Genomic DNA, 111559 nt, shown 5'->3' on the forward strand with positions numbered 1-111559 from the left:
ACCAAAAAAAAAAAAAAGGGTAATAATCATCATATATACTGTTGACAACCCAGCTGCTTTGTGCTAACACCATGATTATGAGTTTGACAAGCTGTGTGTATTCTTCAACTTTGTTTAATCATCCAAAAAAAGAAAATCAGTCTCATCAAATCATTCACTCAATCCAACCCACATGAATAATTCACACTAATTTGATCTCATGGCTTCATTTGTCCCTCCATTATTGGTGCTCCATATAATATTGAAATTCATATTATACTAGTCAAATCATTAATCATATATCAATCCCCAAAATTTTGAAAAATATTTCAATAACTGAATGGTTCAAAGTAAAGTAACAATTTTTAAGCCCAAAAAAATTTGCAGTTTTCTTGATTGCAATTAATCCCTCAAAACAAAGTAATTACTGTTTGAAACTTAGAGGAAGCTACAAACAGGAAAAAAAAATGAGAGAAGAAGAAGAGAGTTGCAACAAAGAGAAGGAAAAAAAAAACATAGTAGATTAAAGGAAGGAGCATGGAACAAGAAACAGTAGCCACCAAGGTTGGAAGAAATGGAGGAAGAAGAAGAAAAAAGTTGCAGAAACAGAAAAAAAAATATAGATGGAGATGATAACAAAATTAGGATTTAGGAGGAACAATGAATAAGAAAAGATGAAGAGAAAAGAAGAATTGCTGTAGGGAGAAATTTTAAGTTTCATTTATATTTTTTTAATTACAAAATTTATTCCGTCACCACTTATAGAAAAAAAGTAATTAATTGAATTACTCTCAGACTAATTAATTATAATAAATTAATCATAACCCACAAATATGCATCAAATGATCTTTTTATCAAACATTATTCCTAAATGATCGAGTATGAAAATATAGTGATAGCATGTAAATGCCTAAAAAACGAGTTGTTAGTGGGTTTCATTTCACATAACTAGTGAGTGAAACTTTAATGTATGCATTGTCTTTATGAATCTCTAGTTGGAGAAGTTCCTCGAGCACAACTTTCCTTATTATTACTTTGTAACTTATAGTAACTCATGCACCTCAAGCGTGCATAAAGCAAGTAGAAAATAGTTACATGCTCTTAAATTATGTACGTACCTTGTGTCAATAGTCAAATTATCATAAGATTTTAAATTGTAAGTTAATATTTCTTTCTTTTTATTCTAAACTTTAGGATCAAAACTCAAAAAAAAATAATTGGGACGCATTTAGCCTAAAAAGGAATTATACTACTTGGATGCACTATGTGACTTTTAACAGTAACATACATTTAAGAATTTTAGTTTTTCGAAATTAGGGCTCAGATGAAGGAAGGAAGATCGAAAGAAGATGGGAATTCAAGGACCCAAATGAAATTTTGAGCTTTTTAATATAACGTGATTGTCACATAATATGTCACGTTATCAATTGTATCATAATTTTGAAATTATATATTCTGCATTTAGTGACTCCTAAATAATAATCATTACTAATGATGTATTTGATAAAAATTTAAAATTACAAGGTTAAAATATATATTAAAAAAAAAGTAAAAAACTTTAGAAAAAAAAAATAACTAATACAGAAAGTAGTCGACAGATATTTTTGTCGTCAATAATATATTATTATTATTCACATTAACAATTGGCTAACTATATGCAAATAATATTAAATATTAATATATATATATATAGATACACACACATACATGTGTATATATAAAGAAGGGTACATGAGCAATTTCGAGAGAATTCATCCGGTTGATTTGATTGTCCAAATTAATTATCATAATGAAAATTGAAGAATATGTATATATGGTGTTTATCCTCCCCTTTATGAGAAGTATCACATGCATTGCATACAATTATAAGTGACCTTTGCTTGTCGTAAGGGGTCCCTTCAAATTTTGTTCTATTAATTTTGCACAGAAAGGCTATATAAATCACACGTATGTGGAATCCAATCTCGGGAGATATCTATCAGAGCCCCTCCACATGTATATACATATGTGTATATATATAATGATTTCCCACAATCCTCAGATTCTGGGTCTACCAGATGGAAATTTTAACCTCTCCACCAAACACACCATTAACTTGTCAACTTTTCCGAGATGAATGAAGAAGAATATGCGCTTTGCCAACATTTGAAAAACAACCAAAATCAAAACCCTACTCGATCAACAACTCTGACTATATATAAACATATATATATATATATATCTATATCTACATCTATATAAACTAATGCGCTTTCATATCCTCCACCTGGTCTTTAAAATCCTAAAACCATTAACCCACATGTTAAAATATTTGAAATAATTGATTTTTCCTATATCCTATAACTTTTTACTTCTTACAAATAAATATGAATGTCTCCAACTATCCCAGTTAATTAGCACTACGACCTTGAAAGTCAATGGAATAGACAATATATATATGTAGTTCGCTGGAATAACACACACAACGTATATATTTTTCTTGTTTCAATCTTAGGAAGATATCAACCACATGAAAAAATATACTGACTTGATTGAAAGCTATAATGTATTGATAGATTGATCGTTAAAAAGAAGTCAAACTCTAAGATCCGTATATGTATATGCAGGTATATAGATATGCAACCGCTGTGTTTGCATTATGAAAACCATGGCAAAGCCATATTTCATAGGCACGAGTGAATGTTTTTAGTGTAGGCATATGTATAGGCCTCTTGGATCGTATGAGGATCATGACAAGTTGAAAATCACAGGAAACTTCTACCTTTTCATATGGAATCCGAGTCTTGTTTTTAGAGGTTTCAAATATGATTTTATTCGTTTCAAAGAAAAATAAAAATAAGGAAGATGCTGAAGATATTCCAAAATGACAAATCAAGATGATAGACCCACTATTAAGAACAAGTGCAAACCGGGACCAACTAACCACAACCTCCATCAAAGTCGTATACGTACATATATATATATATATATATATATGCGCGCACACACACACACACACACACACACGCAACAACCCTATTGCATGCGGCAAATAATTGTACTTGCATGCCTTCAACAAGATGATAAGTGACAGTGCAGGCACATATTCCTTGCGTGCTCTTATATACATATATGTATATATCATAATTATAAATATATGTGTATATATATATATATATTATAGATATATAGATGGGTATGATCTTATCTAGGCATCTCATTGTGATCACCAATTTTTCATGCATGGTCCACAATTTTTTAGTGGTCGCCCATTGCAATTATCATCTCTCTTGCTCTCTCAAACAATCATTGTTGTCTAAAATTATAGTTCCAATGCATCCTTCATTTCAATATTTTGTCATGGTACATTCTAAAGATAGTTAAAATAAGGTTTACTTTTTGGAAAACTTCAATTAATTGAAGATTCCTCAATTTAATTAAGTAAAGTTTTTCAAAATATGTATATATATATATATAATTTTATAATTTTATTAAATCAAAATTAATATAAATATAAAAAAAAATTAAACATAATATATATATACATTTCAACTTTATTTGATTCAAAGAACCAAATAGTTCATAAGAAAATTTATCGCATAATTACTTTGTTTCTTCATATTTTAACCAAAACTAGACGTAAAGATCTCTAAGTCTCAAATATATTAATTCTTCTCGATCTTCCTCCTTCGTGCATCTAGCCTAGTCAACTTGTATTGAGGAGTTACGGAAATTAAAACGTAATAATATATACTTTTGAGACTAAATTGTATCATATATTAAAAGTCGTTAACTAAAATAATAATTTATTTAATTATCTAATTAAAAATAATAAGTAAATTTTTTTTTTATTAAGAGATATTTTTATATGTTACGAAATATGAGTAAAATCATATCCCGAAAAATGAGATAAGAAATTAGAAGGGTTCCTAAACAATTAGGATTAGTGGGTCAGATCATGAAAATCTCAAAATTAAAATTACATATTACAAATAGATTATGAAAGAAAAATACATGTACCTTCCCGAAGAAGAGAGATGGAGAGCAACAACAATGCAAATATAAGTACATAATAAAATAATTGTTATTTGTTTTAGAAGCCAAAGATTAGTCTTGGGGAGAAAAGTTTTGTCTCCCATCTCTTCAAGCTTAGTGGAATCCTCGAGTCAAACAATATCCCAACTATGTTCCTTTCTTTTTTATAAGAAGATTGAAGAAAAATCTTTTCAATATTATATACGCAACTCTAAGATTATACCCTAAATTTCAAGAACCTTCTCTTAAAGTTTTTGAGTGAGTAGTCATTTAATATCAGGGAGATCATATGTCCTATTTAAATACTTTCAAAAAAATAACTTAAAGTTGAATTAGATGAAGAGAAGAGAACCGATAAAAAATCAAAAAGCCGAATGATTTTGGACATAATCCATAACCGATTTGCTTTTTCTTCCAGTTGGCCTTGGAGAAAAATTTCTCTCGAAACCACTTTTGATGTTTTCTCTCCTCTTAAAACTCGTAATTTATTTCATTAACTTATCTAAATTAAAGTTTTCAAATTTTAGACTTTAAATTAAACCAAATAACTAATTACTAGTCCAACCAGTATTAGTAATTCAAGTAATAATTTAACTCTATGTATTTCATTCTTTTAATCGGATTCTAGATTAGTACTCTAATCAGGCCTAATCTAGGTTATTTTAACTCATCAATCAGAATACATTTTAATTAGTATTCGAACTTAAATTAAATTGTATCGAGACATTTTAAACGACCATAATAGTTCAGTCCATGATAAAATATTCAATGTTTGATTTCGTTAAGTTGACTATCACTAATTTACGATAAAATATTAAATTTAACTAGAGAGCGGAATATCATCTTTGAATTTGTATGTTTTGGTGGAGATGACCTGCTTTACATTATCGATAAATCTAGATTCGCTATCAAAAATTTTAAGAATTATAATGTCTTTGTCTCTCTCCTTTACCTGTATGTCAAAGTCAATCACTCTCACATTCAGATCTTAGAAAATAATTTCGAAGCTGGCTTTATATAGTGTGTGTATATAGTCTATAAGGAAATTTTTAAAAAGAAAACCATGTTTCTCTAGGTGGAAACGGCTATATAATCTTGTCAAATCAAGATATATCATACACTGCAATCTTTCCATTATTAGCTGACTATTTTCTGCCGTTTTGTTTTTCAACTGTTAGTATACATAACTTTTTATGAATCTTTATATATTAAAAGCAAAGCTCAATCTTCGTGTTGATAATTAGATAAGATTGGAGTTTGGGAGAAGGGAAGAGGCAGATAAGAGATTCACGTATTGAATACTTGCTCCTCTTGCTATATCCTAGAAAGGGGAAGCAAGAAGGGACAGATGCTGCCCATTTGAGATACATATTCATACCAGATCTTTACTGCAACTAACACATGAATCTGCAGATCTCAATCTGTTGGGCACCAAAATATATATATGTATATGTAGATATCAATACCCGACAGTTGATGGGTTTCATTTCAGTTGACCACACAGCACATGGCCTTCCTTTTATGCACTATATATGTACGCACATACATATATATATATATATATATAATTGGCCAGGTTACTATATGTTACCCAGACAAGAAGCTTTTTGAAAATCAAGTTTTAAGTAATTATTAATGCATTATAGACTTTTGTTTTTCCGGACTCATTTTTTGTAGGCAATCTCAACCACTAATTTAAAAGTTTTGGTTTTTAATCAGAACAGCACTAAAATCAGCTTTATATATATATATATATATAACTGTATGTATGTATGTATGCATACATGTAACTTAAATTAAGATATACATTAATTTAACAGTCGAGGAGTAATTCTTTGCAAGATTGTACTGTTAAATTAATTTATTCGGCGGACACTGTAATCTTCATGTTCTTTCTTCTTTGAGTTACCACCAAGATTTCTTTTTTTTATCTCTTGCTACCATCCATCTCCTCCCTCAGAGAAATCTCTATCCTCCCACTGCAATTTTAGGGAAAAGTTGATCGACTGCGAATGTCATCTTCAATCAGAGCCTCGCTCTGCTTTTGCTTTTCTTCCGTGCATCTCGATATTCCATTGTTGAAAACAACGAAAGGGTAGTTCTAGAGGTTGTGAGGAAATGAATGTAAGACAGAGAAATTCAATATATATTTGAAGCCCAAGCCCAAGCCCACAACTTGGTTGCTATCGCCTCCTCCCCCAACAAACTGGCTTTAAGAATGGAGCCTCTCTGGTGCAATCGCTCACCCACCCAAACACGTTCAAATTCTTTAATAACTTAGCAGACAGGAGCAATGGAGGCCGCGACGACTCTCCATGTACTGTACATGCGGCGGTTGGCGGCCCAACAGCCAGACCATATTTCAGAAAACACGGAATTATTTATATAATATTTGTAGGGTCCACCTTTTTGCTTTTTCATTCACATTACTTTTCTCATTTATTAATTACAATTTAAAATTACGTGAAAAAATAAATAAATAAATAAATAATTGGAGTAACGACGATAAAACTGGAATCTCGGGTAAAAGCCACACACTGCCTGTCTCTCACTCGCCACTCCACTCGCAGGAACAGACTAAGCACCACTCAAAAAGCGTGATTTTCAGAGAGAGAGAGAGAGAGAATCAATGGGTACGGAGATGGTCGGAAGCCACACGAGAAGAAAATGGATAGGTATACTTGTGCTTCTCCTTGCTGGTTCGGCTTCTGCTGCAGCTCCAATACAAGATGGTACGCTTTCTCTCGTCTTTTCTTCGTCTTCTTCTTCCTTCACTTGTGATTACTAGGTAAGATCTGGCTACTGCTTTTCTTCTTCACATTTCTATGGATTCTTCGTGAATGCAATTTGATTTAGAATAACTACACTCTGTGTGTGCGTGTGCTAATTGGTTAACGGTGGAGAATACGGTTAGAGGAATCGATTGACGAAAAACAAAATCGTTCCAATCGTTTCTTTATTAGCATGGAGAACGGTAGTAGATCTTAACACCCACACACATACAAGGTAGCGGTAGTGATAATATACTCTTCTTTTCGCACTGTAAGCAAAACATTAAATAACATTTGATTACTCGTATCATTCATTGCAGAAGAAAATTGGGGGTACGCACTTAGATTTCTCTTTAAAAAAAAACCTTCCTCAGCTGTTTCGCGCTTGAAAAATCAACTTCTCTTAGACTTGTTTTACGGCCAGGTTGTAACCAATTACAAGATTTTTCAACTTCATTTCTTTGTTCGCTGTTTCTGCAAAAGTTGTTCGGGCCTACCGCGGAGATATTTCTTTTGTGATGTGTCTAGTATTCTTGAGCAATCCCCACTTGAAACAAAAGTGTCTTCCCCGACCAAAATCATCCCAATCAAATGAATCCTCTGTTTTCTCCTCATTTCCTGCTGCAATTTTGACCAAAAACCTCTTCATTCTTTGAAAACTTTACTCCCACACTCTAATTATATATGTAATCCATCTTCATCAACCCTAATTTTTATATTTTCGTGCATAAAAATTAACTGTAAATGAAACTCGCTAAAGAAACGAGCAAAGGAAAAAAGGAAGACTGGGATGCGGTGGGTCCCTAGGGTTCTTTTTCTCATCAATAGACTACATACATTCCCGCCAAGCGCCAACACTGAGTTGCTTTTTACCTTAATTTAACAAAACGACAGCGTAGCAGCTTTCAGTATGCTATTGCTACCGTGTTTTTTTTTTTTTTTTTTTTTTTTTTTAATCACCGTCTTACCTTCTTTTTGACTTTTGAGTCTCTCAAGTCGCTTGGAAAGCTGATCCCAAAACGGTGCGAATTGGTCCCACACGCTTAACGCGGATTCTTTTCTCAATCATTTCTTTTCTCGCGTAAAAAGTGATGGGCTTACAGTGGTTTCATTTTTTAGAAAAAACATGTTTTGCTCTTTTTTCCCCATAAATATTTAGTATGTAATGTCTTTCTTCCTTTTTGAATTTTTATCAGATGCCTCATGATAATTGTTTAGATGTTAAGTGCTGTACAATTCTTGTCTGATTAAGTGATGGGTGACGGTATATTTGCCTTTTAATGTAGTCAATATCAGTATAGTATTTTGTGATAATGAAGTATATCTACTCTTGCATTCCCTTTATTTATTTCTCGAAATATGCAGATGCCACACATTCTGTGTGATTTAACGATGCCAAGTTGTTTCTAGCTGTAACCCATAAGCCATAGTTTGGATATTATTTTTTAGTATTGTAGTTCGAACGAATTAAGAAACTTTAGAATTTGTTTAAATTTTTTGGACATTCTACAAATTTTTTTTTAATTAGTCATTTCTAAGGGTCATGCTTGGAACACATTTGAGATTTATAGACAGTTCATTTTGTAAAGTCATACTTACTTAAACAAGAACATAAGAAAAATTCTAAACAATAAGTTTTTTTAAAAAAATTTCGTATAATCTAGAAAATGGTGTTTTGAAATTTTATTAATTTTAATGGAGTAAACTGAAGAATGCTCAGTCATGACTTAATTTTTGTAGATAAAATTTTTAAAGTTTAGAATTGAGAACTTAGTGGGGTTCTATTTTTGGCAGGTTTGGTAGTAAATGGTGATTTTGAGACGGCTCCAGCGAATGGTTTCCCGAGCGAGGCGATGTCGGATGGGCCCGCGGAGATTCCAGGGTGGCAGAAAAACGGCACCGTGGAGTTGGTATCGTCGGGGCAAAGACAGGGCGCGATGATACTCATCGTCCCTGGTGGTAGTCACGCCGTTAGATTGAGCAACGACGCGGAAGTCAGTCAGGAACTGGCGGTAGAGAAAGGGTCGATATATGCTGTAACGTTCAGTGCGGCTCGCACGTGCGCAGACGACAGGGAGTCGCTGAACGTGTCGGTACCGCCTTCGAGTGCATCGCAGACGATAGACCTGCAAACATTGCATAACGTGCAGGGATGGGACCCATATGCGTTGGCCTTTGAGGCAGAAGAGGATAGCGTGAGGTTGGTTTTTAGGAATCCGGGCATGGAAGAGGACCCCGCCTGTGGGCCAATCATCGATGACATTGCTGTCAAGAAGCTTTTCACCCCTGATAGGCCCAAAGGTAATTTTCTTATATATAAAATCTATATACCATTTTATCTTCTCTTGTTCTGCTACATTTTGGGAATATACACTTATTTCTATTTAATCAATAGAAAGTGTTGACTATAAAAAACTGAAATTACCTTACTACCTTGTATCTACTTGCAATCACCATGGTACCTTTCTTGTTTTTATAGTGGTAGTGGGTATTGTATTCTGGAAATACCGATTAATATGTTTCGTCATTTTTGTCTTATACCACATTGAAATTATAGTATATCTTTTAGCATTAAAACTTTTTTTTTTCTTGACAAACCATTGTTTAATTTTCATCATGATTTAATCTAGGTTTATATGTATGGAAAATTCCAACGAAATAAAATCTTGCATTATCAAATAGCATTGACATTTTCTACATAAATAACATCAAACAAATTTTATTTGTTTCTTTTTTTTCTTTCTTTATTGTGGAGAAAAGTAATTTAAATCATGGGCAGCTCAAGGGTACGGCCCAGCATGCGTGTGGATCTGATGCTAGCATCCAGTGTGAATGGGTTTATAGTTGTAGGCAATATCCCTTTCAGTTCACTCCTTTTGTGATTCTCAAAAGCAAAATTAATCCAAGTTCCTTATCCTAGAGAGACAGTATAAAGAAGTTTAAGACCCACCAAATTAATGGTCGGTCCAATTGGAAGGCTCAAAGTGTTGGTTATATAGCTATTATTATATAATAATATATTAATATTTTTCTATCAGTTTAAGTTCTTGAAAAATTTACTTGGTTCCATTAATTAATAATAGCTAGGGTTTTGGTTTATAGTACACTTATTTCAGATTGTTAATTACCATTGTAACTTTAATGTAGGAAGGTAACTTAAGTAGTTGCTTTGCAGTAATAGTTTAGGAATTTGACCCTTAACCAGACGTAGAACCTTTACTCCTCTAAAATTCCTTATTCAATTTCTACTTTTTTAATAAAAAAAAGAATTAATTCGTGAAGTGGGTATCTGGTTTCTTTATTAATCCTCTTTACTTTACAGAACAAGGGTGATTATTAGGAAAACAGAAATGTAATAGTTTCAGACTCTCAGAGAGGTGGGTACTGTTTCAATAATCCTCTTTAATGTATAGAAACATTATCAGGAAAACAAGAATAAAGCAATTTAAAGACAGTATGATTGCTTCAATAGTAGTTGTATTTATAATAAACATGTGCCATCATAGTAGCTTTGGGGAAAGCATGAAGCTACTATGATTTGCTGGAAATTTTGCTTCATAGTATTTGGTCACTTTTTTTTTTCAGGTCTAGGATTCTTTACTTCGTAATATACATTTAATACGTACTTTTATATAGCTTTTGCATTAATCATATTATGATAATCACGAACGGAGATTCTTTTCTTGGTATATATACATTTTGTTGCATGATAAGATGGTGACAAAGTCAGCATGCACGACCGTCAACTAATCCACCTCTATTTAATATATATCTTGATCATTAATGCTCAAGATTCAGTCTTTCAAGACTCAATTCAAGCTTTTACATATATAGCAGAAACTATTATCATTTGTATAGATTGGGTTGATCTGGTAAAGGCATATGAAACTTCTAAATTAATAGAGAACTTTAGTACAAACTTGAAATTGTGTTCTGTTTGTTGTTAGATTTCTTTAACAACAAACTTTGAGTTTCTGCTTTTAACGAATGTAAACGTAAACAATACATGTTTATGTGTGCGTATAAAGTCATCATACTTGACCTGTGACTAAGTTGCTTTAAAATGCACACATATTTGATTTGATTTCACATGAGTTGTTAATCACCACGGACACTTTCTGTACAGGCAATGCAGTGGTGAATGGGGATCTCGAAGAAGGTCCATGGTTATACAAAAATGTTTCTCTTGGTGTCTTGCTGCCAATGAACCTAGACGAAGAAATCTCACCATTGCCAGGTTGGAATGTGGAATCAAACAGGGCAGTTCGTTTCATAGATTCCAACCATTTCGCAGTTCCACAGGGCAAGCGAGCCATTGAGTTGCTCTCTGGAAAAGAAGGCATCATTTCTCAGATGGTTGAGACCACGCCTGACAGAGAATACAGCTTGTCCTTCTCTCTAGGAGAAGCTGGAGACAAATGCAAGCAGCCATTGGCTGTTATGGCTTTTGCTGGTGACCAAGCTCAGAACTTTCATTACATGGCCGATGCCAATTCCACTTTCCAAACTGCTGCCCTCAACTTCACGGCCAAAGCTGAGAGGTCAAGAATTGCATTCTATAGTGTGTATTACAACACCAGGAGCGACGACTTGAGCTCACTGTGCGGCCCAGTCGTGGATGATATCCGGGTCTGGTTTTCAGGGTCTTGCGGAAATGATTTTGCAAGACTAAGTTCAGCGTTAGGGTTTTTAGTTTTCGCACTACTCTTTGTTTAAGGCTATAGTATATTTTGGGAAGGAGTCAAGTGGATATGTTGTGTTGGGTTATATTTATATTATTTACCTTATGGCTTGATAGGGTATGCAATGTAGGGTTTTTGGTAAAACCAAAATCTCCACTCCTCTTGTATGTTTGCTTCTTTCCTGAGTTTTTGCTGTAAGAAATGAGAGTGTTATATCTCACTTTTGTTTATGAATAGTATCTTAATATATATATATATATATATATTCTTTTTCGGCCTACCAATTGTCATAGTAAACATTAGTTTATTCAAATTCATAAAAATCGTAACATTATAAAATCTTAGTTAATAGTGGTTGAAATTCACTGTTGATTGCAAATATAAAATTGTCTGAAATGTAGGTGTTGATTGGTATTTTTTTTTAATTTCATTTGAAAATTTTAAGTTAAAAGGTAATATTTTGACGCGAATTTTAGACTTTAACATATTTAATTTATTCAGCGTATTTATTATTTTGACAATAACTATAACGATTAAAAAAAATATTTTAATTAATATCACAATATATTTTTCTAAAAAAAGAAAAAAAAAAATTGATAATTCATTATAATTCACCCATAGCAATTTTCATATTTCAAAACTATTGTAAATTAATTACTACTGTATATTTCTCGATTTTAATACTATTTTAACCAATTTTCCTTTTGAAGTCTTCGGTTTGATTCTATTGTTATAGTATTTTGCAGTCCTGTAGGTTATGCATGTCATTTAAGCTTCATCTTAGGATTAAAGCAAGCTTTATGGATACTTATGATACGGTTAATCCCAAACATATTTGACCGAGACCAAACAAATAAGTTAGGATATTATTGCATAACATAGTAACCGTACGTTGCTCCTTACTCTAAGTCTAAAAATAGATGGATCATTTTCTTCTATTGTCTTTTTGTCCTTTTCTCTACTCCACCTCTCACGTACAGAGGTTTTTTATTAGGAAAACTTGCTAAATTGAATACATAGGTGATTCTAGATTTTATCGCAATATTAATATGATGGTCAAACTGGTATGAGATAGACATGAGAAAAAATAATGAGACTGAAAGAGTTAGAAAAAAAAAATATAAAAAGAGTCCGAAAATCTTCATTGGATTAATTATCTAGTATTTATGGTGTATCAGTATTTATTGATTTCTCACAATTTCTCATTAATAAATCTTAATAAATGATGAAGATAGTAAATCCCCTCAATTGTTAGTAATAATAAATTATCTTTAACGACTGATATAAGTGAATAGATATTCAGTTAGCACCTAGCGACAAGTATGTGCTATCATGTATTTTTTGAAATTGTAGACATCATCAAGTGATAATATGGCATATATCCATTTCTTACTAACTTGTGGTTATAATATATAGATGTTATATGTGTTTAGTTATATTTTCATCACTCCTTAGTTGGCAACTTCATATCATTTTGATATTGTTCTAATATATAATGTGCTTTTTAAACAAGGGAATATCAATAACTTTGTCAGTCATATGTTGAGAAAATCACATGCAAAAATGTGGAAGCAATAATGTCTAATAAGCAAATTTTCTATTTGTTTGTAATCTAAAGTGAGTAAACCATCAAGTTATTAATCAAGCAAAATATTCCGAGCAACATAATTAAAAAGACAACAAAATTTTTTATAGAAAACTCGTTAAAAAAAAAACTACGAGACAACAATCTAATAAATTTGAAATAAATTTTTAGTATATTAATAACTTGGACAAAAAAAGTAACTATTGGTAGAACTCTCGAAGGATTATGTCAATAGATTTAGATATATTTAATAGAAATGATATCTGGTTGCTATAAACTCTACCTTCTTCTATAACTTTGATTGCCAAAGTACAACATTTCTAAAAAATGTAACGAAATAAGTAAAAATATACTTTTTTTTTATTAACATTTTCAGTCTTGTATAGATATGTGAATCATATTAATATGGAATCTTAACTCCTAAGAAATGATAGAGTTTTGAGATTTTATTGATATGTCTGTTAAATTATTTCTCGTATTTCGATACTTTATGCTTGGATAAAGTAAATATTTATTAATAATTCTAAGTATATGAGGTAAATTTAACTTGGTATATACTAGATAATATATTAGACTTCTTGTTATTGAAATGTATGGAACATGTTTCGTATTTTTCTTCTCAGATCTCGAGAATATATATTGTTTTGTACTTGGATTGAGATTATTAGAAAGAGGAACGTTAACTGTTTTGATATTCTTGCATTAAATCTGTCGAAAAATTTTATTACTGCATTATTTTTGAAATAACCACAAACTTTCAATATCGTAAATAACTTCGTACTAAAAAATTTATATAAAACTCAAAATCTTTTTGTAGAAAATTACTTACAACATGTCATCCCCTTGTTATATTTGAGCAATGAAATTGTTGGAGACATGCGCATAACGTTGAAAAATGACTCTTCATGGTATGTAAAACGGAGTCGTTTAGCTCATCCCCCAGCAAAGAGGGACGAGGAAATGGCAGGTAGTATATTTAAAGGGGAGAGTGTTGAGCCGAAAAATCGAGAGAGCAGGAGAACAGAAAGGGCGGGAGGGTTTCTTCCATTTGTACAGTTCGAATCACTACTCGCTACCCCCTTTCTCTCTCTACCTCTCTCGCTCTCCAAGCATGGATTTGGAGGAGGGCCCTACCGTCGCGGCCGCCGCCGTTGGTTTGGGCTCGTCACCACCAACGCATGATCTTGAGTCAACTCCGATTGGATCTCCGGAGGACATGGTTCCATCGTACTTTCCTCCCCCGTCCGATGACGGTCATGAAAATGATCTCGGTCAAGATTCCAAGCACGAGGACGACCGAGATCATGACCACGGTCATGATAAGGATCACGATTATCAGTCCACTGGACCCGGCGTCGTCCTCACTGATGATCTCAAAAGCAAGATCATTAAGCAGGCAAGGGAACCCGCTATCTTTTCTAAATGTGCTGTTATTTGTTAGGTGTTTGTCGTCATTTGCTGTGTTTTCTTACTTTTTACTCTTAAAATTGAACCCTAGCACTCTATGCGCCTTTTAGTGGAGAATGAAGTTCTGATGCTAGGACGATTTAGTAGTTTGTTATTGGAGTTTGAGCAATATTATTCTCCGTTTCGATTTTCTTCGAACTGATATTTCTTATGTGGTTATTGATTTTTCGTTCGATATTAAACCCTACAAACTTTTAAGCTTGCAGTTGGATTGCGGTAAAATACAAGAAAGAACGAACAAAAGAATTTTATTTTTTAAAAAAGATTTTTATACATTTGGTTATTGGAACTTTTACTTTGTCCAGCTTAACTGAGTTGTGGAACACTAAAAACAGGGAGACAAGTATTGTGTTTGGCTCCGCAAATGGCAGTCTTTTCTATTTTTTTTCTAAGAGAAGCTAGAAGTCAAGTATGTTAAAAAAAAAAAGGTTCGATTTTGGGAAACAGAAAATATGTGGTTTTGTGCTAATTAATGTCATGGCTTCGAGATTAGGTAGAACTTTCACTGTTAAATTTAATGGATAACAAATTCAATCATGACGTTTACAACTTGGAAGTTTACTTGTGGCTTGTAAGTGTGATATACGTACCAAATCATACTACATCTTTGCTGTTAAACAAGTAAGGTTTGAATTTTGTCATTTTTTTGGCAACTCTTCATGTTGCAGGTTGAATATTATTTCAGTGATGAAAATTTGCTCACTGATAAGTATATGATGAGTTTGATTAAGAAGAACAAGGAAGGTTTTGGTAAGTATTTAATATCTAGTTGACGTATATATTCACACTTTAGTTCAGCATTAATTTCACATTGATACTGAAAAATGGCTGACATAATTCCGACCCATATGTGGCTCTGCACATGTGTGGTATTGTATTCTTGTTTTCAAACCATTATTTTGTTGAGACATGTACCACATCAGTTATCAGGCAACATTTGCAATCCACATCTTTAAGTTCTTACTTCTGTGATACTTGAACCCCTTGCAATGAATTACTGTCAAACAATTAAACATATATTTTAAAATGAACTATATGCATGTGTCCACTCTACTTATCCTCAATTCTTCTTTTCCTTCTGTTCTTTATTTTTTGTTATGCTGTTGAACAGAATGACAAGCTTATTTCTCTTCCTAAATCCAAAGAAAAAAGTCAAAGCTTATTTCTTTCCCTTTCCCTTTTGTATTTAGTTTGGATAAAATTATAGGGATATGTTCTGCATTAAGATAGCTTGGGAAAATAAGACTCATACCTTCTCAACCAATAAATGACTTTGTTTTCCTTACAACATGAAGTGAAATAGATAAGAACTGTTTGAAATAATTGACAAATCAAGCATCTTGAGATGCTTGCTTTGGTAATGAATCTCAGAGATTCTCTAGAATAGAGATGATGGTGATGAAATAAAGCAGGTACTTATTACAGGCTGCCTACCGTGGATGTTCATGGTGTAGCTAATTTTTCTTGCTGTGCCGAACTTCCGGAGCTCAGTCTGAATGACTATGCAACTACTGCTTTCTGATTTCTCTCTATTCATATAACTATATGTTTTTTGAAGACCAGCATAGACTTCTTTTTTTTTTTTCTTTAATCTCAAGTTAGTACACTGCAGCGATGGCTGTGGGATCTAATCTAAAGGTGTACTAGTAAGATGCCTTTCGATGCCATAAAAAGTGCAATTCAACTCTTGAACTTCAATCGGAGAAATTAAGCTCTTGCGCTTTGATCTGGATACATTCAAGTTCAATTTAGAACCATAGAAAGCCTGGTGTATGCTGAATATTAAAATTGAGGGGGAAAATCCTTTGACTTTCCTCTAATGCTAATCTGAATTTATTCGCATTAAATTTAACATGTTCATGTCCCTATTGTCTCCATGTAGTTTTCTTTTTGTCTATACGTAGGTAGTGATAAAATTAGATTTCTGGCTAAAAAGTTCAAAGAAAGAAAACATGACTTCAACTAATTTGATATTGATATTAAAGTAGGAGTTTTTTCATGCTTAGGTCATCCTTTGACAGAGCAATGCGTTTAAATTTTTTATGCAGTTCCTATTTCAGCTATTGCTTCTTTCAGAAAAATGAAAAAGCTCACCCGTTATTATCCGTCAATAGTGGCGGCACTTAAGGAGTCTTCCTTGCTCGTAAGTGTCTCTTTCTGTTTCATAATCCAGAGCTGTTCCTAGTAGTGTTTAGTTAAGAAACCCATTGTATTCTTACAGTATTTTCTTTTTCTACCAAACACCTGCAGGTTGTGAGTGCAGATGGGAAGAAGGTAAAGCGTCTTAATCCTCTACCATTTACTGATGTCAGGGATTCAAAGGTACTACATTGAAGATTTTTTTAGCTCTCGCATGATCTCTTGCTTTATTTCTAGACATTGTGGCATCTAATTTCTGGACCGTAGTTATTCACTGTTTTAGTAGAAAATCTGCCAGAGGATCACTCAGTGGAGAACATTCGAAAAATATTTGGTGAAGCTGGAAAGTATGCTTTTCTTTTCCTTATGAACTCTTTCCATGCCTGGTGGTGTGACTTGAATTTTAGGTTTATCATTTCTGCATTTTAACATGCACTTTTTTCCCCTTGATGTACAGTATAAAAAGTATATCCATTCGTGACCCTCATGCTATGGAAGAGTCAAAAAAAAGCATCAAGGCAGAGATCTTGCTCACTACAAGGGTATGGAGCCGCAAAATTGTCTGGGACGAACTTTTGTTATGTGATTATAGCAAGTTCTTTATTACTCTAAAAATTTTGGATCAATGTTTAAGTTTATCTTTCTCTGTAGTTGATTTGATGAAATTTTTTTATTAGTAATTTAGTATAAATCTCTTGGCTTGGATAACTGTGGTTATTCTGCAACTAACTTGATATTTTTGTTGATTATGATTCTGAAATCAAAGTAATCTTTTATATTCTTTAATATTTATGAGACTGATATATACAATGTGCATTAGTTGCTTTTACTAATGACTGTTGGGCACCCATTTATTAGGTAGGCAACTTTCTCTCACCTTATTTATTGATGTTTTCAAATCATGTCAGTTGTTGAAGGAGGCAATATAGGAATTTTCCCATGCCTTCTTTGTCGTCAGAATGGTTGAGATATATTTTGGCTAGTTCTATGCATAAACATTTCTTCTTTTGTTGCTGTCATGTGAACTAACTTGCAGTTCTGTTAGTGTTGGCCAACTTTAAGTCCTGAAAACCGGCCAACTTTTGTTTCTACCGGGACCATAGTAAAAGAGATTGGTGATTAGGGTAGAAAATCAACCTGCTGGCATAATTTAATCGATGGAGCAAGCTTTAATAGTAGTGATGGCAATGGTGTTATCCTACCTGCTACTTAGTCATACAAGAAGATGAGGAGAAATTGACACCTATTGAATGAGTAGTTTCTGCATTTGAACAGTTCTTTTGTTAAGTCATTGTGGAGGACATTTTTTCCGTAATATTTTTCTCAATTTCTCTTCTGATCTTAGAATCTTTTTTGGGGAAGACCTAATGCTTTGGTGAACTAATTCTTCTGCTTTCTTCTTATAGTTACATTCTCTTGTGGAGTATGAAACAGAGGAGGCAGCTGAGAGAGCGGTGAGTATTGAGTAATTCCTGCAGTAGTTTCTGCATAGGGTTCATGCGTAATTGTGTTGAATGAATCTCTGCACTTCTTTGGTAATTGGATCAGGTGGCTTTGTTGAATAATGACCAAGATTGGAGAAATGGTTTACGGGTCAAGCTTCTTAAGAGAATGGTAATTGGTTCCAGATTTGTCTTTTCTGGTATTGTTTATCGCAAGTGCTAATTTTAAGATTGTTTACTATAGGGAAAGTATGGGCAGAAAAGACATGCCTGGAGGGCACCTGATTCTGAAAAGAACATTGGTGGTCGGGCATCTGCACAAACAGGTGGTGAGGAGAATAACTTTAGTGGACATCATGATGATACACCTGATGAAGAGGTAGCTCAGTTACATTCTTCTTTGAAGCTGTTCACCCTATTTCCTACTGAAGCTTTTAACTGTCTAAAGCCTTTTCTGCATATGTTTCTAGATGTGCATTTTGAATGTTTGATAGGAGCTTTTTTGAAGTTGTTAGCCCCGAATTTGAGGTTGTTCTTGAAAATATCTATTTTAAGCTTTCATATGCATGAAACTCTTGCCAGGATTTGGGGCCTCAGTGGGTTATGTTCACGGGTTAGTTAACTGTGATTTTACTAAAAAAGGCAAAGCAAACTGAATAGTTTCACAAAATGTGGGACCAAATGGAATTATACTTTTTGCAATCAATAGTTAGTCAAATTGAATCAATTACAAATGAAAAATTAATTTAACAAATAAGTTTCCATTTTAATTATATTTCATCTACAATATGAAATTATCGAATTTTCAAATTTTCAGGATAAAGTTCATAAGAAAATGTTAAAAATTTTAAAGATAAAACTGAAATATGCAACTAACATTAGTAAACTTTTATAACGTAGTTTAGGTATTCTAAAATTAAATTACAAAAACTCTTTCAAGGATACAATATATTAAATTTGATTGTTTTATGTTTATTAATTCTGTTTAAATATGTTCATATACACATATAATTTAAACATATGTTACATTTATAATACAAAACATGTATTTAATATGATTGTTAACCTTTTGAATTTTCAGTTAATGGCAGTTTCTTTAAATTGTAAACTAAACTCAAACTATCATTCTGATAATGTTGGATTTTGCAGTTTTCGCCGGATTATCTATCTTTTATTAACCCTTCTCTTAGCGGTCATAGGATAATATGGAAATAAGTTTAATTTTCTTGAAACCTTATTTCTCCTTCCTTTCTTATCAGCTTTATTCTCCTTTACTTTTGTTCTCTTGATCTGTTCTAGAAGTGTGCATTTTTTTCAATGTTGTACTATTCTGTGCACTTCTTTGGGCATCAAGATTTGGGTTTTGAATTATTAGTTTTGGATTTATAAATCCCTGCTCTTATTAGTGCCAATCAAAGGTGAATTACTTTTTGCATCACAACTTTTATTCGGTGGTGAGATTGAGGCATAGAACGCAGATTGGAGTAGATTATCAACAAAGTCTGTTCACTGGGAACGATCATGGGCCACTATTTGTGCCCTTGGTTGCGCTAACCAACCTCCAATATAAATTCTGTTCTTCATTCGATTTTATCTACATATATATATGCATGTTCAAATGTAAACTTGTAGAAATTCAACATATTGATTCAAATATAAGCGTTTAGTAATGCACTGAAGCTTTGAGAAACTTTAGATTCTGTTCCGAACTCCGGTTTCTAGGTCCTTAGGACGTCAATAAATGTGCCCTTTGAGCTGTAGTTAAGTCTGCTGCCTCTGTATATTAGGAAGGAGATCACCCTCCTAAAGAAAAAAATGGGCATAGAGGTAGAAATCGAGGACGGTTGAAACGCCGTGGCAACAATGGCCTGGGTATGTACCAAGTGCTCCCTTATATTATTGTTCCTTCTCTTCTGTCTTACTTTTGATGAAACATCATGTGGCTCATATTCCCCCAGGTCATGGAAGTACTTCTTCTCATGCCACTGAAATCTCAAAGCCACCTCCGGGTCCGAGAATGCCAGATGGAACCAGGGGATTCACGATGGGACGTGGTCGGCCTCCCATTTCCAACCAAAATTAACAAATGGTTTGATCTCTGTGCGACTGATGTAAACTTTGTGCCTTATGATGCTGTGTAGCACATTGTAGAGATGTGGAAAAAGGGTATTTAAATGTGTTTGCAATGATATTAGACTCTATTTCAGGTGGTTTTAATTTTTTTTAATTACGATTTGCGTCTTAGCATACCTGTCGATGTAGAAGGTTTGCTTGCATAATGGAAATATTATAACAGTAATGATGACGACATGATTTTCGTTAAATAGAAATTCATAATTTGCCTGATTGAGATCCTTCTCTTTTTTCCCTTATTGGTATCTTGTCATACTAAAAATTTTCATTCACGGTGAATGTCTTCTATCCTTATTAAAGAAGGAAAAAAGCAGGTGTACAGGAGACTAGCCACTCAGGTGAGCTAGAAAGCTAAGGTAATTTGCAGTTTGATGTGTACCATTGATCAAGTTAATTTGAAGTTGTGATGTATCATTGAAAAGCTAGCTGCAATTGCAAGATTGATGAATAATGAACAAAAGAAAATGCAACCAACCAGCCATCTTATATATGAAATCTTATTCTTTTAGTTGAATCAGAGATTAGGTTTTCAAATTAATCTCCTCTGTGGTGAATATATTGTTTTGTAAGTTTGATGGCAGAGTTCCCGAGTAAAATACCTACCTCAGTCTGGAATTTTTGGTTGCCACAATCTTCTCCTCCTCTGCTAAATTACTCTTTTGGCTACTGTATATTTGGGATCATTGGATACATAAGTGACCAGTATATCACAAAAGACTCTTTTTTTCTTCTTATATTAGTTCATGTGATGGAATAAACATAGCAGCAACAGTAACAATAATGCTGATAGTAACGAAGGTTACAACGACAATAACCTTTGGTCAGATAATAATAATTATAGTAACAGTAAAAATAACAATAGTGACGATTCGTACAATAGCGAAAGAGAGCGGTGGTGGTCGGTGGCAAAAGCGACGAAAGAGGTAGTCGTCTGTGACTAAGGTAAAGAAGTGGCAAATTGGAAACAAAAGTATTTGAGTACCATGCCAAAACACCATCAGAAATTTTCTCCTTTAAACTTGAGATTCACAACCAATTTAGACGTATATGTGTATCTGTGTATGCCATCCCTACCAAAAAAATAATAACCATGGAGGTTGTAGTCACTACAGCTTATGCTGTCTGCAATTGATGTCATTTTGTATTAATATTATATGTATTTTTCTTATAATATCGTCTTTTTTTTTAATTACTACGTAGATATTTTTTAAAAATTATTCGGTTGTATTAAATTTTTATAAAATCTCGTAACTTGCAAAATAAATAAATATATATGTATATAAATAGTTGAGAATTGCTTTTATAAATAAAATCAAATGTAAGTTTCCTATTCTTGATATAATTGTATTTCTTTTTTATAAAATTATGGTGTTTTCTTAGCAATTTTTTTTATGTATATTATATTTAGAAAAACAAAAACTATGTATTTATATATAAATTAAAAAAATAATAATAATACTTTTCAGATTTATTTATTTATTTATTTATCGACAGTGACTCGTCTTTCTTCTCCTCCATCCCCTCACCTGCTTTTTACAAGCTTTTAAAGGCGAAGGCGGCGTGTAAAAATACAAGACCTTCATTTTCTTCGATGGCATCCCTTCTCCTCCTTCCATTTTCACTTCTTCTTCTTCTTCTTCTTCTTCTTCTTCTTCTTCTTCTTCCTTCTCTTAACTAATCAATAATAGAACCAGCCATGCCATCCCAATCATCCTCTCTCACCTTCTTCATTTCCTCTCCCTTCCGCTCCCTGTCCCTGCAATCCCATCATCACAACCTCTCCGTTCCTCATCTTCCTCCCGCTTCTAAATTATGTTGTACCGACAAGGTGATTTTCACTTCTCTTTTATATTACTTCCTCTGCTTGTTAATTAGCTTTTTCCTTTCAATTAAATTTGATTCTGCGGTGATATAAGATGGCGATATGTTTTTGTAGTACCAGCTTTTACTTAAGAAGGTTTTTTTTTTTTCCTTTTTCTTTCGTGTTGTTCTTTGATAATGTATAGTCTGGTATATACTGATTATTATTCCATTTTTTTGTCTTCTCTGTTTCTTTCTTCCTCTCTCTTTTGGTGTAGTTGAATGTATCAAATGTTCGCATAGGCGTGTCCAGGTTGCGACCTAGTGCTCTCCTGGTTAAGGCTTTTGATGGGGTAACTTTCTCTTTTGAATTTTGAATTTGAGCGATTTTGATGATGAGTCTCTCTCCATGGACACGTATGTAGCTCTGTTCTGTCAGAATTTTGATTTTAGATTTTATTTTTGGTAGTGTTATTGATATTTTTCACCATTTAAGCGCACGCGTTTGAGGTGCATCCAGATTAGAAAATAACACTAATGCATGAGTTCAAAGAACTTTGTAGTATCATAAGATACATTCATGAAGTTACAGCTGCAAACTCATTATTTTATATTCATCTATGTATTGCTGTTGCATTTATGGGAGTTCCTGCCTTTGGTTCTCTAGGATGTGTCTGATTTTTCTTCATTCGATAACTGGGGTAGTGATGGGGCGGCTGGATTTATTATTTCGTCAAGTGATGGTGAAGATGGTGATCCAGATTATGTTCTGAATCCAGTTAGTGATGTTGATCTGCCATCAGTGCATACATCAAGTAATGATGCTCTAACAATGGGTGCTCATAGGTTTGGAATGATAGGAAGAGGGCACAAAACACACAGGCAAGTCTTTTCAAATTCACAATTTTAGCTAAACTTGTTCGTGCCCAGAACTTATCAATATTTCACCATTTTTAAGAAATGAGGAAAATCATCCTTCCTTTGTTAAATGTCTATGTTGACACATCCGTTTAGATAAAATTGCCATGTCCAGTGGGGTTCTTTGTTGTGATGTCTGGTTTACTGAATTATTGCATGGAGAAACTTGTTGAAATCTTGGTTGAAAACAGGACCATTATTTCTAAGAGAAAAGATTGTTTGAGTGACTGCTTCTCTGTTTTGGCTGATTAAAGTGCCTAAAGTAGAGGGTCGTCATTCATACAGCTTTTGAAATCTGATGTAGCAAACATAGATCATGAAATTTCTCGCTCGCTTTCTCGCTCCCTCCTATCTCTGGGATTTGTTCATATTCGGAAGTAAGGCATAACTTGCCTATATGGAAGAGTGTCCTACTGCAGGTTCATTTGAAAAATGCTTTGTTTAAATGAGATATGGGAACCCAAAAAAAAAAAAAGAAAGATAAAGGAAAGAAATAAGAGAGTAGGTAAGAAATGGGAGAGACATATAGGGAATTTGATGGAAAAGGGGAAGAAACATGACAAAGAAACTAATAAATCTAATAATAGATAGAGACGGTATCCATATTCCTAATTCAGTAATCCTAATAGCGAGGTGTTTAGTCTTGTAGGAGAAGCATAAGTGCCAAATACTTGGAGTATAAGTACTTTTGATTAGTTGTTGTTATGGCAGAGAGAGTATTTAGTTAATAATTAAAAAATTTCTGTTGACATTTATAATTAAAATAAATAGTATTTTTCATTTAAAATATGAAACTAAAACTAAAATGAGCTGATATTATAAGTTCATCTATTTTCTTCTTTATCTGGAGAAATTCTTTTTTTGTACTAAAAGACATACATTTATTTTGAAGTTTATGTCTTGATTCTTCTTCGTGCTATCTTGACATGTTACATTGTATTATTCCACACATACTCATAGCCATGATGTCATGACTTCAACTATTAGTGGTACATTCTTGTAATTTATTTTTCGTACTCTCTTTTGTTCCCTCTTCCATAAAACCTATGTAACATGAGGAGGTTGAACCATTTGGAAAGCATCAGGTACTTGAAGGCAATAGTATAATGATTAATTGTCAACGTAAAAGAGAATGTAATTATTTCAAAAAATAAATAAAAAATGAAAAAGAATTTAATTTTTGAACAGTGATACCAATACTTTAGGTATTATAGAACATCTTTAACAGTACAAATTTACAAAACATCACAGCCACTCGATAGAAGCAAAAAAATATGCAGAAGTAATAACTTTTCTTCTCAAGGCAACTGTCTTTCACACCCAGGCATGAACTTTTTATTTTCAGGTTTTTTCAAAATTAGATTGTTAATGGCTGGCGTCTTATTGTATTCAACTGGCCAAGTAAAGTGTGATATTAAGTTTCAAGCTGTACCTTTCTTGCCTGTGTTATTTTGGTCATAGTTGTTAGACACAGGCCCAAGTTCCTTCTGTCTCGATGATAATAGTCGAAATCTGTTTATGAAATTACCATTTTGTGCATTAATAAGATTTCTGTAGATTGCACCAAACAGGGCTGTTATTATAACTATCCCCACAATGTCATGTACTGCAATGAATTTTGTCGAGACAGTTAACTATTGGATTTTAATTGTATTCACCTGGGCTTATGGGATTTTGGAGTTATTCCACAAAAGGTTTGATGTAAAGCTTAAATCTATATCTTGCTTACTTTTGAATAGTTTTGAAACATTTTCTCATAATTAAGAAATTACAGTTCTGTATTGTAATGCTAGACATTTTCATCAGCAATTTTCAGTCTCCATGGATAGATTGGTGTTTTTGGCTAAGGTGCATAGGTGTTTTAGGGGGATCTCTATGTAACTATGTCCATCTGACAAAGGGAGTGTTGCCATTGCTATATTGATGATTATTTTACTTTTTCTTCCCCTTCTATTGTCCTTTTGGTTTCTTCCTGTTGTCTTTATTTGGAGTATATCTCGTCCTCCTACCTTGGTGGTGCTTTCTTTCTAATATAGTTTCTTCTTTCATTAACATAAAAAGAAAGTACAGTTGTTTTTTGATTAAATTTAATTATGCGCATCAAGGTGTGCTGTTATCAGCTATCCAAGGAAACATTTCTCTCAGTGCTGTAAGTTTGAAGATGTACTTAAATATAGTCAAATATAAAAGAGTTGTTTCGTAAATCTTTTTGCCGCCCATCCTGCCAAAGATATTCAACTCTAGTGCTATTACATCTAAATCACTATAGTCCCGGAATAAGGGAGTAGATTTTCCATGATGGTGATGATCAGATTTAATATTGCTTACACATTTACTACTGTTTTGACATTCGGATCCCATATTTGCAGGATCAGACATGGACTGTTTATCACTTTGGGACTGATAGCCTTCCTGACAGTGCTACTTTTATTTGTGGACTGTTGTGCATGGAAGATTGTTAGACTACCCTTGGCTCCATTTTACTTGACCCGTCCCTTTTTCATATCAGCAGCGTTGGTCTCATTTGCAGGTTATATTTGCGTCCCACTGCTCAGAAGTCTGAAGTTTCATCAAATTCTTAGGAAAGAGGGACCAGCTTTGCACTCCAGTAAAAGCACAACCCCAGTAATGGGTGGATTATTTTTCATACCAATTGGTGTAGCTGTTGCAACTATCATAGCTGGTTTTTCTTCTACTGAAGTTTGTGCAGCAGCAGCCTCAACCCTTGCATTTGCTGCAATAGGACTTCTTGATGACATCTTGACCATCATAAAGAAACATAATAGTGGTTTATCTGCATGGTTAAAGTTGTTTTTGGAGGTAAATTTTTTTCCACTGCTTGCTTCCTTCTCTTATTTCACATTTTAAATGCTACTTGTCTCTATTAACAACAAATAATTTCTAGTTGTTATTCATTGCAGGTAGCTGTTGGTTCCGGCTTCTCATTTTGGGTGGAGGCTTCAACTATATCATCACCTTATGGCATGTATAGCTTCTTCTAACTAATCTGATCAACATTTATCTGATGGTAACTCACATATCTATTCTTGTTACAAATGCCAGTATGTATTAAATTTACTACAGGAAGACAAGGTTATACTATTCTTTCAAAGATTAACACCTAATGCTTGCATGTATATTCAGGTTGTTACATTGTAAATAATAAGCCAGTTTGAGGACCTTCATAAATATGTGCTCCTCCATCCTAAATAAAAATGCAAGGGAAAGTTTGTATAACAAACATAAGGGAAAAGGACATGTTAATTAGGTTTCTCATATTCAATATATACAATTTAGTTTTAACAATTTCAATATTTGTAGTTTAATTCTTAGTCAGATAATATAATACCTTTAGTTTGAACAAATGAACAGTTTGGATTTTTAAAAAATTTGACATGTGGAAAACTTATATTTAGACTATCCAAAGTCTAAAAAGAAGTCGACAATTTTTTTAGTTTTAGTACACATACTTCCCTGAGTTTCTAAGTCTGGATTTTTTTAAAAAAAAATTGTATTTAAAGGTTTACTGTTTAGTTTAGTTTTAATTTTTAAAATTTTTTTAAATTTTGATCTTTTAATCATGGAAAACATAATCTAAACCATTAATGTTGTTTAAAATCGGGACTGTCCACATATTTAAATTAGTGGTGTTATATTACCTGACTAATGGTTAAATTATGATTATTAAAATTATAAAAATAAATTACATCTGCTGAATCTGAAAATCTCCAACCCACAAGTTATGAAACTGTAATTTATCTGAAAAATAAATAAAAAAGGAAAGGGAAATGAGTATTACATGAAAGAAAATTAATCAAAAAATTGAGAACTAGGTTACAGGGGAAATACAAAGGAATATACAAAAGAGAAGCTTCTACAACCAGTGGTATTATCGTCAGAATAGATTCCTTCTGTAACAAATAGCTCAGTTTAAGTGTTACATGTTTGCTTTTTGTTGGTTCTTCAGTTTCTTTCCTCTCAGCTTTTGGAGTTTCCTGCACCTTTTACCTTCGTGAGGCTTAATTGTTCTGCAAAGTCTCTCTTTTTTGTCTGTTGATCTCAATTATTTTTCTTTTTGACAATTAGCTTATGGAAGACATTATTTTACCTATTGCTTAATATCAGCTATCCACCTTATTTAAATGGAATTTATGTTCTTTCTAATGAACACTAACATCCTTTAAGCTTATGATATCTAGTTTGATTTGTCAGGTCATGCACCAGAGGGACAGTTCTATGACGTTCCTATATGAGTATAAATAAATAATAGCTTTGCGTGGATTGGTTCTTTCATTCCTCTCATCTAATTTCATATTTTGTGGCAGGAAAATGTTGGTTCCTTTACCTGCTCCACTTGGCCTGGTGTATTTGGGAAAATTGTATTTATTGTTGACTTCATTTTCCTTTGTTTCAATGGGAAATGGAGTCAACTTGACAGATGGTCTTGATGGGCTGGCTGGAGGGACTGTCGCATTGGCTTTTCTTGGAATGTCAATTGCAGTACTCCCTATTTGTTCAGGTTAGTTTTACTCTTGATAGGGCTTTTCATCTCTAACCTAAAACATAGATAGCATTGATCCTTGCTTTGGTTTGAATTTGTATTGGCTATGAGCTATACCGAATGAGGGATTTATTTAAAAAAAAAATAGCATTGATCCTTGCTTTGTTTCAATTTGTATTGGCTATGAACTATACTGAATGAGGGATTTATTTAAAAAAAAAATTAGTGTTGATCCTTGCTTTGTTTCAATTTGTATTAGTTATGAGCTATATTGAATGAGGGATTTATTTTTAAAAAAATAGCATTGATCCTTTCTTTGTTTCAATTTGTATTGGCTATGAGCTATACTGAAAGAGGGATTTATTTAAAATGCCTAAAAGTTTGTGATGCTTCATGTGTTTGGTTGGGGAATAAGGAAATACATTTCACACATTTCATACATAATCACATCTCTTCTTATAAGAGATGTTCCTCCTTTTTATGTTTGATTTTATCTTTTATTTTTCTCTTAGTTCATGAAGCATCATTCATTATTTCTGTAATGTCCCTAGCTCAAAAGCCACTATCCAACAATTTCCGGACCTAAACCACTAACCTTCAAAAATTCGAGCTCCAGTTATTGGTTCCATATAACTTGAACTTTTATATCGAGTTCAACTGTTACATATCTTTCCATTGTGAGATTGGAGCATCAAATTTAAGTCCTTTTGTTGCAAAGGAATCTTAAATCTTCCAATTCTTTCGGACTTTTAGCTAATATATTGTGGGGTATGGGAGAAGATCTTAATATGCTTAGCGGACATGTTTCATGTTTCAAAGATTGACTTGCAAGCTCAATATCTGAAATTGGCATGTGAATTTCCCTGTGTCATGAATGCACCAGGACAGTTCACGAATTTTCATGGTATATTTTTCTAAAGGATATGCTTGCTGTTTTGTTGCAGAAATTTAATTTTCAGACATGCTTTTATGAATATATTGTGCTATATATGATGTCAACTTTACTTTCATGCAGTCTTCTGCATCACTAACTAGTTTGAGATATTCCAAAACCAGAGCTTGCTATATTTGGAGCATCAATGGCAGGAGCTTGCATTGGTTTTCTGTTGTTCAACCGTTATAGGGCATCTGTATTTATGGGTGATACGGGATCCTTGGCTCTGGGTGGGGCACTGGCTGCAATGGCTGCTTGCACTGGAATGTTTCTTCCATTGTTCATTTCATCTGGTATCTTTGTCATGGAAGCCTCATCGGTTATTATGCAGGTACTTTTTTGTTGAGGCTTAATCTCTTTATGCAGATTGCTGATAATTTGTCAGACTTGTTCTTGTCATCACATAAGAATTGCACATTTCAAATCAGTTCGTTTAGGCAGCTTCTGAAATTTTACAACTTGGATCTCTTAGTGTTGCACTTCTTTCTATAATGTCTATTCACCACCATAGTGGGAAAGGAAAGTGGACAGTTAATAATGTCTCTTATGGTCATTCACTATTTCCTATCCCGTCACCTGTTCTTTGCAACAGGCTTCTGCAGTTTTTAGTACTTTCTTTATTCTTCTGTTGTCAGTTGTTTTCTTATGATATATATGTGGTAGTTATTCTGAAGAAAAAAAGCAGATCTACCCTCACCATGAAACTGGAGTTTAGCAGCAAGAAATGGCAGTTAAATGCAAGTATTAGCAGAAAGACTCAAGGCTATTTTTGGTATAGGAAAATATTTTTTACTTTTTATTTTCTATACGTTATTAAATAAATACCTGTTAGTATGGGACTTATGGTATTTAAGTGTGAACAAAATGTAGTTTTCTGGACAATTTTTAAAACATACTTTTATTATTTTCAAACTCATGCCACATATTTACATTTTATTTTCTAAATATTATTTTTCGTTTTAAAATTCCGATATTTGTGTCTATAAACATACGGGGAAGATTACAGTTTTAGCAAAAGAGCTATTAATTTTTAGATCTAGTAGTTGGGAGGGTTTTTTCAGGTATCACCTCCAATGGGCACACAGCCCTTGTGGCTAGTCTCTGTGTTTATTTATTTATTTATTTTTTCGTTTTATGTAAAATCATGAGTTTTTTAAGGCTATTATTTTATGGATATTTATGGTTTATTCTCAATCCTTTTAATTTAGTTGACTTGAAAGTCCTCTTGTTGGTATTTAGAAGTCCAAATATGTGCATTTGCCATCTAAAATACTAATAGTTTTATATGAAACAACTAAAAGATCAAATTACAGGGTGCAAAATAATCCACAAAATTTGAATTACAATAAGACAAAATTACATGGATAAAACTGTATTTTGCCCAAACATTTGCGTAGAAATAAAATTTAGAACTGTTTTAGATATCAAACCTGGCATAAACTACTAATTTTCAAAGGTTGTAACTGGACTTGACTACGCGAGTGTCCTCAGTTGTGAGTTGGCCTGTGTATTTTTATTTTCATGTTACTTCTGTAATGAAGAAACAAATTGGTGATTGTTTCATAGGTGTGGTTGTATCATAACTGACAGGGTTTGGGATTTCAGGTTTTGTATTACAAAGCAACAAAGCACTTCTGGGGAACTGGGCGACGCCTGTTTAGAATGGCACCATTTCATCACCACCTGGAATTGTGCGGGGTGAAAGAACCAGTCATTGTTGCAGGTGCATATGTTGTTTCATGTATATTGGCTTTATGTGCTGGCTACGTAGGTCTTATATCAGCTTAACTCCGTGAAGGTTCTATCGGCCGACTCTCACTGTTCATTTATGGATTTGCTGAAATTTTGTTACCTACTTTCAGCCGTCCTTTCCTCTTGTTACAAAATTGTGTTCATTCTTTAGAACCATCAAGGAGGGGTAGTGCAGTTTTCATTTAGACGTAAGATCCTGCCATTCCCGATGGAAATTGCCTACGCGGAGAGCAGTTAACAAGTGGGAATCAGTAGCATTATATTTGATTTTAAGGTAGGGTTGGTGTTCTCTATTTGGAAAATTTATGGTGGCTCACATCTCAGTGGCTCTTATTAAAATAGAGTATTTTCGGTATCTGCTATTAGATATAGCAACATATGTAGTTTAAGAAATTGATTGATTCAATGAACTAGTTAAAGGTTCTGCTGCTCTTTTAATGATTCTCTACAGATCTGGTTCTTTTAGGGATGATTTCGCTATTTTTTTTTTTTGGTTTTCTTAGATAAATTTTGCACTCGTAGTTCTTGAAAGGTGATGAGAATTACAGAGATTATTAGGTACAATTACATCTCTTACTAAGATTAGTTAGGCAGATTAGTCTAGAACGAAAGAAATAAAAACTGAAGAGGAAAAAGTTTTGTGGTAATTAGTTGAAATTGAGGTGCTTGACTGTTCATAGTGAGAGATTGCATGTACCCAAGATTGGATTTCTTTTCCTTTTACTTTTAGACCCTTTTTTATTTTTATTTTTTAAAATATTTGTACGTGTGTGTATATATATTTTAGTTTATTATTATTATTATATATATATATATATTAAATTTATTTAACTGAAATAGACTAGACTCTTGATACTTAAATCTCATAGATGGAGGACCAATTCGGACGTACCGAACTTGTTCGGTTTTTAAGATTTAGACAGCCAAAATGAGTATGATTTGAACGGCTAGGATTTGTTAAAATAGATCTCTAAGGGTTGAGATGTAAGCGTATCTAGGAATGGTATTATATAGGAGGAAGTAGGTGTGGCAGTTAGACTGAATTTTACTGTTTTCTGGAAACAATAACTAACCCCAAATTCCAACATCCATGCACCTTTTCTCACACCCTCTCCTGCTCCTTTTTCCTTTCCAACTATATACATATATACATATATATGTATACGCACTTATATACACAAGGGTCATGCTGGCCCCACTACAATAATGGAAAGGGTGAAAAATGAGTAAATGAATATTTCTTTAAACAATATTTATAAAAACCAATATATATATTTGAAAAAAAAAAATATATAGATTTTCCCACCTTTATAAATAACATCAAAACTCTTGTCTTGCTCGTCATCCTCCTCCATTACCAGCTGGATTCATACCCCACTCCAGTCATCCCTTCTGCAACACCCCCATTCCAATTTAACAACTTCTTCTTCTTCTTCTTCTTCTCTCTTAACAACTTCTTCTTTCTTGTTTCTTTTTTCTGTCTCCATTATCAATCTCTTTTTCTTTTCTGTTCTTCAGCAGAGATTGACCAGAAAAGAAGAGTCCACTCTCCTCTGCCACTGAATCTAAAACCAATCTTTTCCCTTTCTTGCCTATTTGTTTATTTATTATCAATTCATCATCCTTACAACAAAAAATGGAAACCATCTCCTCTATTCTCTACTCCATATCTCCATACCTGTTCACTGCATTGCTCTTCCTCTTCTTGATTGAGCAGATCTCTTACCTGCGCAAGAAACGCCACGCGCCCGGTCCAATCCTTGTTTTCCCCTTCTTGGGCAACGCCCTCTCTTTGGTTCGAGACCCCACTACCTTCTGGTTCAAGGAAGCCGCGACCGCCGCCACCACTGGTTACTGCGCCAACTACATTGCCGGTAAGTTCACCGTCTTCCTCCGCAACACTGAACTCTCCCATCTCGTCTTCGCCAATGTCCGACCCGATGGTTTTCACCTTGTGGGTCATCCTTTTGGGAAGAAACTATTTGGCGAGCACAACCTGATCTACATGTTTGGTCAGGATCACAAGGATATCCGCCGTCGGATTGCTCCGAATTTCACTCCTAAAGCACTCTCCACCTACACCCACCTGCAGCAAATCATCATCCTCCGCCACCTCAAGAACTGGGAATCCGTTTCCTCACAGTCTCCTTCTCAGCCCATCCCCCTCCGTCTCCTCGTTCGCGACCTCAATCTCGAAACTTCCCAGACTGTCTTCGTCGGTCCCTATTTGACCAAGGAAGCCAGAGACCGGTTTCGGGTCGATTACAATCTTTTCAACGTCGGCAGCATGAAGCTTCCCATTGACTTCCCGGGCTTTGCTTTCGGAAATGCGCGTCGCGCCGTTACCAGACTGGTCAAGACTCTTGCCGTCTGCGCAGGGGCAAGCAAGGCCCGGATGGCCGCCGGCGAGGAAGCCACTTGCCTCGTTGACTTTTGGATGCAGGGTACTGTCGAAGAAATCGCCAATGCTAAAGCCGCCGGCGAATCCCCGCCATCGAACTCCGGCGATGAGGAAACCGGTGGATTTCTGTTCGACTTCCTCTTTGCGGCGCAGGACGCATCGACGTCGTCGCTGCTGTGGGCAGTGGCGTTACTTGACTCGCACCCGGAGGTGCTCAAACGGGTGCGCGAGGACGCGGGGAGAGTCTGGTCGCCGGAGTCGGACGAGCTGATTACAACGGACCAGCTGAGGGAGATGACATACACGCAGGCGGTGGCTCGTGAAGTTTTGAGATACCGACCGCCGGCTACTCTGGTGCCACACATTGCAATGGAGGATTTCCCGCTGACGGAATCCTACACGATTCCGAAAGGAGCAGTTGTCTTCCCTTCCGTCTACGAGTCATCGTTTCAAGGGTTCTCCGACCCGGACCGATTTGACCCGGACCGCTTCTTTGGGGACCGACGGGAAGACCAATTGTACAAGAAAAATTTCTTGACTTTCGGAGCCGGGTCCCACCAGTGCGTGGGCCAACGTTATGCGTTAAATCATCTGGTGCTCTTCATCGCGATGTTCTGCACTCTGCTTGATTTCAAGCGCCACCGAACGGACGGCTGCGATGAGATCATGTACTGCCCCACAATATGCCCAAAGGACGGGTGTAGTGTATTTCTGTCTAAGCGGCGCGCACGGTATCCAAACCTCTCTTCGAAATGAAGAAAAATTTACAGTCTGTGTTTTACTGCTCCTTTTTTTTTTTTTTTTACCACATTTGTCTGGGAGATGGGACTGGTCAAAACACCCAATAAAAAACGTGATTGTTGATGTCGGGTGTGTTTTTTTTTGGGGTTAATGATTGTTCTTTTTAAGTTAAATTTTTTATTTATTTTTTAAATTAAAAGTGTGAATGTGTACAGGGTGGATACAAAATTAATTAAAATAATAATAATAATAATAATAATAATTGATTGGAATTTGGACGGATGCTTTCGTCAATTAATAAAAATTTGTAATTTTTTTAAAAATATTTTTATATTTTTTTTTCTTAAACATATTTTATATCTTGAATTAGTATTAATTAACATGTATTTTAATATACATAGATATATATATAGAGAGAGAGAGAGAGATGCAATTTCGTTGATTACAAGTAATTTTAGCAATCTTTATTATAAAGGTAATACTTTTTATTTTTAATAGTAATTTTTAATTAAATTATTTTTTTAAAAAAAAATATGATGTAAACTACGTTAATTTTATTTTAATTTAGTACTTAATTAAAAAAAAAAGGAATAGACTTACGTTTAGTGTATTTTTTTTTTATTTGTGTTAGAAAATTAGAATTAATCTTAATACGAAAATAATACTACAAGAGTTTCGGATAATTTTCACACTTCAAAATTTAAGTATACTTGTAGTTTAACTCAACGTGAGAGAGAGAATGATAATATATTTTTGTTTAATGTTATCTGCTTTATTAAAAAAAATAAACATAAATAATTTTTTTTCTTTATATATTCAGCAAGAGTCATACTATTTTATAAGAAGGGTTTTTATTTTATAAATTTATGAATATTCGTGTCTATTTACAATAGATGTTGTGAACGTTTCTAATTTTATACAATAATTTGTAAAAAGTTATAAAGCTTTATGGATTTAAATTTAATATTACAGAAAACATGATCAATAAGAAAAGTAACATTTATCCCTTGTTGGTTTGGTTTCATGTTGTAGAAGTGGCAAAAAAAAAAAAGTAAAGATGGATACATTATTAAAGGAGAAATAATCCAAGTGGAAAAATGTTTATTCCTTTTATAAACTTAAATTTAAGAAAATGTTACAAAAATTTCTGTGTTAGATTTAGTTTTTTCTACCTAACATGATTTCACATTGTAATTATACGAAAACATAATTATTAAGTTAAAATTGATAGTAAAAGTAAAAAATTATTTCAATATATTTTTTTTCAAAAAAAAAAAATATAGATCATTATAAGAATAAAAAAAATTCTGATTGAAGCTTTATGCGAATTGTTGTTCGATGATATATATTTAAGTATAGAAATAAATAGAAAAGATTTTTTAAAATGAGTACTGTAAGCATTTTGCTTATTATATGAAAAAAAGAGAATAATTCTCACGTATTACGTATTGATGACGATTTTGTTTTTTCTATGTATATTTGTTATATATTATTCGGATTTTAAGGGAATTGTTGGTTTTCGTTGGCATTTATGGGCATGATGAAGAAAAAAGTTGTGAGGAAGGGCAAGGAATATGTGCATTTGAGTTTTAATGTTGGTAATAGATGATCGTTAACAAAATAAGTCAGAATATCACAAGCTGTTTTGGCCACCTTTTTGTGTTGCACTTGTATATTGCTTTTTATACAATTGAAGTTTTAATTAAACTCGTGTTGTATTATCCGTTTTATGTGAAAAGTTGATTATTGTCATTTGTATCCTATTTAATACACTCGTTGTTGAAGAGTCAAACGAAACATGGCTCTCGGCTTTTATTTTAAAAGAGACACTTTGATGCTTGAATTGATAAAAGAGAAAAAGAATGATAAGTTATTGAGAGTACGAAATAACACGATGAACTCGTAGATTGACTACCTTTATATAGCATGATATAATAATGTTTGTAGTTATTTTTTTTCCATACGTATGCATTAGACCCACTAATCTACTTTCTATATATTATAGTTTTTCAATGTAAGAAAAGAGACTCATTTAATTTTAGGAATAAAAATTAGCCATTATCACCAACCCCATAAAACTCAATTAAACTATTCAACTCCTTAATCTTCTAATGGAAGTTCTAAATTTTAAAGCAAACTCGTATGATTTTTCCACACACACATTAAAATTAATAGAGACGAAAAAAACGAAACTCCGATCAATTATCACTCTTTGAAAAATTAGTAATGATAATAATAAATAATGACTTAGGCATGCAATGTTATGTCGCTAATTATGATGCATAATTTAATACACTTTTTTCATAATTTGTGAAATTAATTTTTTAATATTAAAATAAAAATGTAAGTGTTCAATTAAAATTTTGTTATTTAAATAAAATTAGAAGAGTTTAAAATATTTTTTTATTTAAATTAATAATTTAATTAAACTGTCGAAACCAATTTAATAGAATAATTAGTGACTAATTAAATATAATTAATTACGAAAATCTAGAGGAATGTTTTAATCATAACCCCCCTCCCCTACTCTCTCTTCCTCTGTTCCGGTACGTTCCCTCTCTCTCTCTCTCTCTTTCCCTCTTTTACCAGGACAGAGGAGAGTAAATCCGCAGAACACGACCTTGTTTGCGTCGCCCTGATCAACCAGAATCTCAAGACCAGCGGAGAAAATGATCGAAGAAGAGAAAAACAGTTTCACCGCCGGCAATCCGCCGAGCCACTACGGCACGTTCCAAGGCGTCCTCAACTCCTATCCTCCTCTTCCTCCTTCTACGCAGCCCCTGCTCCAGCCGGTTGTCGGTTTCCCGCAGCCAGTTGCCCCTCCCGGGCCCTCCATCTCCGATCCCCACTTCCCTGTCCACTCCTACCAAAACGTTTCAAGTACACCTCTTTATATGTGATCATGAATTTGTTATAAAACTTTCGAATTTTGTGAATTTTCATTGGCTTATGACAACCTTGCAGGTCCTCATGGTTGTTCGTTGTATCATTCGAATGGCTATCAAGCCGCTCCTGGTATGAATTTTGCATTTTTTGAATTTAGTTATTACGTGTTTACTTTCAATACAATGGTAAATTGGATAATTAGGTTTGTCATTTCTAGCTAATCTTGAACTAGGATTTTCTATTATATAGGATCTGTTTCTCGGAATAAAATAGCATTTTTGACATTATTGTTTCATGTTGTGTTGTTTAAGCTTACGTTGTTTATGAGGGAAGACCCATCAGAGAACATCGTCTTCCTTGCTGTGGTATGGGGATGGGATGGCTTTTGTAAGTTCAATTCTTCATTCTTAGGCTCATTTCTTTTTTTGTCTCAGAATAAACTTCCATGTCAACATAACCATGTGGATGCATCCACTCGCCATGTGCATTACTGTTGTTTCTACTCAAATCAAGTGATGCTTTGATATCACTTATTGCCCACATAATATAGCTAGCTTTCTGGATTAGGCTTAATGATTGTTTCTCCTCTCTGCTTATCTGTATTTGCCTGGAAAGAAGACATATTGGTTTTCTGTTCTAACTTATTTTATACATGCTAATTAATTCCAAATTGAATTTGAAGTGAATCAATGGTTGTGTTTAATTGCATTATCAATATTTGGATGAAATGATTATTAAGACTAACTTATGGCCTCTTATATGTCACTAATATATAAAGATTCATATTGTAGAATCCAACAAATTATCTGAAATAACTAATATCTCTTTTATGTTTGTGTGGCTATCTGATCTGGCATAAATTGAAGTTGATTTATCTTCTTAAGAATTTTGGAGATTAAAAACCGTGCTTAAAAATTTTTAAGCATCACATTTAAATGTTTGATTCGGTTGCACCATACATCAAAGGTATTTATAGTACTTCCTTGGTAATCTTTCCCAAATATGTTTGAACTAAGGAATATTGATACTAACAAAAGTAGTTAAATACTAAATCATTTTCCGTTCAGTTGTCCTGTAAGTTAAATTTAGCATTGCCAGACTGTGCTTCTTTAATTTACACTTCTTGAAGAAGTTTAGGCAAGTAGACTGAAATGAGTACATAATGTACATAATGTGAGTGTGCTTAATAATCCTGATGGTAAAAATGCTAAAAGAGCAGGCAATGACCAATTATTTTTCTGATATCACTCAATTAACAAATAATTATTTGATTAGACCACTGAATTATACACAAAAGTAAAAGCAATGAAAGAGAAAATCCTTGAGAAAAAAAAGAAAGAAAGGAGAGCGTGAGAGATTGAGGAGATGGAGAGTGAAAAATAGTTTAGCGAACAATTTTGTGAAAATCATGTGCTTCATTGCATATAAAGCAGTTTGTGTCTTTTGTAAATTTAATCAGCCATTAACTAACTGCTGATTTACAAACCTGAGCTTATATGTCATTTGCATTGTTTGGCTAAATAGGCGCAAAAGTAGATTCTCTTGTGATAGTTCATGAATATTACTAATTTGAGATTTTAAGAAACTTAAAAAAAAAAATCTATGGTGCTAAGATAAGTTCTTTGATTTTATCAACTGCCTGTGAGTAACGGTTACTGTTCGGCTTTTCTTTTAGGTTTCTCATTGGCTTCTTCTTCGGTGGGATTCCCTGGTATATAGGAACTTTTATTCTACTTTGTGTTCATGTGGATTACAGAGAGAAACCTGGATATGTTGCTTGTGCAATAGCAGTAAGTTTTTTCTATTCCCCAATTTTTCTGTTTCATTTTATTACTTAGCATGAGTGAGAAAACTAGCTTGCTTAAGGTTGGGATCTAATGACACTATGTTAACTTGATAATTGATTCAGCTAATAGTTCTGGTCAACATCTTATTTCCTTCTCAAAATCATTTCCATATCTTGATACAAAATATTTTATCCATGATTATGTTAACTTGTAATGAAGAATGCTTAGTGGAATTAGATATTGAATCACTTGCATTGTCTTTAACCTATATTCTAGGTGAGGAAAAGCTCAAGGAAACTTCAATGGTAGGTTTCATTAGCAAAAAGGAATTCATAAAAGCAAACATTTAAATATAAGAGAAAGAATTATTTGAAAGAAAAAGGGAATTAGAGAATGTGGGAGGATTTGATATTCTCTGAAAGGAAATAAATAGAAGAATAAAGGATAGAAACCAGCCATACTTAGTAAAGGATAGTCACCCCCCTCACCCCCCACTACATCCTTGAATGAAGCACTAATCATAATATCTTTCTGTTGTGCTATGACCAAAATATGAGAATGTTCATCTTTAAGGGTTCCGTCTTCCAACCATGGGTGCTGCCAATTTGACACTAATTTGGACTGTGTTGATAGAGTTAGTTATTCTCTTAGAGAAGGTAATTTGGATGATGTTGATAGGTTTTGTTAGTCTCTTGTGAAATTGATATTTTGATAATTTCATCTTAGTAGCTAATTTGACACTATTTTTTTATAAGGGGCACTTCAGTGAGATCCTTAGTGAAATGGACTTTATTTAGGTTAGTGGACTCATTAGGAAACGAAGTGAAGGTAAGTTTTGTTCTAAGACTTACTCTCAGAGTGTATCCTAAGACTTATGTTAAGGGAGAAGGTGGAGCTAATCTTGTGCTCAAGAGATTAGCCTCTATCATTCAGTATGTTAATCCTAAGGATGAGAGAAGTAGATCAACTTACTAGTTCGAAAGTTAATGATTTGAGCAATTCCTTAGAGAGGAAGAAGATTAAGGAGGTTGTCTACAGGGTTTGCCTAGATATTTTCTTGCTTCAGAAGACAAAATAGTTTTAATTTTGATGCGTAGCTAGTGCATAGTGCTTGGATTCTAGGTTCAAGGGTTGGTCTCCCTATCCCTCTTGTGGGGCTTCTGGGTTTTTCTTGTGATTTAGGACTTTAAAGTGGCCTCTTTTACTGATTATGTCGATGGGTTTTTTGTCTTGGGGTTGTATAATTGCTTTTGGGGTACTGAAGGTTATTTTAATGCTGGTAGGATTGCTATGAGAAGTTGGGGGGAGAATTGGGTGAGAATGATTCTGAGGGGTTTCAATGACTTTATTCAGGATTATGAACTTAGGGCCCTTTCTTCCTAATGCCCAATTTACTTGCTTGGTGAATAGAATTAGAGTTGTCGCCTCTCATATTGGTTATTATCAAGTCTTTAGTAGATGGGAAAATTCTTTCACTCAATCGCTCAAAAATAGTTGGGAAGATTCTTTCTCTGATTTGGTTCAAGAGGTTCTTCACCACCTAGTTTCAAATCATTTCCCTATTCTTTTGGAGTCTAATCGCCTAAGGTGGGTCCTATACCTTTTCATTTGGAATATGTGGCTAACTTATACTAATTTTGTTGAGACATCAAGGATGACTTGGTGTTTTGAGAGTGCTTTTGAGGGTTGGGAGGGTTTTACATTTGTGAAGAAGTTCCAATTTCTGAAAGGTAAGTTGAAAGTTTGGGAGAAGAAGGTCTTTGGTGACACTAGAACTAGGAAAATGATATTCTTGAAGAGATTTTTCATCCTTGATATGATGACATTAGATATGATACGAATGATAATCAACTTGTTAAATTGTCCTCTGTTAAATGATTTTGAGGATATTTTTGTTAAAGAAGACATCAGTTGGAGGCAAAAGTAAAAAATGAATGGATTACAGAAAGTTTTATCATGAAGTGGTTATTGGGACAAAGAGGAAAAGTTTTATCAAGGAATTAGAACTTGGGGGCGCTACAATAGAGAGAGATCAAGAGGTGATTAGTTGTTTGATTATTGATTTCTATGACAAGCTTTATAAGCATGAGGTTATGAATCAATCTTTTATCTAGGGCCTAGATTGGTGTTTGATCTACTGGGAGCATGATGGTTAGATTGAGAAACCTTTTGATGATGTTAGAGGGAGTTGTCTAGGATTCTTGGTTTGGATAGGTGCTGCGCTTAATGGCACATTTACCTTTTCCAAAAGTTGTTGGTATGTCGTTAAGGTAATCTGAGTAAGGTTTTGGAGGAATTTTACCTTAAATGGCAAGATCAACACTTTTATGAACTCCACTTTTATTATGCTGGTCCCTAAAAAGAATCATCCCACAAAGGCATGTGATCTTCACCTTATCAAACTGGTTATAAGTACTTATAAAATCATTAGCGAAGTGCTTTGTTTGAGGTTGAATGAGGTGCATGATATTATGATTTCTATTCACCAGAGTGTTTTTATTGGAGATAGGCAGTTTCTTAATACCTCTAATCGCCAATAAGGTGACGGAGGAAGGTTGCAGATCGAGAAATAAGATTCTTTTTCCAATTGGACTTTGAGGAAGCTTATGATTGGATGAATTGGATTTTTTAGCTAATGTATTTTCTTAGGTAATGTATTAGAGAGGAAATGATTTGGTCTAAGATGGCAGATTTCGAAATATGGTTGTCTCTCTTCCATGGCCTTTTTGGTTTTGTTTAAACGGAAAACCTAGAGAGTGATTTAGGGACAGGTGTATTGGACAAAGGGACTCCTTTATGCTTTCCCTTTTTCATGATTGTAATTGATGTTTGAGTCAATATGTTATCTAAAAGTAGGGAGGAAGGTGTGTTTGAGGGTCTTAGGATTGTTCATAACAGGGTCGAAGTTTCCCATCTCTAATTTGTGGACTATATGGTAGTTTCAGCTCCAATGATCATATGAAGTTCTATAATGTGCTCACTGTTCTACATATTCCAGAGGGCATCTCAGGCTTGCAAATTAGCCCTAGTAAAAGTGGTTTTGCAAGCCTTAATGTTGACGAGTAGAATGTTAGAGGACTGACTCTTTGACCATGGTAAGTCTCCAAGAGTCTTGATTACTAGAAGGGTTCTCTGTTCCCTTGGCAGTAGGGTTGCTCTTATTTTAGGTAAGATTGGACAAAGGAATATGGAGAGAAATAGGCTGAACAAGATATGTTAGAGATAACAACAAAGAAATTTTTAGTTCATCGTCATCTAGTCTCTTTGTGATAGCTATTAACCTTAACTTTCACATAAACATTGGAAAATGGAACTTTGTTGTTTCCAAGCTCATGTATGCTCATTATTCGGTAAATTATAATGGGGGAAAAAAGAATAAATGGTGCATAGATATTAAGTATGTTTCACTCTTTCAGATTCTAGGCACAGCATTGTTAATGATAAGTCATGGTCGCCAACTTGTCGTACAGCTCAATTCCTCCAATATTTTGGGATTGCTCTCTCTATATTGACTATGATCTGGTTCTGGTCTTGACATATTTATACACAAAAAGGCACATGCATGCATGTGGGTGAGAATGAGTGTATATATCATCCAATTTATTGAGCACTGGAAAAACTTCTTCTCCCATTTTTCTAAGTAAGTTGCTTGTTATTGTTGTCTTCTTTAATTAATTTATTTATGATAGTTACCAACCATTCTATTTGTGACTGCAAATCTGACTGTGCATTCTGTATGTATATCTATATTAAGAGGTTGATTGCGTTGTTTCTTTGCCAAAAAGTTGATTGTGTTGTCATCGGTGTGTAAGTACCACCTAATTAATAAAATATATAAATTTTTACTCAATATGGTAATTACTGCTAATTACTACTACATCTTAATAAATTTACCTCTCATTTTGATTAATTTATACGTGACTCATCATGCGTTCTGATCTTGAGCTGACTCTTCTTTTATTATATGAAACATGAAACACTGGTACTCTCTGTAAGTTAATTGTTCTTAAAGAAACTTGTTGTTTGCAGTCTGTTATTGCGATGTTTGCCGTTACTTTCGGCTTAACCAAGGGAGGCCATATCTGGCAAGCTTAACATGCATTTGATTATTTTGCTGCATTGGCTTCTAAACTGGATTTCTACTATAAAACAAGAATAGGAAAGCAAGCAAGCAAGCAAGCAAATCATATGTAAATATCTGTTGTGCTGAGGCTTTATCCATACTCTTCCCGTTTCACTTTCAATTTGCTTCCTGTAAAAGGGGAAGAAGTATATTATTTGAATTGTGTAAGACTGCAAATTGTGTTCGTATTGCTCTTTTTGTCAACTATATTATGTGAAAGAAGCAATTCATTTTAAAGTTGTACAAAATTTATGTTTAATTAGGTTTAGAGTATGTTTCTTTTTTAATAATTTTATGCCAATATGATGATATATATATATATATATATATAGATATGAGTAATTTTGCTTCTAGTTTGTGCTTAGTTCTTCAAGCTTAATGCTTGTGGGATTTATATTAAAAATGCATAATCAACTATCATAAACTCACAACATTTGATATCAAGTCATTTATTTTCTATTAAAAGGTGTTGTATCATTTAAGTTATATATATATATATTTATGCATAAATAAAAATTATGATCTATTATATAATATTTTTATATGACCAAGAATATATTTAGTAGTAATAATCCATAAATTTTATTGGTACTCTTATGGACACATAAGTATGACTTCACCAAAATGGTTAAGTTGATTTAAGTCATCAAATATGGAATCATGGATTCGAATCCCGTTATTGATACAATTTTATTTTATTTTTCAATCTTATTCGACGTGTCTGACTTGACATTCTTTGAAAAAAAATATTTTAAAATCGTGCGGCTATTTATGTGGCGTTGACTTATTAAAAAAAATATTTATTAAGAAGTTATTCTAAATAATTTCGATGATATATGGATTGTTTAGAACTAAAAAAATTATATAAATTTAAATAGAAAGTTATACGAGTCTATTACTTATTTAAATCAAATAAAAATCACGTATAATAAACAAATTTTCACTAAAAATATAAAATATATATATCATATTTGAACTTTTTGTAAAGAATTTATTAGGTAAATGATGTATGAGAAAAAGAAAAAAAAAAAAGATGATTAAGAGTTTATATGATTTTGTTCCATTTGTATTTGTTGTGATAGACAACAAATTTATCATATAAAACGGATATATCATAAGAATGTGGTTCAACGAGATGCATCGTGTAAAACTTTATGTTTCGTATTTTCAATATTAAATATTACTACTTTGATTTGTTCTTAAAGAAGAAATCATCGAGAAATACAGATAGGTTCGCAATGGTCTGGTTACAACACTCAATTTAGTGATGACAATAATTTAATTTATTAGTGAGTTGGTGAAACTGTAGCGATTAAAAATGAATTATATTTATGTAAATTATGACATATCTACTTATTTAAATAAAAAAAATATCATATAACAATTAGCTGTCCGTAATTAAAATAGTTGTACCGAATAACCCATTCAACATGATTTGGTTATTCATAAAAAAAATATACACAAATTTGAAGATTTTGAGAAGGTTTGATTGTGCAAAAAAAACCCTTACTTCATGGTTTTCACATATATATATATATGTATATATATATAACTTAGTTAAATTACAACAAAAATCATGTGAATATATTTGACCCTAAAATTATCAGTTATTATTTATGTTAAATTAAATACTATATGAAGGACTAGATTGCAAAATTTTCTAAAAAAAAGAAAAACTTAATTTAGGGTATAATTTGAAAATCAAAAGAAAAATCAGGGACCAAATATGCAATTAAACTAGGGTTTTTTTTTTCCTCCAAACATTCAACCACACGGACGGTGGGCTTGGGCCCATCAGCTAACCAACTTAATGCCCGCGCAGCCCGACCCGGCCCATAACACCATATTTAAGACTGAAAAAACCCTAATCGAATGATAGAGAGGAGGCTGCGAACATCTGCTTGTTCCTCGAAGAAGAAGAAAATGGTGGCCTACAGGGTAAGTTCGTTGTTACTTGCAGATGCACCCGTTATACTACTGTTCTCGATTTCTTCGTTACGTGGTTAATGCATCGTTCTCGTTTTTGTTATTTCGTTTATCATCAGCATGCTTGTTATTTTCGCTCAGACATTACTGTAGTATGTTTGGCTGCTGAGAAATAGAATAGATGACGACTGGTTTTCGTTGGGTTAAACCTTGATGCTGAATTCGGCATAGGAGTTAATATTTCGTTTGTGTGTGGCTATGCAGTTTCACCAATACCAGGTTGTCGGGAGAGCTCTTCCATCAGAAACTGATGAGCACCCCAAGATTTACCGCATGAAGCTTTGGGCGACGAACGAGGTTCGTGCTAAGTCCAAGTTCTGGTGAGTCACTTCGGTCGTTTTGACATTTTAGCTTAGCGATATATTGTTTGATTGTTGTGGAGTTTGATACTGAGGATGTGATTGTGTTTGCTTATTTGCTTAAGGTATTTTCTGAGGAAGCTGAAGAAGGTGAAGAAGAGCAATGGACAAATGCTTGCTATCAATGAGGTAATTTTCATGTCTGATTTCTGTGTACTACCTAACTCTTATAATATTCTTTGAAAGGGGTATAGAAGATCAAAAACAGACTAATATTGTACTCACCTGATATATTTTAAGAGGAAATTTTTGTTTTTTCAATTTACTTGTCTAGTTCGTACCTCTGAAATACGAGCTTTGAACTTGAATCATATGGGCGAAATCATTGAAGTTTCTTATAAGCCTTATTGTTCCTTCCAATAGGTCTAGTCTTGGTTGAGTCTTTCTTGTATTCCTTAACCTTATTGACTGAATTGGCATTTACATATTTTTAATTTATAAATTTAATAACAATCTTTTAGATAATCCCCTAGTCTGTCTATTCTTTCTGCAAGAAGGTGATTTTAATGATTATAGCATGTGACAACTTTTCCATACGGACAGTTGATATCTACTGGTGGTTATAGTGGTGGTAATTCTTGTTGATTCATTAGTTCATATGTTAGGCCATCTTTTTGCTTAGGAGAGGAGGCTTTCTTCCTGTATACTGTTTTTGGTTGATGATGACAACCCCAAAGGCTTGTTTCTCAGAATATTTGCAGTAGGTGCCTAAGAGCTTTTGCCTTTGCCTGGGTTGAGAGCTTGTGCTGCTTCACCTTCCTTGGATGTCTAACACCTATGTACTCTTTAAGTTCTGGAAGCTTATGCTCTGCCCAAAGTTATATATATACGAGGAAATTTTAATGATTTCTGTATTTTTACAGAGAAGTTTTTCTACATTTTCAGTTAGTCAGTTGATGTTATGAATAGTGGCAAGCCTTGTTTATGTATCCTTGTAGTTGGGTCTATGCGGTGCCATCTTTATCATAAGAATGGAAAACTTGATTCTTCATGCCTTTGATATATTGTCAATGATGACAACTCCAACGGCTTGTTTCTCAAAACATTTGTGGTGGCCGCCTAAGAGCTTTCGCCTTTGCCTGGCTTGAGAGCTAATGCTGTTTTGGTTTTTTCTTGGAAGTGTGAGATCTTTGTACTGGACTCTCCTGAAGTGCAGTAACTTCTGGGGTTTATATTTTCAATTTAAGTGCAGATTTAATACTTATCTTCAGTCTATCGGAAAACAAGTACTCCATTTCTGCTCTATATTGTGTGGGACAGGTCACCGAGATGCATGATTATTTGATGTTGTGTTCCATTATATGCATTTATCTTTGGTCTATGAGCTTAACTTGTAAAGTTTTGTGGAGAAGTGGTTATCATGTGGTTGCATCTGACCTACAACCATTTGGAATCACTTGCAGATTTTTGAGAAGAACCCAACCAAGATCAACAACTATGGTATTTGGTTGCGTTACCAGAGCCGAACAGGTTATCATAATATGTACAAGGAATACCGAGACACCACCCTGAATGGAGCTGTGGAGCAGATGTACACTGAGATGGCATCTCGCCACAGGGTAAGGTTCCCTTGCATTCAAATTATCAAGACTGCCACCATCCCGGCAAAGCTATGCAAGAGGGAGAGCACAAAACAGTTCCACAATTCCAAAATCAAGTTCCCCTTGGTGTTTAAGAAAGTTAGACCTCCATCTAGAAAGTTGAAGACCACATACAAGGCATCAAGGCCCAACTTATTTATGTAACTCCTACGCGGATGAAGAGATGCATTGAGGTGAAACTTGATCTGTTTCTGAACTTTGGTCTGGTAGAAACTATTGTGGAAGTTTTTGTTTCTTGGGTTTATCTGAGAATCTTAGATTATCAGAGATTGAACTTGATTGATCTATATGTTTTTTTTTTTTTTTTTCAGAATTCTTCTTTTTCAAGAACTGCTATGATTCAATTTCCTTCTGGTCAAGTAATTAGAATTGAATATCAGATTTCTATTTTAATCCCTGCTTATTTATCTTACAGAACTGCATATATGATATGGTTGATGACGGTTGTCGTCTAGCTCACAGACGATTGAGATATATTTCCTACTATGCCTTAAACAAATAGGTGTGCAAGTCTAGTATTTGATGTTTCTTAAAAAGAAAATCTGCTTCCCAGTAAGAATTTCTAATTTTACTTCTCACAAAAAAAGAAATTCTAACTGTCTTGAAAGAAAAAAAGCTAAATTTTTTTGATTGTTACAAATTAGCTTCCACATTTTAGTTGGTAGAAAGTAAAGAGAGTGTTTTTTTCTTGCAGAGGTGAAATTTTGGTACTCAGATTAAAGGGGTTATTCTTATTTTATCAAGTTAACTTCTCATAGTTTTAATTTGTGTCTAATTGATGTAAGATTTTAACACTTCTTTTTTTCCCTTTTCTCTGCAATTGCTTTTTCAATTTGGAGAGAGAAGAAGAAGAAGACAACAAATAAGGAAGAAAAAAGAAAAAAAGAAATGAATGAAAGATTATTTTAACCTTTTTGTGATTTCTACCATTAAAAATACTTAACTGGTGTAAAATGTTTAGATTTAGCTTAACTTAGTATCACGGTAATCTCATTAATAAACGAGCTAACTTAGAATATACTCACAAAATAGTAAGTTTTACATCTTAATTAAAATTTGAACTCATAATTTTTAAGTAAAAAAATAAGAGTTTATACTTGACATTGAAGAATCAAATTATTTAAAAAATTGGTTCTTTTGTTACCTGTTCAACTAAATTAATCTTCTTGACCGATTCGATTTGAATAAATTTATTTAGTTCCGCTAGTTTTTTGCTCTCTCTTAATGTAACATATATTATTATAATAATTAAATTAAAGAATTTGGACTTAACATTTATCTACGTTCTCGTTTAGAGTAAAATTTTTATTTTTAATTCTTTGTTTAATGGTAAAGCATATATAAAGTTGTAAAAGAAATCACACTAAAGATAAAGTAGATGCATGGATATATATATACATACACACACACACACACACACATTAGACCGACCTCATGATGGAGTTCTCATCCATTAAAAGTTTGACCCTAGCTCTTTTTTTTTTGGGGCATCCCAAATTCGCACTCTACTCAGCTCCACATTTGAAAATATGCGGAATTACTATTCATCATCATAATTACCTCCACTATTGTAATAATGTCATTTCTCCTTTTTGTAATAAAACTTGCTTTCTACAACCACCATATAATTGAAACTATTTAACCAACACAGATTAATCCATTAAAGATGGTTAGTATATAACACTTTGTATCAAGTCCCTTTCTTTACTATATTTTTTTCCTATAATGATAGCAGGGTGGCTTCTTTATGCAAAAAGAAGCTGCAATTCTCATCTCTGCAACTACCAAGATATATACATGTATATTGTAGCATTTTAGTGATCGAATTATATACATATATATATATAAACACAAGATACATTCCTGCTTTAGTAATCTGATAATTGGTCTCCTTTTGTCTTCATAAGGAATCCATCAAAATCAAGCTTAGATCTTGTGTGTGTGTGTGTGTGTGTGTGAGAGAGAGAGAGAGAGAGAGAGAGAGAGAGAGAGAGAGAGGTGTTTTTGTATCTCTTTGTGTGTGTGTGTATATATATATTATATCCATATATACCTGTTGGTTGGTGATTGAAGGATGCAAGGTTTTAGATTTAACTGTTTGTTAGCATCAGTGTGTATCCTTGTACATTACATTTGGCTTCTACCACCTGTGACTTGCTCTTCCCATCAAGACCTTACGGAGTTAAGTACCAATGATCAATATGTTCACAAGGTAAACCAAGCTTCGTTGTTTTCTTCAACCATGCATATTTACACTTTGCTAATTTTCCACTCTTCACCATCCAGTTTCACTATATCTCATCTCTGTGCATATACATATATCTATATACTTATATGTTGTGTTTCAATATTATGCCTTTTCTCTTGTTTTTCCTTTTGATTCTTATTTACAGTATTAGGTAAAGAATATAATTAGAAGTTTTTCTTTCTTCTTTTTTTCAGCATTAATTTTAACTGCTTTGACATTTGATATATATAGTTACTATGTGTGTGTGTGACAGTTGAGTCCCCAAATGACCTCAAAAGTGGCACTCCATGGGATTCTCATGTGGCTCTCAATGGGTTTCTTAATGCCAATGGGCATACTTACTATTAGAATTTTACCCAATAATACACAGGAGACTGGGACAAGGCTCAAACTTCTTTTCTATCTCCATGGAATCTTTCAGGTATATCCATCTTCCAGGTATATGCATATATATATATATATACACACGCAAACATACATATATACGTACATACTTCTGCATCTTCCACACCCTTCAGTTTTCACCAGTATTCATAATATATGAAGAACCAGTAAGAGTTAAACAATATTTATTTTACATATACAATAAACCCACAAAATACTTGTTTGAAGTCACAAGATCATATGGATGATCATACAAATGTTGATGTTGGTTAAACTCATCATTATATCCCACTTTTACTTTAATAATTTTGTCCCTTTATTTTTGTTTGTTTTATTTTGTAGAGTCCAGTTAGATCAGAATTATCAATTCCACCACCAAATACTTGACCATGTTTATCATTATTTCTTCAACATGAAGAAGAAGAATACTGATACTTAATAATATTATATACATATATATAAGTTGTCTATCAGATAATTATGATACACCAGCAATTTCTCTCCATGTGTTTATGATTAGTAAGTGTTAAAATATGAAGTTGATTTAGTTTGCAGAATGCCATCATCATTCTGTTATCTGCATGTTCTGTAATTAGCAAGCAACCTAGGTAGTTAATTAAGTTTACTTTTGAGCAAAATAAACATGATTATTATACAATTACCGTATGCGATGTACTAGTTTTAATAGATGAAATAATGCTTTCTTACACTAAGATATAATATGGGTGTGATATCCCAATCTCTACTCGAAAAAATGTAACCATTGAGATTCATATAAGCACTAAAGTCACGTACTACTTCCCAATTAGATTAGTGGTGCTTGGATTCGGAGTATTACAGATAGTATCGGATCATGTGCCAGTTCGGTGACTCTGGAATGGTGTGATCTTTGTGTCTGGCCTTGTGAGAACATCAAGGATTAAGTGACGAAAATTATGATATTTTAATTTTATATTAGAAACATATGTGATTGTTAAGTTCTACTTATAAAAGCTGGTTATTTGGTTTAAAAGGTTGTTGTGCTAGTGGTGCTCAGTCTTGAGATTTTAAAACGGGAGTGTCCTTTTGGTATAAAACTCGTATAATTTTTACAATCAAGTTAATATACACAAACTCCACCAATATTATTAGGTAAAATTTTTGTTTTATTTCAGGAAATAATTGTCTATATTTATGTGAAAGCAGACACTTTCAGTACTTGTTGCAACAGTTGGAGCAGTGATGTCTATCAAAAATTTTGAAAATTCATTCAACAACAATCACCAAAGACTAGGTCTAGCTCTTTATGGAGGCATGTGGGTGCAAGGCATAATTGGATTTCTCAGGCCTCCTAGGTATGTACATGTATATACAAGAATATTCATGTACATAACTTTTTCTCATTTAATTCCTACTTTTATATGTACATATGTGATGTGTGTGTTTATGTATGTAGAGGAGACAAAAGAAGAGCAACATGGTTCTTTATACATTGGATTCTTGGGACAACAATATGTGTGGTGGGTATTATAAACATCTATACAGGTTTAGAAGCCTACAAGGAAAAAACAGGAAGAAGCACATTGGTTTGGACAATACTTTTCACAAGCCAGGTGTGTGTTATTGCTTTCATTTATCTCTTCCAAGACAAATGGGAATACACATTAAAGCAAGCTACAAATCCAGTCATTGCTGATCCTCAGCCACCACCTGATCTTCATACTCAAAAGGTGCTATTGCCTTTGCCTTGTGCCAAGCACAATGCACTTCAGAATTTGTTTGACTAGCTATAATATATAACTACTCATCTATATTTTTCATTTAACCATTCATATTTTCCTATACCTATAGAACTCGTAATAGTTTATTTATTATTTATCTTATATATATATATATACACACACACACACCATCAATCCACAATATTCATATTCCACTTTTTGATATGCAAACTGGTAGTGAAGTGTCAAACAGTGGGCTATGAGTACTAATTCATCTTGGACCATATTTTTTCCTTGTGAAAGGATTTTGGGAGTGATGTGTACCTACTGTCAACATATGTATATATATATATATATATATAGTGGTTGTTGTTGTAAAAGATGCTAACTACATGTTTAGATTCTATTTTACTTTCTGCCATTGTAGTTGGGCCTATGTATAAACATACACAATAGTAAATGTAGGGAGTTTGAAAGAAATCTTTCAAAGCAATTAACTAAACAATATGAAGAACTAAAATGACCTAATATATCTCTCTAAGAATATGATTAATAATTGAAAATTATAATCATTGTTATGGTTCAGGAAATAATGGAAAAAAGTCAAATCATTATGGAGTGTCTTCCTATTGCTCATAGTAGACAAATGAATAATACAGACATGAAGAGGCAATCTCTGCATTTCCAAGTTGGGGACTGTGTCTACCTACGAGTATCTCCTTTAAAGAGAATGATGGGATGTGGTAATCGTAAAAGGTTGAGTTCAAGATACATTGGTCCTTTTGAGATTTCTGAATGTGTAAATGACATGACATGTAAGGTTTCTTTACCATCTTCTATACCTAAGGTGCATAATGTTTTTCATGTTTCGATGCTCCGTAAACATGTTCCAAATTCTGAGCTTGTAGTTAACTACAAGTGTATAGACCTCAAACCAAATATGTCGTATGAAGAATATCCTGCAGAAATTCTAGATTCGAAGGAACAAGTGTTGAGAACACGAACTATTCCTTCTGTGAAGGTTCGTTGGGAAAAACATTCACCTGCCGAAGCAACTTGGGAGCATAAGGAGGAAATACACAAAAGATATCCTTATTTGTTTTTTTTAGCATGGTAAGTTTTAAGAATAAAGTTTATCTGAAAAAGAGAGATGTAATACTCATAAATTAAAAAGATTAATTTGATATATATCATCAAAATATAAATATTGAATTATATTATTGTAATAGTCACTCGTATTGATTATACTTAGTTAGTTTACGAGATATTATTACTATATTATAACCATTGAGTAGAGTAAATGTCAATAATACCACTTTTAGAACCTTATACTTTTGTTTAATTTATACTTGATTAGGAAGCACTACAAATCCGAATTTCTCACTTTCACTTCATATCATATAGTTTAAACTTTAAACAATACAAACTAGTCGATTTTTAGGATTTTAAGAATTTTATTTCTCTATAAATTATATATTAATAAAAAATATCCTATCATGCGTTTAATATCGTGAGTACTTTTATCAATAGAAATTAATGAACAACGAACATATTCTATTAGAGGTTCTAAGAAGGCTAAACTTACGCTTGCTTCTATGCGGTCTTGCATTTGCTTCTTCGCATGGTTACTTTGCTTGGTGAATGGTGTTTTTTTGGGGAGGTTTTGCAGCATATATTCTCCTCTCTTTTTCGCTCCCTCTAAGAGTGTATTTGCTCTACCACCATTTCTTAGTTTTGAACAAAGAATGTGAGAGAATATGACAAACCATATCTAACTTCATTTACACTTTTTACCTATTTAGCCAACACACTTCACTTACCTTAAAACTGTGGCTTTTCGTTGAGCAAATAATACTTCCAGTGTACAATTGAACACTATACTACATGAAGTGCAAGATTTTTTAACAAACACTTTAAATTTTTCTACGAAGATCCGATCCTCAAGACTGCTCTAACTTGCATTTCAACCAGAGAGCATTTGTAATACACTATTATAGTCCCACAACAAGAAAAATAAAGACAAACTGGTAGTGATACATTTAAATTGAGTAACTCAACCCTTTAACTTTTGCTTCTATATTGGTCTCTCTGTTAACTTACTACAAAAGCACATAACCAAAATTGAGTAGTCTCCTACGAGTCTTTCAAAATTCTGTGTAGCAAGTAAAGCAACTGCAGGTTGTACCACATGCTCGGGTCATTTGGGTGTATCCTTCACATGGTCATTTCCATCACACTCAGATTGATCACAGTTAATCGTCACAAATCTCAGCTTTTACCTTTTTGCTTCTTTTCTTTGACTTTTGATTCTTGGCTTCTACATTATTCTTGCGAGGTTTCTTTTTGCATCCTTCTTCTTCTCTAAATTTCTTTCTTCTGACAGCCAATGTTTCTATTTGATCTTCAATTTGGATATCGGCAGTGCTTAACAATGAATTTTCTGTGGGCTGTGCAAGTTCTGTTGGCACATGAATCATCTTGCAGAATTAGTATATCTAAAATTGATTAAAATCACAAAAGGAACTAATGTATGCATATCAATCAAGCAAGTAAAAGGACTAAAATCGCATGTATAAACGGATTAATATATACACATGGATCAAACAAGTGGGAGTCCTTCACTACCGCCTTATTTATTATGTTCCAAAATTTGCTTCAACACATTTTTCTAACACCAACACCAACACCAACATAAAAGTTTACCAACAGGGACAAAACTATACTGGAAGCAGAGAGCACAACTGGCCAGTGCAGCAAGATTCAGTTTTATTAGTATTGGCATTACAATTAATCACTAGATTTAAATTAAAAAAATGGTATTATATATAAAGACCATGTAAATAATTGTGTCAAAAAATTAAAACATAAGGTCCCTACGAACAGTAAATATAAAATCGTTAACTAATTTATTCGAACCACAAGAAAAAAAGTTCAACATCCATCAATGTCACCGTGAAACTAATTGCAATAGACGGTATGTTAGTTCACTGAACAAAATAGAGATGGAACGGAATGGCTTTTCAACAAGAATAGAAAAATTTTAAGATAGAATTGCAATTATTATAATGTTTAATAATAACATTTTTTTAAATAAAATGTTATAGTGTTTAATAAAAACTCATTCAGCTTCACTACTATATTTAGTGCTACGTGTTAAAAGTTTAAACAAAACTCTAATACATTGTTAATTATAAAAAAATTGTAGTAAATTGTAGAGGACTAGAGATAAAAGGATTAATTCCTTCCTTCCTTGGTGGTAATCTAAATTTATAACCCTCATCCATAGAAAACTTTATTTGTATTTATAATTCTCAACCAATTATGTTCTTCCAACAAAACAATGTACGCATCAGTCCTATAACAAGTAATAACTATTAGATTTCATACATATTCCTAGGCTATATAATGTACCAAACATGCCACAGATTGAATAATCACCGTAAAAAGAGCTACCTACTCTCAAATGGACAAACATGCAAACACAAAGAACAAGATTGATTCAATGCTAGTATTGCAATAATATTGAAACTGCTATGCAGAAGCATGATAGACAGGAACAAAAGAGCCATAAAAAGACAGCAATTTATAAAACTACTCTTCAACTCTAAAGCTGGAACAAAAACTACAGTGTTAAGATGCTGCTAACATATAAGCTATCAAAAAGACAGGAACCTATAAGACTAACCTTCAACTCCAAAGCTGGAACAAAGAACAACAGCATTAAGATGCTGCTTCAAGAAAACCTGCATGCAACAATGTAATCCTAAGCAGTTCAGTCATTTATATACTGTTATCAATTTGCAAGCAGAGTAAAATCATAAGTGCAAGGCTAACTCAAAAATTCCAATTCTGGAGCAAGAATCCAGAGCACCAAAAACAAATTCTTCACAGTTAACCAGGGCCATTGTTTGGCATTAGTTTTTTCATTACTTTTTGATAGTGTATCTATGATTCCTAAAAGCAAAGTTGATTTTCGTTATTATGGAATTGTGAATAATAGGTTCTTCCCTACCGATAAGGAAAGCTTGTAAATGCAACCATAAGACAAAACTTAAAATTAATGATTTCATCAAAAACTAATAATAATAATACCGCAGAAAGAAGCTGCCTTGAATTTATATCCCAAAAGCGCAAATAGCTGTCCAAACCTAAAAACAAGTCAAGTTCCCTATTAGTGGAAAGCAAAGAGTTTTTATAAGAGATCATGAACAATGTTTCCTGAACTCATAAGCAGAGATGCTTTTCCCAAGTATGTGTACAACTAATAATTTATGAATGAAGGCGAGGCAATTTCAATAGATAAACAAATGTTAGAGAATAATATACTTAGATTTCTTTATAATAAAGTAAAAGCTTATCCTTGTAGAAGCTTTGTAAGTAAGCATGAATGTATTCCAAAAATTGAGTCCAATTATCTGATGTCTATGCACCAAAAAGGGGGAAAAGAAAGATTGATATAAGAACCATATTACGTACCACATGATGCTATTACTGGATGTTCTGAGTGCCTAACTATTGATCTGATGCTTCCTGAGCACTTACCCAAAAAACATCCCAACAATTTCCCTACAAAACAGTTTCAGACAATTGGAATTAAAAAACATTAAAAAAAAAGATGAATGAGAAGAAATCAACAGCCTCAAGTCAAACATAAATTACCAAAATCTATAGCTATAAGCCCATAAAAACATCCATAGGATAAATAATTGCTATACCCACCAATTGTACTGTTGAGATACCGACAGAGAAAAGTGAATTTCACTATCATAGAAGAGTCCCATTGAGTGACATGTTCGGCACAAGGAAAAGTTACTTAACCCAAGAACCTTCTTGAATGACACTCGAGCAAAAAGATTCCTAACAGTAGGGGTATAACCTACTAATAAGATATAGCTAGGACAGAGAGAGGATTTCTATCCTATGTTGAATGAAATCTTTTCTTCAATTAAGTAGTCCCAGGACATAGACCAGATATAGATCAAAGCACAACGTATTTTCGAAACTGAAATTGACCACCTCAAACTAAGCAAAATATTCCCAAGTTGCACGAGAAAAATTTGAAGCCAAGTTTAATCCAACCAAGGTTTTAACAGCTCCTTTGAGATACTAAATTAAATAAATTATATAAATGCCTTTCAATTTGATTATAATGGCTCCGACGCAAAATCCAATTACGTGGCTATCCCGATCAATGGTGTCTTCAATGGCATTTGATCCCCGAAACACCAGACACCTGTCTTAACTTCAATGTCATCAATACATCTTCCATACTTTTCTTTAAAAAAAAATTGATTATAGCTACAAAATACTGTTCTATTTTATACAATTAGACAACTACCTTTTGATACTAACATATGTGAAGAGACTGTTAAATCAATGATTGTCAGCATAGCAATCAAAACTAAATTGACAAGATTAACCTAATTAATTCTCTCTACTTCACAAAAACTAGTAAACCCTTTCCCATTTTATCCTTACTCTAATCTGAATCATCCCTTTCTTCAGCCCCACACAAACACACCACCATGTCTCCTCTTATGTTCCCCTTTTCAAACCAAACCATCAAAATCACCCTCTCTTTTTCAAAACGAAAATGAATTGATGTCGTCTTTGAAGTTCTAATGTCACATCTCATCATAAAGCCAAAGGCAATAAAGGAGAATATAGGAAACTCGTAGGTAAAACATCACGCAGGACAGAATCTCGATATGCACCGCATTGAAAAGAAATAAAACCTTATTAATTTACTGTTGATTGTTGCATTCTCTATCTATACTACTTTAAATATGAATGTGTTTGTAAGCGAAGATTGAAAAGCTCTCCTGAAACCAGTTTCATGTAACTTACTCCCCTGATAACAAGCTTTTTATATTTATTTCCACAAATAACAAATATTTTAAATATAGTAGTACGATGCTAATCATCATCAACCATTTTGAGCAATTACTTGCACGACTTGTAGATTTTGTAGCAGCTTAAGCACCTTGTACTCATTCTTCTAATGTAGTCTCAATTGCTTCTTTTAATGCATTTATTGAGTTTTTAAGAACCTCTACATTAGTTGTCAAGGAAGCCAAAGAATTCTTGGTCTCTCCATGACCATGCTGAAGAGAGTCAACCTTTATGTTTAACTAAATGTTAGTCAACATTGTTTAAAGCATGTAGAGCACATGAATAATAAGACGTGCAGCAAAATAAAACGAATGCATAAAAGTACTAGGAAATTGAACAAATGAAAAGCTGCTATGAATGACCGAACAGGTTGCACTAGTCAAAAGTGAAAAATCTGAGACAGGACCATTCAGAGGTTGTTCGCGCATGACATCCAAACTCTCTGATCATCAAAGAGATTCAAGGCTTTGACTGAAGACATAGAGGACAGCACTTGCAAATTGTGAATATCTGATGAAGCAGCAAGTATATGGAGCTTTTAGCTGCAAGTGGTGTGTTTCCCAGCAGCTTTGGCAGCTAAGGATCAATGGATGAACTGAAGAGATTTTTCAAGGCCAATGATGGTGGCAGATTAAGTCACCAACCGGGGATTGTCGAACACCTAAATGCTCTATGGTTTTGCAATTCTTTTCCTTTTTTCCAGACGTTTGACATTGGATGTAGGGTCTTTGGATTTGGGAATTTGAAACCAACTCAACAAACTTTTGGCTTCAACACCAATTACTGACAGAATAATTTCTATCTACTAAGAAATTAGGAGAAAAACCTAGAGACCTGGATAACATCACATTACCGTTTCTTAGATATTACAGGTAAGAAGAAGATTCATTACACATCACATCTAAAGACTGATTGCACAACACAATCACAAAGCAAAAGCAAATTAAACTCCTCTTAACCTTGAAAGCATTACAAGTATTCGTTAACTTAAGTCTAATATAAATATTACTAGAATCCTAATAGGAAACTTAAGACAATGGAGTCCATAAATAAAATCCCAATGCTACTCAATTAAACTACTGTAACTCTGTCCTCATTATGCTACTTCTGACATGCTCAACCACTTGACTATTTGGCTGAGCTTCGCCTATATGGAGCAAGGTAATGCAGAATACAAACATTGTAGACTAAATGGTATAAGATATTTATGTAATTATGATCTTTATGTATTACTAAAAGAATTTAGCTTATTGAGGACTACTAAAATAGGTTTGTTATTAGTTCTGGGATTTATCTCTTAATTAATTGGAAAACCTTTTATATTATATTTTTCCTATTTAAGCATACCAGTCATCTGAGGTAATGTAGACATACTATAAATACACGGGTGATTCATCATTATTTATCAGACTGCTTATGAATAAAATCTGTTGATTTTCTCTCAATAAAATGATTCCTAACAAAACTGTGATTTGGCTGTTCCTACAGTTATAGTTGTTCGCAATTCCTGTAATTCTGGTTTTTTCTTTTTTTCTTTTTCGTTCTTTCAGAACCTTCTTTCATTGTGCTACATCACAAGGCCACATCGATATTTATGTATTGAACATGCAGAAATGCTATTAACTCCATATACCTGTGCGGGTGTCAAAAGAAGCAAGGTCTCCAGACCCATTTCCCACATATATCGTATAGCCATCTAGATCTTCAGCAATTGCTTTAATAGTCGTCTCCCGAAAATCAAATGATATAACAGGTCTTCGCTGAGCAGAAATGTCATAAACACGAACCTGCCATAGCCATTAGTGCAGGTCAAGATGTGAGAAAAACTACAATGAGGAAAAGTTAAGATTAACCATTAGCACTTTTGTTTTCAAAGAACCTTCTGAGTTTTCATGTGTCATTATTTCAAATGATTAGCTATTAATAAACCATTTTCTAAACTTCCTCTCAGACAAGTAACTTACATACAATTTCAGGAGAATAAAAGGCCTTTTGCACAAACTTCTCTAAACTGCACTCTTATGAAGTAACAACAGATGCAATAGCACTTCTCCAGACAAAAAGAAAACATGATGCAACAACCACAAAAGAAAGTCAACATCCAACCAGTCAGAAACTGATAAGCATTGAGTAATTGCTCATATGTAGATTTCAGAGAACATCTTTGACCCTAGGATGCTTTTTATTATCGATGCCCTTGGAATTCCGGGGTTCTCTTCTTAATCCACTATATAAAAAGAAAAACCCCAGTTATATGATTAAGTTCTTCGTGGTGAAAATTTTTCAGGCAAGTCTGTGGGTGTTAGAACATCGCTGAATCATGTTAAGATCTTTTTTTCTCACTTTTACTTTAATCTGAATTAGATCGAGTATTTTAACTACATAGTGCTGCATATATTGGACACTAGTTAATGAAAATATAAATTAGAGATGTACATTAGTCTAACTTTCTTATATCCTCAGTTGAAAGAAGATAATTTCTGTATGGCTTAAAGAATACAACTCTCAATTCTAGAAGTTCAAATAATCACATTTCTGAAGTAACACTAAAGAGAGTTTATAGTAACCTCCAAATGTTTCACATGAACAAAATATAGGGACCATCTTTAGAACAGTACACGTTAATGGAGGGTCAGCTATAGCTACTTAAAGCCACCCAGATTTGTTCATCCTAATACTCATTGCAAATGTAATGGTTATTCTAGCACAAGACAAGTCTTCAGCTAAACAGTACCTGATGGCTGTTGGTACCAGCAACAAACTTACGGTGATCATCTTTACTCAGGAATGTTGCAGACGTAAACCAAGTAGGAGTAAAAATACCAAGGTTGTTCTTGGCAGTCTGCAAGGACCAAAAACAACCATTAGATCAAACAGGAAGGAACAACATCCATATGTATTCTCTCATGACAAACAAAAATTCTTTAGAAAGACGAAAGGCACTCACAGGTTTTGCGGTCCATATCTTAGAACATTTTTCAAGATCCCAGACATTAACTTCCACACTCTTCCTGAATTGAAAAATTAATCATTGATAAGGTCCTTGAACTGCAAATTAGTATAACTTGCCACCACAGAATAACAAGGAAGAACCTTTAAAAGTGTATTGAAGATTTATTTAACATAAGATAAATGAACTAACCCTCCAAATAACGCAAACTTATCAGTGCTATCTACTTTTGAGCATAAGATGTTGCCAGTGTTACATACTTTCCACATTTTCACAGAGCCAATAGATGAAGACTCAGCATGTAAATCAGCAACATCAATGCACCTCAAGCTTGCATTTCCTTTTGCTGTACATGTAAATATGTTGCAGGTCCTGGTAACAATCAATTTAATGGAGACTGGTGTTACATACAAAATTGACACAAGCAAAATAGATCTTTAACCTTAAATAAACATCATATAGGGAACAACCATCCCTGTAAAGAAAATTTCACGAACATTAGCATAAATAGGTAGCTAATTTAAGAACTAATTGCAGAAACTATACTATGGAGGAGGAAAACATTATATGGTTCTTGCTAGAAGAATAAACTGAAATATTATTACGTGTTGTTCTTGCTATAATGATGAAGGAATAGTGTACAATACAAAACCTAAACATATAGAGTATTGGCTATATAGGAATACTTTGGGAAATAACTTATTACTTGGATTGACTATATAGTAAATATTCCTATTCTCTAACACTCCCCCCTGAGATAAAGCTTGTTATAGAGAAGTTGAAGTAAATACAAAAACTAAAACTGAATTTAAAAAAAAAATTGCAGCTTGATGAATTTCATAAGTGCATTTAACAAGATAGATGAGTTCCATAAAACCGTCCACCCAAACAAGTTAGACCAACAACTTGCAATGAATTCAACAAAGGCTTTAAGAATAGTGCAAGCAAACAAGTGTTTCCTTGTTACGAACAACTAGGTACCATTTACGACCAACAACATCAGTATACCTTCCATGAAAAACAACTGCAAACCGTCTCACCAACTTTTTTTTCTTGAGATAATTTTTAAACGTCAATGATGGGTGAGAGAGGCTCATACTCTCAACCTCAGCATTTCTCGAAGCTATGAGACCTATGTGCTAGCCAACTGTCTCACCAACTTTAATAAAAGACTACCAAAATACCTTTGCTGTTTCTTTAAGTAAGGCAACAAGCATTTATTCCCATCAAGCAACAAGCTCTAGACTTTTGTGTAACTAGTCCTCACTCCCTCATGCAGAGGTTTACAGTCTGTAATAACTTTTATGGGACGGCTTGTCCAATTAGAGAATATAGATATATAATATATGGTCAACTTCATGTAGAGTTAGATTTTATTCTTTGTTTTCCTATTCCTATTGACAGGTATCTCTATAACATCACACACTATTCCTTTAGCAAGGTATTAAAGCAATAGATTGTAGAGCATAGTAAATCTCACCTCCTTGTTCTGGTCACAAGCCACTTCTCCAGGAAATTTCTAGCCATTTACAATGAATACAAGAAGAAAAAGAATATATATACGTATATTGTCATCTATTTTCTCTGGGTCACATCTTCATCATGGATAACTAGAAAAAGAGGCATCCATGTCATAAACCATTGCCCCTCTTACCTTTGTGACAATGAATCCCTCAACCATGGTGTCTAAGGAGGAGAAGGTTATGCGATTCTGTTACTAGTTTGATGGGCATTCATTGAAAACTTACTGGCTTCATGCCATTTGATTTACTAGGTTGGTACAATATTTGAGCAGTCATGAACAAGATGTTCATTACCCTCATCCCTCAGTCTTTTTTTGGATGGTCTGGAGAGAAAGAAATAGAAGAATTTTTTATAGTATTGTATTTACTTTTCTAGGATAAAAGATAATTTCAGACCTTTTGTGTTTGGTTTTCATAATAGAGAAGATCTTGTAAACCTTTAAGGTACTTTGGTTGATCCGTAGTTGTATACCAGCTTGTCTACATGGGTGGCACCTCTTGGTGCCTTTGTTTATAGTTAATACTTTCCAAAGTAAAAAAGGTCTAGTTTCTTATTACTATCCAAATTCTCTTCATTAAAAAAGTCTAGTTTCTTATTACTGTCCAAAATGGGAAAAAGCTGCTAGTTCCTAAAACCTAATGCTCCAATGCCCTACTAGAATAAACTAACATGTCACCATGTTTGGATCTTGTGATTGTGATGAAGGAAGAATAGACGATATGATATTTATAGAGATATCTCTGAATAAGAATAAGAAACTAAGAATAACATATAACTACACAAGAAATTGACTGTATAGGACAAGAGTTTGGGAAATATCCTATTATTCTTTAGTTGACTACGTCCTATCATCTAACAGCACCAAAAAACCATACTTTAAGAGTCAAAGAAAATTTACAAATGAAAGAAAAATTCTATTCAAATGTCTTTATCTGGAAACATAGTTGGGTTACAAGCATTTAGCTTACAAAGTTGTCTTAAGTTGGACAAAGAACTACCCTTATTCAAACTGTATGGTGGAAAACAATATGGATCTTGTTGAGTCCCAATTTAGTATTGAAAAAGAAGCAAAGAACAAACAAAATTCAGTACCTTCGTTCTTGCTCTAGCTGTTGCCTTTTGAACAGATGCAAGCCAACAATAGCATCATCATTAGATCGAATATCAGGATTACTGGCAGCAGAAATTGCCACATGGACATCTCCATTAAGAGGATTGAGAATCTCAACCTGCAAGCACATTTATGGACATAAGACATCAAAGAGTGGCTCATCAACTCCTAGAACTACTAAGGAACAGTAAAAATCAAGCTCAATGTTCTTGATGTTCTAAGCTAAAAAAGAATGAGAACAAAATAAAGTAACTTACCTCACCACTTCTTCTTGCAACCGCCAACAACTGAAACAGAAGGTTGGATGTGAATTAAAAAATTAGAATCTCAATAAGAAAGCGATCTCAGTAACGCGACAAAACTAAATACAGGCTAACAGAAAAGGGAGTGAAGTGTACACCAAGTTGACGATTACGAGCACCACATATTAAGCACATAGGAATAATTCTTTTTCATTTTTAATTTTGCATGTGATGTTAACAAATGTTCAACTTGAAATAATTCAAAAGTGCAGTTAGAAAAACACGTGAGAAACTAACAGACCAAGAATCATATAGCATATAAAGGCAATACATGAGGGCATTGCATCTTCAAGCTGATTCCTTTATCACCATGACCAAGAACGAAACATATGCTATAGCATCAAAAGGCATCAATTTGCAATATAGTTTAATACACACAAAAAAGCAGTAGTGCAGCAGTTAACATGAATATGGAGCTACGTTCATCATTTTCTTCTGGTAGTCACTTAAGACAATACTAATTGGCACCAATTTTTCATGAAACAATGACCCACTTCAAACACTAGTAACTTGCCAATGTGCAGCATTAATCAACCTGCCAATACTTTCTAGCATCCCAAATGCAAATTACTAACTTCAAACACAAATTACAATAAAAACATATTGAGAACAAGCACAGAAAATTTAAAAGTTCTCATTTTGTTAAAAAATGAGAAAAAAAAAAAAACAAGTACCGGGTTTGATCTGCTGTCATCAAAAGAAGCGGCAAGAACACATTTGGAGGAATCCGGATCACCCCATCTATCAACCACCTTAGGAACCTCTCCTTGCTTATCACGAGCTTCAACAACTATCATCACATTATCCAAGAACAACGGGAGAATAAGCACAGAATGCAATAAATAGAAGTATAAAGTTAAAAGCAGCAGCCAATTTGACTAATTTTTCCGGACGCAATGGAGAAAATCAACGAATAGTCACCTTTGATGAGACCGAGAGAATCGAAGGTTAGAGCTCGAAGCGGAGGGCAACCAGAACACTCAACTGTAGTCGTTCGAGGCATCTAATGCTACGTAACCGGAACACTCGACTGCTGCTAGAAACCAGAAACCTCACTTACCGTCCGTCGGTGAGGAGAGACCTAGACTGATCAGAGACAAGAGGGGAGGTAGCGGCGGTTTTGGTGCGTGTAAGGTTTTACAGAGACGAAGAAGAGAGTTGACAATTTAGGGTGCGTATTTTCAGTCGAAGGGAATATTACCAATTTAATTTTAATTTATTAAATACTTTTTTTTAATTACTATTTCAAATTTTTATGTTGAAACAGAAATTATAAATTTAAATTTTTTTTAAATAAATATTTCTTATTTAAATTTTCTCAAATTTATAAAATTAAATATTTCAAATAAATAAATAATTTAATAATTTACGAAAAAAATTAAAATGGATTTTTGAAAGTATTTCTTTTTAAAGCTGAAGTAAAAATTTTGAGATAAAAAGAGAGCAAACCCAAAGGTCTGAGACCGCAGTACACTCTTAGCAGACTTCAGTTTTCAGTCAATGGCTTCTCACGATCACGACCACCGTCACCACGATCACGACCATCACCACCATACCCACGAGTAATCTCCTCCAGAATTTTTGGGTTTTCATTTATCACTCTCCTGCTTACTGGTAAAGTTATTTGACAGGAAATCTCAGGAAGATTCAACGACATCATGGGTTGGTCCTGATGGGAGAGTCTACCATAGCCACGATGGACTCGCGCCACACTCGCACGAACCCATTTACTCGCCTGGCTACTTCAGCAGAAGAGCTCCACCACTTCTCACCAGGAATTTCGATGAGAGAGCTTTTACTGTTGGTATTGGGGGTCCTGTCGGTACTGGGTATCTCCTCTTTCTCTATTTTACAGTAAATTCTTTATCAACTCCACCATTTTTTATAAAAGTTTTGTGAGTATCTCCATCCTCTCATAGCATAATACTGAATTTATAGATGGATTGCGCATATACAAATTTGTTTGCTCCAAACATAGCCTTGAAGTCATCTTGTTTTTGTTTTGTTTAATCTCCTATAGTTTGTGTTGGTGTGACTTTATTTGGAAATCTTCTGTGTATATTTTGAGAAATATTGCGGTATCTTCTGGAAATATTTTGAGAAATATTGCGGTATCTTCTGGAAATATTTCGAGAAAAATCTTAATATTTTATGTATACAAAAACTTATAACTTTATTGGTGATATAATCTCAATTTTTATCATAATAGAATTTTTTTTTTTTTTTCAATTTTACCGGTGAACGTAGGCATTTCTGTCGAATCACGTTAAATCTTGTGTTTTTTCTCATTTTACTATTTACTCTATGTGATTGTGTACATATTGAGGATTAATTTTCTCAACTGTTTGAGATCCTTCTTCTCTTTATGCTTTTATTCATGATTTTGGACATTTCTGGTTAATGCGTTGCCATTTGTTTACTACATTTTAAAAAATGAGTCTTGATATTTCTGGCATGGATAGGGAGCATATCCTTCTTTTGACTTCTATAAGTCTATCCTTTTATCATAATCTTTTTCCTTGCTAGCTTTCACTTTTATTTGAACTTCTCAGACGCATCATGCTCCAATGAGATAATTTTTTGCACCATACAGGAAAACAGCTCTAATGCTGGCACTTTGTAGATTCTTGCGGGACAAATACAGTCTTGCTGCAGTAAGTATCATCTATAATGATTTCCCTACACTGGCCTTTAGTCATAAGTTGTCATCTTATTGAGATTCTATATGTTAAAACTCAGCAATTCTTGCCATTCTGATTCTTAGCTAATGTAGTTTTACAGGCAGGAAAGAAAGGGCTAACTATGAGACTTTGCTGTACATAACTAAAGAAGTTTACCACCATGTTGTAACTGAAATAGCTGGTTCAATCTACATTTTTCTAATAATTCTTGCACTAATATACACTATATTGTTCTAATAATTCAACATGGGTACATGGCTAATGCTTGCACCAATTTAGGAAGCATAACCTTTCAGCTATGTTGAAGAAATCTTATTAGTTTAGATAGGAAGAATACCAGCTTCAAAATTTTCTCTAGGCAAATGTCACTCATTAGTTATTCAAAGTTTGTAATTGGCTTTGTTATGGGATTTCTTTGAGCAGATTGAAATTTACAAACCCTGTGTTACAAGGTGTAGAAGTTTTCTGAGAACTTCATACTGCTACATGTACAATTTCTCATGCACAAATATAACAGTCATTCTATATATCCTTCTTGCCTTTTATTTGAAATATATATATATAGATATATATATATATTTCTTGCCTTATTAATACTGAAATTGTTTTTATGAAAAAAATGATATTGAAATTATTGAACTTTCTATGGAGCTCTTATTACAACCATAGATTTAGTACTTGAATAAAGGGGTTTAAGTTCTGCCGTGCTTGTGCTTCTCAAAAAAGTTCCAGATTGCTTATTAAGCATCTATGAACTCTTAAAGTAGTTATCTCACAAGCAGCAATTTTACTTTGTTAAGATATATTTCCATTTTGAAAATTTAATCAGTATAATGTCTCAATTATGCCTCCTTGTTCGGAACTGTTTGTTCCTGTGCCTTTAAAAATGAATGATTAAGAACTTGTCTCCCGTTCGACAGTCCAGCCTCCATGAAGCAGAAGCATGGTTTTGTAATTTAGGCTGTCTGGTCGGAAAGGATCCCGAGCCTGATTACTGGATATTGATTCTTAACCCCAGTCTAAATAGGACAAAAGGGAGCTCCTATGGTAATACCTTAGGTGCCTTCCCAGGGTCACTGATGGACTGAATGTTGCAAGTCTTGGAATCTTGTGTCAACTTGGAAGCCTGGAGATTATTTATTGAACCTCCCGACATAAGCATTAAAAGTAGTGAATCGACATTTCTGAGAATTATGACAATTCTTTGCTGTTATGTTAAAAATTGTATCATTCACTATGCAGATATTTGGATTTGCTATTTATTCTATTGAAAGTCTTATAACCATTATTTACTTTTGAGGCTACCAAATCCTCTGACAATTTTCTTATTTTCTCTTATTTCTATGATGAGTTCTCTTCAGGTGACAAATGACATATTCACCAAAGAAGATGGTGAGTTCTTGGTGAAGAATGGAGCACTTCCGGAGGAACGGATACGGGCAGTGGAGACAGGTGGCTGTCCACATGCTGCAATCCGTGAAGATATTAGTATTAATCTTGGCCCGCTCGAAGAGCTTTCTAACTTGTATAAGACAGATATTCTTCTTTGTGAATCTGGGGGAGGTAAATGCTTGTTAAAGTCTTTTCTTTATATCTATTTTTTTGCTGAACTGTTGACTTCAAGCTGGACAGCTATAAACAAATCAAAACTTTTTGGGAAAAAGTACTGAACTTTATTGGATAGTGATCACTAATGAGTCATGGTTGACTATCATGTCTCTTGGAAATATTTCTGCAGCATATAAATAAGTCAGAACTCAACTTGGTCAAAATTTTGATCCTGATACGCATCAATCTGTAGTTTGTCTTCTTAAATGGCGCTTCTGGTGAAACTAATTTCTCATTGATCTTTGCAAAATTTGTATGGTTGCAGATAACCTAGCTGCTAACTTCAGCAGAGAACTGGCTGATTATATAATCTATATAATCGATGTATCTGCTGGTGACAAAATTCCTCGGAAAGGCGGCCCAGGCATCACTCAAGCTGATCTTTTAGTATGTGATGTTTTGTATTGACGGATACTGCTGTCCTACAGTTGTCGGATCTTTTTGCTTGCCAAACATGCTATGCATTTTGATTTTAAAATGTATTCTTGGATTTTGCTACAGGTAATTAATAAGACTGATCTCGCACCAGCAGTTGGTGCGGACTTGTCTGTCATGGAGCGTGATGCACTTAGGATGCGCGATGGAGGGCCATTTGTCTTTGCCCAGGTTGATCATAGTTCTTTGTTCCTTTCTCTTGTGAAATAGGGGTGTTTGTTAGCTAAAACTTTTAAAACAAAGACGAGTTCGATATTTTAAAAAGTATGTTTTAATGTAAAATTAACATAAACTTTATTTAAAAATAAAATATATAAAATAATTTGTTTGACTCTTCTAACTATAAAACCAAAAAAATAACCAAACCTAATATAAAACTAACTCTCAAACTAATACGAAAATTAATTAAGAGAACAACAGAGTATTCATTTTTGATCAAGACTGGAGCAGAAATGGAACTATTCAGAGTCAGATGGGAAGACTACATCAGACTTTAGTTTGGTCTAGTTCGGACTGGTGAAAACACCCAACCGAGATCTTCTTTGTTATACATTACTCAACGAATTCAGCTCTTTTTCAGAGCCAAACACCGAGAAAATCTCCATACGATGGTGAACTTTTTTGCTTTCTTTTTCATTGAAATATCAACACTGAAATGTGGTATTCTGCAGGTGAAGCATGGGGTTGGAGTGGAGGATATTGTGAACCACATTTTGCAGGCTTGGGAAGTAGCAACAGGCAAGAAGCAGCATTGACGTTCGAATGAGATACTACAGTCTGGTTCGATTTAATGCTGTGTTTACAAAATGAGGGAACGAAAATTCCCTTTTCAGAACGATGAAAGATTGAACTCTTCTGCTGTGTTTCGATTCGGATTCCACTTAATTTCTAAGTAATTTCTTGTGTTCTTGTTCTTGTTCTTGAGATTTTTTGTTTTGTTGGATTTTGCAGAATACAAACAAAATGGTTTTCCAATTAAAGGCTAAATTTTAAAACCTTGATTAATTACATATGTATGAGTAAAACAACCAACCTGTTCCTTTTATCTTAAACTAAAATCACAGTTATTACAATGGCAGAATCTGAAGAAGAAAAGGGATTAAACCATATATATACATGTATGTACATGTATATATTATATGTATTTGCTTGTATATATTAGCTGCTCCAAATCTTAAACTATGTAGTAAATTTAACTTTTATTAAAAATGTAAAAATTATTATTTTATAAATTTATTAATATATTAATAAAAATATAATTTTAATAAATATAATATATATATATATATATATATATATAGGCTAAGCCTGAGACCAATTAAAACGTCTACAAACGAAAAAACCAACAAACTTGGGAAGCAGGAACTTTTGATCAGTCGGATTTTCATAACGAGCACAAGAAGTAACGGAACCAATCCAGCTCTCTAAAAAAGAAGAAGAAATCGAAGAATCATCGACTGTTTTTGTATATATAATCACATACCTTTACTTCTGCATCATATAAAGGGAGGGAATTGGGGAGACAGAGAGGGAGGAATGGGAGGGGAAGAGGAAGGAAAGAAGAGGGTGGTGATGGAGTCGCTAGGATGGCTAACGGAATCATCTATAATGCCTAAGAAGCACCGCGCTATCGAGGGGGTCGGTGCTTCCTCCATTTTGGAGCTCAAGGCCCAGTTATATCAGTCCCAACTTGACTTCAAAAAGTCCAAAGAACTCGCGGGTCCTGATATCCAATTCCACCGCGCCAAAGCCAAGATCACTACACCTGATACCTTCTCCCAGAAGAACTCCGGCGTCGAAGCTCGTGCTCACAAGTATGTGTTCCATTTCTTGTTTTTCTAATCATCTCTGAATTTTTCTTATTATTGAAATAGGGTTAGGGTTTCCTTCGTTTTTCTTTTATCTAAATTCTTGTATCCCAACTTAATCGCACATTAACCCGTAATTAGTCAGCTTCGAAGTTGTTCTCAAATGAAGCAAAGAAAAAAGATTTTATATAAAGTGATTATTGGGAATGAATATGATAATAGTTACTATATCAATGGAGTTTATAAATCCAACTGGTTGATGCTTTACTTTCTTATTGTTTCTGTAGCGTATGGGTAGTCTGCTATTGCTAACTTAAACTCCATTTGATTGTCTAAAAAAAAATTTTAATCTGCATTCCAAGTGATGCTTGATAGTTGGAGCAGATAATGCACTTTAGGGGAATGCATAGTATTGGGTTGACTTGATAAGTTGGAATTTTAGCAAGCGGTAGACTCTTAATAGAATTTGTGTCCTTGTGCCTTTAAATTTTAGAGTTCATGAATAACTAGACCCAGCGTCCTTTTATTTGAAGTACAACTCTGGTTAGAGTTGTTGTTGTGGGGGTAGTTCTTTCTTGCTTTATGTGGTCTTTTGGCAGGGGATCAAGGTAGAAAGGTTGAATGCAAAGTGTAGGTCCTTGTTCTAGTGCTGAGACAAAGTAAGGAGCTACAGCTCATACTGTTTTGTGGATTATTGTGGTTTATAGCATTTTTGTAGCAACTAAGTTTTGTTTTGATTAAAAAGAAGCTTTTGCAATTATATTGTGATATGTGCCCTCTCTAATATTGCCAACAATCTGACTTTCATAACGTGCGAATACACAATGGGGCAGACTGCCATTTTATTCTGGAGAAGGTTGTTCATAGGAGATTATAACACAATATGTGCATATCTAGTAAGATGGCTAGTTGGATGTTGACTCTTTTAGCACCATCAGAGAATCACTATTGCATTCATAGAGACAAGGGCGGTGATATCATAGGTCGGTCTGCTTCTTGCTCACAGAATTACCTTGTAGATACAACTTTTCATATAAAGGGTTTCAGATAACAAATTCTACTGAGTAATACATTTTCTGTTTTAATATTTATGTGCTGTTTTACTTTGAAAAGGTGGCTACTAAACTGGCCATCTCAAACAAGGACTCTCTAGAATGTTTTACTCTTCAATGTTTGTTCTAGTCATTTCGTATTTCCTTTTTGTTGGGGAAAATATTTGTATTTCTTTCTTAAATAATAGAAACAATTTCTTCTTTCAGTCTGCAAACTCTACGTCTTATATATACATACAGATATGATATTTGTCTGTGCATTAATGCATTTGATGTAATTGGCTATAAATCCCTGCAGATATTGTTGCTAAGATGGATAATTTTTTCATATCTGACTGTAGGGACAAGCTTGAGCTTAAAGCAGTTAATGATGGGTCAGCTAGTTATGCAGCATTGGAGAAGAAGGCTGAGTTATACGAAAAGCTTGTAAGGGGGGAGCTGTCTGATGAGGAGGATGAAGAGAAATATTGTGTTGATTTCTTCCGCAAGGGTCTTGAGCAGGATGAATCACAACAGTCACAAGCACATGATATTTCAGTATCAGAACCACCTGTAGATGAAGATGGTGAGAATACTGCTTTTTTATTCGACAAAAAATTTGTGGGACCTGGGAGGACTACTGGAACAGTGGACAACAATGAACACAAGCGTTTGGTGAGGTAAAGACTGCTATTTTTCTTTTGCATTTGTAAGGAGTTCATACTATTCTTTGTTTCTAGATATGTGGATATACTGTTTACATGTTGTCCTAAAACTAATTTTATGGCCTTGTTACGGATCATTTATTATTATTATTTTTTCTTGCCCAAAAGGTCAAATTAACATCATGAGATCATAATTTGAAAGTGGATAAATTTATTTTGGTATATTTGAAGTGTTTATTAAGCTTTTGATCAGGAAAAAAATTTAGTATTTTCTTTTCTTTGAGTAATGGGAAGGGGAGTAAAGGATGGAGGAAGGATTCTAGATTTTGGGAAAGGGAGAGGAGTATGAAGTTGGGAGGGTCCAAAGTAAGACCTGGGGAAAGCAAATGATGCTGCTAACATATGAAAAAGTACTAAGCAGTTTGACAAAACATAAGGTTTGTAGTTTTGTGCGAGCACTACCTAGGTTGCTTTCTTAAGGACATTGTCTGGTGTACGAGGACTGAATTGCTGGATTGAGTTTAATGTGGGCTAGGAGAATAATTTTATTTGAAAATAGATATATGTTGACTAAAGCTTTATTATTATTATTATTATTTTTCTAAGGAAAGACTACAGTTTTTTTTTTAAATCAAGAAAAGAGTATAGTTTATTTTACCACTAACACAATGTTGGTGTTTTGCTTATTTACTCTGAACACAGTAAAATAGATATTAAGGACATCTTGGAAAGTGTATGCTTTGGCTTCTACATTTGCTTATATGTGGTGCACTGATGGAGTTGTTAACTTTGTATATGTGATCAGGCTGGTAGAAGACACAATGTTGTTTATGTTAAGCATAATTCTTGCAATAGTTAGGAAATCATGACCTTGTAGCGATGGACGCCTTCTATTATAGATTTCTTTTTCAAGCTTCCATTGAAATTTTCTTGTCGAGCTTCAATCAAAAAATTTTCCTGTAGAGCAATTAATATGTATGTAGACAGTAAGATCTCGTGTCGTGTTTATGAAAAGTTAGTGGCAGCACTGACACTCATTGCTGTAAATTTTAAACAAAATCCCGTCGGAAAAATGATGTTTTTTTTGCCAGATCCATTGTAAGGAAAGCTAAAGCCATGAACTTTTATGTCTGTTTGGATGATATTTTCTTCTTTTCTCTCTCTCTTTCTCTCTCTCTCACTCATTGCTTTAAGTAAATCACTGTGGTAACTGTCTGATATCAAGACCTAGTCCCTGACTATCTTGGTTATGGATTTCTTCAGGGAAGTTCACGAAGAAGCAAATCAAGCAAGAGAAAAAGTGTCAGAGCTGAAACTGCACAGGCAGGAACAAGCAGCGGCACGGCGTGAGAAACTGCGACAGGCGTACCTTCGTAAACAGCTGGAGAAGCTGAAAGCTACATCCAACCCAGAGCAAACATGACAAAAAGGAATTTGATGATAGAGAATAGAATAGAAAATTGTTTGAATTTTCAAGCCTAACAAGGGAAGAAAAGAGGGGGCTTGAGCTTGTAATTGTGTATTTGTGATTTATGTAATTCAGAGTCCTTTAAGTAAATTTGCACCTGGTTTTTCTTTTTTCTCAATAAATGAGCTTTTGAATTTTTGGCATCGAACATGTGAGAAATCCATACATGCATAATAAAGTTGCATATATTTGTTTATATATATTATGCATATATTTGTTTAATTGATACGTGTAAGAGTTGAACATTTGTAGATTAATAATATTAAATTAATCATTTTTAAAAAAAATAATATTAAAAATAATATTTGAAGATTTCCTACTTGTATTATTATTTTATTTATTAATTAGCCAACATAAATATATAGAAATTCATATAAATCTAACACATAAGAAAGAGTTGTTCAATTCCACAGACAAAAGAGGGAAAAAAAATCGACTCCACTGGGGATCGAACCCAGAATCTCTGGTTCCGTAGACCAGCGCCTTATCCATTGGGCCATGGAGTCTTGGATGCTGCAAGCGATACATAATTTACTCATCTTCGTATGGTCATCACGATTATTTTATTATTTTCAATTTTCTTTTGTTCTGCAATTCAATCATAGAATTTAACCCATATATATATATATATATTACACAAAACTAAAACTTAAAAAATAAAAAAATAAAAATTTAGAATTAAATAGTACTAAGAACTGTAAATATGAAATAATTCCGAAAAATAATAAGTTTTACCATTTTCTCAAGAAATTCTAATGATTATATGAAAACCATGTTACATATTAGCCAATTAGAATGTTGTTTTTAAATGTTGTTATGATTTTTTTTCAATAAAAATATATATATTCATCACTTGAATGATATATATATATATATATAGACACAGAGTACATTTCGTTTCGAATCTACAAATTTTTATAAAAGAATTATATTAATCGCGTAGTTAATTAGTGATTAAAGTAAAAATTAATTAAGAGAGAGATGCTTGGCAATGATTAGAGACAAGGATATGCTGTTAGGTTAGAGAGTCCAGGGTGTTTCAAAGTTAAGTGGAGTGAAGTAATAATAAGACAACCAGCACTAATCAGCTGGCAAACTTAATTACTTAGAACTTAATCCATCTTTATAAAGAGGATTTGAAGCCCAAGTGTTCATTCCCACACAAGAGAGAACTCACTACTTCCAGTCTAGAGAAATTTGTAAGTAAAGAGAGATGGAGGGTAGCAAAATGGCAATAGTTTTTATCATCAACATTATGATTATTCTAGGGCTTTCTGTAATTGGAGTCAATTCTGCAGTTGAAAGTGCTGGAGAAATTTCACCCTCACCCATGCAAAGTGCTGGATCGATTGTCGGAGTTTCTGCTGCACTTGCCGCTGCAGCTTCTCTGTTGGCCTTTTTTATTTGAGTTCTTCAATTCATCATTGATTTGTTTTGAAGGATTCATCTATAAGTTTATTTCAGCATCATTGATAACAATGTAAGAATCATGTCTTTTCCTCATTTTCTCTGTTGGAGAATCCTATTTCTTTGATATAACATTTATTTCTCGAAGTTACAAAATTCTATACTTTCGAGGTTGTCTCAATCCACATCTTATATTCTTAATTCACACATTGTATTGGGTTTGTCCCACTCAATTATCACTTCTAATACCCTCTTTTGAATTAGCTATCTAGGATTTGTTCTTGAGAAGAGGCAACTGTCAATACTAATCAACCCTTCTAACATAAAATAGAATCACAAAATCACCCTAAATTTTCAAGTAATGGCACAAAATATATAACCATATCTACAGCCTTTATGAACTGGAATACATTGTAACGAGAGTCACTTGACTATCTATATAAAAACAGGAAGTCATTCGAAAAACAAAAAAGAATTGGAGAAATAAGTTTGAAAATATTACTCTGCATGCATAGTATTACACCTATTAAGTCATCGATTTTCAATAGAACTGAAAAGATCCTTGTATGAGCGCTTTGGGGCATCAACACGAGACACTATCTCCACAACTTTGAAAGACGATTCAGAATTAAGTAATGCCTCAACAGCAACTTCTGCGACTTGGTCTCTAGATATGCTGCCTTCGTAAAGAGTATCCTAGCAAGGAAGAGAGGGGGGGATAGTTTGTCATCACTTCATGAGAAACAGCAAAAGAATAATCACAAAGATCTTGCTAAAATCCCATTTTAACTCCTAGTAACGAAAGAACGTAACAATAACAATAACATCATATGTTTATAGGTGGCCTTATTGCTACTCTTTTCTGATTCCCAAAAATAGAATTAGTATTTATATATCCTTTTAGTAATGGTATCTTGAGTTTGATTTAAATGTATTCAATTCTCATTCGATTCATACATTTCATATATAGAAACTTGGTCATAATTTACATGTTTGGTACATAATTGAATTCACTCTACCCATATCTCCAATTCTGATGATGAATTTGTATTCTCACTTATCAATGAAAAAATCACAAGAACATCTAACTTAAACTGGACATGAAATTGACTTATAATTTAGAATGTTATTTTATTCAACTTCTATCTCTTTTATGTTGTATTCCCATTCTTATTTCGAAAAATGAAATTTAAACTAAACTCAACAGTAGTGTTATCGTTCCAAAAGAGATTAGATGAATGTGATTACCTCAGGCTCCATGACAACATTCCCTGTTGGAGGTTCATTTCTCAGTCCACCAGGCCTTATAATTGTATAGTTAATACCAGATTTTCTGATATAGTTTTCAGCTTGAAGCTTCGCTATCAAGGTTAGTCCAAAAACATTGAGAAAGATGTAAGCAGGATTAAAAATCTGCCCCATTGCAGCTCCATTAACTAAAATGGAGCTAATAAGTACGAATCTGTTGACACCCTTTTTACGGCATGCTTCCACGAGATTTACTGTGCCAAAATTATCAACCTGAAATGGAATGATCTTCATAAACTACAATAATCTAAACCATAAAACAGTTCCATAAAGAAAAGTTGCAGCTGACCTAGAAACACAAGAGAACACCAAACTAACAACTAGCAAACTTTCAAGTGGAGGATAAAAATTTTCCTATGCAGGATAAATTGCTGGATAAAGCTAATCGGTAAAATTTACAGGAAAGAAGTATTCGACACATTCTCTGCAGATGCAACTTCAGCTAGCAGATACAATTTGGAGTGAGATGGGAGGTCTGGTGACATTCTTCATTTGGCTAACTCCGGCAACTCTACTGTATCAATATAAATAAGCCAGTCTACAGGTATCAAGTTATACCATTAATTAGCTCCACAAGTGTTGCTTGTAAAAGAAGAAATTAGGCTATGTTAGCCACATGAAAGCCTTTTTTACTTCTCATTTCTTAAGTTTGTATATATTTACACATAAAAGACATCCACGGTAGTTAGAGATGAAAAAGAAAGTTAAAGATGGCATTAAAATGAAGATGGAGTTTAAAAAGAATAAAACTTGTTTTTAGTGCTTTATAGAAAACTGTTGTTTATACTTGATCACTTTACAAAAAGACAGCACTATACATGTTTTTACAAATAGACAAGTGAGATTAGTGAGAGATCAGTAGGAATGCACTAACAAAAGCAGTAAACAAGGAGGGGAAATTAATGAAACTTTACAAAAGAATTTGGCAAATGCATAAACTTGTAACAAATAAGTAGTTCAAGGGCATTAATTTTGCAATATCAGAACTTAGTTTAACCTGTTGCACGATCCCTTTCTAATATTTTTCTTCCTCTTCAACATGCTTTGAATTACTACACTTGTTTTCAGTCTCATGGTTCAACAACCTCAGCACTTTTATATGACAATGATTTTGAAAATCCTCAAACCAGCACAGAATTTTTTTTTTAATCCTGAATTCAGCCAACACGTTTTAAAACCATGGCAGTGCTTCATGAAGTAAAAACATTTAATAAGGCTGGCAACTAATTGTTTAAGCTAAGTATATAAAAGAGATCAATTGGTAGTACATTACTCCTCTCACAGAGACGTGCTCTTCCTGAAAATGGAAGAGTTGCAGTCACAGTTATGGTGTAAGCTTAAAAGGTTGATGTACTTCATTTTATAACCAGCAGGGATTAAAGTTCCAAGAAGGAATTGGAGTGCGCAAATTCAAAAGTTATAAAGACTAACAGAAGAAATCAAAAGGCAATCTTGGTTCCTCAAAAGAAAAAAAAAAGAACAAAAAAGCACAAAACTAGTTCCAAAATTATTGCCAGCAGCATATTTAATTTCATACCATATATTCCTACTTCTGTTACTTGAATGAATTTCAATATTGAAAAAAGTAATGAGAAAAAGTAAATAGGAAATGGGACATTAGAAACGATACATACAGTATAAGTGAAATAAAATAGTATATCAACTGTATTGAAAAACAAATGAATAAGTAGATAATTGACCTTCCAAGGGGCAAATAAATCCCAACCCGGCTTAAATCCAGTAGCGCATATGACAGCTTCAGAATCATCACCTATAGCTTCAGATAACTTAGCAGAACCCTCCGTTACATCTGCTTTCACCTGCAACAAATTTAAGGACAGTGAATTTACCCAATTCAAGCTAAAATTTTGTATTGAAAAAATGATGAAACTAACAATTTGGAGGGCTGGGTTGTCGTCAGAAAGCACAGTTTTCGCCTTATCTAAATCCCGAACCCCGGCCTTGACTTCAAATCCCCTCGACAGCAGCTCCCTGACGATCCTTTTCCCTGTACTTCCTGTAGCTCCGGCAACAAAAATTTTCTTCTTCACACTCTCATTTACTACTTGGGTTGTGTCTGTAAATTTCTGGGTGATTTCACCACCCTCCATCTGACAGACGAATGAGAAGAGAAAGTGGTTGGTTGCTGAGAAAACGCGGGAAAATAAAGGAAAAAAGGGAGTTGTGGGAATTGGGTAGCAGTGTTACCTTGACTGAAAAGGAGAGAGAGGTGGTTGCAGAGAAGGGTCTAGTGAATGGGAGAAGGTATGGAGCCGAGGTAGAAGAATATCTGAGAAGGAGAGGATTGGCCATTGATACACGTTTTCTTTTGTGTACCAGAAAAACTCCAAATGGATGTTAGTGATGGACTGTATTTCGTGGGTAGTCCAAAAACCATCAATTGATTTATTAATGTCAGTAAATATTTTCTGCTGTAAAAGCCATTAGAGGGAAGAAGAGAACAGTTGGGATCACAAGAAAAGAATATCTGAGTGTAGTGTGGCAATTGACGATTGAACTATTAATTTTACAAGATTCAGAGTGTAAATTAATTTATTAAACTATACAAATTTCAAAAAATCTATTTTTTTTTTCCCTTTAGTTTGAAATATATATTATCATTTTTGGTTTCATTTTGTTCTAAAATAAAATAGGAGATTGATTGTCTTCAGATCACTCAAAAACTTAATTCTCTTTGACTTGTTTTTTATTCACAAATGAAGTTACATCAATTTCAGAGTTAGAAAAGAAAAAAATTGATTTAACCCTTGGAGCAAAATAACAAACAGATTTAAGACAGGCAGGGATTTATCAATTGTAAACTCAATAAACAAATGATCTAATTTTAATAAATTCATTAGATTTTTCTTTTATGTATCTGCCAAAACTGTCATTAACTGATGCAGCTTGTAAGGCCAAGAAATCTAGAGGTTTAACAAAAAGGAATTTAGTACATATCCCATCCCCCAAAGACAATCAATGAACTTAAGCTATGAAACATATACATGCATAATTATGATGTGCTCCGGGGATACAAATTGTTTCTCTTTTTTGTTAATGTGATTAGGGTAAAAGAGATGTTGTGTCCACCTTTGGTTTCAAATTCCACTTTTCGACGAACCTCTAGTTACATCTTCCGACCTGCATTTTCCCCGGAGCTCTTCTTCCTCAAATTAATTGCTTCCAAGTCATTTGCTGATATATAGAAGTATGTTAGCACTTAAACAAAAAAGGGGCTAGTACTACAACTTAATCCATTAGATTTGCCACCGACCCAGTAAGGCCACTGGATCAATATTTACAAGTTTTCTTCCATTCCATTCGGTATCTTCATCTTCATCTTCATCTTAAGATTACCCATTATTCCAAAAGGCATGCAACCTGATAGAATTACAAAATACCTTTCTATATACCTAACAAACACATACAAACATGTACATTCGATACAAAGCATTAACTCAGGATCATCCATCTCTAGATTACATTGCATACCTGCTTAAGTAATTGGATGTCCTTTTCGTCATCCCATTACTTCATATAACATGCACTTTTCCATCAGTAATCATTACTTTGTTATCGTCTTGGAGTTTCTGGTCAAACACAAAGAATAAACTCTAATCATTAACGCTCACAAATGGCCAAGTCCACATTAAAAACAAGTCATATATACAGCTTAACAGCCAGAGAGAAGAAAGAGGGAGAAAGTGATATGGTGGTGTTACTAAACATCACTTTACCTCTAAGAAAAATGTTATGTCAGCCCTCGAATAATGAGCATCTGGTCCAGCATTGACAACCTTCTCTAAATCTGTAATGGATATTTCGTCCAAGCGATTTGCCCTCATATGATGACCAAATACTGAATTAAATGCTTCCAATCTGCAGTCATCAGAAAATAGGAAAAAGATAAGAGTGAGAACCGTTATACAGGAACTGAAAACCATAAAGCTAAGAAAACCAGTATACAGGTGCTGAAAGAAATAAAGTTAAGCCAAACACGCTTAGAGACTCACTTGCTTGGTAAGTCACATACCTTTCAGGAGTGATGTCGACAGTATATTGGTCATCAGAAGGTTCATCTACTTCCATGGCATCTTCCGTTAAACTAGTTAAGGAAATAATAACACAATCAGCAAACTGATAATGAGGCTTCCTTCAACTACCAATACTAAGATAGTGGCAAAAAGTTAGAAAGAGTTGAAAGAATTTCCTGTAATAAAACTCCAGTGATATAGAGCACCCCTAGCCCAGCTAATATAAGAATATGAAATACTATGGCACAAGTATTGGCCAAAACCCTGTTAGATGCAGAGATAGGAGATCCAAAAATAGTATGAGCATTCAATTTTTTCATGATCATTGCTTCAGAGACCATTTCAGGTGAATTTGATTAGCAACCATTAGAGCTTGACATTACCCACATTGCATAGGCCACAGCACACAGAAAATGAGGTCAAATTACGGGCCATTCACAATTTGTATTGTCCAGCAAACTAACTTAAATAATTTTTTGCTTCATGGCATGGGATCTGAGTATATAGATATTAAAAAGAGAACAGTAACTCTATTTTTGGCTCTATCCAAATTTGCTGGACAAACACTTCTGCACATGCTTGGTTCAATCATCCAAAAAGTTTAATGCAGACTGCAAGTTAGTATCTTTTGTAACCTGAGAAGTCTTTATTGACACTGTACCATTTATATCATGCATTAAATAGTACTAATACAATAATATATGTTCCTAAAACTAAAATTTTTTAAAGAATATCTAAATCATAGGCAAATTATTTCAAGAAAATTATCTGAAGAGCATGCAACAAAAATTGACATCTGTACAAAAGTTTAGGCATGTTAGGCAGTATCAAATAAATGTTCTTCCAAATGGTCAGCAATTAAGCATCCTCTGTAAAGATGAAAATTACTCCAAATGAGTCAAGCTTATCATAGGGGCTTCATATTTCAACCATATTAGAATGCAAATGCTGTAGAATGACAAATACATGGTGCATGATCACTTGGGAGGAGGTTAGGCATTTTACAACTTGAACACATCTGAGCAATAATTTTACTGTATTTTTATGAGCAACTGACAAAAACAAAATATAGGTTTTCGTGCACTCACCCCTCTCCATCAGCGGTATTTTGCGCTGCCCTACGACTTCTACGGGGGTTATGCTCAGTTCTTCTTGTTCTCTCCAATTCTTCTAATTCCTCTCTCTCTCTTTCTTGTTCTCGTTCCTCCATCTCAGTCAATTCTTTATGATATATAGCAAAATTAAGAATTTTCAAGGCAGATTCAACATCAGATTTCAAAACCTGTCAAGCAAATTTATGAACCATTATTAGGTTAGAAGAAGATTTCCAGATCTCAGTTATATGCAAACAGTGGAAAGAAGCCATAAAATAGAGTAAGATGCAAGTAAAAACTACAAACATGAAAGTCACCATTCTTTTTAATTGCATTGATAAGAAACACATTAGCAAGGAGAAAACAATCTAAGAGACTGAATATTTAACAGATTCTGTAATGTCAAAAAAGAGCAAAAATAAATGAACCTTTCTGCTCAACTTCAATTTGGCATGCGCAGTTGAGAGTCGTATAATTGTTTCTAATGTTCTGGCAGTTATGGGAAGTGTTCCCCCAGTCTGGAACATAGAAATATCAAAGACAATAGCATATACAAAGCATCATTTCAGATATCAAAGTAACAATAATTGCATTAATAATGTTATGAGATTCCTTTAACAGGGCTACCTTTGCATTTGAGCTTGTATTTCGAAGCTCTGCATATGCTGTTGCAATATGTTCAGATGCCTGGAAATAAGCCAAAAGAATCAGCAGTAAATATAGAAATCATACAAGGTCAAATGGGAAGAACACTAGCTAAGATCCTGGAAATGAATATTTAGCCATGCTAATTTGCACGAGAATATGGTTGATTGTCAAAGAATGGCATAATAAACCAAACATTAAAACAATAAATCACAACCTCATCAGTGAGTTCCGGCTGAATACGATTCTTTGCATAATGGATGTATTTCTTTAGGAACTTGATGGTAAGTGTATCACGCTTGCGACCCCTTTCTGTTTTCTTTCCATGGAGCATTCGATTATATTTAACAAAAACAGATGAGTCATTATCAGCATCATCTTCTCTATCATATCTTGGACCTCCATCAAGTGCCGCCTCACCTACATATTTAAAGGAGATTGGTTCAGCATATTTAAATGAGATTGGTTAAGCAGCTTTACATACAGTACAGCCCACAAGTTCTTTAAAGACCCAGGAAAGCTGCTGACCTACCGCCATCAGATCTTGAAAGGTAGCGGTGCATGCGGAGGACGTGCTCTGATATTTTATTGTCAATAGCAGGGTCCATTTGATCCAACACAATAAATAGTAGATCAAAACGTGAAAGCAAAGAGTCTGGAAGTCCAATATTTTTTGTTGGAGTCAATGAGCGGTCATACTGCATATTCAACCAATGGTAGGTAGAAAATCAATATAGTCATCCGAGTAAACAATACTTGCATCTGCTAGTTTGTCCAAAACAAGTTCATAAAAACAGCATCAAAGTTTGACTTACTGTTCCATATATGGGATTTGCAGCAGCCACAACACTGCACCGAGCATTCAGAGATGCATGGATACCAGCTTTAGCAATTGTTACAGTTTGTTGTTCCATAACTTCATGAATGGCAACACGATCTTGATCATTCATCTTATCAAATTCATCAATGCAAACAACACCACGATCAGCAAGAACCATTGCACCAGCTTCTAGTCTTCTTTCTCCTGGTTAGACGTAAATTAACTTTGATGCATAAGCACCATTTTTCATGAAAGTCTTGCACATAAATTGATGGCTAACCTGTTTCTTGATCAGAAGTAACAGCAGCTGTCAAGCCAACACCCGAAGAACCTCTGCCAGTGGTTGATATGGCTAAGGGGGCAATACTCATAATTGCTCTTAAAAGTTGAGACTTGGCAACAGAAGGATCACCAACCATCATCATGTTAATATCCCTAAAAATTATCAGCATCAAGTTTTTGTAGTTAAAAGGCATAAAAGAAGGGAGAGAAATCAAAGAGTCCCCTCTTTGTAGATGAGATTATGATCTCTTGACTGCCTTATCAATTAGTGATATAAATATCATGATGTCAGTGAAATTCTTAAAACTGACTCACCCTCTTAAATGAGTCCCATTCTTCAAATTCTTTTCCATCCCTCCAAGCATCAGTAAAATCACTGCTTTCTTTATCCAAGAATGCCCATATATAGAGGGTGCTAGAGAATTGCCAAGTAGATCAAATGTATCATCTCTTTCTGCTATCTTTTTAATGTTTTTCAAGTCTTCAGGACTGTATATTGGTGAATTGGCTTCTTTATTTAGTAGGGAGACATTGTTGGCGATAAGAACAGTCCTACATGTGTTGAACACTCAGTCAACATCATAGGGTAGAAGATATTACAAAGAAATTGTTAGTCGTAGACCAACCTGAAAACTCCATTCACGCTGCCCTTGCTTTTCCCTGGAAGTGCCTTATATACCCCAACAATTGAGACACGATCTCCTGGCTTGCACGAATCAACCAGATCATCCTCAACTATAGCATCAACTGTTCGTGGGAGTTGACCCGGGGCAGAATTTTCAGGTACTTCTTGTATTGACAAGGTCTGATGATCTTTGTATTTGCACAACCCATACTCAGTAACCAACAGGTTGCCATTTTCATCCTAAAACCACAGTCCCATGAGAGACAATCCTCTGGATATATTAAAAAAATTATGAGCGAAACACCTGACTTACCCTGGTAGGATAAACAGAACCAGTAGGCAAGCCAATGTTGGACGTTATGTCTCGATATTCGCGGGTGGTGAAGTTTCCAGTTGAGGGGCAGAAGTGAACACTTTTAACAACCTTTGGCCTGACAAGTGAACCTAAAATCAAGATATCTGGAGGTCATGTATCTATACTACTTCAAAACTCAGTCGCTTAGTTTCACATCAGAAAAAGAACAAGGTGCAAAAAACATCAAGCAGGAATTCCAACAAGTGAAACACAGTTATTAATTTTTAAGAATGGATATCAGCATTAAATAATACTAAAAATTGGGACTTAATGAACAGGAGAACCTAACAACAAATATCTATTGAACTATTTCTTGGTTAACGATAATGTTCTCTTACTGGATTCAAGACTACGCAAAATATAGAAATATAACATGGATATCTAGAGAAGTACATTTTGTGACAATGCCCTCAACGCAGACCATGGATCCAATAAATTCTGACAGAAGTTCTCTTGGAGTGACGCGACGAGAAACAAAAGGGCCTTCAAAGCCCACAAGAACTTGCTCTCCTTCCTTCAAGTACTTTGGGTCAATATTGCGGGTAACTTCAGTAACAGCATCACAAAATGACTGCACATATTCACCTGGACTCTTAAGAATCCTAAAGAAAATAACAAGGAATCAGTATCAAACAATTAGTAAGGAAAATAAAAGAGCAAATTCATTGTAGGTGGCAGGGAAACCGTAATTGGTAAAAACCTAATACTTCTAAGTTCTGGGTTCACAATTAGCTATTCAAGGGAATGAAAAGCCCGTTCAACTAAGATGCAAGAAAATTAATTGCACCAAGCAAGTGCATCAATTTCCGTTTCCAACCAAATAAAAAGCAGAAAACCAATTTATCTTCACTTATTTCTTTCAGTTCCACGCAATCAAACAACTTAGCAAGAAGAGTCCACCGTAGTTGCTAGAAACAAATTGAAAAGCTCATGTACACAAACCAAAAATTCGTTCTACCCAAAACAGCAATTTTGCTCACTCGAATCAGCTACATCAACTTTCAAAGTCAAGTCAGTGAAAGTATGAAAGAATGAAGGAGACTGTTTCGGTTAGGTTATGAGGATAATCAGGCTCAATTACTGGTGTTTCTCTTCAGCACTTGAAGCGTATTGCTAGTATCATCTTCCGGAACCTAAATGAAGCCTAAATAAGAAATTGAATTAATTAGTTAAAAATCGCATTATTAAGTTCTTGACAGAGATTGGTTTGACATTTCCTTCGAACAATCAACACAAAAGGGAAAAAGAACCCTTCAAATTACGGATTAATGGAGGTGAACTTTTTATTTTCTGGGTAAACCAGAAGGCTCAATTAAGCCTTCGAGATTCTGACCAATTCGCCCATTTGATGCCAAGCTTGTACCTTTGACATCGACTTTCCCGGGGAAACAAACAGAAAGCGCAAGAGAAGGAGCAGGGAACAAACCTAGGAGCAGAGTCACGATAAAATGAGTGGAGATCAGAGAGGTTGACAATGAGGCGGCGACGCTTCTGGTTTATCATGGTCTTAATCTCATCCATGTAGACCTAACCAAAATACCATAGAAAAGAAATCGCATCACTACATATACGTACGTATACACATACGGAGAGAACCAAGAGGAAGGAAAGAAATTGATTACATTCTGTTCGATAAACTGAAGGAAATCCCGCTTGTGACGAAGCCTCGTCTCTTCGGCGATATCCATTTCTTCTGATACTCTTTCACTCTTCGCTAAGAGAGGAGAGGCGAACGAGACAGAGAAAGCAGACTTGTTCGTTAGGAGACGCGAGGATATTGTCGTGGGGTGGGATTGTTGGCGGGAAAATGGAGGAAAGTCAGGATATGATTTGGCGGGAAACAAGGATGGTGGGCTTGGGCCTTGCCGGGTCTAGACTAAGGCCCTGGAAGCTGGCCCATCATTTAATCTCTCTCTCTCTCTCTCTCTCCCTCTCCCTGAGTTTTTCTGTCTCTGTATGTGTGTATATATATGTATATTGCATTGTGTAAATGTAGTTTGAAAGCAAAGTACCTGCCTAAGCGAAACTCAATTATATATACATAAGATATTTTTAAATTTTAGTTAAATATATGCATGATATATATATAATTTGGTACATATATATAACATACTTTTATAATTTGATCAATATATATACATATATAATTTGCATGAGGACAAGTAAAAGTCTAACTTGAAACACCATGAAGCAAAAACATAAAATTAATTCATTAAACCTGCAAATATTTAGAATGGTGTTCTACAAAACTTAATCCCCAAGATTATACATTCAAAAGAAAGTTTTTGGAATTTCAAATTTAGCTTAGAAAGTTGCTGATGATAGTTTCTCTGTATCCTTCAATATTTCATTTGTCAGAAGCAAGACAATCACTGGTGCTTAAAGCCAAATAAATGTTCCAGTGGATACTCGCACTGTAAGTGATGATCAGAAGCATTTAGCCTCAAAGTTTGGAGCTCTGACTTTTGATTCAAATCTAATCAAGACATGATAAAAATCAAGGGAAAGGGCAGGAAGCCATGTTGCTGGAACTTTTAGAACTCAACACCATCCGATAGACACTAACATATTTTGCAGCAATTTGATAAGCCAGTAGAAGCTTATATTGATCAAAAAAGGCAACCAAAATTTCAAGCCCCACTTCACCTATCCGAACAGAAGTCCGATGGCTAAAAAGAGACAAAGAACAGTTTAGCTTATGCTGGAGGTTCAACTCAAAATTACTACATGACTAGCAGCTACAACTGCCATCAAATAAACAACCAGCAGTTCAGTAAAGGTTACAAGTTGAAGCACATTCTAGCTGACCAAATCTCTAAAAAGCATAAGTTATCTCCGGCAAGAATGGCAGACAAGCTGATAGATTTGAGTGAATGTTCAAGGCTTAAATGCAGAAAATGCCACCACAGAGTTGTGTCCGCCAAATCCAAATGAATTCGAAATGGCTGAAATAAAAATGTAATTAGTATTAGGGATTTTATACTTCAAATGAAGCTAAAATATGACCATATTTTGCAGTTCAAAGGATTAATAACTTACCAACGTTCACCTCATGTCGCTGCTTTTCGTTGGCGACTGTATCAAACTCAACTGATGGTTCAGGATTCTAAAATTGCAAAAAAGAATAAATAAATAAAGCAGGCTCTCAACCAACGGACAATATCCAATCAAGGAGGCTGGTTCCATTAACCAAAGCTAGATTAAGATTTAGATGAAGTAGCACATACGAATTGGTTTATTGTTGGATGCAGCCATCCAGTAGTGATGGCCTTCACAGTGGCAATTGCTTCCAAACCCCCAGCTGCACCGAGGCAGTGTCCTATCATGGACTGCCAATGTATTCCAAACATGTTAGCAAGGAAAATTTAAGAAGAGTATCAACATTATATGCTTCTGTTTGTGTGCTCTGATCCTGAAGAAGGCAATAATTTGCAATCAAAATAAGAAGATTATGAACCTTGGTCGCATTTATCTTGATTCCTGATGTGTTTTTGAATACTTTCTTGATAGCATTTATCTCAGCAAGGTCACCAGCAAGAGTTGAAGTTGCATGCGCATTTATGTAGTTAACCTGACAAAAGAGATCAGTATAGTCTTTTAAGTTGATATGTTTAGCTCTTTGAGACAGATGAAAACAAATGCACCACTATATAACTGTTTACACATTTCCAGTGGCATTTAGCAAAGTCCAAACACTCAACTGCAGAAACTTTGCTAATCCAAACCCTAAAACTCTTTTGCATCCCCCTTGACCATTTATGTCCATGCAAAAATTTGACAAACTTAGGCACTTTCAATCTGTCTGATCATCATGCAGGTGTAGATGAGAATATAACACTCCACTATCTTGGAACAAGAGAGGGTTATTGAGGCTGTCTGGCTATGGTTTTTTATTTTGGCCTTTAAGTCAATGTGACTTGTAAGTCCATATGGCTTGTAGCCCAATATTCTTAGCCATAGCCATGCTAAGCAAATTACAGAAATCTTTGCATTTCAAATTGTTGGATGTAGCGCTGAAATTGTGATCTGTAAGAGATCAATCATTTTTTGTTCATCCAATTGCCAAAAATTAGATTAAGAAATGAAACAATACTTTTCTTTTTCTGAAAATTGGAGGAAAACATAAAATATTTTCAATTATTAGCTTTGCCAACCACACAACCAGAACAAAAGCAAATAAGCTCAATTCACTTGTCATAAATAGATGCTGATAATTTGCAAGAAACACAAAGTAAAAATATTCTAAGCAACTTTGACTAATAACAATTTGATCTCTTCCTCTTTACTCTCATAGGTATCATTTGAAATTGTAATTTATGGGTAAACCATAACAAGAATCCAGTTGAAGCCTTGCAAATTATAAGAGTTTTAACTAAATTTCTGTGTTTTGACTACATAGTGCAGCATAGTTGTTCTATCGGTGGACATGAATAAAACAAACAAAATTAGAAAGAATCTATCTGGTTGGACTCAATTTATAGATGCAAAAAAATCATGTACAGGTATATGAGCAGATGGAAAAAAAATATATACAATTGGAAAAAGAATCAAGTAAAATGTCAAAACAAACAGGATGGCAGAACAGTACCAAATAGCCTAAGTGACACCACATAAAGAACTAGAAAAGAATATTAGTTAGAGAACAAAGCAAATCACCTCCTCTGGTGATACACCAGCTTCCTCAAGGCTTCTCTCAATGCATGAAGACACCCCAAGTCCATCAGCTCTTGGATCAGTCATGTGATAAGCATCACAATTAACAGCACCACCTAGGTACTCGGCAATAATTGGTGCACCTCGTTTCATTGCATGTTCCAAACTCTCCATTACCTACCATGAAAATAATAAAGCTCAGCAGAAAGCTTCTCAATTCAACTGACAGTCCACGGTCTGCAGCAGGCACATCTAATAAATTAAGTATATGAAGAAAACAGGAATTTAGAGGATGTATTAGGAAATGCATCAACAAGTATATCAGGATAGCATCTATCTCCAAATCATGCTCTAGGAATACAACAGTTGAACCAAGCAGCACATCAGCACTCAGAAGTTTATGTCTATTTCCATATGCCAATCTTAAAGCTGTAGCAACATCCTCAAGTTGTGAGGAAATAAATCATCATGCCAACCCCACTATTCACACCCTAGCCAAAAAGAAAAACAAAGAACAAATATCACGCACGTAATTCATCCTTGGCATAAGAACAGAGCTTACCAGAACACCAGCACCTTCACCCATTACAAAGCCATCTCGATCTCTGTCCCATGGCCTTGAAGCAGTTTGTGGATCCTCATTTCTTTGAGATAAGGCCCTGCACGCAACAAAGCCCCCCAGCCCGATGGGAATGATGGCAGCTTCAGTTCCACCAGCAATCATCAAATCTGCCTCACCTCGACGGATGTGATTGGCAGCAGCATAAAAGCAATAATTTGACGTGGCACAAGCAGTTGAAATTGAATAATTTGGACCCATAAAACCAAGATCAATGGCAAGCAAAGCAGAACCCATGTTTGTTATAGCATAAGGAATGAAGAACGGGGTTATTCTTCTATGGCCTTTCTCTATTAGAGCCTGAACACCATCTGAAAACACTGTGAGACCACCCATTCCAGTTCCAACCAGCACTCCAGCCCGCTCCTTGTCAATCTGCAGGGAATTGGATCATCTAGTCAAGCAAGTTCTTTTTGAAAGGAATCTAGCTCTAGCAGACCATGTATATAACTCAAAATGAAGGCATCTGTTTAACCAATTTCAACCCTAGACAATAGAACCTTTTAAGGCATGCTACAATGCCTTTTGATAAATGCAACCTATGATGAACAGATAGTAAACTATTCCAAAGAAAGACTGATCACAATAAATTAAACATGCATTTCATATATTAATTCTGCCAAAACTTAGAGAAAAGCAAAAATGGAAGTGCCTTAAGTAGGATAGGATATATCATATATATATTTTAAAACAAAGGCCAATACTTGCCAGAGGAGAATACAAAAAGATGCCAGTTTCACTTAAAGAAAATCAGATAGAAAGATTTGCAGCCTTGAGGACACTAAAATTTCCAATGAGCTGAAACATGCACATTGGACATCGATCCCTGTTTCTCGTTCCCCATCTAATGATCAGCAAATAATAACACTACGCAAAGAAACAAATGTAGGCTACCAGATTTCCGGTCCCTTCTTATGTCATTTAAACTGCATTTGGTTCACCTTCATTTATTCTAGTTCTATTCCCAAATTTTAAGTAGTTGAATTCTATTCCAGTTCTATTTCTCAATTTTACTTAGTTGACATATAGAATTTAGTCATAACTTACAGGTTTGATGATAGTTAAACCAACTCCACTCTTATCTTCCATTCCACAATGATAGATTCATATTGCACTTGTCGAAGAGGGAATCAGAAAAACACTTAACTTGAATTAAATATTGAATTGACTAAGAATTATAATACTGTTCTCATTTATATCCATTCTCATTCCTATTCCACGCTAAAATTTGAACCAAACTCAACCTTAATGAAAGAATTTTAAGGCAGAATATTAATATTGTGTAGTCAAAACATAAATGAAAATGCATACCTAAAGAGTTTAATGGCGCGGTTGAATCATTGACTAACAAGACCAACAAAAAGCCAATAAAATATTGACAGGACAACTTGCCGATAAACATTCATTTGGAATCAATGCCCTAAAGGACCTCCCCCAGCCATTAGTGATCCCAGGGAATAAAGGTTCCCAGAACCATTTCCTACCCAAGAACAAAGCCCGAGAAACTCCCACATATTGTAAAGTCAAGGACAGTCAACATGAGCTGACCAGCAACAGCAAATATCATAACCAGGAAGCTTAGTGGCAATGTAGAAAACCATCTAAAAATCATCATGAACTAGACAAAAACAAACGGCATATACACTAAACAGAAGATGTTAACAGTCCTAACCTTTTCATTTTTAAGACAAACTTTGTCCACTTCTTTGTGTGAAGGCTTTTAGATTGTATCATCTATAACTACGAAAAGCAGATGAAACTGGAACAAGTTTGAGATTTGACCACCTAACTTTTTCTTCAAAATTTGTAGTAAATTTTAAATTACTGATGAAAATATGACTGGGAAACATCTTTGAGTGGTACCATTTTAATTGAATTAATGCTCCTTAGATCAAGTGTCTTTTTGAATAATAAATTCTGCCCCTCAATAAGTCTTGCCCCCGTGTCTGTAGAAGAAGTTTATGCATAAAGCATAATGAGGCATTGAGATCATCAATAGAGAATATTAAAAGAACAGAAATACATCCTGTACAAGACTTCCAGGATGCACAACTTCTTATGGATTGACATTACTTCTTCAGCAATTAAATACTAAATATTTGAAACATAATCTTTGAATATATATCATATTTAAAAAAAATCATTCAACTTTCTAGAAAAGGAAGTATACAAACTTATAATTGTAAAACATTCCAGACATTACATGTACTCATCCTTATTCATCTTCTACGCCCGTGTCATGTAAATTTAACATGAGAAATCAAAAATGCTAAGAACGGAAACGTTATGCACTTCAATTAGAATTTTCAATCATAAAACACTAGGAGGGATTTTCCTACACAAAATTGCTGCAGAAAGTAAACCCATGTTCTCCAAGAAGACATTTTTCCTATGAAAGTTAAAAATAAGAGCAGAAAAAACAGAGGATTGATTTGGTTTATGAAAGTAGTAGCAGATTATGAATACATAAAGATATAAAAATAGATCGTCTTCAAAAAGTAATATGGAAACATAAAATGAACCCATCAAATTCTTATTTAGTCAATCTACTTAGAAACACAAAATATAAAATTGCCATCTTCATTTTAACTTCACCTGCTTCCTGGGACGCACCCATTAAACAAGTGAAACATCACAAGCCATTTAGCATTTCCTCCAGAAAACCTAAATTAAATCGATTAAAATCATCCCAACAAAAACCCAAAACCAAATCAAGCTAATTGCAATCAGCGATGAAAACTGCAGTATAAACCGAACAGATAAGACGAACCTTGCCAAGCTTATCTCCCCCGAGATCCGCATCCTCCAGGGCCTTCTTGCCTGCGACAATGCAGTACCTCAAGCAATCATCGAGCCGCCTATCGTTCTTCCCATCAATGTACCCTTCTGAGGTAAACCCACGGATCTGGCCCCCGAATCGAGTCGGGAATTTGGAGGCATCGAACCTGTCAATTAGGCCAATCCCACTCTCTCCGGCCAGCAATTTTTCGTAGTACGCATCCACATCATTGCCGAAGACGGACACAAGACCCAGACCCGTGATTACAACCCGTTTTTTAGGATCTTTTTCGCGTTTTGGGGCGGAAACGGCGGACGATGCGGCGATGACCAGCGATTTCTTAGCGGGTTTGGCATTGGTAAAATGTGGGATTGGTTTCTTGGTTTTTTTGTGAAGAGGTTTGAGAGGAGATGCGCGGAGAGATGGAGATTGAAGCGCTTGCATGATGAAGAAGCTGGGAGAAACAGAAAAACAAAGAGAGAGAGAGCGAGAGAGAGCGAGAGAGAGAGAGAGAGAGAGAGAGAGAGAGAGACGAGGCGATGATAACAATGTGGTGAGCAAGCGTTTTTTACGTTGAGGGCAGAGGGTTGTTGATTTGAGAAAAAAAAAAAAAAAAAAAACCAAAAGAAAAGAAAACCAGGAAATGAATTGGTATCACAGTGGGGAGATCAGTTAAGCAAGCTCGACGGAGGAAGCTCACCTGCCGACCAACTCACCACCGACTCTTTCTGTACTTCTAAATTTTACTCTCGAATACAATTTTTTTTTTTTAAATAATAAAATTAAAATTACAATTTATTTATTTATTTTTTAAATTATTTACGTAGTGTGTCCTTAAAATTCTTAAATTCTCTATCTTTAAATATAATTATCCCTTTTGTTGGGTTATGTTTCTTAAGAAAATGAAAATTCTGGACTCTTTACCTAAAAAAGTAGAAATTTGTGGACTGTTTTCAAAAAATATAATAATGAATTGTTTCGTGGTCTTGGTAGTGTGTCAAATCCAGGCCGCTGCTGCGTGGGAGCCAACACGAGGCGAAGCTCTTGACAGAAAATGGCGAAAGGCCCTCCAAAGCCTAAAAATTCACGGTCTTCTCCATCTTCCTCCGCCTCTGCTCACGAACCCAACACGTAATACTTCCTTTCTCCTCTTTGTTTTACTACACTCCGCAGACGGAAAGAGATGCTTGTACCCATGTTCATGATATTCATGTTTATGCATTTCCTTTTTTTCTTTTGGTGTTCCTCTAAATCATCATCTTCTTCTTTTTTTTTTTTTTTTTGGCTCTATCTTGTTTTCATCTGTTTGGTTACTGGGAAAACCCAGAAAACAGAAGATTATCTTTTGTTTGTTTGGTTCTGAAATACGCTTAGCTGAAAACCCATCTTTAAAAATGAGATCAACAAGGGGAAGTCAAGGAGAAAAGCTTTTCCAAATTTTGAGGCTGCTTTTAGGCTTTAGTAAAATCAAGGGGGTAACTTTTCTTTATTGGGCTTGTCAAGGAGAGGGGATGTATGATAATTAGTTAGAAGACGCATGATTAGGGTATCTTGTTTTGGTTTGGGTCGGCCTTAAAATGACAGGATTTCTTTTTTGGTGATAAAAAATGGTTAAGTCATTGCTGCTATCCAACCAAAACTAGTTGGAGGGCTAGGTAAGGTTAACGGTTTTGGATTTCTTGGTATTCTTAGTATGAAGAACAATATAAAAAAAATTATAGTTTATTTTCTTTTCCCTCTCGATGTTTGGGATGATTTTCTTTTGAGGAAAAGGGTTTTGCTTAGTAATCATAAGGTATTACTTTGAAATCTGTAGGAAATTGGTGCTCAAAATAAAGTCAAATGAAAACCTTAGGAGGTCTGTACGACAGGGTGGAGTTACAGGCCAGAGAAAGAAAGAGTATAGACCCAAGTCCGCAATGATCTCCAAAGCAAAGCAGAAAAAGATACACAAGAAATTTGACAAGAAGAAGCCCAAGAAACCGCCAACTGCTTTCTTCTACTTCCTGTATGTGTTTTCTATATGCGTAATCTTGATCTTTTATTGCTTAGTTGTATTGGAGTGCATTACTGTTGGTGTACATATTTGAACTATACTGTGCATGTTTTCGACGTCTATGCATTGACTTAGGAGCTGGATGTTAATTGCTCTTCTTGAACTTTTTTCCTTGGTTTTTCTTTTTGAAAGAAAAGTGTAGAAAATATATTAATATGAGACATCAAGGGGGCACTGCCCATGTACAAAAGATTTACAAGTCAATAAGAATATTTACACTTGACCCTAAATCTTCAAATGGTTAATATTATGTTCCAATACAGTGGAACCAAAAAAGTGTAGCCATTTGCTCACAATGTTGCCAAATATTTGTTCCTTTCCTTCAAAAGCTCTATTGTTTTTCTCTTTCCAGATAACCCAGAAAATAGTGAGTGGAATGAGTCTCAATTTCTTATTTCTCCTGAACACCAGATCTCAATTTTTTTTTTCCTTGGTTTTTGAAAGAATTAATCCTTTTCTCCTTCGAGGGGAGTCAGAAGTTATTGTTCTCCAAAATGGGCTAACTATTGATCTTTTGGTTCTTCTATGGGCTTTCCTATTGAAGGGTGCTTGTGGTGTTTGTGCTCAACAATGAGATAATTGAGGTTGCTAAGAGTTTCAAATGATATTTAAGTTAACATTTGTGTTAAGTGCTATTTGTTTAAAATCTCTGCAAGACTGGCACAATTGCTGCTTGTAGTCCTCACTTATGAAGGAAACATCTCACATATGCTTCTGAATTGACTTTTTGGTCTCTTTGCTTCCTAGTTGTTTGGTTTGAGTTATTGATTGGACGGAGTGGGTTTGCATAAGAGAAGGGTAGAGAACTGGCAGATTGGATAGGAGTGTGAGAGTGATGATAGATATATAAATTTGGGTAAGTTTTGAATCCCTGGAGTTTGGATTTAATAACTACTAGGTTCATTTATTGAAAAAAAAAAATTAGAACTCAGTCTTTGTGCTTTGAACAAACATTACAACTCAGTGCAATAAACTAACACATGTTAAGATCACGTTAAAACACAAATCCGATTTTTTCCTCAAGATGACACATGATATAATACTCCTCTGAAAGAACATATGAAATCTTGAAAAAATAGAAGAATTTTGACCAAAATGAGTTGAGAAGCTTGAAAGGAACTTGGGGAAGCTTGATTTAAATCTACTATGTAAAATTTTGATTTGAGAAATTTGAAAAAAAAAAATCTTGATATGCGTTTGTAAATTTTGATTGTTTCGATGGTTTGCAAATATGGGTTATTTCTCACATCTCTAGATCTGGTCACAGGGCCTTCTAACTTGAAGTCCTGAAGCAATAATGCTGCTTGCTTCCCAGTTTTCTGGCCTTGTCGGCCTAGGTTGAGGCTCGTCGAAGAGAACTTCTGATCTTTTGGAGAAAAACTCTTTAGATTAATACCTGATGCTTTTATTCATTATAATTTTCGTACTTATAAAGAAGCTAATTGAATTAGATCCCTATTATAATTTTAGGAGTCATAGTCTTTTTTTTTTTTTCTGGTTCCCTAATCTAATCTAAATCTGATTACTTAATAGAAATTATTAAAGAATTCTAACTCTTATTAATTTCCTAAAGAAGCCAACTTCTTGCCCAACTGCAGACTTAGACTTCTTCTTTTTGCTGCTTCATAGGTCCCATGCCCTCCTCTTTTCATACTGAAGTTAGAGTATCAGAGAAACTAACATAATACTCCGTGTATTTTATCCTAATAAGAATAGCCCTTTTAAGGCATAGAAAATGCAAGATGATTGCTTCCTTAAGGAAGTAGCTTTCACCATTAAGTATCGTATGGGATCACAACAGAACTGTAATAAACTGACTTGTCTATAACTGCTAACTAGCTTAAGATACTTGGTAAATAAAAAAGGTATAAAACTTAGTAGTTAATATGCCTGGCAAACAATAAAAACTAAAATGCTTAGTAAATTGACTAAATTAATCTTCCTATGGTTTTCATATGAAAACTCTTGTAGACTTGAACTTCTAAATATGATTTAAGCTCCTGGTGAGCCATAACAGTTTTTCTTGGGTCTTTTTACGAGCAATAGTTTTCTTTATCTGCTCTTCGGCCCTTGTGTATAAAGGAGATAAGAGCTCTCTGGTGATGGAATGTTTTTGCTAGGCTATTAATGATGTGTTTGGAAAGATTTCTTCTTCTTGGATGCTTTGGGATAAACTATCTTATAAGGGTTATGGGCACTTTAAGGGTATTTCTTTATCTGTGTTATATAGTAATTGGCTACTTATTTTTGCATAAGTATTGTTGGTTCTTCACATTTTTCTTTCTTTTCTTTTTCTTTTGGATGGATATCTAATTTATCTTATTTTTGTATTATGGTCTCTCTTACTAATATCTCATCTTCTTCTATAAAGGAGCCTTGAATAGTCTCATTATTCTAACTGATGTTTCTGATTGAAGGGAGGACTTTCGTAAAGAATTTCAAGAGCAGAATCCAGATATCAAGTCAATGCGTGATGTATGTATTGGATGGTCTTATTTATTTTAGAACAGACTTCGCTGAGCGTAGTCATGTTACACTTTTGTATTTAACACACACAAATAAAACTGACTTTGACCCTTTTTTTTTTTTTTTGTAGATTGGCAAGGCATGTGGGGAGAAATGGAAAACAATGACCTATGAGGTACAATTTTTATTACTTCCCAGTTTAGTTCTTTTAATGATTTTCATTATAAATTTGGTAGAATTTAGTGGCAACTTTTCGCTTCTGTCCTTTTTTTTTTTAATATTGTTTTTTCTTGTATACGATATCCAATTTTTTCATGTCCTACTGTAAACTAATGGAACAGCTAGTCAAATAGAAAAGTAATTTAATTTCTTATGTTACTATAATTGTATAATCTTTAAGATTTTATTTATGTTTTTCTTTTATTACAGTTTCTAGTAAAAATTGGATTAGGATTAAATTAGAGTCTATAGAGAGACTGTAATTTCTTTTAAGAGAATATGATCATATCACTGAGAGAATGACAGCAACTATGTTTTGTGACTGTGAAATAATCAAACCTTAAAAGGAGAGAAATATGAGAACTTTTGAGGTATTGTATTGTTCTTTGGTAGAACTAAGGATACTTGGTTCAAAACCCTTGGTTTTTTTTTTATAAAGGGTCATCCTCTTTATTCTAATGAGGGTTTATGGGAGTTAATTGATATTTTGACATAAATGTAAATATCTTTGTATATGGTTGCACCTTAGTGCTTCTTTATGCTATTATATATTTTTTCTTCGAAAAAATATTTCAATTTTTTTTTTCTTTCAAAAAAATTCCAGTGTGCTTCTCCATCAGTATTCACATTCTTGCCATCATTACCTTCTCAGATTGAAGGTTATACACCGTATAAATCTTGGGCAGTACTTTTACCTCCCATTAGAATTCCAATTTGAGTATTTTCTTTCAATTTCTGTCTTGATGTCAGCAACATGAACAAAGTAGAGGTCTAAAAACTTCCAAGTGCTCCACAATTGGTTTTGTGTTTTACCAAGTCTCATAAGGTGTTTTATCTTCCAAGGCTTTTGTTGGTAGCCTATTAATAGACATACACAGCCATGTTAAATGCTTTTCTCCAAAAGATTTTTTGAACAAGAGACACCTTGCTATTTCTATTATGGTTCTGTTTTTCCTTTCACTTATCCTATCTGGTATATTCTATCATCTTTACACAACTTGTTGATTTTCTTATTTGTGTATTATTTCCCATGATCTGATATCGAGGTTTGTATCCTCTTCCCACTTTGATTTTCCAGCCGGCTCTGAAACTCTTGAATATATAAAACATGACTTATTTTTTATTCAGCAAATACACGCAACAATATCTTGTAAAGTTGTGTATGAAGATAAAAAATGTATTTAATTTCCACTTAAAGGACCAATTCTATGGGGCCACCCAGGTCAGTTTGGACAAGCTGCTAATTCTCTGTGGCTCTTACACTTGGTTCTGTTGAAAACCAAGCTTGCCTTGTTTCCAAGCTCACATACTTCTCACACACTAGTGTTTTCCACGATTGCAGACATGTTGAGCCACACACCTTACAACACAAGTGTTTTCCTTGATTGCATGCATGTTTTCTACAAATCTTGTCTTTGGAGGAACAAGATATGTCAAGACTTTCAAACAGATTTTGATCAGGGAACATGTGATGGCTATACCTACTATCAATCAACCAGGATCAGTATTGGTGCTGGTTGAGTAGCAGGTGGCCGCAAAAAGAGGATCTGTGCCTGCTATTCTTGATCTTCAGTCACTTGTGCCTTTTGTTCTGCTTACATCTTTGCCTTGCAAACTTTTTCCACATGTCCAAAGCCTTTCCAAGACCTGCACTGAATTTCAGGCCTAAACCAACTACATTTTTTTTTTGAAGTGATTGGTTTTTCTGCATTTTGGACATGTTGGGAACTTTTTCTTTTCTATTCTCTTTCCTTTTGATTATTTCTCTTTTGTTTCTCTTTCTTTCCTCTTGCTCTGCTTCTAGTAGTATTGCCTTGAGTCTTGCCTTTGTTTTTCACCAAAAAAGCTCCTTTCGCAAGCTTATTTATCCTCAAAGACCTCTATTGCTTGGTTGCTTGCACAATATTTACTAGTTCTGTCAAAGTTATTCTGGAAAAATCTTTTGACACTTCAAAAGAGGAGATTTTGATTTTAAGCCTCTGGGAGATTTACTAGCACCTTATCCATTACTGTTTTATCTGTTAGCTCTTCCCGAGCATTATCTCTTGGTTTTCACCTTTTTCACCCTGTCCATGAACTTATTGATACCTATCACTTATCTTAAGGACTTGAAACTCTCTTTAAGTTGACTATTTGTATTTGTTTGGTCTTTTAACCAGTTCCACACGACGTGATCCTCACAAAGATTGTATCGGATATAGGCTAGTGAAGAAAGGAAATGGTCTTGTACTTTTTTGCCATTTTCTCTGCATGGTGCTTTATTTGTGTTATGGGAAGATGATACTCTCCAACTTCTAGAATTTCTTGTAGGTCTATCCCTTTTAAAAGAGCTTTCATTCTTACAGCCCGTAGCTAATTATTTTTTCCATTGAAAACAAGGGGAGAAACACTTCTATATTGCCTGAGGCCATGTTTAGCATGTTATGATTCTGGTAAGTTGGTTTTGCAGCAGAAAACCTTCCTCTTTCTTGGTCACTTAAAAGAGTTTATGAGCACTAATACCACTTGGTGGTATAAACGGAAAACAAAGAAGAGGAGAAGGAAAAGTTGGTGCAAAAACTAACTTTTTGCTTCATTATAAAATCTTTTTTTAAAATAAAACTTCATTATAAAACCTTAAGTAGACAACACAATTTGCATTCCATGAGAGCTTCTATCAATCTAAAATAGTAAAGATACTCCGGTTACTTTCTTAAATAACCTTAAAAGCACTTCAAATGTACTCCAAATGGGGCTGAGAATTGTCCTATTTGGAGGCTTAATTCTAAGGGGTTTTTCCCTGGTAAGACTTCTTAACTGCATCTGCCTAAGAGGAGCTGCCATCAAGGCTGATCTGGAAGGTAAAAGCGCCGCCTAAAATGGGTTTTTTTTTGCTTGGGACACTGCTAGAGACTGTGTCTTAACATTGGATAAGTGGATTAGGAGGGGAAGAATATTGGTGAACAGCTGCTACCTGCACAAGAGTGATGCAGATTCGTGCATTCATATTCTGTTGTGGTATCCATTTGCTTACCATTTTTGTACCTTTAACTTACAGTCTGTTGGGTATCAACTGGATTATGGCTGGTTCATTGAGGAATGAGATTAGGGGGTGGAAAGGGAGCCCATAGCGATAAAATTTCTTCAAGTCTTTCCTTTGGGTTCGTCCTAAGTTATGTGAAATTAAAGTAGGAGAGTTTTTGAAGGTATTGAGTCTAATTTTGATAAATTCAAAGACACAGTTTCAACTCCTAGGTCTTTTCTATTAAGAGTCATCCTCTTTATTCTTGTGAGGTTCTTGAGGATCTTATGGATATTTTATTTGACATGTAAAAATTGTATACCGGTCGTGCTCCCTTGATGCTTGTGAATAAATGATATTCTTTCTTCTAAAAAAGGAACCTTAAACATTCCAAAAGAAGCTTTTTTTTACAAAAAAAAAAAGCTTTTTCTAATAAAAAATATTATCATAATTTCTTTCAAGAGAACAAAACAATTCAGAGAATTTCCAGCAGCTATATTTTGGGAATGTATGATGTAATCAAAGCTTCAGCCTGACTACTAAGAAATTATATTCTGAGGCAGATTATCTAGGTTTAACCATATCATTGGGAGGCTAAGCACTAGGGACATTCTCGTTGGGTAAATGAAAATAAATAAAACAGAAAAAAGGAGGAAAACACACCATTCATTTTGTTAAAACTTTGCTTTTTCTCAAATTTATACACAGTAATAGAGAAAATTTCTTAATACATAGAGTGAGAAATATTTTTTTTGGAGTTCATAACCTACTTATTGATTCTTTTTCCCATTTGCTTTTGCCTTGTGGTAGGAGAAAGTTCAGTATTATGATATAGCTACTGAGAAAAGGGCAGAGTTTGACAAGGCCATGGCAGAATATATCAAGCGACAGGTGAATTTTACTATGACTTTTCTGGTTCTAATTTTCTTTCTACAAGTGATTTTTATTCGATAATGTTCATATCAGTCTTGATGATGTACAAGAAAAACACAATTTTAATATTTAAAAAACTTCCATCCTCACCTTGAATTCTTTGGGGGTGCGTTAAGCTCAACAATAGAACTTGTTATTTAACGTAGTAAGACTAATTGCAAACCAAGATTAGGAACTAAGAATTGAAACCACATGAGGCTTTAGCTCTTTCTTTTGTATATATAAGCTCTTTGATGTTAGAATCTTACAATTTATTATTCAAATATTATGGTTCGGTTAATTCAATAATAAAATGATTTGAATTTTATGGGTGAACCAGAAATTTATCATGAATTTAGTGAATTGAAAAATTCGTAGTAGGTGGCATGGTGTTCAATTCATTTTTTGCGATTCACTTTAATAGTGTTTTAACTAAATATTATCGAAATTTTGAGATCATTTATTTTTATTTGAATTATAAGATACAGTATTTTGAAATTAAGTATTCCTTAATTGTTTATAATATTAGTATAAAGTTCTGAAAATATTTTAATTTTTTATAATCATTCTTTAAAAATTACGTATTAATGCTAGTAAAATTTTATTGATGAATTGTGTTATAAGTCTTATGGTTTGGTTTGGTTTGTGATATTTGATTAAATGAGTTTTTATTTTATACTTCAAACATTAATTCGAGAATTATGCCTATGCCTAAGGTAACTTTTAGTTTTCATGCTAGTTTGTGTCATAGTTGCAATATTTTGTATGAAATGTATATGATCTTCGACAAACATTTTATTACAGGAAAGTGGTGAAGATCAGGAAAGTGAAGAGGACTCGGAGTTTGATGAATAGTTATTAGGTTTTGTTGTATTAGGGATGGTAGTTTTAGGACTAGCAGGTAATTGGTTGATAAGCTGTATATCATTATGATACCCAGTTAGTTTTCCTTTCCGTTGAAACTATTCATGTCTATATCTGTTTGTGTAAATGACTGCTTGACAACTGCAGTAAGATAACTACAATCAGATTTGATTCTTTAACATATGATTAATCTGAAGCTGAAGATAAAAACTTCCATGAATTTGATCCTTACCAGAGTTGATTTTCCATATTTAATCTTCGGAAAGTTACTATTTTAGTCTTTGTGGTGCTATGGTTATAATTCTTCTCTCCCAAGTGGTCTCATCACTCTCTATTATTCCTACCTGTAAAGAATGTATCTATTTGGACTTATGTTTGCCTTAATCAGTGTGATTGGATGAGTGTTATGTAACTAAGGAAGACTTATGAACCCTCTGTTGGAATGTGGAATGGATTTCCAAAAGGAATCTAAGATGTTGTAATCTCAATAGAAAAATAAACAGAGTCCCAGATTTAGGAGGATTAGGGTTTTCTATATCAAAACTCAGAGAGGATTCGGATTTATTCATATCCACTTCGAACTCATTCCATTGTAATCCCTAGTTGTACATGATGCACTATCACTGCTTCCACTTTTTTGGGTGTATGCAAGCAAAGTGGTATGCTCAAGTCACAAAAATAAGTGGCTTTACTGCTAAAGGCTCATTTACAATATATTTTTGCATTTATAAATCAAAATATCTATTTGGGTAACCCGCAATTGGTACCCTTGCAAAATTCTAAGGAATAACCATAAGATTGAAACATATGTAGGATGAATCATGTTGGGAGGACTTAATATGTTTTTTAGAATCCAAAATGAAATATTGCATGACATACATGCCATGCTTCATACATCACGCCGACCCTCACCTTTGCAAACATTTCAGTCCCAACTTGATAAGTAGAAGAACATCTCAATGACCACTTAAAATCCCTTAAAGAGCCAACCGTTAGTTCGAGAGGAAGAACATGTCAAACTAAGTAACTGTTGAGACGTTCCCGAAACAATGGAAGGCATTAGAAGAGAAGTAATGCCAAAGGACTATATCTTATTAGAGCAATACCTAGAGGAGCTCAAGACCATTGTGATGGAGAAAGCACAAGTCTTGAAGGGACTAGCAAAGTAAGAGAAACTACTTATGAGAATATCCAAGAAAGACTATTGAAGGAAAGAGTACGCCTACTTTAGAGCAAGAGCTTCCCAAGAAGATGAAAAAGAAGGGCGTAGAGCAGCAAGTTCGGTGAATCAATGGATGAATTACCTCCTATGAATTACCACCTAAATCTTTTATGCCAACTCTCACTAAACTCGATGGAAAGGGTGAGCCAAAATTACATTTGAGACGTCTTTGTGATTAGTGTTGTTGGACTCACCGAAGCACACATAGTTTAAAGACAAATTATCAGGAACCTACTGTCCCACAAGGACTATTTTCTTTTTTCTTTGGCATTTTCCCTAGTTCCTACAGCTACATGCCATACTAATGAGTTTCGATTCAGTCTTGGGAAACTTGCTTCATCGTTGGAAAACGAACTCTTTTCTTCCTCCATTCTCTTCTTTATCTTCTTTGTTCTTCTTAGGATTTCATAAACTCTTACATAAACCCTAACAATTAACTCATATATATGGTGACTTTTTCTATACCTATAAAAAGACCTAACACATAAGTTTTATGAAATAATAATATAACTTCTCTTGTGTTTATAATTAAATAATAATTATTTATTTTCTGGGCTAAGTATTACATATTAGGTTGGGGTTTGAAAGAGAAATTGCTATCCAAATTTAGTAAATTATGACTATAAGAATTATAATGACTAGTTTGTAATGATTCAAATGGTGCTATGAATTTGACATTTTTACAATGAGTTATGACTAGATAAACTACACAGTTTATTCAGAAGGGTGCATCTTGTAATCTTCTATTTAAGTTTCCCACATTTTTAATGATGTTTAGAGAATTATATTAGATTAAGATAGAGTTGGTAATTAACGATTAGTTCCAGAATCTTTTTTTTTTCCTTTTAATCTTCTATAGATAAGCTATGTAATGTAAGGAAATAATAAGAAGGAAAAGTTCAGAAACAGAAAATCTTGAATTCGGTTTGCTCTTCATGTATATGTGGTAGTGCCCATCAAATTTCCACCATAGATTACATTGAAAATTCATGTTTGTTCTATGATTTGAAAGTTTTCTCATCTAAGCTTGTGTATGTATCAGCTGACATGCTTAATGTATCTGCAATGCTTCTAACTTGTGCAATCATAGCTACGAGATCGTTGAGCTTGTTAACTGCAGACCCAACACCCTGTAAAATTAACAAAATCATGTCAGCAACTCAACTCACAAATCTAATGCATTATAAACGTTATCTTTTACATACCACACCGGCTGCTCCCGCGCTGATAGCCATTGGTGCAGTAACTGCACTTAGTCCCGATGAACACAAGACCGGGATCTTGACAGCCCTTGAAATAGAATATGCTGCTGCAAGTGTTGGTGTTGCCTGCAATATTATTATTAGTAAAGAAAATAAAAGTCAATTAGTTACTGCAGATGTCATTATGATGGTTACCTTCTCTATCAGACCCATTACACCAGATTTTGAAGGAGAGGAGCATTTTCCTCCTTCTGTTTGGATAACATCGACACCTTCAAGTTCTAGTATCTCTGCAAGCTTCGCCTGTTTTATACACACAATACATGTATGTAAACATGAAATTTCAGTGTTTAAGCATAAGTTCCTGATTCATTGGTTGATAAGAAGAAGCACCAAATAAAGCAAAGATACCAAGAAAAAATTACCTGATCTGGGAGGCTTAGTGTGTGTGGCACTGTTACTGATAAGGTTATTGATGGAAGAATCCTCCTGCTCTCCTTTGCCAACTTCAGTATCTGCACAATTCATATAATCCACTGTAACCTCAAATCCCACCGAACTTAAATCTATTTACCCAACAAAAGAAGAAACAAAAGCAATCAAATAAAACTGTATTTTTGTTCCAATCCCAAGTTTTGAATGGGGTTATGGGTTGATTTAGGCTGCTTGTTTCACGAATCTCTTTCCTTTTTTACCAGTGTTGACTTGGGTGTATACCTGCTCGGGGGTGAAAACCATGTCATCATCATAAAAAGAATCATAATTTCCAATCTCCACCTGCATATTTTGACATAAAAGTAATGTTTAGTGGGATGCAAAGCACCAGAGATACCAAGAAGAAATAAAAATGATATATATTGCCATATTTTGTTTCTTAAAACTATCAATGAACTGTTCTTGTTTTTTGAAATTTACTTGGAAAATTTACATTCGTTAGACCAGAAATCAAATGAATTGAAAGAGGAAATTTGTGAATCAAGACTAAACCATGAGAGCTCCTGCTTCAACAGCAGCAGGAAATAGCGTTGGATCCACAGAGGAGACACAAACCTGCAACATAGGTAGAAAAGGGTAAAAGCTAAATCTACAGTAAAATATTTACTGTAAACTAAAATGGGTTTGTGAAGATGAAGAAGATACCGGCAAGGAAGTCAAAGAAGTGGCAAGCTTTACCAACTCTGGATCACAAGCTATATCCACATGAGTTGCACCCCCCTGCATATTTTGACCAAGAAAAACTAAATGTTGAATGATGAACAGATAATACTAAAATTAGTAAACAAGAACCAATTTTGAAGTGATCAAACCTTGTCTGCAGCTGTAACAACTGAAGCAACACTGTCTTTATTAAAATTTTGCAAGCCTGAGATTATCTGCATGAACAAATGATAATAAGCAAATAGGTGATTCGAAACCCAATAGAACATAGACTGTACTGTAAATCAACAAAAACCCAGATAAATATATATACCCAGAAAGGAAAAGAGAAAGTAAAGAGAAGAGGAGGACATGTATGTATGTTTGTATGTAAGAATACACAAGTGTGTACTACCTTGAGAGCTTTTCTTTCATGGAAGTCCTTCAAGACTGCTTGTTTAGTGGTGGAGAGAAGAGCTGCAATGGTAGTGGTAGGAGTAGAATGTTTTGATGTGGGAGTTGAAGAAAGGAATTTGGTAAAAGGGTTAGGGTTTGGTTTGAGGAGAATTTGAGAAGATGAAGAAATGGGCATGTAGATTGAGGAATTCATTCTCCCTGTCTCTGTTTTTCTGGCTGTGTCTGGAGTTGGGAGTTGGAATGGAGTGGATTGGATTGGAGGGAAGAGATAAGATATATTGGGAGCTTTTAAATTCTACCTTCAAAACATTTATTCTAGAGGAAAAAGATATTTTCAGTCTTACCATGCAGCTCATGCTTTGTAGCATACATAGAAAACCTTAAAAATTAGGAATGTCTAAGAGAGTGTTCAAAGTGGGTTTTATCAAATTTGAATTGGGCTTGTTCTTATTTTCAAAAAAGAAAACTTATTGAATCTCTCCTAAATTTTAGAAAAGTTCAATTTTTTTCATTTAAATTGTCACCAAATTTGCTATTTAAATCTAGTTTCTCCACAGACAGTTGAACCTTTTAAATTACAACCACAAATTACAACCCATACAAGACGGATAACCAAACAATTCTGGTTTCATCAATTTCTCAAAAAAAAAAAAACCCATCTGAACTCCTTTCTATCCAAAGAAGAGAACCAATTTTCCCTTTTGAACTTCTTTTCCTTGTTTACTGTTTTCGTTACAAAATTTGAGAGTGATCCAACTCGAGTTTGAGACGAAGAATGGAAGCTAATAGTGTGCAAAGCCAGACATGTTATATATTGAATATCACCGCCCATAATGGCATATGGGCAAGTGACAACCCTTTTGACGAATCAACTCCTCATTTCATCTTTCAATTGATGGTTATCCTTCTAATCACTCGTCTTCTTTATTTCATCTTTCGACATTTACGTCCTCCTCGAATGATTTTGGATCTCTTTGTAAGATAACTTCTGCACTATCTATCATTACGTTATATTTTCATACATATTTTCACGTTTTCTTTCTTATCTCGATTTATACGATAATTAAATTGATAAAATAATATGTTATTTTTATTTAAAAAGTTAAAATTTTAAACTTATATATGGTAATATTTCATATTTCTATTTTATATTGTTGAATTATGTAATTAACATAAACAAAATATGATCTTGATAGTAATTTATATACTTATGGAGTAACTCTTATTAGCAACGTATGGTTCAAGGTTAAAACTTTATTTGATATAAGAAGCAATATTTCCTCATAAGTCACATAAATCCTTTATGTGGAGGAGGGTGTTAAGGGATGTTATCCTGTATCTACCATATATGAGAATCTATAGTGGTTTACATGAATAAAGAACGTATCTTTCTTTCTGTACCTACATATTTAAGAGTAGATACTATGAGTTAAGGTAATGATGATGTTGTATGTTTCGTTGTATAGGCTGGTATTTTGATTGGTCCGTCAGTATTTGGCAAGACAGGTTACTTCATCCAGTTCTTTCCCACAAGATCCATCAGCACTCTGGAAACTCTCGCCTACTTCGCTCTTACTTTGCATGCCTTCTTTATAGGTCTAGAAATGGACGTGAAACCTATCGCACGAGCAGGAAGGAAGATCATAATCTTCTCCATGGCTGCCTTCTTCCTTTCCATGACCTTAGCCATTGCCTTATTCTTCATAAACCGTGCATTACTAAGCCTCAACAACGATGAAGCACCAATCGGTGGCTGCGTCTACTGGGCTGTTTCTCTCACCATCACCGGCTTCCCTGTCGTCGCTGAAATCTTAGCCGACCTCAGACTTCTCCAAACTGAGATTGGCAAGTTATCATTACCCATAGCTCTTTTCACCGATCTTTCTTGCTGGGTTGTAGTGGGTATAATTCTTCCCGTCTGTTTTAACCCTAGTAACTCACCTTTCGCCATTGCCACCACCTTAGCCTTTGTCTTAACCAGTATATACGTAGTACGTCCAATTCTTGAGTTAATCCTTGAGTTAACCTCTCATACGACCAACACTTATGGAGAATACTACTTGAGTTTCTTCTTAGTTGGGGCAGTGATCTGTTCGTTTGTGACTGGAGCGAGTGGGGCGCACCAGATCATTGGGGCGTTTGTTTGTGGGGTGGCATTGCCGATCAATGATGAGCTTAGGTTTGAGTTGATAGAGAGGTTTGAGGACTTTGTGTCAGGAGTGATGATGCCTGTGTTTTTTGCTATATGTGGGGTGAGGATTGATATATTTCAAGTGGGTAATTGGGGATTGGCTTTTTTTGTGGTGATTATGGCTTGTGGGATTAAGCTTGCGGGTTATGTGTTGGTTTCTTTGATTTATGGTATGCCTACTCGTGAAGGTTTAGCTCTTGGGATACTAATGAATAGTAAGGGGATCTTGGCTGTTGTCATGCTCAACATAGGCTGGGACAAGAAGGTATACTCTCTCTCTCTCTCTCTCTCTCTATATATATATATATATATATCTTCTTTGCTGATACATATGGATGTTTCTATTTTGTTGATGACAAGCTGTTGAGAAGCGAAGAATATGCAGTGATGGTACTCGCAATACTTTTAATGACAATGGTGGTGGCTCCAATCATTTCCTCCATGTACAGACCTTGGAGGTCTCATCACAAGCTTCGCACAATCCAGAAACTCAAACCCAACTCAATCCTCAAAATCTTCGCCTGTGTTTACTCCATCTCCAGCGTCCCCTCCATCATCAACTTCCTCCATCTCTATAACCCCACCAAGCAATCTCCTCTCCGCGTCTTCGCTCTCCACCTCGTCGAACTCACCGGCCGAGCCTCCGCCATGCTCATCGTCCACAGCAGCTCTCGTCGTCGCCCTCTCCGCGCCATCCGCGACACTGCCTCACTCTCCGATGATATCATCAGCGCGTTTCATCAGTTCGAGATCCATAACTCCTCCGTGTCCATCTTTCCTCTCACCTCCGTTTCCCCTTTCTCTGCAATGCACGAAGATATTTGCTCACTTGCAGAGGACAAACGTGCAGCGATCTTGATCCTCCCGTTTCACAAAGACGATTCGGAAGTCAACCCGGTGCTCCATGGAGTCAACAGGAACGTCCTTGACAACGCGCCGTGCACGGTTGGGATCCTCGTTGACCGATGCGCAACGTATAAAAATTACGAAGAAGAAGGCCGAAACGTCGTCGTTTTATTCATCGGGGGGCCAGATGATCGGGAAGCTCTGGCGTATGCGTGGAAAATGGCGGGTCAACCGGGTGTGTTTGTTACCCTCATAAGATTCATCTTAACCAGTGATTACAACGATTCCATTAATGGTGAATCACTCCCGATTACCAGTCCAACCCACGTGGCATACCCTGTTTCAGACACGGTGAAACAGAGAGAAATCGACGATGACTACATCAACGAGTTCAGACTCGGCACCGTTTCGGAGGACCGAGTTAGCTACGAAGAGAAATTGTTGAGAAACGCAGAGGAGACTGTTTCTGCAGTGTTGAAGACGATGGAGATCGGGTATGATCTTTACCTGGTTGGTAGAGGAAAGGGGTGGTTTTCCCCTCTCACAGCCGGGTTACTGGAGTGGAGTGACTGCCAAGAGCTCGGACCAATGGGGGATTTGTTAACTGGGTCGGCTAATGCAAACGGTTCGGTTTTGGTGGTGCAACAGTATGTGAATGGCTACGAAATCAGCAGTAACTTCAACAGGACCGTCGATGATGATAATGGTATGTGCGATAATGGTGAATATAAAGAATCAGTGAAGAGCAATACACGGCAATTTTCGGCTGAAGATGAGAACTCTGTGTTCAACTATAGATTGTACAGCAGGAAGAGATATACTAATGTAGATTATTATGAAGATGCCGAAGAAGAAAGAGAAGAAGATGAAGAATATAACAAGGACCACAGCCGGGTTGGCGACGATGGTGACTGAACATATATATATATATACATATACATCTATATAGTAGATCTGCGTCAGGTCAAACTTAGTATTATATTTATACTTTGTGCTATCAATTTATAAAATATTATGGGAATAGTTGTTACTTACAAACATTTTTATTCAAGAGTAATTTACTATTCGATAGATATACTTTTAGAAAATATTATGAATTTAAAGCATAAATTTGTAATAAAGTTAAAAATTATTTTTTAAAAAATAATTTTAAACTTACTAAAAACAAATTTTGCTTTTAATTTTTGTCAAATAATACTTTATATTTTACGTATTTAGTTGTAAAATACTTTATATATATAACAATATTTATATATTTTTCATTAATATGAAAATTCTTAAAATTAATTACTTAAAAGATAACTCTAGACGTGTCTTGAATTTTGGTGATATTTATTTATGAAATAATTTATTATGAGTTTTTTTTATATTTATTTTAAAAAATATTTGACGTATATTCTAAAAATTTTTTATTTGTGAAAAACTCTAATATTCTCTCTGTAAATAGGTTTGTTAATTTATTGGTGATATATTCTCAAATTACGTACTGAAATACTTCATTATCGGTTTTATCCGTGTATATAAGCACACTGACGAACCGCGTAAAATTATTGTATTTTTTTCTTTGTCTTTTTACTTTGATGTGATTGCGCAGACTTCACGGATTAAATTTACCCAACAATATCTTACAAAAAAATTCTTACACTTTGTACGATTGGATTCATTAGAGATATTAAATTTAACTTTTTAATAATAAATAGGCATAAATAATTCTTAGAATTTTCTTGATTTTATTATTCTTCGTAATAGAATTATATAGCGAATGATTTATCTCTCATCGAAAGCTTTTGTTCCGCACTAACATTTTCGGAATTCTTCAGAGCATTTTTTGAATAAATTACGTAATTTTTCGGATAAGTTTTTTTTGGATAATATTAAGATTGTAATCTATTTCGTTATAAATCGGGAGAAATAATTTAGAACATAAAACATATTAAATTAATTTTGAGCTCTTTTATATGTTACTTACAATATAAATTATATATTTTGAAATAAAATTTCTATACTTGCTTTACATCCATATTGAAAAATATGATGGGGAGGAAAAATATAATACAGTTTGAAATTTGAAGGCGACTGTTGACCAGAAGACAAGAAGAAAAGTCTTTTCCTTGGGAAGCAATTTCAGAAACAGTTGAATATCATGACATGAAACTCAAAGTTTAATAATTTCTTAAGCTAAATTGCTGAAGAAAATAGCACACACACACACGCATATATAGATTTAAAAAGATATAGATTTACAGATTGGTGAAAATATAAAAAAAATCCCAGTTTCCATGAACTCAGAAGCTCTTTCTTCAGATTAGATTGTGGGTCTTTCAATTTTACAGGTTTTTGAGCTAACTTGCTGAAGAAAATAACACAAACGCACGTATGCACAGATACATATGGATTAAAAAGATGTAACTTCACGAGTAGATGCGTCTAAAGTTGGGTGAAATACAGACATCCCAGTTTCTATGAACTCAAAACTCAGAAAAAGCTCGAGTAAATAAATGGTGTCAGATATGACAGCCACAACAGAGGAAGAAGAAACAAAGGGTAGCCACCAAAACGATAGCTTCAAGAACAGAGAGAATCCTGAATAGCAGATCATCAATGAAAGAAAGCTGCAAGTTGAGTCTCTTCGATTTGAAAGCAGATGACCCAATGAACTTCCACCTCCATGATTCTTTCTTCAACAATCTCTTCAACATTAACAACTGTTTCTTTCCGATCATCATCTTCTTCTTCTTCTTCAAAACCCTAAAAGGAAAAAAGGAAAGATTTTCTCTGATGTATTTTGTATCAGTTTCTAGTTTGGTAGTGGGTATGGAGGAGGAGGAGGAGGAAGTGGAGGGGATTGTTATATGGGAAGGTGGGAAGTTGGTTTTTCTAAGAAACACGGTTTTTTTTGGCTTTGCAGAAAGTGAGATTCTTTCTTTTTTTTTTTGTAATAAATTTATTAAAATTTAATTAAATTAAATTAAATATTAAATATTTTTAATTATAATTCTTATATGATTATATATTTTATTATATATATATATGTATGTATGTTATATATGAAGCCGCGTGATTTGATGGAGTCAAGGCTCAAATGGAAGACCCATGGACGTTTCTATGTCAACCTATGAAATTCGTGAACTACAGACCACCTTCCTCTTTTTTTAATATATACATATATATATATATGTATATATGTAAATAATTCCTATATGTAATTAAAATTGAAATATACCACCCTCATAAAATAGCACGTAAAAAAAAAAAAACTCACGTGGTTCCTGTATGATCATAACAATATAATATGTACATTAGGTGTATTTCTATCTAAAATTATTATATATACCCCCAAGAAAAGCTTATAAAATATCAGTTAATTTCCAGAGTAGTAACCCGTAGAGAAAGATAGTGTTTAAGTTATATGCAAAGCTTCAAGGAGAACATATACATACATACATACATACATACATACATACATACATACATATATATACTTAGGTGTATTTCTATCTAAAATTATTATATATACCCCCAAGAAAAGCTTATAGAATATCAGTTAATTTCCAGAGTAGTGCCAGTTGAGAAAGATAGTGTTTAAGTTATATGCAAAGCTTCAAAGAGAATGTATACATACATACATACATATATACATACATATATATACTTAGGTGTATTTCTATCTAAAATTATTATATATACCCCCAAGAAAAGCTTATAAAATATCAGTTAATTTCCAGAGTAGCAACCAGTAGAGAAAGATAGTGTTTAAGTTATATGCAAAGCTTCAAAGAGAATATATACATACATACATACATATATGTACATTAGTTGTATTTCTATCTAAAATTATTATATATACCCCCAAGAAAAGCTTATAAAATATCAGTTAATTTTCAGAGTAGTGCCAGTTGAGAAAGATAGTGTTTAAGTTATATGCAAAGCTTCAGAGAGAATATATACATACATACATACATACATACATACATATATATACTTATATATCTAGATATCTCTAGCTATCAGATTCGGCCAGCCAAAAAAAATTTAGTCGGTTTGATTAATTGAAAGATTTACTTAGATTAGTGTTGAGAATAATCTTTTTGGTACCTTTTCATACTTTGCCACCTTCTTCTTTATATTCTTTTGCACTCCATACTTACACATATCCTTAATATTATATATATATATATAAAGCTTTACAGGGTACATGCGAACAGAAAAAAAAATTAAAATTTAATATCTATCTAAAAATAATTAGATTAATATTAAAGGGTAAGTAAAAAATTTCATTAATATTTATATATTTTATAAAATAGATATACCATTGACATGATATTTGGTATGAACAAGATATGAGTTGAAATCAACTTCAATATCATATTAGATTATAACCCCCAAAACTATATGGTATTAAGAAGAGTTAGCTCACTAGATTTGTAAATTAGTATAAATTTTTATATTTAATCAGTGTTGAATTACGTCAATTAATACAGAGTTAATAGTTAATTCATCAATGTTAAATATTATTAAATTTATCTTAATCAACTACCACTGACTATAAAATTATCAGTCAATCTACAGAAATCGGTTATAGACATTTTGGATTCTT

At 34.1% G+C, this 111559-nt stretch overlaps 16 protein-coding genes and 1 non-coding gene across 24 annotated transcripts; 11 read left to right on the forward strand and 6 right to left on the reverse strand.

Annotated features, from left to right (window-relative positions):
* The first annotated feature begins 6508 nt into the window (after nt 1–6508).
* LOC110807618 (choice-of-anchor C domain protein, putative (Protein of unknown function, DUF642)) lies at nt 6509–11676 on the forward strand. 2 transcript variants are annotated; one of them, XM_022032785.2, is made up of 3 exons: nt 6509–6725; nt 8559–9065; nt 10891–11676. In XM_022032785.2, the coding sequence occupies exons 1-3, from the start codon at nt 6623–6625 to the stop codon at nt 11478–11480; spliced, it is 1200 nt and encodes a 399-aa protein (XP_021888477.1). In that variant the 5' UTR covers nt 6509–6622; the 3' UTR covers nt 11481–11676. The 2 variants fall into 2 exon arrangements, with proteins under 2 accessions (XP_021888477.1, XP_088067448.1); XM_088211322.1 differs by lacking the exon at nt 6509–6725 and adding an exon at nt 7917–8028.
* Nucleotides 11677–14018: 2342 nt separating this feature from the next.
* Nucleotides 14019–20429, forward strand: LARP6A (RNA-binding protein). Its single transcript, XM_088211239.1, has 11 exons — nt 14019–14427; nt 15167–15248; nt 16547–16641; nt 16749–16820; nt 16905–16984; nt 17095–17179; nt 18044–18091; nt 18186–18251; nt 18324–18458; nt 19867–19951; nt 20038–20429. Exons 1-11 carry the CDS (start codon nt 14143–14145, stop codon nt 20160–20162), a joined length of 1158 nt encoding a protein of 385 aa, XP_088067365.1. The 5' UTR covers nt 14019–14142; the 3' UTR covers nt 20163–20429.
* A 1300-nt stretch (nt 20430–21729) lies between these two features.
* TRANS11 (translocase 11) lies at nt 21730–30561 on the forward strand. 3 transcript variants are annotated; one of them, XM_088210977.1, is made up of 8 exons: nt 21730–22040; nt 22291–22365; nt 22680–22894; nt 25300–25750; nt 25852–25916; nt 27256–27449; nt 28488–28696; nt 29971–30561. In XM_088210977.1, exons 1-8 carry the CDS (start codon nt 21909–21911, stop codon nt 30151–30153), a joined length of 1524 nt encoding a protein of 507 aa, XP_088067103.1. In that variant the 5' UTR covers nt 21730–21908; the 3' UTR covers nt 30154–30561. The 3 variants fall into 3 exon arrangements, with proteins under 3 accessions (XP_088067103.1, XP_088067105.1, XP_088067104.1); XM_088210979.1 differs by having other exon boundaries at nt 22016–22040; nt 22718–22894; XM_088210978.1 differs by lacking the exons at nt 21730–22040; nt 22291–22365 and adding an exon at nt 22407–22429 and having other exon boundaries at nt 22718–22894.
* A 145-nt stretch (nt 30562–30706) lies between these two features.
* LOC110807637 (cytochrome P450 710A1-like) lies at nt 30707–33382 on the forward strand. The gene has a single exon (XM_022032810.2). It carries the CDS (start codon nt 31754–31756, stop codon nt 33272–33274), a length of 1521 nt encoding a protein of 506 aa, XP_021888502.1. The 5' UTR covers nt 30707–31753; the 3' UTR covers nt 33275–33382.
* Nucleotides 33383–35792: 2410 nt separating this feature from the next.
* On the forward strand, nt 35793–42236 carry LOC110807588 (large ribosomal subunit protein eL20z-like). Its single transcript, XM_022032757.2, has 5 exons — nt 35793–36139; nt 36224–36274; nt 36457–36532; nt 37821–37935; nt 41962–42236. The coding sequence occupies exons 1-5, from the start codon at nt 35929–35931 to the stop codon at nt 42025–42027; spliced, it is 519 nt and encodes a 172-aa protein (XP_021888449.1). The 5' UTR covers nt 35793–35928; the 3' UTR covers nt 42028–42236.
* Nucleotides 42237–43884: 1648 nt separating this feature from the next.
* Nucleotides 43885–46394, forward strand: LOC110807587 (large ribosomal subunit protein eL20-like). Its single transcript, XM_022032756.2, has 4 exons — nt 43885–43993; nt 44246–44361; nt 44466–44529; nt 45804–46394. The coding sequence occupies exons 1-4, from the start codon at nt 43928–43930 to the stop codon at nt 46143–46145; spliced, it is 588 nt and encodes a 195-aa protein (XP_021888448.1). The 5' UTR covers nt 43885–43927; the 3' UTR covers nt 46146–46394.
* A 1307-nt stretch (nt 46395–47701) lies between these two features.
* LOC110807594 (Cytochrome b561/ferric reductase transmembrane protein family) lies at nt 47702–51514 on the forward strand. Of its 5 annotated transcripts, none has more exons than XM_088211731.1 (5): nt 47702–48213; nt 48503–48670; nt 49819–49967; nt 50069–50342; nt 50920–51508. In XM_088211731.1, exons 1-5 carry the CDS (start codon nt 48076–48078, stop codon nt 51448–51450), a joined length of 1260 nt encoding a protein of 419 aa, XP_088067857.1. In that variant the 5' UTR covers nt 47702–48075; the 3' UTR covers nt 51451–51508. The 5 variants fall into 5 exon arrangements, with proteins under 5 accessions (XP_088067857.1, XP_088067860.1, XP_021888456.1 ...); XM_088211734.1 differs by having other exon boundaries at nt 47723–48213; nt 50993–51109; XM_022032764.2 differs by lacking the exon at nt 50920–51508 and having other exon boundaries at nt 47724–48213; nt 50069–50759.
* Nucleotides 51515–52270: 756 nt separating this feature from the next.
* Nucleotides 52271–63307, reverse strand: LOC110807593 (Transducin/WD40 repeat-like superfamily protein). Its single transcript, XM_022032763.2, has 12 exons — nt 63034–63307; nt 62787–62902; nt 62068–62097; nt 61792–61928; nt 59368–59547; nt 59173–59236; nt 58960–59067; nt 57859–58012; nt 54810–54899; nt 54426–54481; nt 54019–54076; nt 52271–52791 (listed from the first exon to the last, which is right to left on the reverse strand). The coding sequence occupies exons 1-12, from the start codon at nt 63113–63115 to the stop codon at nt 52586–52588; spliced, it is 1281 nt and encodes a 426-aa protein (XP_021888455.1). The 5' UTR covers nt 63116–63307; the 3' UTR covers nt 52271–52585.
* Nucleotides 63308–63515: 208 nt separating this feature from the next.
* Nucleotides 63516–67745, forward strand: UREG (urease accessory protein G). The gene is made up of 7 exons (XM_088211156.1): nt 63516–63674; nt 63744–63941; nt 64706–64766; nt 66155–66356; nt 66667–66788; nt 66903–67007; nt 67508–67745. The coding sequence occupies exons 1-7, from the start codon at nt 63613–63615 to the stop codon at nt 67589–67591; spliced, it is 834 nt and encodes a 277-aa protein (XP_088067282.1). The 5' UTR covers nt 63516–63612; the 3' UTR covers nt 67592–67745.
* A 402-nt stretch (nt 67746–68147) lies between these two features.
* Nucleotides 68148–71951, forward strand: LOC110807595 (uncharacterized protein At4g18257-like). The gene is made up of 3 exons (XM_022032765.2): nt 68148–68650; nt 70038–70355; nt 71604–71951. The coding sequence occupies exons 1-3, from the start codon at nt 68373–68375 to the stop codon at nt 71761–71763; spliced, it is 756 nt and encodes a 251-aa protein (XP_021888457.1). The 5' UTR covers nt 68148–68372; the 3' UTR covers nt 71764–71951.
* Nucleotides 71952–72241: 290 nt separating this feature from the next.
* On the reverse strand, nt 72242–72314 carry TRNAR-ACG (transfer RNA arginine (anticodon ACG)). The gene has a single exon. It is a non-coding gene; the product is annotated as a tRNA-Arg (tRNA).
* Nucleotides 72315–73577: 1263 nt separating this feature from the next.
* On the reverse strand, nt 73578–77005 carry LOC110807632 (NAD(P)-binding Rossmann-fold superfamily protein). Its single transcript, XM_022032804.2, has 5 exons — nt 76732–77005; nt 76419–76634; nt 76224–76343; nt 74464–74736; nt 73578–73911 (listed from the first exon to the last, which is right to left on the reverse strand). Exons 1-5 carry the CDS (start codon nt 76834–76836, stop codon nt 73747–73749), a joined length of 879 nt encoding a protein of 292 aa, XP_021888496.2. The 5' UTR covers nt 76837–77005; the 3' UTR covers nt 73578–73746.
* A 353-nt stretch (nt 77006–77358) lies between these two features.
* Nucleotides 77359–84170, reverse strand: MCM3 (Minichromosome maintenance (MCM2/3/5) family protein). Its single transcript, XM_088211102.1, has 17 exons — nt 84001–84170; nt 83805–83905; nt 82772–82980; nt 82337–82467; nt 82025–82263; nt 81714–81950; nt 81397–81551; nt 81112–81320; nt 80829–80994; nt 80514–80716; nt 80279–80338; nt 80080–80169; nt 79646–79839; nt 78557–78628; nt 78261–78402; nt 78016–78113; nt 77359–77718 (listed from the first exon to the last, which is right to left on the reverse strand). Exons 1-16 carry the CDS (start codon nt 84064–84066, stop codon nt 78057–78059), a joined length of 2331 nt encoding a protein of 776 aa, XP_088067228.1. The 5' UTR covers nt 84067–84170; the 3' UTR covers nt 77359–77718; nt 78016–78056.
* A 699-nt stretch (nt 84171–84869) lies between these two features.
* KASI (3-ketoacyl-acyl carrier protein synthase I) lies at nt 84870–90873 on the reverse strand. Its single transcript, XM_022032752.2, has 7 exons — nt 90421–90873; nt 87594–88025; nt 87035–87208; nt 85836–85949; nt 85606–85707; nt 85418–85484; nt 84870–85323 (listed from the first exon to the last, which is right to left on the reverse strand). Exons 1-7 carry the CDS (start codon nt 90871–90873, stop codon nt 85256–85258), a joined length of 1410 nt encoding a protein of 469 aa, XP_021888444.1. The 3' UTR covers nt 84870–85255.
* A 140-nt stretch (nt 90874–91013) lies between these two features.
* LOC110807585 (HMG-box (high mobility group) DNA-binding family protein) lies at nt 91014–100167 on the forward strand. Its single transcript, XM_022032754.2, has 7 exons — nt 91014–91159; nt 91423–91560; nt 92246–92437; nt 94903–94960; nt 95082–95126; nt 98982–99062; nt 99888–100167. The coding sequence occupies exons 2-7, from the start codon at nt 91484–91486 to the stop codon at nt 99936–99938; spliced, it is 504 nt and encodes a 167-aa protein (XP_021888446.1). The 5' UTR covers nt 91014–91159; nt 91423–91483; the 3' UTR covers nt 99939–100167.
* Nucleotides 100168–102067: 1900 nt separating this feature from the next.
* On the reverse strand, nt 102068–104259 carry LOC148240300 (uncharacterized protein ycf23-like). Its single transcript, XM_088211529.1, has 9 exons — nt 103924–104259; nt 103679–103744; nt 103512–103586; nt 103359–103421; nt 103089–103148; nt 102797–102886; nt 102567–102674; nt 102375–102497; nt 102068–102299 (listed from the first exon to the last, which is right to left on the reverse strand). Exons 1-9 carry the CDS (start codon nt 104116–104118, stop codon nt 102168–102170), a joined length of 912 nt encoding a protein of 303 aa, XP_088067655.1. The 5' UTR covers nt 104119–104259; the 3' UTR covers nt 102068–102167.
* Nucleotides 104260–104588: 329 nt separating this feature from the next.
* Nucleotides 104589–107996, forward strand: LOC148240301 (cation/H(+) antiporter 15-like). The gene is made up of 3 exons (XM_088211528.1): nt 104589–104901; nt 105392–106381; nt 106477–107996. Exons 1-3 carry the CDS (start codon nt 104701–104703, stop codon nt 107875–107877), a joined length of 2592 nt encoding a protein of 863 aa, XP_088067654.1. The 5' UTR covers nt 104589–104700; the 3' UTR covers nt 107878–107996.
* The last annotated feature ends 3563 nt before the right edge of the window (nt 107997–111559 follow it).

This window comes from Carica papaya, chromosome 9 (assembly GCF_054855325.1).
Source record: "Carica papaya isolate Zhongbai chromosome 9, ASM5485532v1, whole genome shotgun sequence".
NCBI classification, from domain to species: Eukaryota; Viridiplantae; Streptophyta; class Magnoliopsida; order Brassicales; family Caricaceae; genus Carica; species Carica papaya.

Coding starts and splice junctions, on each gene's coding strand:
- LOC110807618 (XM_022032785.2), top strand. CDS start 6,623: ATGGGTACGGAGATGGTCGGAAGCCACACGAGAAGAAAATGGATAGGT. Junction 6,726..8,558: donor TGCAGCTCCAATACAAGATG/GTACGCTTTCTC, acceptor TATTTTTGGCAG/GTTTGGTAGTAAATGGTGAT. Junction 9,066..10,890: donor CACCCCTGATAGGCCCAAAG/GTAATTTTCTTA, acceptor CTTTCTGTACAG/GCAATGCAGTGGTGAATGGG.
- LARP6A (XM_088211239.1), top strand. CDS start 14,143: ATGGATTTGGAGGAGGGCCCTACCGTCGCGGCCGCCGCCGTTGGTTTG. Junction 16,985..17,094: donor ATATTTGGTGAAGCTGGAAA/GTATGCTTTTCT, acceptor CTTGATGTACAG/TATAAAAAGTATATCCATTC. Junction 17,180..18,043: donor AGATCTTGCTCACTACAAGG/GTATGGAGCCGC, acceptor TTCTTCTTATAG/TTACATTCTCTTGTGGAGTA.
- TRANS11 (XM_088210977.1), top strand. CDS start 21,909: ATGCCATCCCAATCATCCTCTCTCACCTTCTTCATTTCCTCTCCCTTC. Junction 22,041..22,290: donor AATTATGTTGTACCGACAAG/GTGATTTTCACT, acceptor CTTTTGGTGTAG/TTGAATGTATCAAATGTTCG. Junction 25,917..27,255: donor ATATCATCACCTTATGGCAT/GTATAGCTTCTT, acceptor ATTTTGTGGCAG/GAAAATGTTGGTTCCTTTAC.
- LOC110807637 (XM_022032810.2), top strand. CDS start 31,754: ATGGAAACCATCTCCTCTATTCTCTACTCCATATCTCCATACCTGTTC.
- LOC110807588 (XM_022032757.2), top strand. CDS start 35,929: ATGATCGAAGAAGAGAAAAACAGTTTCACCGCCGGCAATCCGCCGAGC. Junction 36,275..36,456: donor TGGCTATCAAGCCGCTCCTG/GTATGAATTTTG, acceptor GTGTTGTTTAAG/CTTACGTTGTTTATGAGGGA. Junction 37,936..41,961: donor ATGTTGCTTGTGCAATAGCA/GTAAGTTTTTTC, acceptor TGTTGTTTGCAG/TCTGTTATTGCGATGTTTGC.
- LOC110807587 (XM_022032756.2), top strand. CDS start 43,928: ATGATAGAGAGGAGGCTGCGAACATCTGCTTGTTCCTCGAAGAAGAAG. Junction 44,362..44,465: donor CGTGCTAAGTCCAAGTTCTG/GTGAGTCACTTC, acceptor TATTTGCTTAAG/GTATTTTCTGAGGAAGCTGA. Junction 44,530..45,803: donor AAATGCTTGCTATCAATGAG/GTAATTTTCATG, acceptor AATCACTTGCAG/ATTTTTGAGAAGAACCCAAC.
- LOC110807594 (XM_088211731.1), top strand. CDS start 48,076: ATGCAAGGTTTTAGATTTAACTGTTTGTTAGCATCAGTGTGTATCCTT. Junction 48,214..48,502: donor ATGATCAATATGTTCACAAG/GTAAACCAAGCT, acceptor TGTGTGTGACAG/TTGAGTCCCCAAATGACCTC. Junction 50,343..50,919: donor CTGATCTTCATACTCAAAAG/GTGCTATTGCCT, acceptor GTTATGGTTCAG/GAAATAATGGAAAAAAGTCA.
- LOC110807593 (XM_022032763.2), bottom strand. CDS start 63,115: ATGCCTCGAACGACTACAGTTGAGTGTTCTGGTTGCCCTCCGCTTCGA. Junction 59,068..59,172: donor AGATATGGACCGCAAAACCT/GTGAGTGCCTTT, acceptor TGGTCCTTGCAG/ACTGCCAAGAACAACCTTGG. Junction 54,900..57,858: donor TTCTTTTGACACCCGCACAG/GTATATGGAGTT, acceptor ACTGTTTTGTAG/GGAAATTGTTGGGATGTTTT.
- UREG (XM_088211156.1), top strand. CDS start 63,613: ATGGCTTCTCACGATCACGACCACCGTCACCACGATCACGACCATCAC. Junction 63,942..64,705: donor GGGGGTCCTGTCGGTACTGG/GTATCTCCTCTT, acceptor TGCACCATACAG/GAAAACAGCTCTAATGCTGG. Junction 66,357..66,666: donor TCTTTGTGAATCTGGGGGAG/GTAAATGCTTGT, acceptor GTATGGTTGCAG/ATAACCTAGCTGCTAACTTC.
- LOC110807595 (XM_022032765.2), top strand. CDS start 68,373: ATGGGAGGGGAAGAGGAAGGAAAGAAGAGGGTGGTGATGGAGTCGCTA. Junction 68,651..70,037: donor GTCGAAGCTCGTGCTCACAA/GTATGTGTTCCA, acceptor ATCTGACTGTAG/GGACAAGCTTGAGCTTAAAG. Junction 70,356..71,603: donor GAACACAAGCGTTTGGTGAG/GTAAAGACTGCT, acceptor GGATTTCTTCAG/GGAAGTTCACGAAGAAGCAA.
- LOC110807632 (XM_022032804.2), bottom strand. CDS start 76,836: ATGGCCAATCCTCTCCTTCTCAGATATTCTTCTACCTCGGCTCCATAC. Junction 74,737..76,223: donor ATTTATTTGCCCCTTGGAAG/GTCAATTATCTA, acceptor ATTCCATTTCAG/GTTGATAATTTTGGCACAGT. Junction 73,912..74,463: donor ATGTTGTCATGGAGCCTGAG/GTAATCACATTC, acceptor CTTCCTTGCTAG/GATACTCTTTACGAAGGCAG.
- MCM3 (XM_088211102.1), bottom strand. CDS start 84,066: ATGGATATCGCCGAAGAGACGAGGCTTCGTCACAAGCGGGATTTCCTT. Junction 82,264..82,336: donor GTTCTGTTTATCCTACCAGG/GTAAGTCAGGTG, acceptor CTGTGGTTTTAG/GATGAAAATGGCAACCTGTT. Junction 78,403..78,556: donor GTCGACATCACTCCTGAAAG/GTATGTGACTTA, acceptor TGATGACTGCAG/ATTGGAAGCATTTAATTCAG.
- KASI (XM_022032752.2), bottom strand. CDS start 90,873: ATGCAAGCGCTTCAATCTCCATCTCTCCGCGCATCTCCTCTCAAACCT. Junction 88,026..90,420: donor GGGGAGATAAGCTTGGCAAG/GTTCGTCTTATC, acceptor AATTCCCTGCAG/ATTGACAAGGAGCGGGCTGG. Junction 85,324..85,417: donor GCGACATGAGGTGAACGTTG/GTAAGTTATTAA, acceptor TTTTTATTTCAG/CCATTTCGAATTCATTTGGA.
- LOC110807585 (XM_022032754.2), top strand. CDS start 91,484: ATGGCGAAAGGCCCTCCAAAGCCTAAAAATTCACGGTCTTCTCCATCT. Junction 91,561..92,245: donor TCTGCTCACGAACCCAACAC/GTAATACTTCCT, acceptor TGAAATCTGTAG/GAAATTGGTGCTCAAAATAA. Junction 92,438..94,902: donor ACTGCTTTCTTCTACTTCCT/GTATGTGTTTTC, acceptor TTCTGATTGAAG/GGAGGACTTTCGTAAAGAAT.
- LOC148240300 (XM_088211529.1), bottom strand. CDS start 104,118: ATGAATTCCTCAATCTACATGCCCATTTCTTCATCTTCTCAAATTCTC. Junction 103,149..103,358: donor TTGAAGCAGGAGCTCTCATG/GTTTAGTCTTGA, acceptor CAAAATATGCAG/GTGGAGATTGGAAATTATGA. Junction 102,887..103,088: donor TGGTTTTCACCCCCGAGCAG/GTATACACCCAA, acceptor TGAATTGTGCAG/ATACTGAAGTTGGCAAAGGA.
- LOC148240301 (XM_088211528.1), top strand. CDS start 104,701: ATGGAAGCTAATAGTGTGCAAAGCCAGACATGTTATATATTGAATATC. Junction 104,902..105,391: donor GAATGATTTTGGATCTCTTT/GTAAGATAACTT, acceptor TTCGTTGTATAG/GCTGGTATTTTGATTGGTCC. Junction 106,382..106,476: donor ACATAGGCTGGGACAAGAAG/GTATACTCTCTC, acceptor GTTGATGACAAG/CTGTTGAGAAGCGAAGAATA.